The sequence below is a fragment of the Dipodomys merriami genome, unplaced genomic scaffold (assembly GCF_024711535.1).
Source record: "Dipodomys merriami isolate MVZ:Mamm:240054 unplaced genomic scaffold, mDipMer1.0.p SCAF_21, whole genome shotgun sequence".
NCBI lineage: Eukaryota > Metazoa > Chordata > Mammalia > Rodentia > Heteromyidae > Dipodomys > Dipodomys merriami.
This window is the reverse complement of record NW_027203493.1, coordinates 16,970,894-17,114,441: the sequence shown is the minus strand read 5'-3', so window position 1 is coordinate 17,114,441 and position 143,548 is coordinate 16,970,894. Positions and strand designations below refer to the sequence as shown.

At 42.3% G+C, this 143,548-nt stretch overlaps 2 protein-coding genes across 5 annotated transcripts; both read left to right on the top strand.

Moving 5' to 3' along the window:
• Positions 1-56,458: 56,458 nt before the first annotated feature.
• Positions 56,459-102,400, top strand: Caprin1 (cell cycle associated protein 1). 2 transcript variants are annotated; one of them, XM_070032619.1, is made up of 19 exons: positions 56,459-56,606; positions 57,176-57,388; positions 73,542-73,604; positions 73,988-74,074; positions 79,538-79,776; positions 79,858-79,940; positions 81,502-81,639; positions 83,683-83,735; positions 83,820-83,906; positions 85,761-85,916; positions 86,006-86,114; positions 88,801-88,862; positions 90,198-90,308; positions 90,489-90,638; positions 92,928-93,078; positions 96,619-96,813; positions 98,459-98,559; positions 98,942-99,005; positions 100,516-102,400. In XM_070032619.1, exons 2-19 carry the CDS (start codon positions 57,176-57,178, stop codon positions 100,578-100,580), a joined length of 2,127 nt encoding a protein of 708 aa, XP_069888720.1. In that variant the 5' UTR covers positions 56,459-56,606; the 3' UTR covers positions 100,581-102,400. The 2 variants fall into 2 exon arrangements, with proteins under 2 accessions (XP_069888720.1, XP_069888721.1); XM_070032620.1 differs by having other exon boundaries at positions 56,459-56,646.
• A 4,495-nt stretch (positions 102,401-106,895) lies between these two features.
• On the top strand, positions 106,896-142,101 carry Nat10 (N-acetyltransferase 10). Of its 3 annotated transcripts, none has more exons than XM_070032615.1 (29): positions 106,896-107,036; positions 110,370-110,488; positions 111,065-111,156; positions 113,441-113,612; positions 115,073-115,195; positions 116,167-116,228; positions 118,505-118,619; positions 118,715-118,822; positions 122,098-122,231; positions 124,749-124,842; positions 124,961-125,059; positions 127,394-127,530; positions 129,829-129,953; positions 130,645-130,795; positions 131,377-131,473; positions 132,291-132,407; positions 133,157-133,258; positions 133,350-133,424; positions 133,914-134,030; positions 134,870-135,003; positions 135,137-135,185; positions 136,260-136,368; positions 136,488-136,598; positions 137,353-137,525; positions 137,958-138,077; positions 138,384-138,482; positions 138,859-138,932; positions 139,361-139,444; positions 141,311-142,101. In XM_070032615.1, the coding sequence occupies exons 2-29, from the start codon at positions 110,381-110,383 to the stop codon at positions 141,423-141,425; spliced, it is 3,096 nt and encodes a 1,031-aa protein (XP_069888716.1). In that variant the 5' UTR covers positions 106,896-107,036; positions 110,370-110,380; the 3' UTR covers positions 141,426-142,101. The 3 variants fall into 3 exon arrangements, with proteins under 3 accessions (XP_069888716.1, XP_069888717.1, XP_069888715.1); XM_070032616.1 differs by lacking the exon at positions 106,896-107,036 and adding an exon at positions 107,161-107,235; XM_070032614.1 differs by lacking the exon at positions 106,896-107,036 and adding an exon at positions 109,556-109,680.
• The last annotated feature ends 1,447 nt before the right edge of the window (positions 142,102-143,548 follow it).

Genomic DNA, 143,548 nt, shown 5'->3' with positions numbered 1-143,548 from the left:
TTATGACACCTTACCTGCATGATCCATACACAGTGATCCCAATGCCAGTTTTGGAGTTAGACGGCCCTGGATTCAAATTCTGGTCTCATGACAATGTGGCTTTGTGATAGATTGCTTGCCTAGTATGCATGAAGCCCTGGGTTCAATTCCTCAGTACCACATAAACAGAAAAAGCCAAAGCAGCTCTGTGTCTCAAGTGATAGAGCACTAGCCTTGAGCAAAAGAAGCTCAGGGATAGTGTCCAGGCTCTGAGTTTAAGCCCCAGGACTAGCAAAAGAAAAAAAAAAAAAACCAGGCCATATCTGTATATGTTCAGATAGATAGATAGATAGAGATGTATATATGTGTGTATATATAATCATATATATATTAATATATATATTCATATATATGTATGTATATAATCATATATACACACATAAATGTATATATATATATATATATATTCTGTGTTAGTCAAATTTCTGATACTGAAACAGATACCTGAGATGAACCAAGTTATAAAGATAAAATGTTTCTTTTAGTTTCAAATTGTAGAGGTTCCAGTCCATGGTTGGTTGGCCTTGCTGCTTTTGAACCTGTGGCAAGCAATACAACATGGCAAGGGAGTACATGGTAGCACAAAGCCACTCACTTCACGGCCACAGAGTGAAGCAGAGACAGGAAAGATGGCTCTGCTATCCTCTTCAAGCTCCCCCCACAAGGACCAGAAGACCTCCCACTAAGCGCCACCTCTTAAGATTTCCATCACCTCCCAATAGGGCCAAGCTGGGGACTAAACTTTAGCACACAGACCTTTGGAGCCTCTCAGATCCAAACAATAACATTCTCTAAGCTTTAATCCCATCATCTGCAAAATATGGTGACACTCATGCTTACTTTATAGGTAATAAAGTTATTTCTTCTCCTTTGAACCCAAATAGAATGTGCTGTGTAGCAGAAAACACATCTTGACAGGCTCCAAATCATGTTCCCTCAAGACTTTAGCTTAATTTGCACCTGTTTGGAAATTGGAATAAACAAATGCTCAGGGCTAATTAGGCATAGCAGCTCGAGCCTGTAATTCTAGCTACTTGGGAGATGGACACAGGGATCTGATCTTATTATGGTGGTGGTTAAAAGAGAAAAGAAGCAGAAGCAGGAGGAGGAAGAGGAGGAGGAGGAGGAGCACCACCACTACAAAGGGTTTTCTGGAAAAATGAATCAAAAAGAGTGACCACCCACCACTAATCAATCAAGTTTAAATACAAATACAATTCTACAAATTGGTATTTGATACAGATTTCTCTGCTGACCCAATCATGGACCTTTGTGGTCCATTTGACCCAGCAATCCCTCCTTCTTCCTTGATACAAGACTTTTTCTGTATGGATAAACACCATCGGTAGGTTCTCCCTCTTACAAGGACTGAGGTGGCCTAGGCAGAGATGCAAAGAAAGAAGACCATTCCAAAGCGAAGGTCCCGAGTCTGGGCATGCATTGACTTCCCTCCTTCCTAATCGGATGGAAAGATAAGAGGTCCTGTGCTTGGGATCCCATCTTCCCTCACATTCTCCAGGATTTCATCTCCACAAGTTTTCTTTCTCTTCTGCAGCATCAACCATTCCTTTTTCTCTGCACAACTGTTATCTGAGCACAAACATCTTTTAAAAATTCTCAGGAGCAGCTGGACACAGTGATACACACCTGTCATCCCAGCTATAGTGAAAAAATGTAAAATAAGAAGATTATAGTCCATTCCATACTAGTCAGAAAGCAAGACCTATCTCAAAAAACAACCAGAGAACATCACAAGCCAGGATATCATAGCTGCATGATCCACAATAGCCAAGTTATGGAAAGAGTCCATATGCCCTTCACTAGATGAGTGGCTCCAAAAACTAAGGTACCTAGACACAATGGAATTTTACACAGCTATTACAGAGAAAAATATTGTCATTTGCAGGGAAATGGACAGACCTAGAACAAATCATGTTAGGTGAGGTAAACCAAGCTCAGAGACACAAACAGTGCAAGTTTTCTCTCATATATGGAAGCTGAATCTATAATGCACTGGGACATAATAAATTATACAAGACTCTAGATACTCACACATAGTGAGACCTAAAGAGGATACTCTTAGGGGACTATATAATATATATAGTATATGTAGTGTGTATATATATATATACATATATATATATATATAATATTTTTTAATGAACTCCAAGAAATGAAAACAAGAGGGTTTTTTTTCCTTTGTTGATTTTGTTTCCTTTTCTTCCTGTCTTGTTTATTTGTTTATCTGTCTTTGGGAGGATAAGAGGGACACAGAAATGGCGAGGGGAAAGGGTGAACAAATGCAGCAGTGGTATTCACTAGACACTATGTCAAAAATGTACCATACAACTTGTGGGTGGGAATAAGAGGAAAAAACTGGGAGAGAGCCAGGAAGAGGATGACACTGTACAAAAAGAAATGTATTCTACCAGACTTAAATAACTTCAATCCCTCTATATATCACTTTTATAATAGCAATTAAAAATAATGATAACCAAGCTGGGCACCAGTGGCTCACACCTATAATCCTAGCTACTCAGGAGGCTGAGATCTGAGGATCATGGTTCAAAGCTAGCCTGGGCAGAAAAGTCTGTGAGACTCTTATCTCCAATTAACCACCAAAAGACTAGAAGTAGGGCTGTGGCTCAAAGTGGTAGAATACTAGCCTTGAGCAAAAAATCTCAGGGACAGCATCATGAGTTCAAGCCCCATGACCAACAGAAAATTAATAATAATAATATTAATAATAACAACAACAACCAGAGTAAAAGGACTAAAGACATGGCTCAAGAAATAGAGTGCCTGCCTACCAAGTGCATAAACCCAAGTTCAAATCCTAGTGAATCTCAGGTTCATCTACCTGTTTCCTACTCTGCTTGTTGGCACTGAAAATGTCTAGAAGAGCTGTTTATCCCTCACCATTCATCCTTCTCCTTTGCTCAGCTCCCTCAGACCAGGCTTTCATAATTCCCCATCCACTAAAAAGAGTGTCATCAAGTTGCCAGTGGTCAAATTCTGACTTACTACCAATTTCTAGCTCAATTGCTCTTTTCTTCTTCAGGAAACATTCTCCATTCTCATCCTAGATTTCCATAACCTTGCACTTGTTTGGTCTTTTTCTACCTTACTTGAATAGTGCTCCCTCCCTCTCTCTCTCTCTCTCTCTCTCTCTCTCTCTCTCTCTCTCTCTCTCTCTCTCTCTCTCTCTCTCTCTCTCTCTCTCTCTCTCTCTCTCTCTCGCTCGCTCGCTCGCTCGCTCTCTCTCTCTCTCGCTCGCTCGCTCTCTCTCTCTCTCTCTCTCTCCCCCCCCTTTCTCTTTCTCTCTCTCTCTCTCATACACACACATATGCACTCATGCACAGAGAGAGAGAGAGAGAGAGAGAGAGAGAGAGAGATTTCTGGGCTAGCCTCACTCACAACTAGATCTCTAAATGTGGGAGAGTTCCACCCTCCAAAGCTCTTCTCATGTCTTTCACTAAGAATATTCCCTGAGTAATTTCCCCTAGCCCTGGCTCTTGCTTTAAATACAATTCAATGATGCCATTGTAAATACTGAAACCTGTCACACCTGTGTAGCCTCTGTAACCCAGGTATCTTTCCAGGCCCCAAATTCAGATATTACTAACCACATGACATTTCCACCTTACAGTCATGTCTATGAGATGTCTAACTGGAACCTCTAACTTAATAAAAACCAATCTAGAAGCATGGTCTTTCCTGATTTCCATGTCCCTTTGATCCTTAGCCACCAGAGGCAATGACAGAATCACCTATGCCTTTATTCAGATCCTGAATCCAACAGTCACCTTGATTTTTCTTTTCCTTTTCTTTTCCTTCTTTCCCAATTCAACACAACAGTAAATCTTGAAAGATGGTTCTTTCTAAGAGATCTTGAACTCAATTTCTTTTGCTGACACAGCTCCCACCTTTCTCCTAACAATCCCCATTTCTTGCTTGATCTACTTCAACCTCATAACTAGTCTCATAGCCAACTCTTTTTTTTCCCCAGGTAGTGGGGCTTGAACTCAGGGCCTGAGCTGATGTCCCTTAGCTTTTTCTTTTTTTTTTTTTTGAGTCCAGTCGTGGGGCCTGAACTCTGGGCCTGGGCGCTGTCCCTCAGCTCTTCAGCTCAAGGCTAGCGCTCTACCACTTGAGCCACAGCGCCACTTCTGGCTTTTTTCTTTTTGCTTATGTGGTGCTGAGGAATCGAACCCAGGGCCTCGAGCATGCAAGGCAAGCGCTCTACCACTGAGCCACCTTCCCAGCCCTCCCTTAGCTTTTTCACTCAAAGCTAAAACTCTACCATTTCCAATGTCTGGTGGTTAATGAGAGATCTGAGTTTCACAACCTTCCCTCCATAGCCTGGATTTTTTTAAATTTCAATATTATCTTTTTTTGTGAAAATACTGTACAGAGGGATTACAATTACATGGGCAAGATAATGAGTACATTTCTTATCAAGCCTTGTAGCCGCCTCCTTTGTTTCCCCTTCCCATCCCATCCTCCCTCCACCTCCCCAACCCTACCCCCCCCCAAAGTTGTAAAGTTTGTTTTCAACATGTCTCATTGTTGTAATGGGTCCACCTGTATCCCTATTTAAATGATTTGTTTTTTTTTTTCCCCTTCCCCTCCACAAATTATAACAACATCAAATCAGCCTGGATTTTAACTGTGACCCTCAGATATCAACCTCCTGAGTAGCTAGGATGAGGAGCATAAGCCGTGGGTGCCTGGTTCCAACATTAACTATAGTGTGTCCTCCGAGCAATCATTCCCCAGTGTCATTTAGAGTGTGTCAACCCTCACTCTCAATTTAAAACCTCTCATAGTTTCCTGCTGTGTTAATGAAACCCAAACTCTTTATCAAAGTCTACAAGATTCTTGCCCACCTCTCTAAACTCATTTGCTCCCACTTCCTGCTCAGGTCATGTAGGGACTAAAGTCCTGCTTCAATGGCTGCTGTCGCCCCCTGCTGTGATTCTTCTTAGCCCTAGGCAGCATTGGCCATGAGCCTATCAGGATCCCTAGCTGATGACTAGAAGGCCTCCCCTGCCCTTTGCACTCATTCCCTGATTTCCAGTCTTTGCTCTAGACCTTGGATTTCTCCACAGTTACTGCCTTCATTGGGTCTGGAAGCCTGTTTGGGTTTCATGGCCTGAGCTCAGCTCCCAATTCACCTCTTGGTTCAGCAGCTTCCTGGGACTTCAGCATCGCTTTTGGGTTTGATTGAGATACTTCTGTATCTCTTGGGCCCCAGCCCATGAAGAAGGCTCTGGGCATGGTCTGCTAGCCACACGGGAGCTTCAGTGCACACTGGGCCTCTTCTCCAAGAAGACTCCCCATCAAGAGGGCCACTGAGCCACCATTCCTTAAAGCAGCAAAAACAAACTCAGGCCCCTCTAAGGGGGTGGGAGGAGAAGTACAAGAGAAGATGGGGGTGAGATTGCTTCTCAGTGATTTCCAGGTTCCAGTAAGCCAAAAACCACTGAGCTATCCAGAAAATTGGACTGTTGGAATGTGGCTGAGGCTAACCTCACTGGAGAAATTGATCCTGGTAGCCAGGCCCTTCCTGGTCTGGCTCAGGTCTGCAATCCTAGCTACTCAGGAGGCTGAGGTCTGAGGATCATGGTTTAAAGCCAGCCCAAGCAGACAAAGCTAAGAGATTCTTATCTCAAATTAACTACCAAAAAGCCACAAGTAGAACTGTGGTTCAAATGTTAGCGTACTCACCTTGAGTAAAATGCTAAAGGAATAGCACCCTGGCCTGAGTTCAAGCACCAGTAACTACCCTCCCACCTCCCCACACACAAATTGGCCCTGGACTAGTACATCCACTTTATTCTGTCATTCATAGCCCCAAGCAATGGACCACAGACTATTCCCAGCTGTACAGTGAAAGCAACAAGACCAGAACTGCAACTATCGGATACCAAATTCCATACTCAGTAGATGCTGGGTGCTTTATAGTCATTGTATCACTTAGTTTCCTGGATAAATTTGAAGCAGTTAAGCTGGGCATGGTAATGTATATCTATAATGCTAGCATTTGAGTCTGAGGCAGAAGATTGAGAGTTAAAGACCAGCTGGGGCCATATAGTGAGACCAAAAAAAAAAAAAAATTAACTTAGGCGATTATCACAGTTTAACAAATTACAAAGCCAAGGTTCCAAAACAGTTAAAATAATGTGCTTAAAGTCATATAACAAATGTGTAAGAACGCCTGAATTTTTTAGTCCAAGTCCATAATCCTTACCTTTCAAGTATTTAATTACAGGTCATTTCATATTATCGGTGCACACCTAACCATAGCTTCTTAAAAGCTAGAGTTTCTTCTTGTTCGTTATCTATTTAACATAGAGGCTAATACATAACATTTTTTTGTAAATGTATTTCTACTTTATATCTACTACAATTAATAGACACTTATTAACGTAATTACCATAATACCACTGTTGGCTTTCTTGTTCCCTACACGAGCATTTGGCCTATTTCCAATTTTTAGTTCTAATGTTCAGTACAGTAATTTTCCTATACTAGAACACAGAATAGGAGTGAGAAATAGAAAATGCAAGCCAGGCACCAGTGGCTTTTGACTGTAGGTACTCAGAAGGCTAAGATCTGGAGGACTGTGATTCAAAGCCAGCCTAAGCAAAAAAGTCTATGAGACTTCATCTCCAATTAACCAGCAAAAAAGCATGACTAGAGATGTAGCTCACGTGACAAACTCCATGCCTTGAGTTCAAGTCCTTGAGTTTTTCCTGAAGGAAAAAAATAAAAGATAAACCTAATGAAAGAAAAAGTAACATTCTACATCTTTCATGAAACTATTAAAGGTGAATTCAACGAAGTAATGTACTATTTACACAAAGTAAAGTAAAAGTTTTCGAGTTTTCGGATTATGATCATGAAATCACCAGCTTTTACTTTTTCTATCTTTTTTTTTTTTTTTTTTTTTGGCCAGTCCCGGGGCTGGAACTCGGGGCCTGAGCACTGTCCCTAAGCTTTCTTTTGCTCAAGGCTAGCACTTTACCAACTGAGCCACAGTGCCAGTTCAGGCTTTTACTGTTTACGTGGTAATGAGGAATACTCAGGGCTTCATGCATACTAGGCAAGCAGTCTACCACTAAGCCACATTCCCAGCGGTCACCAGCCTTTCCTTTTATTTTGTTTTTTTGTTTTTTTTGGTCAGTCATGAGGCTTGAACTCTGGGCCTGGGCGCTGTCCCTGAACAATTCAGCTCAAGGCTAGCACTCTACCACTGAGCCACAGCGCCACTTATGGCTTTTTCTGCTTATGTGGTGCTGAGTAATCAAACCCAGGACCTCATGCATGCCAGGCAAGAACTCTACCACTGAGCCACCTTCCCAGCCCTCACCAGCCTTTTCTAGTAAACTTAAGTGTCACAGTCCTCACTAGGAAAACAGATGTAATATATTGTAAAATGTACAGTCCTAACTAAGAAAAAAAACTGCTTTTTATAAAGTGAACTTCAATATAAAATAAGAGTATTGAAATGTGGCAATGGAACAATGTAGCTATCTTTTAGAAAGCCAAATTTGGTTAGTAATGTTGCAGAGGTATGTGGATCTGTATCCCTTTCATCTGTGGTTTCTGATTCAGATTTTTTTTTTAAATCTGATTTTGAGTGCTTTTGTTGGATAACTCTCAGGTGCCCTCTAGTGGGTGAAGTGAATTGTGAGCCTAAAAGAAATCAGCTCACATTTCTAGTTTTATGTGCATAAAGGATATTGGAAAGATGATTATTTTAAAGAAATAACTATGTATTTACAGTCATAGATAATGAGTTACTTTTAGATTTATTGATAGTAATAATGGCTTTTAGTCTTTCAATTTTTTTAAATAACTGGTATTAGAAATTGTCCCTTAGTCTTTTTTTTTTTTTTGTAGGTTGTGGGGCTTGAACTCTGGGCCTGGGCACTGTCCCTCAGCTCTTCAGCTCAAGGCGAGTGCTCTACCACTTGAGCTACAGCACCACTTCTGGTTTTCTGGTGGTTTATTGGAGATAGGAGTCTCACAGTCTCTCCTGCCCGGGCTGGCTTTAAACCGTGATCCTCAGATCTCAGCCTCCTGAGTAGCTAGGATTACAGGCGTGAGCCACCAGCGCCCGGTGCCCCTTACAGTCTTTAAAGACATGAGTAAAAACAATTAGTAGGATGGTTTTAGTTACTTAATTGAGTAGGTCATGGAATATTTTTTCAGGAACTCATAGGTTAGGAAAATCTATTCATTTTCATGAAATGTAACTATTCTTTTGTCTTGAGTACTAGGCTTCCTGTTTGCTAAGCAAGCACTCTACTACTTGAACCATACCTCTCAGCTTCCTAGTTTTCTTTATTTCTTAGGTAGAATCTTGTGTTTTTGCCTGGTGACAGCCCCAAACTACTGTCTTCCTACCACTAGCCTCCCACACAGCTGGTACCAGAGGTGTGCACTACCTCACCTGGTTTATTGATTAAAATATGGGTCTAGGGGCTGGGAAGGTGGCTCAGTAGTAGAGCGCTTGCCTTGCATGCATGGGGCCCTGGGCTCGATTCCCCAGTACCACATAAGCAAAAAAAAAAAAAGAAGAAGAAGAAGAAGAAAAAGCCGGAAGTGGCGCTGTGGCTCAAGTGGTAGAGCGCTAGCCTTGAGCTGAAGAGCTGAGGGACAGCGCCCAGGCCCAGAGTTCAGGCCCCAAGACCGGACCCAAAAACAAACAAACAAAATATGGGTCTAGATGGGCATTGGTGGCTTGTAATCTAGCTACTCAGGAGACTAAATCTGATGATCATGGTTCAAAGCCAACCCAAGCAGGAAAGTCTATGAGACTTTTATTTCCACCAAAACAAGCCGTATATGGAGTAGTGGCTCAAGTAATAGAGGTCTAGCCTTGAGTACAAAAGCTCAGGGACAGTACCAAGGCCCTGAATTCAAGCCCCAGACCAACACACACACACACACACAAACACACACACACACACACACACACACACACACACACACACACAGACAGAGAAGAAAGGAAGGAAGGGGAAGGAAGGAAGGAAGGAAGGAAGGAAGGAAGGAAGGAAGGAAGGAAGGGAGGAAGGGAGGGAGGGAGGGAGGGAGGGAGGGAGGAAGGGAAAGAAGAAGAAGAGGAGGAAGGAGGAGGAGAAGGAAGAGGAGGAGGAGGAGGTAGTAGTGGTGGTGAAGGAGATGAAGGAGGAGGAGAAGGAAGGAGGGAAGGAAGGAAGGAAGGAAGGAAGGAAGGAAGGAAGGAAGGAAGGAAGGAAGGGAGGGAGGGAGGGAGGGAGGGAGGGAGGAAGGAAGGAAGGAAGGGAAAGAAGAGGCAAGGAAAGGAAAGGAAAGGAAAGAAAAAAAAAATAAATGTTTCTCACTAAGACCTCAGGCTGACCTCAAACCAAGCTCCTGCCAAATCTTTGCCTTCTAAATAGCTGGAAGACACCTGACTCAAATGTAAGGAATCTTAAGAGAAACAAAACAATACAGTTACCATTCATACAAAAAAAAAAAACCTCAAATGATATAAAGATCAACATTGTCCAAAACATATGTGTGTAATGCTGATTCCCTGGTGTGCACATACATGTATGTGTATGTGGGTGTAGGTGTAAGTGTAGGTGTAGAATGGGAAAGAGCTTTCTTAGTTGAAAAACATTTGAGATAAACTCAGTCACTTTGTTTCCACCCTGTGACCATGAATTTCTCATGATTCACCTTTTTGTGCTTCTTGTTTCTGGGAAGAGAATGTCCTGACCTACAAGACACCAGCTTTCCAGTTTGCTCTCCAGCTCAGGTTAGCTTTGTGGATCTAAATTTCAGTACTCCTGTTTGTGCAAAAGCATGTAGGTGCTCTTGTGTACTCATTTAGCTAGTTAGCTAGCTAGTTAGTGAGTACAATTACAGCACATGCAAACCCACCAGACTCTCAACTGTGTTTTACTTTTGGGGGAATGAGTTACAGCAAGAAATGACAAGGGAACTTTTACTTTAAGAGCCATACTTTCTCTAATATTTGAAACTTTTTTTTGGGGGGGGGGGTCCGGTCGTGGGGCCTGAATTCTGGGCCTGGGTGCTGTCGCTCAGCTCTTCAGCTCAAGGCTAGCACTCTACTACTTGAGCCACAGCGCCACTTCTGGCTTTTTTTCTTTTTGCTTACGTGGTGCTGAGGAATCGAACCCCAGGCCTCAGGCATGCAAGGCAAGTGCTCTACCACTGAGCCACCTTCCCAGCCCCCATATTTGAAACTTTTATAAAAGACATGCTTAATTTTTATAATCGTATATTATGGAAGTTGAAAGGGAAAAAAATTCCCTAACAATGCCCCAAAAGCACTACAACCAGACTAGCAGCAAATCCACTGTTCCTAAGTGTAGTCCAGAACTCTGCACACCTACTTCTCCCTTGCCTTTGTTTATATCCCAAGGACAAGTCTGGCTGGGTCCTGTCACTTTGTCCTGAGAACTGAAGCTCTAGCATCCTTAGAGACAAGAGTCATCACAATGATACCCACATCTGGATGCTACAGAAGACAAACCCACAAAGAAGGGGACATGGTGTCAGAACTGAGACCTGGACAGCCCCTTTGCACCATCTTGTCGCTGCTGCTGTTGCTTTTCTCAGTGTCCTTCAATCTTTTTGCAGAAATAGTTTTTCTCCCTGAAAACTGAAAATACATCCCTCACCAAAGTCTAAACTTCTTGCTCTCCCACTCCCTTTCTTTCTATTAAAAATATACCCTACCCCCCCCCATTATAGCTGCATTCTCAGGATGCTGAAAACTCAGGTTTCTACCGGTACGAAAAGATCAGACCCAAAGTCAAGATGAATTCATTAGAGTAGATGTCACCCCCTGGAGCTCTTCCTGGGAGCTGGGCAAACCCTCTTATGACATCTTCTCTGGCTCATGGTTCACCTTTCTCAATGTGAAACAAGAACTTAACCTCCAGGATATAGCTGTCCTCTATTGAATATTTAGCATATGCCTTAGAATATTGAATTCTATGAATTCATTTTTCTATATTCTCCATTTAAAGTTCACAACATTCCTCCCTGTTAGGTACCATCTATCTACCTAGTATATGGATGAGGACAATGAAGTTGAGAGTGTAAACAACAAGCCCTAGTTTATACTATGTGAATACTTCTTATAAGAAAGAGACCTGAGCTGGGCACGGGTGGTTCAAGCCTATAATACTAGCTACTCAGGAGGCTCACCTCTGAGAATCTCAGTTCAAAGCCAAACCAGGCAAAAAAAGTTCATGAGATCTTATCTCCATTAACTACCAAAAAATCCAGAAGTGGAGCTGTGGCTCAAGTGGTAGAATACTAGCCTTGAATTTAAAAGTTCAGGGGCAGCATCCAGGCTTTGAATTCAAGCCCCAGGACCAAGAGAAAAGAGGAAAAAAGGAAACATTAAGGGGGCAATTCTATCCAAAGCACCCACTGAAGGCTCTTCATTCAGCACCTAGGATCAGATAAGCTCAGGCCTTTCCCATGACTGCGTGTATTTCCTGTGAGAACAAAGTGTCCCTGAGTATGAAATAAATATAGTATCAGTTTTCCTTCAAGGTTTGTTTGGGGGAAGTGCCATTTTATAAGACCAATGGATATATAATATGTTACACTTTGTATTTTTATATTTTTCAAAATACAAAAAGATGCCAGGTGCTGGTGGCTCACAGCTATAAGCCCGACTATTCAGGAAACTGAAATCTGAGGATCATGATTCAAAGATACTTTGGGCAGAAAAATCCATCCCTAATCTCTAATTAACCACCAAAAAGCAGGAAGAAGACCTGTGGTTCACTTCCGGCAGAAATGATAGAGTGCCAGTGTTGAATGAAAAAGCAAAGGGATAGCTCCCCATCCATGAGTTCAAGCCCACAAAGAAAGTCTCATATCTGAACTGCAACCCACCTTGGGATACCATACCAGTCAGGGTTGGTTGTTCAGCCTAGGGTATCTAAAAGGTAAGGAGGTTGGAGGAAGCCCTCTGTACAGGGTGACTGGACTTCTGCACTCCCAGCTCTAACCAGCAGGTGGAACCTGGAACAGTGCAGTCTGGAAACAAGATGAACTAGTCAGAGGGAACCCTTGCATACTGCATCCTCTCTAACAGTCACTACCTTTGAAAACATGGTAGCTGTGAGAAACTTAATTATTCACATAATAATCTTCTCTCTTTCTACCATTTTCTTCTCAGGTAATGGAAAAAGGGAAGGAATATCTCCCTACAAGTGGGAGAGTGAAAGTCTAGGCAGAACTAGAATTTCAACCTGCAGGGATTGTGTAGAGATTAGGTATGAATAGTCTTGACATATCCTCATCACATGTTTTAACCTCTCTCCCTTGCCTTTCCCTTTAAGTTTCAGTTGCCTGCTATAGCTATATCCATAGCAACACAGCTGGTGGGAGAATGTGGAAAACTCCTACTCATTCTGTTAAATTCAGGTACGTCTTCACCTTATTGGAGAAGTACTTCCAATCCTTTCACCTGGGAGATTGTCTCACTGTTACCACGGTGACATCTCATACACACCCGTAGTAGGACACATGTCCCACTGTCTCAGGACTGACTCTGCGTACTTGTCTCCACCACTACCTCATAGTCTCCTCGTTCATATTTGCACCCCAGTACAAAGACGTGGACTGGTGCCTGGAACACAGGAACTAATCAGTACATTTCTCACTCACAAGTGTTGGGCACTAAAGAGAGGGGGGAAGGTAACTAAGGGAGGGACAGGTAGACCTAGGAATGGAATTGAAACAGAGTGACTTAAGAGACACTGGTAAGATCACCAGAGAGGAAAAAGAAATCATGTCCTTACTCAGGAAAGCTGTCCCTGGCACGTAGGCTGTCCAGGGAAGCAAATGGAGCTAAGAAACTAGACAAAAGCACTGGTAATAGAAACTTGAGAGTCAAGGCTGTGGCTCAAATGGTAGGTAGAGCGACCTGCCTAGCACATACAAGGCCCGGAATTCAAACCCCAGTGCTGCCAATAACACAAAACAAATGCACAAAAAAGCCCAGAGCAGAAGTGGAAAATGAAACAAAGAGGGAGACAAATTTATATAATTTTTCGGCCCTTGATGGACACAGAGTTCAGACTGAGGACTGGTATAAGGATAGAAGCCTATTTTTAAATAGTACCAAATATATTGTGGAGGAGAAGATGGAATTTTGTGGATCTTTATAAAGTCAGGAACGGGGAGATATCTATGCTGAATTCCTCTTAATTGACTCAAGGAAATAGGAAAGGCCTGAATTCCATACGAATAGCTTGTAATTACACTTTTAATATTTAAACTGCTAAGTTATAGATATCATCTTATTAATTTCTTTCTTTTTTTTTTTTTTGGCAATTGTGGGGTTTGAACTCAGGGACTGGATGCTATCCCAGAGCTCTATTTTTGCTCAAGGCTAGGGCTCTACCACTTTGAGCCACAGTACCACTTCCAGTTTTTGAGTGGGTAACAGGGACTTTCCTTCCTGGGCTGGCTTCAAACCAGAATCCTCAGATATCAGCCTCCTATGTAGATAGGATTACAGGCAGGAGCCACCAGCATCTGGCTTTATTTATTTCATTTTTCATTCATTCCTTTATTTATTTGTGCTGTTACTGGGGTTTAAACTCTGAGATCTCATGCTATCTCTTAACTTTTTGCTCAAGGCTAGGGCTCTACCACTGGAGCCATACCTCCACTTCTGGCTTTTGTTGTCTAGCTGTAGATAAGAGAGTCCTGGACTTTGCTGCTTAGCTGACTTTAAATCTCCATTTGCAGACCTCATCCTCTTCAGAAGCTAGGATTACAGGTATAAGCCACCAGTGCCTGACCTTCATTTTATTTAAAAGCAACCTAGAGTGATAGCCAAGCTGACTTGGGCTATAATCCCAGCTGTTCTGTTTATCAGCAACATGAGTTTATGTATAGGTCCTCTCAATTTTCTCAGCTTCACTATCTCTCATAAATAAAAGGCAGTAAAATCTTCCTCAAAGGACTAATAAGAATAATAAGGATAATGTGTACGAAGTGCTTGGCACAGGCTGCCCCAGGAACCACTTAACACTAATTCCATCCTTGATTCTTCCTTTTCAGTGTCTGTCAGGGAGATTTTGCTCAATGTTTCTTCCATCTACACTGTAGCAAATCTTACTATGATTTACTTTCTCTTAAAAAATTTTTATTGAGTCTGGCGCCAGTGGCGCACGCCTGTAATTCTAGCTGCTCAGGAGGCTGAGATCTGAGGATTGCAGTTCAAAGCCAGCCTGGGCAGGAAAGGCCATGAAACTCTTATCTCCAATAAGCTACCAGAAAAACCAGAAGTGGTGCTGTAGCTTAAGTGGTAAAGTGCTCTCCTTGAGCTGAAGAGCTCAGGGACAGTGCCCAGGCCCAGAGTTCAAGCCCCATGACCGGGAAAAAAAAATTATATATATATATATATATGTATATGTATATATACTGTTATTATGAAAGTGATATACAGAGAGGTTACAGTTATATAAGTCAGGTAAAGAATACATTTCTTTTTGGATAATATCACCCCTTCCCTCGCTCTTTTCCAGTTTTTCCCTCCCATCTCCACCCACAAGTTGTGTAATTCATTTCCAACATAGTGTCTAGTAAGTACCACTCTTGCATTTGTTCACCCTTTGACCTTCCATTTCTGTCCCCCACTTACCCTCCCAAAGACACACAAGATGAAAACCAACACAACAAAGAAAAATCCTCTTGTTTTCATTTCCTGCAGTTCATTTTGATAAATTATATGTTATATGATCAGAGGCACATAGGCATTGCACCTTTGTGTTCTTCCCCTAAGAGTATTCTTCTTTGGTCTCCCTGTATGTAAATGCTTAGAGTCCTGTATAACTTATCATATCCCAGTGAATTTTAGGTCTACCTTCTGTATATGAGAGAAAATATATGTCATTTGCCTCTCTGAGCTTGGTGTATCTCACTCATTTTTAAATGAAGAGAAGAGGTGCATACTCAATATGATTGCATAATCCAAAATCAGTACAGATAGATAGACAGATATCTTTTTTTTCAAGTTGTAGGTGAGTCCTTACTAGGTTTTCTTGGCTTTTGTCATTGTTGTTGTGTGTTTGTTTGTGTCTCTGTGCCAGTACTGAGGCTTAAATTCAGGGCCTCATGTTCTCCCTTAACTTTTCTGCTCAAAGCTAGTACTCTACCACTTGAGCCACACTTCCACTTCTGGCTTTATGCTGATGGGTGTAGGTTTTTCTGCCCAAGGCTGGCTTTGGACCAGGATGCTCAGTTCTCAGACTCAAGATGCCTCCCTGCATCTTGATTCCTTCCATCATTCTCCCTCCTCTATTATAAGTATTATTTCCCCTAATTATTAAACAAGAAAGCTGGGGTTTGATGAGGTTAAAACTTGTATAAAGCCAGGTGCTGGTGGCCCACGCGTGTAATCCTAGCTACTCAGGAGGCTGAGATCTGAGGATTGTGGTTCAAAGCCAGCCTGGGCAGGAAAGACTGTGAGACTCCTATCTCCAATAAACCACCAGAAAACCGGAACTGGTGTTGTGGCTCAAGTGGTAGAGCACTGGCCTTGAGCTGAAGAGCTGAGGGACAGCGCCCAGGTCCAGAGTTCAAGTCCCATGACCTACAAAAAACAACAACAACAACAAACTTGTCTAAATTCACATGTCTAAGAAGTAGCAAAATCTGTCTAGAACCCACCTTCTGTCGGCCAATTTTTTGGGGGTATATGTGTGTGTGTAGGTACTGATGCTTGCTTGGTCCTTGCTCAAGGCTGGAACTCTACCACTTGAGCCACAGTTGCGCTTTTGGGGTGTGTGTGTGTGTGTGTGTGTGTGTGTGTGTGTGTGTGTGTGTGTGTGTGTGTGTGTGTGTGTGTGTGTGTGTGTGTGTGTGTGTGTGTGTGTGTGTGTGTGTGTGTGTGTGTGTGTGTGTGTGTGTGTGTGTGTGCTTAATTGAAGGTAAGAATCTAATGGACTTTCCTTCCTTGGGTTGGCTTCCAACTTCCATACTCAGATTTCAGACTCCTGAGTAGCTAGGATTGTAAGAGTGAGCGACTAGCCTACCTCCTCTCCACTCATCCTTTATTTATTTTTTTTTTGGGGGGGGGGCTCCGGTCGTGGGGCCTGAACTCTAGGCCTGGGCGCTGTCCCTCAGCTCTTCAGCTCAAGGCTAGTGCTCTACCACTTGAGCCACAGCACCACTTCCGGCTTTTTTCTTTTTGCTTATGTGGTGCTGAGGAATTGAACCCAGGGCCTCAGGCATGCAAGGCAAGTGCTCTACCACTGAGCCACCTTCCCAGCCCTCTACTCTTCCTTTATGTGGAAATGAAGTGTGTGCTGGATTTGAATTCATCAGGATATGCTGACCATTCCACTGTCTGGGTAAATTTTCAGTGATTAGATTTGTATAAAAAAAAGAGTGCTATTGAGTGTCCTTAAATGTATCTCAATGGTAAAATAAGGAAAATGCCTTTAGGTTAGACTATGTATGGAAATGGATTTTTTAAGCACTTCATTTCTCAGTATGCTTTAACAGTTTCCTTTTTACAATCCAAGAGTAACAAACAACAGGTGAGTAGGTAGTAAGCTAACACATAAGAAACTAATCTCTGTGTAAGAGGTGAGTCATCCTTGAGATTTCTTTTTCTTGTTTTGGGCCAGTACTGGGGCTTAAACTTAGGACCTAAGTCATTTAGCTTTTTCGTTCTTCCACTTGAGACAGCTCCACTTCTGGTTTTTTATTTTGGTGGTTAACTGGAGATAAGAGTCTCACAGACTTTTCTGCCTAGGCTGGCTTCAAACTGCCGTTAACAGATCTCATTCTCCTGAGTAGGAGATTACAAGTTTGAGCCATTTGCACTCAGCTTCATCCTCGAGACTTTTTTATTTGTTGTTTTCCTCTTCAGTGGTAGTGGGGTTTGAACTCAGGGCCTCACACTTGCTAGGTAGACACTGAGATTTCTTATTTGGAACTTCAGTCTATATATCCACCCCTCCATTCTTTAATGAAGGACAGTTTTGTGGTTAAGCTTGGAATTGTAGCAAAAAATTCAAGCCCAACTATTTCAGCTTTCCAATCATGGTTCTTCCTAATAAGTCTGAGCTCCCAGGGAAAGCAGTTTGTGGATAGTTCGCCACATATTGTTATTCTGAGAAAACTAACAAAGCCACTGAAGGCAAAGAGCATCACACTGTCATCTTTGCTCATGAAAGAGCCCAATTTTCAGCTGGAGAGCAAAGAATATATTGGAGGATGAGAGCTGGTGAAATAGCTTGGCTGAATTAAAGCTCTTGTGCCAGTGATGGTTGCCTTATCCCTCACTGGCAAAAGAAAAGGGAAATAGCACAGGTTGCATCCACCAGGCAGCAGGTGACAGAAAGAAAGATAACAATGATAACAATAATAAGCTAACAAGGGCTGGTGCTAGGGGCTCATGCCTGTAATCCTAGCTACTCAGGAGACCAAGATCGGAGGATCACAGTTCGAAGCCACTCTGGGCAGAAAAGTCCATGAGACTCCTATTTCCAATTAACCACAAAAAGCTGGAAGTAGAGCTGTGGCTCAAGTGATAGAGTGCTATCCTAAAGCACAAAAGCTTGGGGACAGCACCCAGTTCCAGAGTTCAATCTCAGGGGCTGATGCAGAGGGAGGGGCAGAAGAGGGATTAAATTTAGAGCTAGCCTTGAGCAAAAAGGCTAAGGGACTGTGCTTAGTGCCTGAGTTCAGGCCCCAGTACTGGTCTACACACACACACACACACACACACACACACACACACACACACACACACACACACACACACACACACACACACACACACACACACACACACACACACACACACACACACACACACACACACACACACACACACACACACACACACACACACACACACACACACACAATAATACACAGATTTATAAACATAACAGATGATTCAAAAATAGCATGATATCTTTACAATAGGAATATATATTAAATAAAAATAGCATGAAATTTTTAATATACTACTTCCAGAAATTGATAGATGCCTTCCACAACTGCAACACCCAAGGCTGAGGCCATCAACCAGGGGCACAGGTAAACAAGTACATGAGCAAGTCAAGACGCAGCTGCCCCTGCAGCCTCCTCAACCAATACACATTCACGTCAGGTGTGATGCAAGAAGTGTGTGTGGCTTTGCCTCATTTGAGTAATGTCCCATGACCTGCTCAAGGTCTCCAAGGAACTACACAAATCCACCGAGATAAGGATTGGGTGCACACCTATGCCAACAGGAAGCAAATGATACTGTAAATTCTCCTAGGGCAAAACTGACCCTAATCTAAGTCACAGAGAAGACTCAACAAACACCAAATTATTTACACAGCTCAAACCACATTATCTGATGAAACTATAATTAAAATTAAAAACTCTTTAGTAAAAGACATAACCGATCACCCAGTGACTCTGTACTTTTTGTTGTTGTTGTTTTGTTTTGTTTTTGTCGGTCATGAGGCTTGAACTCTGGTCCTGGGGCACTGTCCCTCAGCTCTTTAGCTCAAGGCTAGCGCTCTACTGCTTGAGCCACAGTGCCACTTCCACTCCGTACCTTTAATACAATTTTTTTTTTTTTTTTTTTTGTCCGGTCATGGGGCCTGAACTCTGGGCTTGGGCACTGTCCCTCAGCTCTTCAGCTCAAAGCTAGTGCTCTACCACTTGAGCCACAGCGCCACTTCCGGCTTTTTTCTTTTTGCTTATGTGGTGCTGAGGAATCGAACCCAGGGCCTCAGGCATGCAAGGCAAGCGCTTTAACCACTGAGCCACCTTCCCAGCCCCTTTAATACAATTTTTAAAATGTAAAATAGTTTTCTAAGTCTGTGAGACTTATCTCTAATTAATCACAGAAAAATCTGGAAGTGAGAATGTGGCTCAAGTGGTAGAGCACTAACCTTGAGCAAAAAGGAGCTCAGGGATAGTGACCAGGCCCAGAGTTTGAGTCCCAGGACTGGCAAAAAAAAAAAGTTGGTACATTTTTACAAGAACAGATACACAAAACTGGTCATGATAGTATCTTTTGAAACAATAAAAGAGAAAGTTACACTAATTTCTATCACCAGGGGACTTAGTTAAGTAATGTATACAGTGGACTTCTATATCATTAGCTCTTTCACCTACAGATATAACCAAGTAAGGACTGAAATTGTTGAGAAAAAAAGTGCATCCAAACTGAATGTGTACAGATGTTCATTTCTTGTCATTGGTTCCAAAACATTGCTGTATACAACTACTTACATCAGATTAGATATTATAAGTATATAATATTGTATAAGTATATAATATGATAAATATATAATAATATATCTATTATATATGTAATAGATAATATATAATGTATACCATGTATTATTTTATATATCATATATTCTAATTATTATATACCTGTATATTATATACTTTTGTAATACATACTTCTATTATAAGTACATAAGAGGATGTGAGTAATTATATGTAAATACTATGCCATTTTACATAAAGGCCTTGTTTCTGAGGATCATGATATCCAATCCCCTATGGTTACTGAGGGATGATTGTAATCAGAGTTCTAGGCTACAGGCCAGACTCAAAGGATTCCATATATCAGGTCTAGCCACTCATTCCATGGGCAGCCACAAGAAGAGGTAAAGTAAGCACTTCAGCCTATCTTCAGAGTACAGCCTTGGGCTTTAGATTTAAATAGAGAAAGAATTGGAACCAGGGGGTAAAAGGAATGTATAAACAGTCCCAGTCTCAGTGTTGCTCATTATCACAGTACTGGTTTTGCAAAGGGTACTATAGAAGTTGTGGTTAGCCAGGTGCGGTTGGCTCACTCCTGTAATCCTAGCTACTCAGGAGGCTGAGATCTGAAGATCATGGTTCAAAGCCATCCCAGGCAGGAAAGTCTGTGAGATTCTTATCTCCAATTAACCACCAGAAAGCCAGAAGTGGTGCTGTGGCTCAAGCAGTAGAGCACTGGCCTTGAGCTGAAGAGCATAGGGACAGTGCTCAAGCCCAGAGTTCAAGCCCCACAACTGACCAAAAAAAAAAAAAGTTATGGTTACTGTCATCACTTGAGGGGAGCAATCTGGTTCCTATGAATAATTACTCTCCTCTGTGGTGCAGCTTCATAAGTAATTGTTTTCATTGGTGAAAGGACTCTTATAAGAGATTCTGCTCATCTTTTTTTAAGTAGTTTCACATTAGTCTTATTAGTGATGGATCTGTCTGTCTGTATGTATGTATCTGTCTGTCCATCTATCTATCTATGAATAATGTCATCTATCAGTCCTGTCCTCTCTGGATGCCAAAGTGGCTACAAGACGAATGGCTCACAGAAAAGACGGATACTGAATGGAGATAGAGATGCCACGCCTTTTTCCTTCTTTCAGTAAATTCATGGGCCCAAGTGAAGAGTCAGTGCTTTTAGCAAAAAGTCTCTATGTACTGGGGGAAAACAAAGGAAGGGGTGACATGCCCAAAAAGAAAATGTACTCATTACCTAACTCAGGAAGTGGTAACCCCTCTGTACAACACCTTAATAGTAACAATAAAATTATATATATTTTAAAAATACATACATGTTATATGAATATAAATATATATATGGAGATGGTATATTATGTAGTGAGTGCAATAAATGGACTTACGTTCACAATTTAACAGAGACAAACCTTTAAAAATTAAAAATATGGGCTAGGAAGATGGCTCAGTGGTAGAGCACTTGCCTTGCATGCATGAGGCCCTGGGTTCGATTCCTCAGCACCACATAAGCAAAAAGAAAAAAGCCGGAAGTAGCACTGTGGCTCAAGTGGTAGAGAGCTAGCCTTGAGCTGAAGAGCTGAGGGACAGCGCCCAGGCCCAGAGTTCAGGCCCCACGACTGACCCAAAAAATTAAAATTAAAATTAAAAATATAACTTTGAAAAAGTTGCAAAAGGATACCCATAGGATAATATGTATATAAAAGTTTGGCCAGGCACCAGTGGCTCACCTGTGTAATCTGAGCTACTCAGGAGACTGAGATCTAAGGATCACAGTTTGAAGCCAGCCCAGGCAGAAAAAATCCCTGTGAGACTCTTATTTCCAAATTAACCATTCAAAACCCAGAAGTGGAGCTGTGGCTCAAAGTGGTAGAGCACTAGTGCCGGTGGTTCATACCTATAATCCTAGCTACTGAGGAGGCAGAGATCTGAAGGTCTTGGTTCAAACCTACCCCTGGCAAGACAGTTTGTGAAACTCCTCAGTTAACCATCCAAAAAAAAAAAAAAAAGTGGATTTGTGGCCCAAGGAGTAAAGCACTAGTCCCAGGCAAAAGAACTCAGGGACAGTGCCCAGGCACTGAGTTCAAGACCCTCCCCACACACAAAAATGTTTAAGAGCACAGAAAATACTCTTCATTGTAGACTCAGGTAAATATAAAAACATATAGTTTTCTTGTTTTGTTTTTTTTTGGGGGTCCGGTCATGGGCCTGAACTCTGGGCCTGGGTGCTGTCCCTCAGCTCTTCAGCTCAAGGCTAGTGCTCTGCCACTTGAGCCACAGCACCACTTCCAGGTTTTTTTCTTTTTGCTTATGTGGTGCTGAGGAATCGAACCCAGGGCCTCAGGCATGCAAGGCAAGCGCTCTACCACTGAGCCAACTTCCCAGCCCCAAACATATAGTTTTTAAACCCAGATGGAAAGGTTTAATACAACTTAAAGATGGAAATTCTCCAAGGAAAGGGGAAAGGAAATAAGATTGATGTAAAAAAGATAATTTAATATATACTATACTTTGATGCTATCTGGGGGTACAGATTTATTTTTTTCTGCCCACTAAAGAATGAAAAGGCAAGAAAGTGTTTAAAGCAGACCAAGTAAGTTTATTTAACAGTGAAAGAAAAGTAGTAAGACTCTCCATTCAGAGAGGGCCCCCAACGAGGAGTCCAGAGGAGTCCTTTCAGAGGGTGACTTTTAAAGTACAGGCTCCTCCCATCTCATACCCCTGGGGCTTTGCACTAATTGCTTGATGGTCTGCACATGCACCGTGCCAGCTCTTTTTATTGGTGGGGCACCCAGGACATTATGGGAACAAGAAGCTCAAGTCACTATGGAATCCAGAAGCTTTGCGCTGGGCCATCTGTCACATGTTATGTCTGCCATTTTTTGTCCTATCCCCCTAATGGTGACCCTTTTCTTTCCCTCAAGATGGGAATTACAGCTATTGCATTTAATTTCATGAAGGAAAAATAAGTATAACTGAGCAGTGTGCATGAATGTCTATATTATTCTATATATTTCCTTCATACACTTGAAATATTTATGATATTTCTTTTTAAAATAGGGAAGCCAGGTGCCAGTAATCCTAGCTACTCAGGAGACTGAGATCTGAGGATCACAGTTCAAAGCCAGCCCAGGCAGGAAAGTCTGTGAGACTCATTTCCAATTAACCACCAGGAACCCAGAAGTGGTGTTGTGGCTCAAAGTGCTAGAATGCTAGCCTAGCACATAAGAGTTCAGGTACAGCACCAGGCCCTGAGTTCAAGCCCCGTGACCAACAAAATAAAATGAATAAATAAAATATAAAATGAAAATAGGGAAAATAGTATCTACTGGGTCTTCTTAAACATCAAAGAATGCTTTTCTAATGTTTTGTAAACAGCCATCCTGGCAGTAGTTGCCTGTGGCACAGATAAATACAGGTAGGGAGTCAAGCCTGAGCTTCTCTTGCATGCAGTCCTTACAAGGTCAATGTTCAGACCATTTCTAAGAGATTGCTGGCTTGAGCTCCTGTAGCACATTACAGACAGCAGAGCTGTGAAAATCCAGAATCAGAAGCTAAGAAATGGAGCCAAGAGTTGGAAATATGAACCAGGAAGATGAAAAAATTAGCACAAGAATTTAAAGAGGCAAAAGGGGAGATGTTATGAACAAATTCTAGAGATGAAGACCGAGATTGGCAGGGTTTTTGTGCAGGATGGGACATGAGCTCCATGTGAAGAGGCCTGCATGGAAAGAATGGGGGAGAGACTTCTGTGGGAAATGCTGGCTTGCAGTTTTGTACCACTTCTTTCACTGTTCAGGCAGCTTCTTTGCTGAGACTTCTTGCTCATTCTTACACATTCGGTTTTGCAATATTGAGTAGAAATAAATGTCTTCCCAGAAGCAAATGGCTCACCCTTATAATCCTAGCTATGCAGGAGGCTGAGACTTGACCACCTCAGTTCAAAGCCAGACCCAGACAGAAAAGTCCCTGAGATTCTAACTCCAATTAACTAACAAAAATCTGGAAGTGGTATAGCTCAAGTGGTAAAGCACCAGCCTTGAGTAAACAAGTAAGCATGAGGCCTTGAATTTAAGCCCCAATATTCACACACACACACACACACACACACACACACACACACACACACACACACACACACACACACACACACACACACACACACACACACACACACACACACACACACAAGGCTGTCTTCATTGTTAAGAGCATAACTCCAGGTTAAACATACCAAAAGTTTAATCCTAGCTCAAAAGCACAGTGGCTGTGTGTTGTTGGAAAAGTCATTTTAACTCCTCTGAACCTTCCTTTTCTTATCTGGCAGATGGAGTAATGGAAGAGCCTTCTTCATAGATAAGGAATTAATTAGCAACATGGTGCTTAGCACAGAACCAATCAGTCTTGACTGTTTCCTGTAAAAGCTAGAAGTTATAGATCTGCAAATGAATTCTGTTAGTCTTTTCACAGCAAGGATGTATGAATGTTTCACCCAGTATCTTTCTTTTTCCAGAACAATGCAAGGTGAGATTCGCGCGCGCGAGTGTGTGTGTGTCTGTGTGTCTGTGTGTCTGTGTGTGTCTGTGTCTGTGTGTCTGTGTGTCTGTGTGTCTGTGTCTGTGTATCTGTGTGTCTGTGTATCTGCGTGTGCCAATACTGGGGTTTGAACTCATAGTCTGTAGTCCTTTAGCTTTTTCACCCAAGGCTGGTGCTCCACCACTTAAGCCATAGCTCCATTTCTGGCCTTTTAGTGGTTAATTGGAGCTAAGACTCTCAAAGACTTTTCTGCCTGGATTGGCTTCAAACCATGATCCTTAACCAACACCTGGCTTAAGAAGAGATAGTTCTAATCATTCAGTTACCAAAGTCTGGTCAGAGGCAAGTCCTTTTGCTATCAAATGCATGGTATTTCTGGGCAGCAGGGTCCTTGCCCTCTGCTCTTAGTCATAGCAGATTCCCACAGCCTTGTCAAACCAGTTTGATTAGAGCACAAGCTTTCAAGAACTCTCTTTTAGTTTCCTATTTAGCCCAATCCATAAGCAGAAAAGGTTGATTTTAACACTTAGTTTTTAAAATGTAAGAGGAACTGTGTTCTGAAAATAGATGGTAGTGACAGTTGCACAATGTTGCTAATGCTAATATATTAGATGTTACAAATAGTATGTTTATGTTATGTGTATTTTCCACAGGACAAAGAGAAAGGGAAAGGGAAGGGAGAAAGAGAAAATTATGCAGTGCTAACCCTGAAGTCTACAGAATAATTCACTAGTTTTGGGTTTGCATGATTCTCAGCATCTGTGGTCCCAGAGGAGGAATAGATTTAACTGTCCTCTGTGTGTGTGTGTGTGTGTGTGTTAGTTCTAAAGACATCATTTCACTCAATGTTTGGTATGGTAGTGCACACCTGTCATCCCAGCAATTCTAGGAAGAACTAATAGGAGGATCATAGTCTAGTCCTATGTAGAGATAAAATGAGACCCTATCTCAAAAAATCAGTGACAAAGGGGTAACAATGCTCTACAAGAAATGTACTCATTGCCTTACTCATGTAACTGTAACCCCTCTGTACAGCATATTTACATAAAACAAAACTTTTTAAAAAAAAAATCAGTGACAGAAAAAGGTCAGGTTGAGTGGCTCAAGTGGTAGAGCACTTAATTCAATCTCTAATACTATTGATGCAATAACAATTATCAACACAGAATCAAGCTCCAGTTTCAATAAAGAACAGAGGGAAGCCAGGCACAGGTGGCTAATGTTGCAAGAAAAGTCCATGAGATTCTAATCTCCAATAAACCAGAACTAGTACTATGGCTCAAAGTGGTAGAGTACTACCCTTGAGCAAAAAGGGCTCAGGGACAGCACCCGGGCTCCAAGTCCAAGCCCCACAACCAATACCAAAAAGAAAAAGAAAGAGAAAGAAAGACCAAAAAGAAAGAGGGATGGGGAGGGAGAAAGAAAGAAAGAAAGAAAGAAAGAAAGAAAGAAAGAAAGAAAGAAAGAAAGAAAGAAAGAAAGAAAGAAAGAAAGAAAGAAAGAAAGAAAGAAAGAGCTAAGATCTGAGGATTGCGGTTCAAAGCCAGCCCGGGCAGGAAAGTTTGTGAGACTCTTATCTCCAATAAACCACCAGAAAACAGGAAATGGTGCTGTGGCTCAAGTGGTAGAGTGCTCGCCTTGAGCTGAAGAGCACAAGAACAGCGCCCAAGCACAGAGTTCAAGCCCCATGACTGACAAAAAATAAAAAGAAAGAAAGAAAGAGCGAGGGGGGAGGGAGGGAGGGAGGGAAGAGAGGGAGGGAGGGAAGGGAGGGAGGGAAAGGGGGAGGAAAAGGGGGAGGGAAGGAGGGAATGGGAGGAGAGGGAGAGGGTGAGGGAGAGGGAGAGGGAGAGGGAGAGGCGTGAGGGAGAGGGAAAGGAAAGAAAGGAGAAGAGCTGAGATGTAGCTTAATGGCAAGTGCAATGTCCTGGGTTCAATCCCCAGCACTAAAAAAGAAAAGACAAAAAATTCAGTGAAACAACAACAACAAAGAACAGAGGAGACAAGAACTAACTTATGAATGAACTGAGATGCATAAAAGACGTAAATACATTCTGCATTAAAAAAAAAAAAAACTACCAGCTAGTCACAGTGGCTCACACCTGTTATCTGCTCAGGAAGCTGAGTTCTAAAGATTGCCATTCAAAACCATCTCGAATAGGAGAGTCTATGAGACTCTTTTTTTTTTTTTTTTGTCGGTCATGGGGCTTGAACTCTGGGCCTGGATGCTGTCCTCAACTCTTCAGCTCAAGGCTAGCGCCATACCACTTGAGCCACAGCACCACTTCTGGTTTTCTGGTGGTTTATTGGAGATAAGAGTCTCATGGACTTTCCTGCCCAGGCTGGCTTTGAACCGTGATTACAGGTGTGAGCCACCAGCACCCAGCTATGAGACTCTTATCTATAATTAACCACCAAAAAAAGCCAGAAGTGGAGCCGTGGCTCAAATAGTAGAGCATTAACCTTCAGCATAAATGTTCAGGAATAGTGCCCTGGCCCTCAGGACTGTCAAAAAAAAAAAAAAAAAAAAAAAAAAGGCCCACAGTTCCACCTGCGTGTTGAAGTAAAATGACCTTTAGCTTATGAAGGTGTCCTGAATCCTGGATTTATACACCCTCTAAGAAGCTATTGTACAGAGGAATAAACATTGCCTATGTGCATCTGATCATACAAATAATATTTATCAAAATGGATTCCGGGAAATGAAAAAAATAGTTTTTTTCTTTTTTGCTGTTTTTGTTTTCTTTCCTTTTTATTCTGTTTGTTCATTTATCTGTGTTTGGGAGTGTAAGGGCACAGAAATGGGGGGACAAATGGTGAACAAATGTAGCAATGGTATCCATTGGACACTATGTTGAAAATGTACTATACAACTACTGGGTGGGGATGGGAAAAACTGGGAAAGGTTGAAGTAAGGGGTGACATTGTTCTTATGTAACTGACTTATGTAACTGTAACCCCTTATATCACCTTTATAATAACAATTAAAACTTTAATAAAAATAAAAGCCATTGTACAACCTGGATTCAGGCTTAGAGGAATAAAAGAAAGGTACTGGGTTCAAATGGTGCTATTATTTTGCCAATGGTACATCAGTGGGAACCTTGTTCATTCATCTCTCAAGATCATCTGATATAGGACTTACATTCCAAGAACAGCCTAAAATGTACCAACTGTTCTTTTCTTTTCCTAAAATTCATGTCAAGCACTTACTGTTTCGGGCTTCATAGGTTTCAAGTAGAAAGAAGAACGGGATAATTAAAAGATTTCTAACATATAAGCTCTCCTGCTATATGTTAAAAAAAAGTTTCTAAACTGATCTGTCCTACCTGGATTAGGACTTCACTTTTGAACTTTGAGGTCTAAAACAGGAAAGAAAGTCTTTGTAGGAGAAAGGTGCCCGAATGTATTTCAGCACAGTCGTGTGTTGTTGCTTCATGAGAAAGACAGGGTTTGAGAAAGGCAATGTTAAGCAATATTGTCTTGCGTAAACATGATAGAGTATACTTAGGCAATGGAGATGGTCATGGCATTCCAGCTTCTGGGACCATCATGGCCCATATGGCCCATTTTTGACAGAAACGTCTTTACAAAGTGCATGACTATAATGCTGTAATCATGACTGAGAGATTACACAGTGTTCTGCACTCTGTCAAACTCATTGCAACTGTCAGCACAGTCTGATCTCACGAGGTACTATTATCACCCACAATGTATGGATGACAAGGTAAGGCTTGGAGCTATTAAATAACTTTCCCGAAGTCATTTGGCAAAAAGTGGCTGAGCCAGGATTAGAACTCAAGGTAGTCATGGCTCCAAATCTTGTGTTCTTAGTTGCTAAGCTGTTCACTCTCTCTGCTCCACCGGAGTGAAACACTGATTTTTAACTGTTGTGTGTGTGTGTGTGTGTGTGGTGTGTGTGTGTGTGTGTGCGCGCGCGCGCGCGCCAGTACTAGAGTTTGAACTCAAAGCTTGGGTGCTGTTCCTTAGCTTTTTCACTCAAGGCTGGTGGTTTACCACTTGAGCTACACCTCCATTTCTAGATTTTTTTTTTTTTGTCGGTCATAGGGCTTTACTCTGGGCCCTTTACTCTGGGCGCTGTCCCTCAAGGCGAGCAGTCTACCGCTTGAGCCACAGCGCCACTTCCAGTTTTCTATTGTTTTGTTGGAGATAGTCTCATGGACTTTCCTGCCTGGGGTGGCTTTGAACTGTGATCCTCAGATCTCAGCCTCCTGAGTAGCTAGGATTACAGGCGTGAGCCACTAGCGCCCGGCTCATTTCTAGATTTTTTTTTGGTGGTTAATTGGAACTAAGAGTCTCACAGACTTTTCTGCCCAGGGCTGGCTTTGGACCCTGATCCTTATATCTCAGTCTCTTGAGTAGCTAGGATTACAGGTGTAAACCACCAATGCCTGCACTAATTTTGACCATTTTTGCTCTACCTCTCAGCTCGGCTCTCCTCTAGTTTTTTATTCTCAGGTCAGCTTTGGCCAAATAACAAAGACAGCCTAGCAGCTCTGGACTTGGATGATTCTGTGATTCCCAGAAGAGGAATTGATATAATTTTCCTGGGAGCTCTGTGAGTAGTGGATTCCTGCAGAATAGTCAACAGGTCTTCCCTTTGCTTTGTGGAGGTAGCACCTACTCCTCTGTACTGAATTGGAGATTTCTTTCTCTTTTTTCTTGGGGAGGGGAGTGATCCTAGGGCTTGAATTCTGGGCCTCGACATTGTCCCTGAACATTTGTGCTCAAGGCAAGCACTTTACTGTTTCCATCTTTCTGGTAGTTAATTGAAGATAAGAGTCTCATGGACTTCTTGTCCATGCTGGCTTCAAACCATGGCCCTCAGATCGCAGCCTCCTGAGCAACTAGCATTATAGGTGTGAGCCACTGGTGCTCTGCGTTGAGACAGTTTCTATGACAATTTCTCATTCTGGGACTTCAAGAGTCAATGTCAGCCCAAGTAGCCCTAGCCAGACCCTGTGTCACTAAATAAGTAAATAAAGAAATAACAAGTAGATCGAGAAATAATTATTTATTTGTTAATTTACTAACTCTTCCAACTTCATTCTCAGGAGGATTTGCAAAAGGTTTTTAAAAAAATCAGGGGCTGGGAAGGTGGCTCAGTGGTAGAGTGCTTGCCTCGCATGCATGAGGCCCTGGGTTTGATTCCTCAGCACCACATAAACAGGAAACAACAACAACAACAACAAAAACAGAAGTGGCGATGTGCAAGTGATAGAATACTAGTCTTGAGCTGAGGAGCTGAGGGACAGCGTCTAGGCCCAGAGTTCAAGCCCCATGACCGACAAAAAAAAAATCATTAGTCAGGTGCCGGCTCATACCTGTAATTGTAGCTACTCAGGAGGCCGAGATCTGAGGATCATGGTTCAAAGCCAGCCTCGGCAGAAAAGTAGTCCATGAAACTCTTTATCTCCAATAAACCACCAGAAAACTGGAAGTGGTGCTGTGGCTCAAGTAGAGAGCACTTGCCTTGCTCTGAAGAGCTGAGGGACAGCACCCAGACCCAGAGTTCAAGACGCATGACCAACAAAAAAAAAATCATTAGATAAAAAAGGATAGAATAAAAGGATAGAATACAGATAAAAAAAAAATTAAGACAAAGGGGAAATAAGTGTCAGAATAGTAGTTTATTAATCTTTAACTATATTGCAACATACTCTGGCATTGAGCCTTAATTTTTAAAAGCCAAGGCCTCATTTCAACATTGATTATTTTTCTTCAGCTTGTATCTTTACCTAAGGTAATCCATTTCTAGTGTCAAGGTTCTAGAAGCAATAAAATCTGTTAAATTGGCCAACTGTACTTTTACCACAAACAGAACCATTTATATTTCATTGGCGCCTTTTGTTTAATTTTTGGTGATAGGAAGGATCCTAGAAAAGCCATGGTTCCCTTTATTGGGTTAAATTGATCTGCTTAGGCTAGGAATCTACATGTGTGTGTGTGTGTGTGTGTGTGTGTGTGTGTGTGTGTGTGTGTGTGTGTATGAGTGAAAGAAAGAGAGAGAAAGAGAAAGAGAGAGATAGAGAGATCAAGTGGTCACCATAGAGACCAGTAGGTAAAACTAGGAAATAGCTGAATCAGGTTTGCTTCAATGAATGAATGGGGACACCAACCCCCTCTCCTAGTCACATCCTAAGAGTTACTCTGAGTCCTATCTCCTCCTTACCTCCCATGGCCACTCCTCCTTGCCAGTAATTAGTTGTCAGTTACTTTTTTTTGTTGTTGTTGTGGGGGGCCTGAACTCTGGGCCTAGGTGCTGTCCCTCAGCTCTTCAGCTCAAGGCTCCTGCTCTAACACTCGAGCCACAGCACCACTTCCAGCCTTTTCTGCTTATGTGGTACTGAGAAATTGAACCCAGGGCCTCATGCATGCAAGGCGAAGCACTCTACCACTGAGCCAACTTCCCAGCCTCTAGTGGTCAGTTTATGGTTAGGACTTCTCCCTAGGAGTAGAAAAATTGTGTACCATAATCAAACTGAGGTACCTGCGTACTGGCAGCAAGGCATATTTGTCCTTAGTCTGACAGACTCCTATTTAAGACTTCATGCATATGCACTCTATCTTGTACATATACTTAAAACTACAGAATGGCAACCTGTACATGCACAGATCTCCTCCAAAAATGTGTCAAGTGATAACCCCTCATTTCCCTAAGATCAGCCCACTATCGTCAGTCACTATGGACTCCTCCCACACTCTCCAAACCCTAGAAAGGGGGCTGGGAAGGTGGCTCAGTGGTAGAGAGCTTGCCTTGCATGCCTGAGGCCCTGGGTTCGATTCCTCAGCACCACATAAGCAAAAAAAAAAAAAAAAAAAGAAAGAAAGAAAGAAAAAGAAAAAAAAAGCTGGAAGTGGCGCTGTGGCTCAAGTGGTAGAGTGCTAGCCTTGAGCTGAAGAGCTGAGGGACAGCGCCCAGACCCAGAGTTCAGGCCCCCACAACCGGACCCCCAAAAAAAACAAAAAAAAAAACCTAGAGAGCTGAAATTGTCTTATAACCACATGTTTCCTTTTGAAACAATTCATTTCTCTTAATGGTGTACACTCCTGTCTCTTTCTGTACCTTGTTCTCTGTTTTGTGTGTGTGTGTGTGTGTGTGTGTGTGTGTGTGTACTAAACTCCTTGCTTTGCTTTATTCAATTCTTTTTTTTTTTTTTTTTTTTTTTGGGTCCGGTCGTGGGGCCTGAACTCTGGGCCTGGGCGCTGTCCCTCAGCTCTTCAGCTCAAGGCTAGCGCTCTACCGCTTGAGCCACAGCGCCACTTCCGGCTTTTTTCTTTTTGATTATGTGGTGCTGAGGAATCGAACCCAGGGCCTCATGCATGCAAGGCAAGCACTCTACCACTGAGCCACCTTCCCAGCCCTGCTTTATTCAATTCTTTGTTGGAAATAAGGTGCTATTATCATACTCATTTTACTGACAAAAAACTGAGGCTTAGAGAAGTGGCCTGTCGAGTCATATTGAGTAAAAGGTCTGAAGCTTAATGTTTAGTCACTACAGCTGGTTGTACATAACATTAATATAAAAAGAAAGATAGCCAGGTTTGGTAGTATATTCCCATAATTCCAGCATTTGGGCATGCAGGTTCAGGCAGGAGGATCAAAGATTGTTTCATGTTCTGTGCCAGTGGTGAGTCTTGAACTCAGGGCCTGGGCAGTGGCCCCTGGGTTTTTTTGCTCAAGGATGGCATTCTACCAGTTATGCCATAGTTCCATTTCTGGCTCTCACAGACTTTCCTGCCTGGGCTGGCTTCAAGTCAGTTTTTCAGATCTCAGCCTCTTGAATTGCTAGCGTTACAGGTGTGAGCCACCTGCGCAAAAAGAAAAGTTTAAGAATAAGACACATGAAGCCGGGCGCTGGTGGCTCATGCCTGTAATCCTAGCTTACTCAGGAGGCTGAGATCTGAGGATCGCGGTTCAAAGCCAGCCCGGGCAGGAAAGTCTGTGAGACTCTTATCTCCAATAAACCACAAGAAAACCGGAAGTGGTGCTGTGGCTCAAGGGGATAGAGCGCTTGCCTTGAGTTGAAGAGTGCAGGGACAGTGCCCAAGCCCAGAGTTCAAGCCCTACGACGACCAAAAAAAAAAAAAAAAAAAAAAAAGAATAAGACACATGAATGTGTGTGCACTTGTATATAGGTGTGTGTGAGTGTGTGTGTGTGTGTGTGATACACTTTTCTCATCCGGTTTCTGGAGTTATCTTTAAAACAGATTTCCTGGTTTGAAGAAGCTTGCTATAATAGGCATTTGTTTTATGTGTAAAGCCATCTTTCACTTAATAATCTTTGTTGCTCTGTGTTTTAAGATCTTGCTACCTGGTCTGGGAAGGTGGTTCAGTGGTAGAGCGCTTGCCTTGCATGCCTGAGGCCCTGGGTTCAATTCTTCAGCACCACATAAGCAAAAAGAAAAAAGCTGGAAGTGGCGTTGTGGCTCAAGTGGTAGAGCGCTAGCCTTGAGCTGAAGAGCTGAGGGCCCAGAGTTCAGGCCCCATGACCGGACCCCCCCCAAAAAAAAAAGATCTTGCTACCTACATTGATTTCAAGATGCGCTGTACTCATAAGCTGCTTTAATAAATGGCAACTTGTTTTATTTTATTTTATTTATTTATTTATTTATTTTTGTATGTCTTGGAGCTTGAACTTTGAGTCTGGGCACTGTCCCTCACTCAGCTCTTCAGCTCAAGGCTAGCGCTCTACCCTTGAGCTACAGCACCACTTCCTGTTTTCTGAGTGGTTTATTGGAGATAACAGTCTCACAGTCTTTCCTGCTGGGGCTGGCTTTGAAACTCAATCCTCAGATCTCAGCCTCCTGAGTAGATAGGATTAGGGGCGTGAGCCACCGGCGCCTGGCTGCAAATTGTTTTATTACATAGATTATAAGTACAACTACTTAAAGATAATTTTTTTTAAAAAAATTGAAGATCTTGCTACCTAGTCAGAGCTGGCCTTGAACTTCTGATTCTTCTGTGTTAGCCTCCTGAGTGCTGGGTTCAAGGCATTTGCCACTATCTCTGGCTTATCCATTGATTAAGAAAGCTAGGGTAGGTCCCATGGTTTCCCTTATTTGCAATACCTAGTATAAGTCTAGGACAAGCAGAAAAGGTCAAAAGCTATGTACATATGACCATGTAAGATGATGTTAAGTGAAATGAACCCCAAGATAGGGACACAAGTGGTTTTTTCTTGCTTGCTATTGTTTTTAATGTATTTAAATTTTACCGTGTGATTTTTTTGTTTCTCTTGTATGTTCTTCCCCCATGGTATAACCCCTGTTTTCATTGTATTTGACATCGGTGCCCTGTATCTTGTATATACATTTTTCTAATTTGGGGACGGGAAGGGAAATAACAAAACACTGAAATATGGATACAGGTTGACCCATTGTAACAATGAGATGTACAAGACACTACGCTGAAAACAAACTTTACAACTTGGGGTGGGGAAGGGAGGAGTTGGGGAGGTAGGGAGAGAAGGGATCATAGGGGAAAAACAAAGGAGGGGATAATAATGCTCGATAGGAAATGTACTCATTATTTTACTCATGTACCTGTAACCCCTCTGCAGAGTATTTTTACAATAAAAACATATTTTAAAAAAAGAAAAGAAAGATAGGCAGGAGCCACACAGCTCACCTTAAGTCTGCATGCTAATGCCTAAAACAGAAAGTTTTTGGTTTCATTTAGTAATGCAAATTGAGCTTGCCATGAACCAGCCAGGATGACCTTAAAGAAGGAGTAGAAATCGCTTTCTAAAATTTTAGTGGCTTAGAGTAGACCGTTCAGAGATTAGGGGGAAAGTATTACTATCATGATGGCCCACAGTGGGGAGGAGTGTCTGCCTTTAATAATCTGTTCAGGAAAATTTCAGGATCATGACTGGGTCAGCACTTGGAGCAAGCCCGGCACTGGTGACTCATGCCTGTAATCCTATCTACTCAGTAGGCTGAGATCTGAGGATTGTGGTTCAAAGCCAGCCCCGGGAAGGAAAGTCTGTGAGACTCTTATCTCCAATAAACCACTCAGAAAACCGGAAGTGGCGCTGTGGCTCAAGTGGTAGAGCACTTGCCTTGAGCTGAAGAGCTGAGGGACAGCGCCCAGGCCTAGAGTTCAAGCCCCACAACTGAGTAAAAAAAAAAAAAAAAAAAGTTGGAGCACACATTTCTGTGTTGAGCAGGCAGTGGGCGCTAGACCTTTTCCAGACCTAGTATTGACCGAAGGGCCACAGGATGATCACGTGGATCTGTGTAAAATCTGCTTTCTTGTTTTCTTTCTGAAAAACATTACTTTTTTTTTTTTTGATCTGGTCGTGGGCCTGAACTCTGGGCCTGGGCACTATCCCTCAACTCTTCAGCTCAAGGCTAGTGCTCTACCACTTGAGCCACAGCGCCACTTGCGGCTTTTTCTGCATATGTGGTACTAAGGAATTGAACCCAGGGCCTCATGCATGCAAGGCAAGCGCTCTACCACTGAGCCATCTTCCCAGCCCCTACTTTTTTTTTTGTGGGGGGGGAGTTGGTCATGGGGCTTGAACTCTGGGCCTGGGCCCTGTCCCCTGAGCACTTCAGCTCAAGGCTAGCTCTCTACCACTTAAGCTTCAGTGTCACTTCTGGCCTTTTCTGTTTATGTGGTACTGAGGAATCAAACCCAGGGCCTCATGCATGTGAGGCAAGCACCCTACTGCTGAGCCACCTTCCAAGCCCTGAAACATTACTTTTTACTTGGGCCTAAAAATAGCTGGGAGCAAGATAAAGGCAAAGAATCCCAGACTTCTCAATTATGTATCTACATTCTTTGTCTTTAGCCATTCTCTCCTGCAGTCATTTTCTCACCATCTTGGAAACCTAGAAGGTCCCAGATCATCTGTCAGTCTAGCATCAATGACTCTTATAGTAACAAGGCCCTTCCTGAGCAAGCCTGAGACAATGGACTGTCAGATCCTACTGAAGACTACCTCTGAACACTCCTGTGACTATTTCCTTTCTATCCCCTGCCTGTAATGTTCCCTATTTAACTTAAAGCAAAGGTCTGTACTCTAAGAAGGAAGATGAAGATCTACTGAAGTGCTGTCTTCCTGTAGCTGCCACATAGTAAAACTCCTTTCTCTGTCCTTTTTCATGTCTCTTTGTTATCTCTGAATTCCTATTATCTTTATTTAGTGTATGGAGGCCAGTGGCCAGATCTAAAATATGAAACTCTTGGAGTTGGGGCCTAAAACTCCACTTCTTTAGGATTGTCCAAGTAGCCAGGCTACAGGCTAATAGCAAGCAACAGGCCCAGAGTGGCACCACAAAGAATGGAATCTATGGAGTCCTGAGGACCTCAGAAAAGGATTCTGCACATCTACCTCCTTTCTATTGGACTATTAAAGAAAAGCCAGAAATGGAGCTGTAGTTCAAGTGGTAGAGTGCTAGCCTTGAGTAAAAAAACTCAGAGACAACACTCAGGCTCTGAGTTCAAGCCCTGGGACTGGCACACATACAAAAAGAAGTCCCAGGTCACAGGTGTGTGAGCTGCTTGACATTATCTCAGTCTTATTCCCTTGGAGGAGTTCTGGAGAATGGTCACATTATTACTGGAACAGAACAGGAACAAGGTAGTCTCCAGTGTTTCTGACTATTTTCTTCAAGAGAATGAGAAGGGGGTATCTGAAGGACAATATACCTTCCACATCAGATGTTGATCAGTGAATTTTCTCTTTGCTCCTGGAGTCCGGGGTGATTTCAAAGGGACTGCAGCAGAGAATAGCTCAGATCAAAGGAAACAGATATCAAGTTGAGGAACTTCTATGGAGCCCAGCAAAAACATCTTTTAAGTTGCCTCTTAGAATCCCAGCACTGGGGAAGAGAAGGTAGGAGGATAGGTAGTCTAAGGACAGCCGAGGCTTGAGACAGTCTCAACAACAACAACAAAACATACAAAACCTAAACAAACACAACAATATCAAGATAGCTAACTAGTCTGACTTTACATTTAAAATAAACTTGTAGCCAGTACCAGTGGCTCACACCTGTAATCTTAGCTACTCAGGAGACTGAGATCTGAGGACCAAGGTTCAAAGCCAGCCCAGGCAGAAAAGTCCATGAGACTCTCATCTCTAATTAATCATAAAAAGCTGGGAGTGGAGCTGTGATTCAAGGGGCAGAGCACTAGGCTTGAGCAAAAAAAGCTCAGAGATAGTGCCCAGGCTCTGAGTTCAAGCCCCAAGAGTAACACAAAAATAAATAAACATATAATTTTGTGCCAGACATCATGATTTTCACCTATAATTCCAACTACTTACTGAGGCCAAATGAGGTAGGCGATGTAGGAATAACACAATACCTGGCCAAGCAAAGATAGCAGGACTCAGTCTCAAAAACAAAATGCAAACAGAAGAGCTAAAGGTCTGTCTCAAGTGATGGAGATACAGCTAGCATGCTGGAGAGCCTAGATTCAATCACCAGTAAAACACACACATACACACACACACACCAAACTTTAATTTTGAAATTTTTGTGTTTGTGTGTGTACTGATACTGAGGTTTGAACTCAGGGCATAGCACTCTTTCTTAGCTTTTTTCACTTCTTATCACTTGAGCTACATACTTTCACTTTGGGGTTTTTGCTGGTTAAATGAAGATTGTCAGGGATTTTTCTGCCTGGCCTGGCTTTGAACCATAATTCTCAGAACTCAGCCTCTTGAGTAACCATGATTACATGTGATTACAAGTTTCTGGCACTTGTTTTTTATTTTGTTTTGTTTTTATTTTAGAGGATATTTGGATATTAGTCCCAGCGTCCTGGACATTTTGATAGTGTGTTCTTGGATGCCTTTAAATCTAGATTCCAATCTCTACTGAATCTCTTCTACATAATCAGCCCATTTTAGGATTTGGGGCATCCCCAGCTTATCTCCTCCAAGTTGGACTGGTGCCACATCTCAAATTTCCCTTTGTCCTCCAGGCACTTGTCTGAGTCAGTACCTTGCTCAAAACCCTCATCATTTAGTGATTTCTTTGTTCGGTCTCATTTCAACTCTTGTCCTGTTCCACTCACAGCTGACACAATTTGGTGCATACAAAGCCAATCCGGCCAGGGTTCTGTGGTTCACACCTATAATCCTAGCTACTCAGGAGCCTGAGATTTGAGGATCATCAATCCGGACAGGAGCATTTGTGAGTTTCTCATCTTCAGTTAATCACTGAAAAAGCCAGAAGTAGGACTATGACTCAAGCAGTAGAGTGCTAGCCTAGAGCAAAAACAGCTCAGAGACAGTGCCTAAGCTCAGAGTACAAGCCCCAGAATTGGGGGGAAAAAAAAGAAAAGAAAAAAGATCCTGAGTTCCAACCCAGCACAACATGAAACACACACACACACACACACACACACACACACACACACACACACACACACACACACACGAAGATAGTTCAAAACAACAAATGTAGAAGATAGTTCATTACTTTTCTTCCCCTAAGTAGAGCTTGTTGGGAAATTTCCAATTAGAAATCAATGATTTCCTATAATTGATATGAAAGTAAAGGTGCTGCTAACCACTGTTTGCTTTTCTGTTTTGGTTGCCTGGAGAGGAGGAAGTGTTGGCTAGAGCTTCTGTTTGCCTCGGGGACTTTGGCTTCCTCTGCCCATAACTAATGTTACTAGGGAAGCTTATACACTTGAATGCAGCCATGAGGGAGTTGCAGTCCTCATCCCGTCACCTGCCAGCTGTGCAAGCACAGGGATGTTTCTTAAGTTCTCTAACCTTCAGCCTTTCTATCTATAAAATAGGGTTGGTAATAATAAGAACAACGGAAAGAAAATTACATCATATACAGAAAACAGTCTGCACAGTAGATACAGATAAATACAGCATAGAAAGCAGGTCTTTCTTCTGTGTGTGTGTGTGCGTGTGTGTGTGTGTGTGTGTGTGTGTGTGTGTGTGTGTGTGTGTGTGTGTGTGTGTGTGTGTGTGTACCAAGGCTTGAACTCAGGGCCCAAGAGCTGTTCCTTGGCCTCTTTCTCCTCCTATCTTTCCTGCTCAAGAATAGCACGCTACTACTTGAGCCAACTTTTTTAGTGATTAGAGATAAATCTCCTGGACTTCATTGGCTGGACTGGCTTCCAACTGCAAGCCTCAGATCTCAGCCTCCTAAATAGCTAGGATTCCAGGCATGAACCACTAGCACCTAGCTTTGATTGTCTTTAAGGCTGTGCACAGCCCTTAAAAAAATGATCAGTGATTAGTTTGAATTTCTTGTATTTCAAACTTTCAATTAAGTCTCTCTTAATAATGATGAACTCGTAGCATGGGTGTTCTTACTATTTACACTGAATGGAAGTTCTGACCACAAAAAAAATCATTTAAACATTAAAAAGGTGGGCTGGGAGTGTGGCTCAAGTGGTAGAGCACTCGCCTAGCATGAGAAAAACCCTGGGTTCTCTATACTGATATAATTTAAAATGGGAAGGGAGAAGATCATTAATTTCTTTTACTGAAGTAAAGTAGAAATTGAAAAAAAAAGTCATTCTAGAACCTAGAGTCAACTTTGGACTTTAGACAAGTAAAGCCTCATTGGCATATAGCCTTAATCTTTCTGCAGAGAGTAGTTTAGCCCTTTGAAAATAAAAATTCTTTTGAAGTTTTTACTAAGAATGAGTATATAGTATTATATATACTGAGCAGAAGCTTCTCAAGTCCACAGATGTCTCCAGACAAAAGATGTTTTCTTTTTATTTTCTTGTGTGTGGCGGGGGCGGGGGGGGGGGCGGGTAGGGGGAATGGGTTGATACCAGGGCTTGAACTTGAAGGCCTGAACACTATCCCTTAGCTTTTTTACTCAAGGCTGATGTTCTACTACTTGAGTAAGAGCTCCACTTCCAGCTTTTTACTGGTCAATTGGAAAGAACTATATCCTGAGCTTTCTTCTCCAGTCTGGCTTTGGACCTTTATCCCCAAAGCTCAGCCTCCTGAGTAGCCAGGATTACAAGCATGAGCCACCAGTGCATATTCATCTTTATGAGTGAATTGCATTCATACTCCATTATGTGAATACATTATATATATACATACCACATCTTCTTCATCCATTCATTTGTTGATGGGCATGTAGGCTGATTCCACAAACTGCCTATGGTGAATAAACATGAATATGTATACTTTTCATTACATATTGGCTTTTAATCTTTTGGGCATATGTCCAGGAATAGTGTAGCTGGATCTCAGTTTTAGATTGGTTTCTTTGTTATATAATTCAAGCTGGCCTTGAACTCTCAGTCCTTCTGCCTTAGCCTCTCAAGACATAGGATTGATTACAGGCTTGTGCCACCATGCCTGGCCTTCATTTTAGTTTTGTTATTTTGCTGGGCCTAGGCCTTGAACTCTGAGCCTGGGCACTGTCATTAACTTCCTTTTGCTCAAGGCTAACACTCTACCATTTGCACCACTTCTTTTGTGATTAATTGGAGATAAAAGTATTGTGGACTTTCCTGCCAGGGCTGGCTTTGAACCATGATCCTCAGATCTCAGCCTTCTGAGTGGCTAGTATTATAGGCATGAGCCACTGGTGCCTGGCTCATTTTAGTTTAGTTTAGTTTTTTTTTTTTAGTTTTTATTATGAAAATACCGTACAAAGGGGTTACCATTACATGGGCAAGGTAATGAGTGTATATCTTCTCCTTTGTTTCCCCTTCCCATCCCTTCCCATCTCCCCCCCCCAATCACCCCTATTACCCCACCCCAGCACCAAAGTTGTAAAGTTCATTTTCGACATAATATCTTGTACATCTCGTTGGTGCAATGGGTCCACCTGTATCCCTATTTAAACAATCATTTTAGCTTTTTAAAGGGACCTTTAAACTGATGTCCACAGAAGCTGGAATTATTTACCAACAGTGATATATAGTCTCTTTCGTTGTTTTTCCTTTTTATGTATGAGGTGCTTTTGGACTTATGAGTTAATTGAAGGTAGGAAAAAGGCCTGGCATAGCCACCTCCATTTTGTATGTGTTTTTGCTCCAACTCATTCTTTGTGCATTCACTCTACAATCACTTTGGAATCCAGGAAGGTTGGATCTGATTGATAACATCCTCAGGCCAAGGAACTGAAACTACCCTTAAGGAACAATAGAGTTGTCTCTGCTAAGGCCACCACCAGGCAACAGTGACCAGTTTCCTCCCCTCAAGGGATGACCGTCACAACAACTTCTCCAGAACCCTGTCCAAAATGAAGATGGTCAACCAGGCCTGCTGAGTAGCTGTGTTTACAGGCATGAGCCACCAGTTTCTGGCATCTTCGTTCTTTTTTAACTAGCTGCACAAGAGGGTTTTCATTGTGATATTTGCACACATGTAAACAATGTATCCCAATCAACTTCACCCCCTCTATCACTCTCCTCCATCCCACTCTCCTTCTTCAAACAGCTTCAACAGGTTTCATTGTTCTCTTTTCATACATGCAAATAAACTACATCCACCATATGCATCCTCCTTCACCCTCTTCATTAGGCTCAGCTTCCCTCTCCCACTGGTGCCCGCCTCTTCATTAGAGCCTGTTTGTCCTTCCAGCCATTCATTTTCTGTTCCAAGAGGTTTCACTATGGCATTTTAGACATGCATATATTGCATTTTGTTTAGAATAACCCTCCTTATTGCTTTCTCTTCCCTTGTCCCCCTTCCTTTTTTTTTTTTTTTTTGTCGGTCGTGGGGCTTGAACTCTGGGCCTGGGCGCTGTCCCTCAGCTCTTCAGCTCAAGGCAAGCACTCTACCACTTGAGCTACAGCGCCACTTCCGGTTTTCTGGTGGTTTATTGGAGATAGGAGTCTCACAGTCTCTCCTGCCCGGGCTGGCTTTGAACCGTGATCCTCAGATCTCAGCCTCCTGAGTAGCTAGGATTACAGGCGTGAGCCACCAGCGCCCGGCTCCCCCTTTCCTTATTGATCAACCTTTTTTTTTTCCTTCTGTCAGTCATGCAACTGGAACTTGGCCTAGGGGCTATTCCTGAGCTCTTTTGCTCAAGGCTAGTGCTCTACAACTTGAGCTACAACACCACTTATGGTTTTCTCGTGGTTAATTGGGGATAAGAGTCCATTAGACTTTCCTACCTGGGCTGCTTTGAACCATGATCCTCAGATCTCAGCCTCCTGTGTAGCTTGGATTATAGGTATGAGCCATTAGCACCTGGCTTTCCTTAGATTTCTTCTGCTGTCTTCATGCATAGTTTCACTGTATTTAAAATTTTTTTTGTATTTTAAAATTATTTACCTTTCATCTTACTTTTGATCAGCCTTCTACATAGTCCCATAGTTATAAACATGTTCTATGTTTGTATATTATATATATACATACGTGTATATATTTATATATACATATATATGTATGTATATATATTGATATATTGGAATATATGTATATGCATGTATATGTTTATGTATGTCTTTTAGCTGGGCACTGATGGCTTATGCCTGTAATCCTTGCTACTCAGGAAGCTGAGATCTGAGAATCATGGATCAAAGCCAGCTCAGGAAGGAAAGTCCATGAGACTCTTATCTCCAATTAACCACCAGAAAACCGGAAGTGGCTCAAAGTGATAGAACACTAGCCTTGAGCAAAAAAACTCCCAGAAAGAGCCCAGGCTTTGAGTTCAAGCCCCAACAACTGACCAGATCTAGTTTCCACATATGAGTGAAAACATATGGTATTTGTGTTTTTGAGCTTAGCTTATTTCTCACTAAACATGATATTTTCCAATTCCATCCATTTTCTGGCAACTCATATGATTTCATTCTTCTGTATTCCCCCAGTCTAAAAAGTATAAAGACCATAGGTAAGAGATAGCATTTTGAGTCTTTTACTCCTATATCCTATGTGGGAAGTAAGAAATGTTTCTCCCTTAAAAAAAAAAAAAAGAAAAAAAAAAGATCATTCATGTGTGTGTGCTGGTACTAGAGCTGAACTCAGGGCCTGGGCATTATTCCTTAACTCTTCAGCTCAAGGCCAGTACTACCACTTGAGCCACAGTGCCACTTCCAGTTTTCTGGTGGTTCATTGGAGACAAAAGTCTCATGGACTTTCCTGCTGTGATCCTCAGATCTTAGACTCCTGAGTAGTTAGGATTATAGTCATGAGCCACTGGTGCCCAGATCCACTTCTGGCTTTGTAGTGGTTAATTGGAGATAAGAGTATCATGAAATTTCCTGACCGGACTGGCTTCAAACTCAGATCACAACCTCCCTTAGCAACTAGGATTATAGATATGAGGCATTGGATTCTTTGACTCTCATTTCTTGCATGGGGAATAGGAAATGTTTCTCTTCTCTATTTTTGTCCACTTTAGTTTTCTTTTACTAAACAAATTTTTGCTAAAATTTTCACCACAATAATAAATAAATGTTAACCATAATTATTTCTATTTATGCCTTTCAATCAGAATTAGACTAGTAATGCTTAATTCTAGATTTAAAGTACTAAAATCATTTGACTTCATATAGAGTTTAATTCTTTATTTTTTCCAAAATTAGTAATTGTTCCATTAACAATTTCTGAGAATAACTTATTGAGGATGTTTTCTATTGAAGATTTTTTGTTTTAGAGTATATTACCTAGGACTTGGGGGAAAATAATCTGGTCAGACATACAGATATCATCATTCATTCATTATTTTTGTGTTACTTAAGTTTTATGCACAGTGTATAGGAAGAAATAAATAGTCTCAGAAGGACTGTTCAAGGTAAACATAAAAATATGTGTGTATTTTGGGATACAAGCACTCCTGGCAATTTGATGTGTGCACATAAATATTTATTTGAATGAACTGATGCCTGATCCTATAAACCCTACAGTGAAGAACCTCTGGGAGCATATTCAAATTCTGTTGCCAAGCTGTACTTACTTGCCCTAATTTCCAGTTAACTTTAACATGCCCAGAAGGTACATGGCACTATACTTTCAGACCTTCTAAAGACTTACCAGACAGATATTTCATGTCCTAGTAGTTTCCTTGTCTCTCTAAGTGTTTGCCCTGCCCTAGCCCTGAGCCAGGGTACACATAGGTATTTATGGGTGGCCCTATTTCTTTCCCACAGCTAATTAAAAGGGAGGGCCCAATATAATTCCAGTGTCTTCTCAGGAAGCTCAGAAGTGGGGCTAGTGTTGTTCTGTTCACAAAGACTAATATGTTAAATTAGTATCTACTGTGGAAGACCCTAGAGAGTTCTTTATAACTTTCTAGGACACCAGTGCCAAAGGGAAATTCTACCTGCAATCATCAAAAAGTTGACCAGTCTCTAACTCAGAATGTCACTAATTTCCCCAGTCCAGCTCCTGAATTCTCATCAGAATGAATTTGTAACGTTATCCTTCCAATATACTAATGTTTTTGCCTGAAACATTAGACATGTGACTTGTTCCTCCGCCAGCAGGCTAGCAGCAAATGACAGCCACGAGTGATTCATGGCCAAGTGTGATTTCCCCTGGGAACTTCACTCACATAGGGGTAAGGGAAATCTGAGAGATATCATCTTAGCCTCACATCAACAAAATAAAGGCTTGAAGTGGTGAGATTCTGGAGTTAAGGTACAAAAAGATCCCCAGAATTCAAGCCAAGTTTCAGTGAGGCTACCTTGGTAAGAGTATCCCAAATTTCAGTTCATGGAAATGATTGGAGACCTTGCTAATCAATTGGGTAAGGTCACTAAGATTAGGGCTACTGGCATAATGGTGACTAGCATATGAAGTTTGGCACTGAAATATCAGCAGTTTGTCATTGCTATTCTAATCAAGTTGTTTATGCCTGGAATCCTGGGTTGCTTCAGACTCCATTGCTGCTTATTACTGGAGCCAGACTCCTGATTATATCACTACTGGGCCTTCACAATCCAAAAAGCCCTCACAATCTTCTCAGGGTTCAGCTTTGCAAGCTTCTAATTCCACTGGACTTGGTATAAATATCCTCCAAGTTACAAGGCAGGATTGTGATAAGCCTAAAAGGGATGTCCCATAGTAAAGATTTCTAGGTCCAAATGGTGTATTCTCTGGGACTAAGCCAACAAGATTGGAATTAAGATCACACCCTCATACGATCCACATACTTAAGGTACTGAGAAATGCTATTGTGGAGTTGATACTATGTATAGTGAATGGCTTCATTGGCCAAAAGGGCTGACATCCTTCAGGGAGATAATTGGGACTAATGTAACTTTTCATCCCTGTTTCTATTGCCACATTAATGTGCTATTACAATAGTGGTCCTCCAATCAGTAGCATCCACAGAACTTGTAATGAAAGTCTCAAGCTCACACCAGATGTACTTAATTAGAAACTCTGAGGCTAGGGCCTAGGAACCTATGTTTTGTTTGTTTGTTTTTTTTTGTCTTGGGGCTTGAACTCTGGGCCTGGATGCTATCCTTCAGCTCTTCCGCTCAACGCGAGTGCTCTACCGCTTGAGCCACAGCGCCACTTCCAGTTTTCTGGTGGTTTATTGGAGATAAGAGTCTCACAGACTTTCCTGCCCCGGCTGGCTTTGAATCGTGATCCTCAGATTTCAGCCTTCTGAGTAGCTAGGATTACAGGCATGAGCCACAGCACCCAGCCATTTCCATATTTTAATGAATGTTAGAACACAGGTTCTAGTCGGGCGCTGGTGGCTCACGCCTGTAATCCTAGCTACTCAGGAGGCTGAGATCTGAGGATCACGGTTCAAAGCCATCCGGGGCAGGAAAGTCTGTGAGACTCTTATCTCCAATAAATCACCAGAATACTGGAACTGGTGCCATGGCTCAAGCGGTAGAGAGCTTGCCTTGAGCTGAAGAACACTGGGACAGCGCCCAAGCCCAGAGTTCAAGCCTTACGACTGACAAAGAGAGAGAGACAGAGAGACAGAGAGACACAGAGAGAGAGAGAAAGAGAGCGAGAGAGATCAGCTGCACCGATACCATTATTCACATAATACTAGCTATTTCCTGATCCTGACTCAGCAGCCCCACTGTTCTAATATACCCTACACCACTCCCCATTCTCCTGTATATACACTGTATCAACTACTCTGTGATCAATAAACGTCACTGTCCTCTACTTTTTCCAGAAATGTTCTCCATACCTGCCAATGTTAATTGAAACCTGACCTACATGTGTGGCGAATCTGTACCCTGTATTTACCACAGGACAGATCCTTGTCCTCCTTTCTCTCCATCACTATTTCTAGACCATTATTTCTTTTCTGCTCCTCTACTTCTGACTGTGTTAAGGGATACCCAGTTAGCTGGTAAGATATTATTTCTGTTTATGTCTATGAGGGTGTTTCTGGAAGAGATTTAGCATTTAAAACAGAACTAAGAGGATCCGCCCTCACTCACCAATGTGATTGAGCATCATCAAACTTATTGAGGGCCCAAATAGAACAAAAATGTTGAGGGAGGTTGGATTCTCAATTCTCTTGTCTCTTTATGAACTGAAACATCAAGACTTCCTTCCCGGGGCTGGGAAGGTGGCTCAGTGTAGAGCGCTCACCTTGTAAGCATGAGGCCCTGGGTTCGATTCCTCAGCACCACATAAGCAAAAAGAAAAAAGCCGGAAGTGGCGCTGTGGCTCAAATGGTAGAGCGCTAGCCTTGAGCTGAAGAGCTGAGGGACAGCGCCCAGGCCCAGAGTTCAGGCCCCATGACCGGACCCCCCCCCCAAAAAAAGACTTCCTTCCCTTGGATAGCAGAGCTCCTGGCTCATGGGACTTGGGACCCAAGGATTTATACCTTATATACTTGGAATTCAGCCCAAGGGTCTTGGGAAGCCATTGAAGAATTTTGAGCTACTTACTGAAATAGTCTTTCCTTTAAAAAGAACACTTTAGACCATGAGGGAAGCATGGGAAGAGCTAAGATATAGTGCAGAGAATTTTGCTGTAATCTAACTGGTAGATCAATGTGTTACACTAGAGGTAAGCAGATGCTTTCTCTGTACTGTTCTCTGAAAGCCTGGCACTCGAACCAGTAGTATCCAAAATCTTCTGGGAACTGGTGGTGCTAATTCTCAAGCCTCATGGCATTTACCTACATTTATTTTAATTTATTTTACTTAGTTAAATAATTAATTATTGTATCAGTACTGAGGCTTGAACTCAGGGCCTGGGCTCCATCCCTTAGCTGTTTTTGCTCAAGGCTAAAACTCTAACAACTTGAGTCACAACTCTACTTCTGGCTGATTAATTGGAGATCAGAGTCTCATGGCCTTTCCTGCCTGGGCTGGCTTCTTAATCAGAATCCTCAGATCTCAGCTTCCTCAGTATCTAGGATTACAGAGGTAAGCCGTCAGCACTGGGCTTTACCTACTTTTAATAAGCTTCTAATCTTTTATATATCCTCTCATTCTCAGCAAATAACCTTCAACTCTTAACAGGAAAAAGTAAAATGAATTCATCATGTAGTAATTCCTTCAACTTCCCAACCACTATATCTATAAATATCAACAAATGGTTTTCTTTAGCTCATTAATATTAATGTGACCATCACTCTAATTGGATTTACCATTTATGCATGTTCAAGTCTCTGCCTACATATTAAACCATATGTAAATGACACTCCTCCATTGCTTCAGTCATCAACCCTGCCTGTCCCAAAGTCAAGCATCTTGAAAGAAAGTGTTACATTCAATATCTCTGTTCTCCAATCACCTCCCCAACCTTCCTCAACCTGGTCTTGGCAGCTACCATTCCACTGAAAAATCACACCAAAGGCTTTTCCTTCAAAAGTCATGGAAAATAGTCAGTTCTGTTTTGCTAGTATTCTCATACTTCCTGTTAAATTTTTCAGATACTTTTGGGTTTGTTTTTTTTTTGGCCAGTCATAGAATTTGAACTCACATCCTGGCCACTGTCCATGTACTTCTTTTGCTCAAGGCTAGCACTCTACCACTTGAGTCACAGCACCACTTTCAGTTTTTTCTGTTTATGTGGTACTGAGGAATAGAACCTGGGACTTCACACGTCCTAGGCAAACACTCTAGCCCCTGAGCCACAGTCCCAGCCCTACGATACTTTTTCATACCCATATTTAACAGAGCTCTGCCCAAAATCCCCTTTCCTACTTCTTACCTGCCCACTGTCTTAGAGCTTCCTAGCACAGCAAAGGTCTTCTTCACCGTGTTGGTGCATGACTCTAACATTCATTTTAACTGAATGGTGTCTAATTGTTAAATATTTTTAGTAAAACCCACCCCAGCTAAAATCAACAGATTTTTCCAATCTCCAACTTGATTGACTGTTAGAATCATTGAATACAGCTGATTCTTTCTTATTTTGATTTCTGTGTCATGCTTTCCTATTTTTCTTTACTCCTCTAAGTTTCCTGTACTGACAGCCCTCATTCACCAAATCTCTAAGTATTCATGTTGTCCTAGGTCCTCTTACCTTTTTCTTTGTCAGTACTGGGACTTGAACTCAGAGCCTGGACACTGTCCCTTAGCTTTTCTGCTCAAGGCTGGTGTACTAACACTTGAGACACAGTTCCACTGCTGGCTTTTTGGGTGGTTAATTGGAAATAAGAATATCCTGGGGCTGGGAAGGTGGCTCAGTGGTAGAGCACTTGTCTTGCATGCCTGAGGCCCTGGGTTCGATTCCTCAGCACCATATAAGCAAAAAGAAAAAAGCCGGAAGTGGCGCTGTGGCTCAAGTGGTAGAGCACTAGCCTTGAGCTGAAGAGCTGAGGAACAGCGCCCAGGCCCAGAGTTCAGGCCCCACGACTGGAACCCCAAAAAAACAAAAAACTTAAATTTGCCGGGCGCTGGTGGCTCACGCCTGTAATCCTAGCTACTCAGGAGGCTGAGATCTGAGGCTCTCGGTTCAAAGCCAGCCCGGGCAGGAGAGACCATGAGACTCCTATCTCCAATAAACCACCAGAAAACCGGAAGTGGCGCTGTAGCTCAAGTGGTAGAGTGCTCGCCTTGAGCTGAAGAGCTGAGGGACAGCGCCCAGGCCCAGAGTTCAAGTCCCATGAGTGACAAAAAAAAAAAAAAGAATATCCTGAACTTTCCTACCTGGGCTGATTTGGAATCGCGATTCTAAGATCCTAGCCTCCTGAGTAGCTAGGATTATAAGTGTGAGCCACCAGTGCCCCACCTCCTCTTATGTTTACTATCTCAATATATGGTATTCTAACACAAGGCTTCCATCACTGTCTACATATGAATATGATCCCACAATATGTGTTTAACCGAGTCATCTCCTCTGAACTCTAGGTGTGATTCAAATGTCTGTTTAGCAAACCCATATGGATGTCTCATATCCCCTACGAACTTAATTTACATAAAATTGAGCTTTTATCTTCTAGTTCCCCATCTGGTCCTTCTTCAGGAATAGGTCTACAATCCACTAGATGCACAAATCAGAGAACTAGGAGTCATCTGTGACTCCTCTCTTCCTTATCTCTTCCCCATATTTAGTCAATTGCCATGTCTATTTATTCTACCTCTGTAATACTGTACATGTGATACATGAATATTAAATCCATTGTAATCTCTCCATATCCCCTGTCAGTATTTGGTTCAAGCTACCCCAATATTTATAGTGGTCTTTTGTATTCCTGCCTCTATGTTTGCCTCCCTCCAATCTGTTTTCTGCAAAGCAGCCAGAGTGATCTTTTAAAAATGCAAATCTGATTAGACCAATATATCTCCTGTTTCACTCTCCTGGGGTTCAAAATGAGGTCACATTCCTCTCAATGCTCAAATCAGATGACTTGGAGCCTTCAACTTGCCTCCCTTGTGTGATAACTTCAGATTCCAAAGGTTCAGATTGTCTTAATAAATAGAACTGGAAAATTAGTTCACATTCTTTTTGCTTGCTGTAACTGTCAGTAAAATACCAGATTCTACCTGTACCTCTGTTCTTGTGTATTGTGTACACTTTATTCATTGTTTATTGCTTTACAAACAAACAAATGTCTTCTAAATAGCCTAGATAGGGATCCAATAATGTTCTCATCCTGGAAGCAGAGGAAAAGTTGTTGTTGGTGGTGGTGGTGTTACTTGTTTTTTCTTTTTTGGCCAGGTAATAGAGCTGGTTTTTCCACTCAAAATGGTGCTCTATCACTTGAACCACACACATCAACTTCTGACTTTTTCGGTGCTTAATTGGAGATAAGAGTACCATGGTAGGTCTAGGATCTAAATGTTCAATTTCTTCCCAAATAATTAGAGATAAGAGTCTCCAGGATCTGTCTGTTCAGGCTGGGTTTGAATCTTAATCTCCCGATCTCAGCTTCCTAAGTAGCTAGGACTATGAATTAGCAACTGGTGTGGCAAAAACAACATTGAAGTGTTACACTCATGGCTGAATGTCATGTAACTCTAGGATCTAAATGTTCAATTTCTTCCCACATATATGTCTTGTCATTCATTCACAGGAATAAGTTGCACTTGTGGTTGGTGTCGGAATCTGCATTTATTCGCCAAGGCAAAGCTTTAATGGCTTTGTGAATTAGGACATACAAATTGATTTGCTTCTGCCCAAGTCTATTTTAGTGACACCCAGTGCATGTGGTGCCACAAAAGGCAAATGGCCTAGGCCCCAACCAATGAGAAGGCACCTAAAACCCAAGGGGTTAGAATATGGTGTATTTCTTTCCAATAAGCATCATTGTCTCAACTCATTAATCCAAATGAAGATCCATTATGCTCTTTAGTTTCTGGTAAGCTCTTTAGTTTCTGTTTTGGTTTGGTGGCCTGACAACTCAACAAGAAATGCAGGAATCCCAGAAATGATTGTCTTCCTCAATTACATATAATTTGCCCCCTCCCCACAATGTTCTTTTACAAATTTAATCAGTTCCTAGAGATCACCAGACATGGTTGCCAATTCAACTTCCAAATTGCATCTATTAGTCTTTCTAAAGTATAGGTTGGATCCTACTGCTGTTTTTAGAGTTCCTTAATCAACATCTACTATCTACTGCAAAGAAAGGATTCTTTTTTTTTTTTTTTTTTTTGATTGTTTTTGGGGCTTGAACTCTGGTCCTGAGCTCTTCAGCACAAGGCGAACACTCTACCACTTGAGCCACAGTTCCACTTTTGACTTTTGAGCAATTAATTGGAGACAAGAATCTCAGGACTTAGCTGATCAGGTTTCTTCCAAACTGTGATCCTCAGATCTCAGCCTTCTGAGTAGCTAGGCTTGCAATCATGAGCCACTGGCACCCAGAAGTTTAAAATTTCTAATGAACAGCCACTGATTTCTGTTCATGGATCTCAGATTAAGAATCTTTTCCTGCTGGCACTGGTGGCTTATGCCACAGTTCAAAACCAGCAGGGCAGGAAAGTCTGTGAGAGTCTCACCTCCAGTTAACCACCAAAAATCCAGAAGCTGTTTATGACAACTGAAAGAAACTGTATGATTTCTGTCTCTGTGCTTTGGGATATGTTCTTCCTCCAACCCCCCCCCCCCCCATTGAAATGCCTCCTTTCTCTCTCTCGCATACACTCTCCCTCTCTGTCTCTGTCTCTGTATCTCTTTTTCTTAAATCATCTACAGTCTGCTTATAAAAAATAATCCTTCAAAACTCACAGGCTAAGTACCTGTGGGTTATGCCTTTAACTCAGGCATATGCCTTTAACTATGGCTGAGAGCCATAGGATCAAGGTTGGAGAACAGTAGGGGCAAAAACAAAATCTGTGAGACTCCAGAATAACTTCCATGCCTCTAGCTGTACCATGCTAGAGGCATGGTACAGAACTAAAGAAGAGAAGGAAGGAAGGAAGAAAGGAAGGAAAGAAGGAAAAGAGGGTGGAAGGAAGGGAGGAAGGAAGGAGGAACTTAGTTCAAGTTTAACTTTGCAAGGGTTTGATCACTCCCCTTGCTGAAAGCTAGCACTCTATCAGTTAAGCCACAGTAATACTTTGTGGTTTTTGTTTTTGTTTTTGGTGCTTAGAGAAAAGAGTCTGGCTGGGGTTGGCTGCAAACTGAAATCCTCAAATCTCAGCTTCCTGAGAAGCTAAGATTACAGACATGAGCTATGGGCACCTGCTTGTTTACTTTAAGCAGGGACTAAAAGGGGTGTGCATGAGTAGCCTGTATAATATAAAGCAAAAAGCAGATGCAGAAAATCTGACTTTACATTTTTTTTTTTTTTTGGTCCAGTCGTGGGGCCTGAACTCTGGGCCTGGGCACTGTCCCTCAGCTCTTCAGCTCAAGGCTAGCGCTCTACCACTTGAGCCATAGCACCACTTCCGGCTTTTTTTTTCTTTTTGCTTATGTGGTGCTGAGGAATCGAACCCAGGGCCTCAGGCATGCAAGGCAAGCGCTCTACCACTGAGCCAACTTCCCAGCCCCTCTATTACATTTTTAAACCTCTTCTTCCCCCCCCCCCCTTTTTTTTGTCACTTGTGGGGCTTGAACTCTGGGCCTGGGCGCTGTCCCTCAGCTCTTCAGCTCAAGGCTAGCACTCTACCACTTGAGCCACAGAGCCACTTCTGGCTTTTTCTGCTTATGTGGAGCTGAGGAATCCAACCCAGGGCCTCATGCCTGTGAAACAAGCACTCTACCACTGAGCCACCTTCCCAGCCCTCCCCTGAAACCTTTTAACTGCTCTAATCTAGTTCCCAAAATGTGGTCAACAGAATGCAGCATCAATGCAGGACTTACTCTTTTGCATCAAATGTAAATGACCTGCCCCACCCCACCTCTATTCAATCTGATGCTCGGGGGTAGGCCCCAGCCAACTGCACTTTAACTAGCAGGACAGGGGTATCTGCAGCCCACTACTATTCACTCCAATGCTCCATTTCACCCTTTCCTCATCCATTAGCTTTTCCAGTACAGTGTACATTAGTAGGCACTACACACTTGCTGAGTCACTCTTCCTTTCCTTTACCCTTGCCTTCCATTCACCATTCTGCATATGTTCTTTCCTCAGCATATTTCTCTCTACATCTCTCACATCTTGGAATCTGTTCACTTCTTCCTGAATCAGCAAATCCAGTTTGCTGTCCTTTTCTGTCTGGTGATTGTCAGCATGTCTGCTTAAGAGATTCTCATAGCACTTCCTGGAAGAGAGATGAGGAGGATTGCAAGAGAAGAAAGCCTTTGGTTTCAATTGTTTTGGAACTTACTTTCATGAGAAGGAGTAGCATGTATCATCTACTATGGAGCAGAGACTTATATAAACTTGAATGTGCAAAGGAGAATTTGTTTTTTAAAATGCATAACTCTTGGTCAGATTCTGGAATGCATACATTTGAGCATGACTCCCCCAACCCATGATTTTGAAGTCAGTAGTCCTTGACCACTGAGAGAAACCCTGTACCAAGGAGAATTGGTGACGTAAGGCTGTTCCGCTTCTTCCCTTTGCAAATTCCACATTCACGGAAACCTATGCAAACAAAACAAGAATTAAAAAAAAAAAAACTGAGTGCCTGTATCATTCCGTAACATTTTCATATATTTAGCCTTTAAAAATATGTAAGATATGTTAGTGTTTAGACCTTTAAATTCTGAGATTCTCAAGATAAGGAAAAGTTATTAACACTCAGAAAAACCATTAACACAGATGGAATTGTGCTGTTAGGTGTGAAAGTTATTCTTGAAATAATAGATATCCTGATTAGTTCAGGAACAAATTTGAATAAGCTAAAGGCCTAGGCACTGTTTCTGAGCTTTTTTGTTCAAGACTAGTGCTCTGTCACTTGAACCACAGATTCCCTTCTCACTTTTTTGATGCTTAACTAGAGACAAAAGGAAAGAAAAAAGAAAGAGAGAGGAAAGAAGAGAAGAAGGAAGGAAGGAAGGAAGGAAAGTGAAAAAGCATAAAACTAATCAATGGTCATCTTAGGTCTCAGTACTTATGGTCTTTGCCAGAAATGTGGGAGCTATGTATGATTTCTGCCACTAATACATACAAGGCTTTGTGGAAAATAATTTGAGAAAAATAATCTTCTTCCAGGTGACAACTAATTGCACCATAGGTTTTGGAAAGAATAAAACTTCCCAGGGGCTGGGAAGGTGGCTCAGTGTTAGAGCGCTTGCCTTGCATTCATGAGGCGCTGAGTTCGATTCCCCAGCACCACATAAGCAAAAAGAAAAAAGCCGGAAGTGGCGCTGTGGCTCAAGTGGTAGAGCGTTAGCCTTGAGCTGAAGAGCTGAGGGACAGCGCCCAGGCCCAGAGTTCAGGCCCCACAACCGCTCCCCAAAATAAAAACACAAAACAAAACAAAACCAAACTTTACAATCTTTGAGCTAGCTATATGGCTCCAGTGGTGGAGTGCCTAGTAGGTGTGATCCCTGCAGCCCTGAGTTCAAATGCCTGTGTCACCAAAAATAATCCTAGCTACTCAGTAAACTGAGATCTGAGGATCTTGGTTCAAAGCCAGTCCAGCAGGAAAGTCCATGAGACATCCCCTACTCCCACCTCACCCATCATAGGGCTTAAATTTAGGGCCTGGGCACTGTCCCTGAACTTTTTCACTCAAAGCTAGCATTCTATCACTTTGAGCCAGTGTTACTTCCAGTTTTCTGGTGATTTTAATTCAAGATAAGAATCTCACAGACTTTCCTGCCCAGGCTGGCTTTGAACCACAAACCTCAGATATCATCCTCCTGAGTAGCTAGGATGATAGGAGTGAACCACCATACTTGGCTTCTCACTTTATTTCTAAGGGCATTTTTAAATTTTATTGTTTGGCAATGTCATCTCAACACTTCTACTTGTAAAGTGTTAAAATTACAGCCAGGCATTGGTGTCTTCAGCCTCAGTTGTGTGAGCAATGTGATATCCTAGCTTCCTTACTATCAACCTGAAGAATGAATTTCATGTAATTCAGATGAAAGATTTTTTTTTTTGGTCAGTCATGGGGCCTGAACTCTGGGCCTGTGCACTGTCCCTCAGCTCTTCAACTCAAGGCTAGCGCTCTACCACTTGAGCCACAGTGCCACTTCCTTTTTCTGCTTATGTGGTGCTGAGGAATCAAACCCAGGGCTTCATGCCTGTGAAGCAAGCACTCTACCACTGAGCCACCTTCCCAGCCCAGCATAACTTTCTATTGATACCCTATGGGCTCTAAGATGGATCAACAACTGAAAATTTGTATCATTTGTGTTATACTATGTATATCCACATTTGGTCCTCAGCTCCACCCAGACCTGAGCTCCTCCCTACCCTGGAGTTCCTGCCATACAGCTGGCCCCTCCCTCTCTCTGCCCAGACCCACCTGAACTCCCATCTACCTCGCTTCCTACCCCCAGATCCTGCTGCTACCTAGTGGAGGCTGCCATGTGCTCTCTCTCCCGGAAATATGGCTCCTCTAATAAACCTTGTACTGATCTTTCTCCTGTGCCTGTCTGCCTCTGCGTGGTCCCTTGGCATGGATGTGACAGATCCTTTCATTGATCCTTTCATTGGTGGTCCCTTTTCATAATTCTTTTCTTCTTCTAATAAGCCACTAATTTTAGCTATAATAATTATTTTTGGTAAGTGCTACTGGATAATACGGCAAAGAGAGACAGAAAAGGATTGCTGAACTCCATCCCATGAGTTTCTGACTCTGTAGACCCAGGGAGAGTCTGAGTATTCCATGTCTGATTTTGTCATTGAGAACTAATTTTTCAAATTTTAACACACACACACACACACACACACACACTTTCTGGAGATCTTGTTAAGATTGAGTAGGTCTGGGTTGGTAGTAGGTCTGGGTTGGTGTTTGAGACAGTGATGTTAGTGGTGGTGATATTGGTTAGGCTTGGAGTTGTGAGGAATTGAGGATTATAACCTTTGTTTCTGCCTCCAGGGCTAGCAAATTGTTTATTTTGGTGTTAAGTATAGTTTAAGTGCCTAAATCTTAAACCTTAGGTCAACATAATGAGTCCAACTCTTGTTACTAACTCCACTGTTAGTCCTTGCTTTTGGCTACCACCATAATGGGCTGTACTATTTCAACAGACTCCTACCTGGTCTCCTAACTTCTGCTCTCACTCTTCTCTCCCACCTCCAATCCACACTCACTGTAAATTCTTCATACCCTGGGGCAAGAGTGATTTAAAGCAGGTTGATCACAAAACTAAGATTCTCTATTTTCACTCAGCAAAATACCAGTACTAACAGTGGGCTTTCAGGCTCTCTATAGAAGATTGGCCCCTTTTTATGTCTTTGATCTCCTACTCTTAGATTTAGCCACTGTGGCCTCCTTGCTAGTCCTTGAACTTCCTCTCAGATACTCAGCACACTTCCTCTCAGATCCTGGTATTTGGTATTTCTTTTAGTAGAGACTCTATTCCTGGCTCAAGTCAGCAAGGCTTTTCTTGACCTTCCTGTGGTCTCCATTCATTAGTTGACAAGTCTTACTTTTTTCCTCCCTACCTGACTTTATGAAAAGAGATTTTTGTTCAGATTCCATAGCAGTGAAGTATTTTTAGTATATGCAGTAAGGTGTTCAATAAATACTTGAATGAATGGTTGACACTTTACAGCTATCTGGTTTATCTCAAGGCCAAGAGGCTGCTTGCTGTTGTTTCTCTAGGCTCCCTCAGGATGCACTGTTGCCACACAGTATTACTCATTTTATTCTCCGGGGAACAGTGGGTTTGGTAGAGTTCCCTTTTATATCCCTTTTTTTCCTCCAGTGAATAAAAGTACAAATTTATTTATTGTTGTCATGCAATATTATGTTGCTGAATTTTCCACTGATTATATTCTTTTGCATCAATTTCTATCCAGCACTTGCTTTCTCATTTTCTGCTTGCTGCCCATAACCACTCCACTGGAAGCCTGACATAAAAATTCTTAAATTGTCTTTGTGGCTGGGAATGTGACTTAGTGGCAGAGTGCTTGTGTAGCACGTATGAGGCCCTGGGTTCAATTCCTCTGTACCGCATAAACAATAACAACAAAAAAGAATAATTGTTTTTAATTCAACATTCAGTTTCAAGTTTTAGGTAAATATAAACAAAGGAAAATGACTAACTCAAAACTCAGGCCTATTGGACCTATGTCATCTCAGGGTAGCTGAAGGTCATTGTTTAACGTTGATTTTTTTTTTTTTAAGACTTCAAAAGACACCAACCATACTCAATCCGGACGCATTCTACAGAGAATGCCTGGGTGACTGGGTGGCAGTTTTGTGGATTAGTCGTCGTTTTATCCTGACCTTTTATTTTGGGTGGGGGTGTGTGTGTGCTAGCAATGCAGGCAAAAGAAATTGTAGAAGCCGGAATTGTACCACCCATTCCGTGCATCTCTTACAGGCAGAAACCTTTGACCTCCCCCCCACCACCAAATAAGGACTTTACACTGAGCAGTCGCCAGCTCTAAGAGCTTGCCGCTTGATTCCTATTGTCCCCGTTTGGATGTCAAGCAACTTCGCCTGAAGGACCCCTGCTTCGATTTCGCTCAAAACTCAAGACACCGCTCCCGAAGTCTTCGGGAAGCCAGTTGAGACTGGGTGATGAGCAGCTGTCTCTCGGCGCAGGAGGCTTAGGACCGGCGAGGAGGCCTGTGAGAGGCCCTTCCAGACAGGCGTTCGCCTCGGGCAGCCCGAGCGGCTCGAAGGCCCCCCTCCCGGCTCTCCGCTGTTCCCGCCCCCTGCGCCCTAGAGGGCTGACTGGCTGAGTCCCACCCGCGCCAGCTCCCATCTCATTAGGAGCGGCTCAGTGCAGCGGGACGGGGCGAAGCGGCTGGCGCCCGCGGAGCGCACCACACTGCCCGGAACGCGGCACCATTCTCGTCCCTCCAGCTGCTCCCCCGGGACCTTCCAGCGGCTTCGCGCGCGCACGGTGAGCGCCATCCCGGATCGAGGAGCTGCAAAGGGAAGAGGTCCGCCGTGCACCAAGTGTCCTTTCTCTCGGGAGCGCCTTGTCCCAAGTGCTCCGCACCCCCTCCCCCCCCCCCCCCCCCGGCTCGGACCTCCCTCCCTTCTCCCTTCCTCGGAGAGCCACCGGTCCCATGCCCCCCTCCCCCCCACTCCCCCCGTGGAGACCGTTGCCGTGGCCGTTGGCTGCCCGGCCTCGATGCCCCGCCCCCGACGCGAGCCCGGGTCCCCCGGGGGTGAGCCTCGGCCGGGGTGGGTAGGCTCGGGTCCGCGGCCGCGCAGCGCGGGGGAGGGGAGGGAGGGAGGGAGGGGCGGGGCGGCGCAGGCCGGCGCCCCGCTGGCGGGTCGCGCGCGCGTGCCCGCGCTCTCTTCCTGCCGGCGGCGCGCGCCGCCCCTTCCCCCTCGGCTCGCGCAGGCTCCCGCCGCCCGCTGCGCGTTTTGTCCCGCGTCTCGCCCCGTCCGTCCGTCCCCTGACTCGCCGCCTCTTGTTCTTCCTCCCGCTTTTCTTCTCTCTCCCTCCACTCCGATCTGAAGATGCCTTCGGCCACCAGCCACAGCGGAAGCGGCAGCAAATCGTCGGGACCACCACCGCCATCGTCGGGTTCCTCCGGGAACGAGGCGGGGGCCGGGGCCGCTGCGCCAGCTTCTCAACACCCCGCCACCGGGACCGGCGCCGTCCAAACCGAGGCCATGAAGCAGATCCTGGGGGTGATCGACAAGAAACTTCGCAACCTGGAGAAGAAAAAGGTGCCCGGCATGGCGGGAGCGGGAGGGCTTCGCTAGGTCCCGGAATCCCCGCCCCCCCACCAGCCTGTCCGCGGCCGGCGGAGTTTCGGATCCAGAAAGCGGGCGCCTCGGGGTGGTGCCTGTCACCTGACCCGGACGCGCTGCCCCCAGGCCTCGGTTAACTGGAGTCCCGGGTGGGTCTGGCCTTGATCTAGGGAATGGGATTCCGAGGTGGAGCCCCGTCGGCTCCGATCGGGCCAGATAGGGAAAAAAACGGGGCGATCCGCGGTGTGCGACACTTGGGGGCAGCCGACCGCCTCGTGGAGCTGGGACGGCCTGAGTCCTCACGCCGCGGGGCTTGTGCACCCCGTTACCCTGCGTGCGGCTCTTCGTCCCCGAGCGGGACGATCGCTCACCCAGGGGGCCCGTTTGGAGTGGTCTCCTCTCTGCTGTCCTTCCCTCCCCGCCCTCGAGTGGGCTCCTATGTTTCCTTCTTTGTTTCAATTGTCTGGGTGCCCCCCCCCCCGGGGGGAGGCTGCCCAGGCCCAGCCCAGTAAGGAGATGATCTTCATCAGCGACCTTTCCCCCCTGGGGGACTGTAAAAGTGGCTGGGGGTCTCCAAGGATTGTTGTTCGCCGGGTGATGGGTTCAGGGTAGACCGGAGACGGTCGCTAGGTCTCCGCACATGGAGACTGAGTCTAACATGGCGGCGGCTGCGAGTCGAGAGGGAAGCGTTGTACAGGAGCTGCATTGTGAGCACAAAGCGAAGGCAGAGGGGGAGGGCAGAGACCAGGCAGCCACCCCAGCCGGCCTCCCTCTCCCCTCCTAAAAAGTCGAGCCACACCCACATTTTTTCATTTAATATTGAGCCATTCAGTGGTCACACATGGAGATATCTGCCTTTTGTTTTGTGTTTTCAGAGCCGGACTGTGTGGCAACTCTGTTTTGAGAGACATGCATGGAGAGAAAAGGCAGGGAGAGTAATTAAACCCTGGGTACGATAGTAGTGGCTAGAGAAAAACAAATGGGCTCAACATTAGGCAGTTATTAAATTTGTAACTTAGTGTCACTTTGTCCTTTACCTCTAAAAGTAAAATACGGCTTCCTTTGACAACTTCTGCTTGCTTCTCTCTAGTACACTGTTTTTTTTTAAATCTTGAATTATGAAGAAACCATTATAAATGGCCATGTGTTTTTTTTTAATCTTGAATTATGAAGAAACCATTCTAAATGGCCATTTAGCCAGCTTCCTCATAGTATTAAGTAATTGAGATAGTAATTTTTTTGCCTAAAAATTTGGGTTATGGACAATGTATTGGAAAGAACTGGTGTTCTTAGTGGTAGGCCTTAGTGGTAATTGCTTATTTACTGATTACTTAGTTTTAAAACCGAGCATTTACCTTGACACTTTTCTGTCTCCATATTTAAGGTTGGAAGTTTTGCTTAAATTTCCTGGAATTTCTATTAATTTGAGAGATACAATCACTTGAGATTGTTAGCTTAAGAGTTCTTTTATTTTGATGTACGAGTGTGCTTTATTAGTAAGTGGAATAATAGATTTGTTGTAACAAAGCAGTGAAAACCTCGGAAGTGTTGCTGACTTTAAATATGGCCTAGAATAAGAGTATTTTAAGACCACTGCCTCTTGATTTGTCAAGTGATTTTAGCTTTTTGGTCACTCTGACAATCTGAGTATCTTTTAAACATTTCCTAATAAAGTAAACAATACTGTGAATCTGGCTGATGTTTGAATGGATTGCCTTTTGAATTTCTAGGAAATTGTTCTTGTCGAATAGGAATCAACATAATAGTTTTAAGTATGGGTATATTAGGGATAGACAATTCTCCAAAGGCAACTACATAAAGCCAGGTGTTGATGAATAGCCAGTGTAGTTGTGAAGTGACAGATTCTAGTGTTAAAAGTGTATTTAAAAAAAACACCCCAAACCCTAGTTTATAAGCCCCAGTAGGCTCTGAATCATGGCTGGTCATTTGTGTATAGGAGTGTATAACAGTACATTAACATCTCTTCCTAAATTATAGAGGAGAGTGTAATACAATCATTTTTATTGACTTGGTTAGTACATACTGAAAGATTGTCTTGTAGTGTTGCACACTTAACTGCACGAAATTAACATATTTAGGTGTCTTTTTCTGTCAGTGTTTGGGTACTAAATAACAGAAAAGGTCAAGTTACGGTTAGCTGAAGGTTTTTGATAAGCTACCTACTTGTATGTAGCTGTTCTACCTACTTATTAAACAGTCGAATTGACAGTACTGATGAGGCTTAATTGCTGTTAAAACATTTTATTGAGAAACTCCAAAGCATTCTATTTTCCAAAACTTAGGTAAATTTGGTTTGTAATTCAATAGGTTATTTTCTTTATGAAAAGATTTAGTAATATTTATTTTTCAATAGGAGTAAGCCTTTATAATGTACCTAAGATAGGATTTGCTTTATAAATCTGTTTTGAATTAGGCTTTATAAATCCTAATGGAGTAAAAGTGATTTTTTTTTTTTTGGAGGGGTGCCAGTCCTGGCCTTGAACTCAGGGCCTGGGCACTGTCCTTCAGCTTTTTTGCTCATGGTTAGCCCTCTGTCATGAGTCACAGCGGCTTCTTGGATTAGTTGGAGATAAGGTGTCTTGGACTTAACCTGCATGGGCTGGGTTTCAGTTCTGATCTTCAGTTCTCAGTCTCCTAAGTACTAGAATTTCAGAGGTGAGCCACAGCACCTGAAAAGTAAATTTTAGAAACTGCATTTCTTCTTACTTCAGTCAGTTCAGCAACTTATATTTGAACTGTATTTGATCCTTAACTTGTTTACATTTGAACTTTCTGGATCAAAATTTTTTCTCCCTGGAATTTGAAATTGTTGTAACAAAAGTTACTAAATAGATAAGTAGTATCATTTTTGTAACAGAATTTAAACAATTGTGCTTCATTTAAAAAACAAAGTTACTTATTTTCTAGTAGTTGAGCCACTAGGAAAAAGTTCAGTGAAAATACATGTTTAACCTGGATGAAATAGATTCTCTTATATAATGCAACTAAGTGGCTTGGTGGTTTTTGAAATTTGGGTACTAAATAAATGCCCAGCAAATTGGAGGAGTTTTAAGGAGCAGTTTTAAGGAGAATCAAATGTAAAATCTCATTTACAAATCCTTTTAAATAGGTAATAAGGGAATTGAATGATGTATTCTACCTAGTTTTGTTATCAGGTCTTCTCTACAGAATTGGGCCTTAGGCTATATAAGAATATGTTACAAAACTGAGTCTTAATTTTAACTAGGAGCTCATTTGATATTGCAAAATGCAATCAGTTTAGATTTAAAATAAAGGAGGCTTTAATAGATGGCATTTAAAATGGCTATACTCTTTACAAACATAATTAAATAGATTTAGTGGCCAGTGACTTCGGTAGATGAAAGACTAGTTTTGTTTTTTTTTTAAAAAGAAAAACTCAAAATAGTTTAACAGGCTTATAATCAATGTATAACCCAGACTGATAGCCAAAAAGTAATGTTTTTATATAACATCACAAAGACTAGCTTTCTTATATCTTTGCAGTTAATATTTATAACAACATAGTTTGTGAGTGAGGACATTTCTTTTTGGAGCACTGCAGTGTGCCTCAGAATTTTTGATGCAGCTATTTAGGATTTATGTTGAGGCTTTGAAATACACCCATTCTTAGCCATTTTATACATACAGATTTTCTTGGGGCTGGCATCTGTGGTTTTTCTTGACATTTAGGATTTGTAATGTGTTAGCTTCTCCCTTGCTCTTGTTCCTCTGCATTGCAGAGGGCAAGGTTCTTTGTTTTGCATTCACCTTGCTACTGGGGGAAAAAGGAAGTTGTAATGAAGTTTGTGTGTAAAACGTGGAGGAGAATTTTCTCATGTAATGTGTGTGTGTGGTTTTTTTTTTCTTTTGGGAAGAGAGTAAAATCTAAGCATTGCCCTGAGTGAGAATTGAATTAAAACCTAGCCAAAATATTTTTATATTAGGATAATTCCTAACATATTTGAATGATGTTTTGTATGATTTACAGATTAAGTGTATAGTTTCTCATAATTTTAAGTAAATAAATTAGTGTGATAGATAAAGATTGATAATTTCATCTTTCTAAGTCAAATATTTTTACTTGCAAAGATTAAACTTAGAGCAAATTTCTCATGATTTGTTTTATTATACTTTTAGAACTTTTTTTTTTTTTACCTAGTCCTTGGGCTTGAACTCTGGGCCTGGCCTTGCTCAGGCTGGTGCTCTACCATTTGAGCCACAGTGCCACTTCTGTTTTTTTTTTACTAGTTTATTGGAGATAAGAGTCTTCGGGGCTTTCCTGCCCGGACTGGTTTCTAACCTCTATCCTAAGATGTCAGCCCCCTGAGAAGCTAAGATTATAGGCATGAGCCACAGGTGCCTACCCTGTTAGAGAATCTTAAGGTTATTATTTTTTTTTTGGTCATGGGGTTTGAACTCAGGGCCTGGGCACTGTCCTTGAACTCTTTTGCTCAAGACTAGTACTCTACCACTTTGAGCCATAGTGACACTTGGTTTTCTGGCGGTTAATTGGAGATAAGAGTTTCAAGGACTTCCTTCCCTGCCCAGCTGGCTTTGAATTGTGATTCTCTTAGATCTCAGTCTCCTGAGTGGGTAGGATTACAGGTGTGAGCCACCTTTGTCCAGGAAGATTTTTCTTTAATACACCTCAAACTAGAATTAGTAAAACCTATCTAATGGAAGAGGAAGGAGAGAAGCATATATAAAATAACCCAGTCAGAGGGGTAATTTCCAGGATCTATGACAATGTTTTATGGGGGTAATTAGAATTTGTAATGTTTTGTAGTTTCTGTGCAGTACCCATGTTTAATTATCCCGTAGAGCTAAGTAAGAACTTTGTTTCAAGTATGTATTATTATTACTATTTTTATGCCCTTTGTGGGGCTTCAACTCAGGGCCTGGGGGCTTTTTTGCTCATGGCTATTCCTCTACCACTTGAGCTACAGCCCCACTTTTGGCTTCTTTTGGAGGTTACTGGAGACCCTTTTCTGGAGGGCCTGAGAATGTGGCTTAGTGGTAGAGTGCTTGCCTAGCATGCATGAAGCCCTGGGTTCATTTCCTTAGTATCATATACACAGAAAAAACTGGAATTGGCGCTGTGGCTCAGGTGGTAGAGTGCTAGCCTTGAGCAAAAGAAGCTCAAGGACGGTGCCTAGGCTCTTGAGTTCAAGCCCCAGGACTGGCGAAAGAAAGAAAAGTCTCTTGGACTTTCTTGCCCCAACTGGCTTGGAGCTGCCATCCTCAGATTTCAGCCTCTTGAGTAGTTAAGATTACTGGTGTGAACCACTGATCCCTGGCCTCAAGTATATTGATTGATTGACTGATTGATTGGTTGCTGGTCCTGAGGTTTGAACTCAGAGCCTGGACTCTGTTCCTGAGTGCCTCTGCCCAAGGCTAGTGCTCTACTTGAGCACAGTGCCACTTCTATTCTAGCCTTTCCTGTTTATGTGCTATGTACTGAGGAATCAAACCCAGGTCTTCATGCATGCTAGGCAGGCACTCTACCACTAAGCCACATTCCCAGCCTCAAGTACTTATTTTTAATTGCAGTTTTTCTATTTTAAAAGTGGATACACATGAAGAAAGGTTTTGTTTCTTTATTGTTAGACTTTTATTAATGTCATGTTGCTGAACTGTGTGTGTTGTCTATGTAATGGGGTTCTGCAAATAGAAGTGAGGTAAAGTCCTAGTGAGGTGTTATTGGGGCATACTATTTGTAGTAAAATGAATCTTTAAAGTTTAAGCTGTCTCAAGCTTGTATGTTGTAAAGCAGAAAAAGTTTGAGGAAAGCATTGTCAGTACAGGAAAAAGCAGGTATGACCACCTTTTTGTCTTTAGTTATTATTCCAGCCTCCTGAACATTCTCTTTGTAACTGGTTTTTTTCTTGGGGGAAATAGATGGTAGATGGCCAGCGGAGAAGAGTAAGAGAAGAGGAGACATTCAGCTGAATTTGGAACTGTAAATTGCTTGGCTTCAGCTTCTCTTGTTTTTCTTCCATTAGCTGTGTTTTTATTGGATGCAATATATATAAAAACATGGAAGACAGAGACTTTTGTTGGACAGAGTTCAGAACTCATATTTCCTGAGGAAAGGGGAAGGTATGCCTCTTAACTGAGCTCAGCTGGAGTCATCTATTTCCTTTAATTTCTTCTACTATTGTCTATACTTTTTTTTTTTGTTGGTCGCGGGGCTTGAACTCTGAGCCTGGGCACTGTCCCTGAGCTCTTCAGTTCAAGGTGAGCACTCTACCACGTGAGCCACAGTGCTACACTTTTGGTTTTCTGGTTACTTTTTTTCTGTATACTTTTTAAAATTTATTTATTTTTAGTTTGTATACTTTGTTTTTGACATTTTTTAGACTACTTTAGGCTCTTTTACTAAGTGATAAACTTGTTAGGAGCAGACTATTAGTAAATCATTCCACAGTGCTTGCTTAGCAAGTACTGAATAAGAATATTATCTACAGTCAAACGCCTGTAATCCTATCTACTCAGGAGGCTGAGTTCTGAGGATGGTGGTTGAAAGCCAGCCCAGGCATATAACCACCAGAAAACCAGAAGTGGGGCTGTGGCTCAACTAGTAGAGTGCTTGCCTTGAGCTGAAGAGCTAAGGGATGGAGCCAAGGCCTAGAGTTCAAGCCCCATGGCCCACCTGAAAAAGACAAAAATCTAGGTAGTATAAGCAAGACTTGTAAGAGGACAAGGATCAGTTCTCATTAGGACCATTATAAATTATTAGATATTTTATTTTATTCCCCTCATTATTGTTACTCAGAAACAACTGAAACGTAGCTGGACTCTGGTGACTCTAGTTGTAGCTAGTCAGGAGGCTGAGATGAGAATCATTGGTTGATGAAGGCAGCCTGGGCAGGAAAGTCCTAGATACTATTTCCAATTAATTACCAAAAGGCGGAAAGTGGAGCTGTGGCTCAAGAGGTAGAGCACCAGCCTTGAGTAAAAACGCTAAGAGAAAGCACCCAGACCCTGAGTTCAAGGTCTAGTACTAACACATTTACAAAAAAAAAAAATTGTGAAGAAGACCCTTCTCAATAACTTCATTGTTTTTCCCTCCTGGCACTACTGGGGATTGAACTCAGGGTTTTGCACTTGTTTCGATGAGCTCTACAGATTGAGTTCTGTTCACAGCCTTTCTTCCCTCTCTTTGTCTATCTATGCCTCTTGATGGCTGAGACTACAGGCATGTTCTTTCTTCCCTCTCTTTGTCTTGCATATTTTGCCCAGGATTCATCCTGCAGTCCTCCTACCTATGACTGATGGCTGAGACTCCAGGCATGAACTACCACATCCATTTTATTGTTTGAAGTTTGGAGATACCACCTTTTTGCCCAGCCTGGCATGACCCCTATTTTTGCTTCCCAAGTAGCTGGGATTATAGGTGTGTGCCACCAAACATTTTGTTTTGCCCAGGCTAGCCTCAGACTTGAGATTTATCCTGCCTCTACTTTGTGAGTCCTGGTATTGCAGATGTGTGTTAGTATCTTCTCCTTAGTTCATTATCTCCTGATATTGAAGTTTCAAGGAAAGTATATAAACCTTTCAGTCACCTGAATTCATCTTCAAGTGTAGCTTGGTTAAATCCTTTGATTCAAAAGTTAACATTGTTGCTGATCATTATTCAAATCTGCCTTTGTGCTGAGGATTGAATGCAGGGCCTTTTACATACTAGGCAAGCACACTACCGCCGATCTACATCTCTAGCCCTTAGCTTTAGATTTTTTTTTTCCTTTTGGTGGTCATGGGACTTGAACTCAGGGTCTGGGTACTGTTCCTGAGCTCTTTTTGCTCAAGGCTCATGTATTCTACCACTTTGAGCCACTGCACCACTTCCAGTTTTATGGTAGTTAATTGGAGGTAAGGGTCTCACAGAAGCTTGGCTATGATGACTCATACCTGTATTCCTAACTACTCAGGAAGCAGAGATTTGAGGATCTTGGTTTGAAGCCAGCCATGGCAGAAAAGTCTTACCTCCAATAAACTTCTCAGAAAAAGCTGGAAGTGGTGCTGTGGCTCAAGTGGTAGAGTATTAGCCTTGGCCAAAAGACTTAGACAGTGCCCAGGCTCTCTGATTAAGCCCCCAGACAAGCAAAAATCCAGACTTTTCCTGCCTGGGCTCACTTTGAACTGTGATCCTCAGATCTCAGACTTTTGAGTAGTTAGGATTACAGGCATGGGCCACCAGCACCTGACTAGCTTTACTTTTTTTTTTTTTTTTTTTTTTTTGCATTTGAAGGGCTTGAACTCTGGGCTTGGGCACTGTCCTTCAGCTCTTCAGCTCAAGACTAGTGCTCTACCACTTTGAGCCACAGTGCCACTTTCGGTTTTCTGGTGGTTAATTGGAGATAAGAGTCTCATGGGGACTTTTCTTCCCTGGGCTGGCTTTGAACCATGATCTCAGCCTTCTGAGTAACTATGATTAGAGGTGGGAGCCATCAGCGCCTGGCCAGCTTTTTATTTTTTATTTTTATTTTTATTTATTTATTTTTATTTATTTATTTTTTTGTCGGTTGTGGGGCTTGAACTCTGGGCCTGGGCGCTGTCCCTCAGCTCTTCAGCTCAAGGCGAGGGCTCTACCACTTGAGCTACAGCGCCACTTCCGGTTTTCTGGTGGTTTATTGGAGATAGGAGTCTCACGGTCTCTCCTGCCCGGGCTGGCTTTGAACCGCGATCCTCAGATCTCAGCCTCCTGAGTAGCTAGGATTACAGGCGTGAGCCACCAGCGCCCGGCCAGCTTTTTATTTTTTAAGAGTGTAATTCAAAGTAAGTGGTGCTGGAACTCTTTTTTGACAGTACTTTTTCTACTAGGGTCAGCTGCTTCCATTCATTCAGATTTACGTGCATGGACAGTTGAGTAAGGTTTTTTTTTTAAACAGGATTTTTATTTTTTTGTTTTTAATTTTTATTTATTTATTTATTTATTTATTTATTTATTTATTTATTTATTTATTTATTTATTTATTTATTTATTTTGTTCCGGTCATGGGGCCTGAACTCTGGGCCTGGGCACTGTCCCTCAGCTCTTCAGCTCAAGCTAGTGCTCTACCACTTGAGCCACAGCGCCACTTCCGGCTTTTTTCTTTGTGCTTATGTGGTGCTGGGGAATTGAACCCAGGGCCTCATGCATGCAAGGCAAGCGCTCTACCACTGAGCCACCTTCCCAGCCCTGTTTTTAATTTAATACTTTTAGTTGAAGTTAAATTCCTGCTTACCCCGCTTAAATAGCTTATAATGAGGCCTTAGGTAATGTCTGATTTGTTTTTTTTTTTTTAAACAACTCACACTTTTTAGTGTTTAAAACTCTAGCATTCTTCTGTTCTAACTTATTTTCTAGGGCCTATAATAAATGAGCTTATTTCTCCACTAAAATATTTCATTATTGGACAACTCTTCATGTTCATGTCACAGTGAGCTGTGCCCTATTCCCTCCCTTACCTCTGATCCAACTCCTCCTGTTAAATATTTTGCTTCCTGGAGCATCATATAGATCAGTGCCATCTAAACAGGCATCCAACAGTTTGAAGATAGAGGATGGAACTTCTAAGGATTATAGTATGTGTTTTCAGAGTTGATGAGACTTGCTGCACCAATGTGCGCGCACGCGTGCACACACACACACACACACACACACACAAATGAAAACCAACTTAATCACTCCCAATGCACATGTGAACACACAACAAACACACAGAAAGGCTTTCCCTCATAACTGCATAATGTCCAGATACTATTTTTCAAGTCATCAATGCCTATGCTCGGGGCTTCTTCTACAGAAATAGCAATTCTGACTTTGCTCAAATGATAGAAACTCCACTTCCTATTCTCCTTGTACTACACCAATTCAAGTGAGAAAGAATTAGCCAGGAAAATTCCTAGATGCAGCAAAAGTCTCATCATACCTGTACTGGCCCTGTGGCTTGAACTCAAATCCTGGCTGCTAGCCTCTACCATTTGAGCCACAGTTCTAGTTCTGGCTTTTTGATGTTTAACTGCTGATAGAGTCTTGGAACTTTTTGCCCAGGCTGGCTTCGAACTGCAGTTCTCAGATCTTAGTTTCCTGAGTAGCTAGGATTATAGGGGTGAAGCACCATTGCCTAGCTTCCAAATTTCTCTTGATATCAGAGTTTTTTCCAGGTATTGATTTTTTTTTCCCTCCTAACCATCCTTATATCTGTTAACAATTGTTTAGCTTAAAAGTTTTTAATTTTTTAAAGATTCTCATTTCTCTTGCTATTTTTAAATACATAATTAAAATGGTTTCAATTATTTATGGAATTTTTTGATATAACAGTAAAGAAGCAAAACTGAAGAGGGACATCTATCTTGGCTGTTAACTTACTGTACTGATTTAAAAATCCCATTTCATACGGGGTACAGTAGTTTATAACTGAGCTAAGAGGATCATCTCTGAAAAATAAAGGTTGAGGGCCAGGGGGCATGGGCTCAAGTGATGGGTGCTAGTCTGTAAGGCCCTGAGTTCACACTCTAGTACTATAAAAAAACAACAAAAGTAACTTTGGAAGTCTTTGGAAAGAATGGTTGGTGTAGATGTTCTGTGACTCAGCAAAATAATCTGATTAGAAGGAACATGGCAGTAACACAGGCAGAAATGAAGTGTAGCAACAGCTAGATACAGTAGCTTTCTAAGGGCAGGAGGGGCACAAAGGATTTTTCTGGAATTTATGACGGGCAAGTTACTAACGGCTCTTGCAATTTATAGTTAAGTGAACTATGCTTGATAATAGTGTCTCTCACTGGCAGAGCTGGCTATCTTGGTAGTTTAAATTTAAATGATGGGTAAAGTCACCTCTTTAAAACAATCAGGAGATAAGAATGGGACTAGATAGCACACATTTGGGTAATTTTTTATTACCTTTGATCTCTGAAGTCTTTTTACATCTATATTATTATGCCTTTGTTCTATAGTGCCTCTTCAAAGACTTGGTAGTCTGGGAAATGGATGGTCTGATTATTATCTGTTATACATGTGATGCTTGCTATAAATGAATACTCAGTATGTTCAGTAGTTGAAAAAGCAGCCTGAAGCTCAATTTCATGATGGATATTTCAAGATGGAAAGAACAGATTAATATCTGGTAGGCTTTCTGATGAAGATACTTTATGCTAGGAAAAACCATTTTCCAGAAAACAAACGTGAAGTACTCATAAATTCAGTATGAGTAGTTATTAACCAATTCGTCTTTATCACTTCTGTGAGCTAGGCAGCCATGTTCTAGCTTATATTGTATGGATCCTTCTCCTGTCCTTGTCCCTTTGGTTTTGTTGGATGGAACTCACTGGTCATTTGAATAGAAAGTGAAAATAGGGATGGAATCACTTATGGTATCTTAGCTGCTCCTCTATAATAGATAGCAAATGATGGTATTTGGACTAGTGCAATATCATATATGTCCCCTGTCACCTAAAGCTACTACTTAGGAGCTAGAATTTAAGCTTTTATTTGAAAATTATATTTTGAAAATACTATTTGCCTTAGAGGCTTTCTGATTCTAGCACAGATTTTTCATATTTATCACTGTATTTAATTATAAAAGCTCTTCTGGGGTTTCAGCTCAATTTTTTTTTTTTTTTGTCAGACTAACACTTGAACTTGCTATCTGGCTAGTTGGTGCTCTGCCATGTGAGTTATACCTCCATCTCTCAGCTCTAGATGTAACAAAAATGTACTAGTTGGGTGCTGGTGGCTCATACCTGTAATCCTAGCTACTCAGGAGGCTGAGATTTGAGGATTGTGTTTTGAAGCCAACCCAGGCAGGAAAGTATGTGAGGTTCTTTCTTATCTTCAACTAAACCACCAGAAAACCGGAACTGGAGCTCTGTGGTTCAAAGTGGTAGAACACTCGTCTTGAGCAGAAAGCTCAGGGACAGCACTCTGGCCCTGAGTTCAACCCACAACCAAAAAAGCCCCAACAAAACAAAAACCCAGAAGTACTAGGTAGAAACTCTTCAGTGTTTAGTCACTTTTCTGTCACCATGACAAAGCAGCCTGAGAAAATTATCTTGAAGGAGTGGGGGGAAGATTGATTTGGCTTATGGTTTGAGATGTTTTAGTCCAGTCATTTGGCTCTATGTCTTGGGCACAACGAAGCAGAACATCATGATGGAGAGCCATGTGGGTGGAGTAAAGCTCCTTACCTCATGGTAGTTGCCAAGAGGAGAAAGGGATGAGTTGGGAACAAGATACTCCAACCTGCCTCACCTCTGTAATCCTAACTATTCTGGAGGCTGACATCTGAAGATTACTGTTTGCCACCAGGTTGGGAAGAAAAGTCTGTGAGACTCATAACTGCAATTGACTGTATTCTCCATTTAACCAGCAAAAAGGCAGAAATGGAATGGTGTGGTTCAAGTGGTAAAGCAGTATGAGTGAAAAAGCTCAGGGACAGTGAGTGGCTAGTCCCTAAGTTCAAGTCCCAGGACTGATACACACAGTGCACGTGAACACACACACACAGAGATAAAGCCAGTATCATCTCCCAATGACCCATCACATTGTGAGTCCATCAGTACATTAATTAATCCATTGATGCTTGTTTCCAGATTCTACTAGACTTGATATTTTAAGGAAATTTGAGGTATTTGACCTACATGAATATTTTTCAACCTTAGGTGTATATAGAATCACCCAGAGGGCTTGATAAAACACTAGTTAGTAGATGGTAACTTCAGAGTTTCTGATTGAATAGGTCTGTAGTGTTGCCTTGAATTTCTAAGTTTTTCAGTTGCTACTGCTTTGAGGACTGCACATTTAGAATCACAGACTTAGACAGTCTTTGCTATGTAGAGATCTAATTATATGTAATAATAAATAGAGATCCCTTCCAGCTCATATGTATATGGTGATAATACATCTTAGCCGTTAGGAGAATTCTGTGCTGTCAAAAATGTTGTGGTGGGTGCTGGTGGATTATGCCTATAATCCTAGCTATTCAGTTGGCTGAGATCTGAGGATCAAGATACAAAGCCAGTCTAGGTAGAAAAGCCCATTACCTGCCAGAAACCTGGAAGTGGCTCAGTGGCTCAAAGTGGTAGATTGCTAGCTTTGAGCAAAAAGAGCTCAGGGTCTGTGGCAAGGTCCTGAGTTCAAGCCCTACGACTGCCCCCCCCCCCAAAAAAATTGTGATTAGGTGGTAGTTATTTATAATAATAGTGCAGAAAGTACTAATAGTTACTGAATCCGTTTAAAGCTCTGATGAAACTTTATTGTGCTTAGAAAAATGTTTCATAGATTTGTAGCCTCTATTTGATGTACTACTTTGGTTTTTTTTTTTTTTTTTTTTTGGTCCTGGAGCTTGAACTCCACCCAGTGAGTTCTTTTGCTCAGAGCTAGTGCTCTACCACTTTGAGCCACAGAGCCACTGATATACTATATCTTTTGATTAGGTAGTTGAACTTGATAAGTACAAGGAATCATGAGCAGTGAATTTTGGACCTTTTGTGTGTGTGTGTGGGGGGGTCCAGTCGTGGGGCCTGAACTCTGGGCCTGGGTGCTGTCCCTCAGCTCTTCAGCTCAAGGCTAGCGCTCAACCACTTGAACCACAGCGCCACTTCCGACTTTTTACTTTAGGAATCAAACCCAGGGCCTCAGGCCTGCAAGGCAAGCTCTCTACCACTGAGCCACCTTCCCAGCCCTTTTGGAGTGTTTTGAAAATCTCTATTAAAGGGTTTTCTTTTGAGATGGGGGACCAGTTATGGGGCTTGAACTCGGGGCCTGGGTGCTGTTTGCTAGCGGTTTTGCTCAAGGCTAATGTTCTACCACTTTGAGCCACAGCTTCACTTCAAGTTTTCTGGTAATTAGAGATAGTCTCATGACTTTCTGTCCAGGCTACCTTTTGACTGATTCTTAGATCTCAGCCTTCTGAGAAGCTAAGATTTCAGGTTTGAGCCACCAGTGCTTGGCTAGACTTGAGTTTTCATACTGTTTTGTTGAAGTCTAGAGTAAAAGTCAATATTTTGCTGTGTGGTTTAGTGACTCGTGATTTCTACACTTCTCGTGTAACCTAATTACACTAAAAGTGGGCTTTTTAGTTTAAAGTAGAATGGTGTTGTGCAAGTTGACATTGTGTAAAGAAAATGGGCCATTTGACTTAATAAAAACTCACTGTCGGGGCTAGGAAGGTGGCTCAGTGGTAGAGTGCTTGCCTTGCATGCCTGAGGCCCTGGGTTCCATTCCTCAGCACCACATAAGCAAAAAGAAAAAAGCTGGAAGTGGCGCTGTGGCATAAGTGGTAGAGCGCTAGCCTTGAGCTGAAGAGCTGAGGGACAGTGCCCAGGCCCAGAGTTCAGGTCCCACGACTGGACCCCCCCCCCCAAAAAAAATTAAAAACAACAAAAAAAAACTCACTGTCATTGCCTTTAACAGCATTTCTGATCTGAATTTTTCTTTTTTTTTTTTTTTTTTTTTTTGGGTCCAGTCATGGGGTCTGAACTCTGGGCCTGGGCACTGTCCCCCAGCTCTTCAGCTCAAGGCTAGCGCTCTACCACTTGAGCCACAGCGCCACTTCTGGCTTTTTTCTTTTTGCTTATGTGGTGCTGAGGAATCGAACCCAGGGCCTCAGGCATGCAAGGCAAGCGCTCTACCACTGAGCCACCTCCCAGCCCCTTCATTATTTAAAAAATATTTATTGTTATTATAGAGGTGATGTACAGAGGGATTACAATTACAGGAGTTAGGTAATGAGTATATTTCTTTTTACTTTTGTTTCTTGACAGTCCTAGGACTTAAACTCAGGGCCTGAACACTGTCCCAGAGCTTCTTTTTGCTCAAGGCTAGCACTCTTCCACTTGAGTCACAGTGCCACATCCAGCCTTTACTGCTTAAGTGGTACTGAGGAATCGAACTGAGGCCTTCGTGCATGCTAGGCCAAGCACTCTCCTACCACTAAGCCATATTCCCAGCCCCTACATTTCTTTTTGTGCAGTGTCCTCTGTTCCCTCATTCTCTCCAGTCCTCCCTCCTGTCTCCACCTGTAAGTTATATAATTCACTTAGCAATGTTCAGTGAACACCACTGCTACACTTTTTCACCCCTTTTCCCTGGAGTTCTGTACTTTCCCTGATACCCTCTTGAAGATGTATATTAATAATTCTTTTTTTTTTTTTTTTGGCCAGTCCTGGGGCATGCACTCAGCCTGGCACTGTCCCTGAGCTTTTGTTCAAAGCTAGCACTCACTCTACTATTTGAGCCACAGCATCACTTCCGGCTTCTTCTGTTTATGTGGAATTGAACCCAGGGCTTCATGAATACTAGGCAAACACACTACCCCTAGGCCACATTCTGAGTCCTATTCATATTCCTTTTTTTTTGTTTTTTTTGTTTCTATTCTCTCATTCTTACCATAGTAACTGAATTCTTAACTTTTGTATTACCTGAGTTCAAGGTCTCTTGCCCCCTTTTGCTCACAGCTGTCATTCTGCCACTTAAGCCACACCTGAAGTTTTAAAGAGCTCTTGGATTTATCTGCTGGGCTGTCTTCATTCACATGGAGTTTCTCAGCCTTGAGCAGCTAGGATTATAGAGACGAACACAGGACTATAAGGCATGAGCATTGGTGCTTGTCCTGAATATTTTTTCTTTGGAGTCTTATTTAATATCACTAGCCTAAGAAATCGCCCAAGTTTTCATCTTAGGGGAAAAAAGGTAGCTATTTTTCCTCACCCTTGTAGTAACAAAGTAAAGTTGCCTGTATGTGAAACAGTAGTTTGGAAGTATCTCTTATGTTATTCAAGATAAATGGATGTTATTCAAGATAAATGGGTAAGATTTATCAAAGATGACTATACTTGTGGTTTACTCAGAAAATTAGGTTCTCTAAACCTGCTTATCCTTTTCTAAACTACTATAAAGAGTAGTGTCTTTTATTATAAGTAGTATAGTTCAACAATGGTCAAAATATTTCAATTTATTTCACTGTTAAACTTATGTAAGTTTAATATATTATCTGGAGTATTCTAAAAATTATTTGAGATGGAGAGAAGACTGCTTTGAGTTTTTTCATTTTAGCATTGTTAAACTGATACATGTTTTAAATAAGGAATGTAATTCTTTCTTTTTTTTTTTTTTTAAATATAGGGTAAGCTTGATGATTACCAGGAACGAATGAACAAAGGGGAAAGGCTCAATCAAGATCAGCTGGTAAAGATAATAAATTTTCTTTGTTTCTTTCTTTTTTCCCTTTTTCTTTTTGTCGGTTGTAGGGCTTGAACTCAGGGCCTGGGCACTGTCCCTGAGTGTTTTTTGCTCAAGGCTCTTGTTCTACCACTTTGAGCCACAGCACCACTTCCTGTTTTCTGGTGGTTAATTGGAGATAAGAGTGTCACCGACTTTCCTGCCTGGGCTGGCTTCGAACCAAGATCCTCAGATCTCAGCCTCCTGAGTAGCTAGGATTACAGGTGTGAGCCACTGGCGCCCAACTAAGAAATTAACTTTTTATTGACGATATTATGTTCATCATTTTAAATAAGAACATTTTGTGGTTCTCTTTGTGTTTGTAATAATGTTGGTTTTTTTTCTCTTAGGATGCTGTATCTAAATACCAGGAAGTCACAAATAATTTGGAGTTTGCAAAAGAATTGCAGAGGAGTTTCATGGCATTAAGTCAAGATGTAAGTAAAAGGTTTTGTGTGTGTGTGTGTGTGTGTGTGTGTGTGTGTGTGTGTGTGTGTGTGTGTGTGTGTGTGAGAGAGAGAGAGAGAGAGAGAGAGAGAGAGAGAGAGAGAGAGAGAGAGAGAGAGAGAGAGAGATGTGTATATGTATGTGATCCTGGGACTCAAACATGTCTTCATGGCATTAAGTCAAGATGTAAGCAAAAGATTGTGTGTGTGTGTGTGTGTGTGTGCGTGTGCGTGTGTGTGTGTGTGTGTGTGTGTGTGTGTGTGTGTGTGTGTGATACGTGTGTATATGTATGTGGTCCTGGGCTAGTGTTCTATCTCTTGAGCGCCACATTGCCATTTATGGCTTTTAGTTGGTTGATTAGAGATAAGGATGTCATGGACTTTTCTGCCTAGGCTGGCTTTGAACCTTGATCTTTGTATCTCAGTCTTTTTTTTTTCCTTTTTCCCTTTTGGTCAGTCATGGGGTTGAGCCTGGGTGCTGTCCCTCAGCTCTTCAGCTCAAGGCTCTACTGCTTGAGCCACAGCTCCACTTCTAACTTTTTCTGCTTATGTGGTGCTGAAGAATCAAACCCACGGCTTCACACTTGCAAGGCAAGCACTCTACCACTGAGCCACCTTCCCAGGCCCTGTATCTCAATCTTTTAAATAGCTAGGATTACAGGCATGAGCCACCAGCTCTTGGCCATAATCTCCTTTTACATTTGATGACCATCCCACAATTTTATCAATTATCAAAATAAATGTGTTTATATAGTTGTCACATTATTAGGAATTTTTTTTAAGAAAGTGGGTTTATTCCTAGTTTTTAGTTTCATACAGTTTGTAAAATATATTTCAAGTCTGATAACATGGCTCTGTCACTATCAAAGTAGAAAAGTAACTCCCATAACACTGGAAGAGGGGGATAACATCCATGCATATATTTCTATATAAAGTTTCTTTTTGTTGGTTGTAGGGCTTTAACTCTGGGCCTGGGCATTGTCTCTTAGCTCTTCAGCTCAAGGCAAGAGCTCTACCACTTGAGTCACAGTGCTACTTCTGGTTTTCTGATGATTAAGTGGAGATAAGATAAGAGTCTTAGGGACTTTCCTGCCCCAGCTGGCTTTGAACCATGATCCTCATATCTCAGCCTCCTGAGTAGCTAGGATTACAGGCATGAGCCACCAGCACCTAGCCTTAAACTTTTCTTTTGATGTCATTAAAAAGGAAAAACAGTTACAAATAGACCACTTGCTATCTGTGAACAAAAAAAGACAAGTGAATCTTTCGAAATACTAAAATGTATAACCAGCATATTATCAACATTTACATAATGCACATCAAAATGATGACATCTTAAAATGTCATAGACCATCAGGAATTTTAAGGGATACTAATAGACTGCTGCTTTTTCTTTTTTGTGCCAGTACTGAGCACAGACTCTTCATTCTCTTTTGGCTTTTTCACTACCATTTGAGCTGTACCTTCACTTTCTGGCTTTTTGGTGGCTAATTGGAGATAAGAATCTCATGGACTTTACTTCTTCTTGGGCTGACTTCGAACCACAGTCCTCTGATCTCCGCCTCCTGAGTATCTACGACTACATGCCTAAGCCACCAGCACTAGACTTGATAGACTACACATTTTGACTGTTCTTTGTATCAATACTTGTTTTTCAGAGAGGCACTTAACTGGCGTTTGAACTCCTACTTCCTGAGCAGGTTCTTTTTTTTTTTTTTTTTTCTTTTTTTTTTTGGGTCCGGCCAGGGGGCCTGAACTCTGGGCCTGGGCACTGTCCCTCAGCTCTTCAGCTCAAGGCTAGTGCTCTACCACTTGAGCCACAGCACCACTTCCGGCTTTTTTTCTTTTTGCTTATGTGGTGCTGAGGAATCGAACCCAGGGCCTCATGGATTGCAAAGCAAAGCGCTCTACCACTGAGCCACCTTCCCAGCCCCCTGAGCAGGTTCTTTACTGTTTCACACCTCCTAAGGCCTCCCCTCCTTTGTATCTTGACACAATAGAATGTTTGGCTTTTCCTAAATACCTTTTGATATGATAAGCCTTTGGAAACAAGACAAAAACTGAATTTTTCTTTGACTATCTATGAAAGTCAAATAATTTGTTGAGACCATCTTACTGTTCTCCCACAGGACAAAAGGTGGTGGAAGGGAACATGAACTCACTTGGCAAACTTTTGTAGTGGAGTTTATCTGTTTGGAAGGGGCCCTTGTGACCACAGTAATCTCCCAGAAGCCTTAATACGTTTGAGGATTCTACTGAGGGGACAAAATTTTCAACATAAGAATTTTGGGGAAAATAAAAGAACACAGTCTATAAGTAGGTATTTGATTTAGATTAGAGCTTCAGGCTTGATGAAGGATGCCCAATTTCTCTTTTTTCTCCCTCCCTTTTTTTCAGCATGGTTCAAAGGAGCAGGGTTGCTATGCCAGTAAATAGAACCTCTATTTCTGAAGCTACTATCCCTGTGTTAGTTAAAATACACTCTGTTTTACCAGTCTGGTGTTTTTAGGAACTTGGATCTGGGCTTCAAAGTAGTGCTTTGATTCTCTGCCATATTTTCCATAGTGGGTTTTTTGAGTTGGGAGGCTTGTGCTGGAGCTTGAACTCAGGGCCTCATGCTTTCGTTTGGCTTTTACGAGGAGGGCTGGCAGTCTCACTTGAATCACATCTCCAGTTTTGGCTTTTTGCTTCTGGTTAACTGGAAGAAAGAGGTTTAAACAAGAAATTAGTTGTGCTGATACTGGGGCTTGAACTGAGGGTAAGTGCTATCCCTTAGCTTTTTTGTTTAGTCCTTAGTGGTCCTGTAGAGCTATAGCTCTACTTCTGGCTTTGCCTAAGCTGGCTTAGAACCTTGATTCTCAGATCTCAACCTACTGAGTAGCTAGGTTTACAGGCATGAACCACCAGTACTTGGCTGGAGGTATGAGTCTTGAGGAATTGTTTTCTCAAGTTGGCTTTCAACTATTGTACTCAGGATCTCTCAGCCTTCAGAGTAGCTAGGATTATAGGTGTGAGCCGATAGGGCGTGGGCTTTTTTTTTTTTTTTAACATTTACTAAATATTTTTCTTCTAAGTAAATTCAAGATCTTCAGGGATGGAGGCATGATTTAAGAGTTAAAATGCTTGCCTAGCAGGCAGGAGATTGGGAGTTCAAGAAGAAGAAAGGGCTTTCTCAAGCTAGCTGTAATTGGTTTTGTTTTTCCCTTTTCTCTTGAAAAGTAGTTTTTCTTATTTTACTTTTTTCTGTTAGTCATGGGGCTTGAACTCATCGCCTGGGTGCTGTCTCTGAGCCTCTTTGTGCTCAAGGCTAGTGTTCTACCAATTGATTCACAATGCCACTTCAGGGTTTTGAATGGTTAATTAGAGAAAAGAGTCTTTCAGGAACTTTTCTGCCACTTAAACAGTGTTCCTCAGATCTCATTCTCCTGAATAAGCTAGGATTATAGTAGGCATAAGCCACTGGTGCTGGCTTTATTTTACTTTTTTTTTTGTCAGTGGTGGGGCTTGAACCCTGGGCTTGGGTGCTGTTCCTGTGCTCTTCAGCTCATGGCTAGCACCCTCTTGAGCCACACCACCACTTCTGGTTTTCTAGTGGTTTATAGGAGATGAGTCTCATGGACTTTCCTGCCTGGACTGTCTTTGAACCGTGATCCTTAGATCTCAGCCTTCTGAATAGTTAGGATTACTGAGCCACCAGCTCCCAGCATTATTTTACTTTTGTTTTTACATTCTTGCTTTTTTTTTTTTTTTTTTTTTTTTTGCTACTAACTACCCTTAACTTCTTCCAGTATTGAAAAGCTCATCCATTTTGATATGTGATACTTAGTCCTTGAAAGTTCTTGATCATTCTAAATTGTATCTCTGCTCATACATACTATTTATTCACTAGTTATTTATTGCTAAGATCATTGAACCACTCTGCTAACATTCAGATTTGTATTGTTTTTTTCTACTTTTATCTTTCTATTTTTTGGTGGGGGGGGGTCTGTCATGGGGTTTGAACTCTGGGCTTGGATGTTGTCCCTCAGCTCCTCAGCTCTTCAGCTCAAGGCAACCGCTCTACCACTAGAGCTACAGTACCACTTCTGGTTTTCTGGTGGTTTATTGGAGATAAGAGTCTCATGGACTTTCCTGCCCTGCCCGGGCTGGCTTTGAACCACGATCATCACATCTCAGCCTCCTGAGTAGCTAGGATTATAGGCGTGAGTCACCGGCTCCCAGCCTACTTATATCATTTTTTTGGTCTCCATTACTTTTAACATAGGCTTCATATGACCCTATTTTTCTTTTTTCTCTCTTTGTTAATTATAGTGAGGCTTTAGATAAGGAAAAATGAGAGTGAAAGCATAGCCATAGTTGTTAAAAATGCTGACCTTAAAAAAATCTCCAAAGTTATGATAAGCCTGAAAATGGAGGAGCGAAACTTGCTAGTGGCATCCCTTCAGTCTTTGTGGAATAAATACATTTGTACTTATTAGTCAACTTTTACTGCCTGCTTTCTCTTACTCAGGAAAATAAAGAGTTTTAATCAGAGAGAGAGAGAGAGAGAGAGAGAGAGAGAGAGAGAGAGAGAGAGAGAGAGAGTGTGTGTGTGTGTGTGTGTGTGTGTGTGTGTGTGTGTGTGTGTGCGTGTGTGCGCGTGCGCACTGAGGCATGAACTCAAGGGCCTGGATGCTGACGTTTTAGTGGTTAATTGGAGATAAGAGTCTTTCAGACTTTCCTGCCCAGGCTAGTTTCAAATTGTAATCCTCAGATCTCAACCTCCAAAGCAGATAGGATTTTAGGTATGAGCCCCTGTGCTTGACTTCAGTAATTTTTAATATTTTATGTTATTTTTTTTGCCGGCCATGGGGCTTGAACTATGGAGCTCCGGCGCTGTCCCTTGAGCTCTTCAGCTGAAGGCAAGTGCTCTTGAGCCACAATGTCACTTCTGATTTTTTGGTGGTTAATTGGAGATTTCTGGTACTTAATTGGAGATAAGAGTCTTAGGGACTTTCCTGCCTAGGCTAGCAATCCTCAGATCTCAGCCTTCTGAGTAGCATGGATTACAGGCGTGAGCCTCAGATGCCTGGATTGATTGTTGGGGCAAGGGAGTGTAGTCACTGGTAGGTTTTGGCATCTTGTTTGATTTTTTTTTTTTTTCTTTGGTTGTTCATGAGGCTTGAACTCAGGGCCTGGGTGCTGTCCTTGAGCTCTTTTTGTTCAAAACTAGTGCTCTACCACTTTGAGCCACAGCTCCAATTCTAGTTTTCTGGGGGCTAATTGCAGATAAGAATCTTACTACGCTGGCTGGCTTTGAACTGAGATCTTCAGATCTTAGCCTCCTGATTAGCTAGGATTACAGATAGGAGCCACTAGTGCCGGGCATTTTGTGAGTTAGAAAATGGTGCTTAATAAAAATGAGAATTTTTCATAGAAAGCTTTTAACTTTTTTGGTCTTACATTTTTCTGTAGATTCAGAAAACAATAAAGAAGACAGCTCGTCGGGAACAGCTTATGAGAGAAGAAGCTGAACAGAAACGTTTAAAAACTGTACTTGAGCTACAGTATGTTTTGGACAAATTGGGAGATGATGAAGTGCGAACTGACCTGAAACAAGGTTTAAATGGAGTGCCAATATTGTCTGAAGAAGAATTATCATTGTTGGATGAATTCTACAAGCTAGTGGACCCTGAACGGGACATGAGCTTAAGGTACAGTGATACTTGGTAACAGAAACTTACAAATATTTAATTAATAAACTGAAAGGTGATTAGTTGTATTATTTATTATAGGTTGAATGAACAGTATGAACATGCCTCCATTCACCTTTGGGACTTGTTGGAAGGAAAGGAAAAATCTGTATGTGGAACAACCTGTGAGTATAACTTAAAATTTCTTCAGATTTTTTTGTCTTATTTGTGCAAGTGAGGTGTTAATGTGACGTTCCCATCATATACAAAATAGCCCCCACTCAAATTCCCACCCCCATCTTTCTCATCCTCCACTGTTGTTCAGTTTCAGAAGGCTTTGTTGTTCTTGTCTACCTAATCTTGCTTGCATATTTTAGTATTATAACATCTATATAGCTAATGAAAAGGTATTCATGTACTACAATTAATGTTTTTATATACATTTTGTTTTTAGCCATAAAGTTTTGAAAATAGGTACTTCTGAATTTAATCATGTATTTCTGAAGTGAAGAAAAGAATGAATTGTTCATTATTCAGAGTTGATGGTAATAGTTTTATTAGGATTAATTCTGTGGTGTTTTGATAGAATTTTGTTAAAAGTTTTATTTTTCTGTATGTTGTCCAATTGGAATAGCCCTGCTACATATAGATCTGCTACACAAGGCCAGGAAAGTGTTCTCCTATCTTGAAACAATTCCTTCCCGTTACCATTTCCTGGGTGTTGTCCCTGAGCTCTTGTACTCAAGGCTAGCATTCTGCCACTTGAGCTACAGCTCTATTTTAGCCTTTTTTTTTTTTTTTTTTTTAAAGTGCTGTGGTCTTGGGGCTTGAACTCAGGCACTGTCTCTGAGCTTTGTTGCTCAAGGCTAGTGCTCTACTACTTGAGTCACAGCTGTTTCCATCTTTTTTGGTGACAAGAATATCATAGACTTTGCTGCCCGGAGTGGCTTCAAACGTTTATCCTCTGATCTCAGCCTCCTGAGTAGCCAGGATTACAGGGGTGAACCATTAGTGCCTGGCTTTATCTTAGCTTTTGTTGCAAGTATACCAGGGAAGTGTCATTGTGATGAGGTCCAATTTATTGCTCCTTTTTGTAGTACTTTTTGGCACTTTGAGGGTTTTAAACTCCGCTTGGTAGGCTGGCATGATAGTGACACCTAGCTGGCAGTGCAGCTAGGGCACAAGTGTTAGAACACTAGCCTTGAGGACAAAAGCTCAGGGACAATGCCCAGGTCCTCAGGACCTATTCCCCCCCCCCCCAAAAAAAAAAAAACCCATCAAACAAAAAATAACCCCACAAAATTTATGTCCTTTTTGCTGGTCCTGAGGCTTGAACTCTGGGCCTGGGTGATGTCCTTGAGCTCCTTTTGCTCAAGGCTTGCACTCTGTTATTTGAGCAACAGCACACTTCCAGCTTTTTTTCTATGATTTAATTGGCTGTAAGTCTCACAAACTTACTTTCCTGCCCAGGCTGGCTTTCAAACCGTGATCCTCAGATCTCAACCTCCTGAATAGTTAGGATTGCAAATGTGAGCCACCAGCATCTGGCTTCCCCACAGAGTTTAATGCAAGTTGTTTTGTAGCTTGTCAATCTGGGATACAACTTTCTAGGTGAAATTTTTATTGTTTTTGTGTATATATTTTATTAGCCGTTCGTAAGGGTTTTCTTTTTGCAGTATTTCATAGAATGTTGAACTTTATGCCTGTTATCATAAGTCTAACATTCTAATTCACATTATTTTTTAGATAAAGCTTTAAAGGAAATTGTTGAGCGTGTTTTTCAGTCAAACTACTTTGATAGCACCCACAATCACCAGAATGGGCTGTGTGAAGAAGAAGAAGCAGCCTCTGCACCTACAGGAGAAGACCAGGTAGCTGAAGCTGGTAAGTACTGACCTAGATGGACAAGACCCTTTAGGTCTTGAGTTAATGTCCCTGGCCTTTCTTTTCCTTTGCTGTAAGTTTAAGTCACATACTTAATTAAATATTAAACAGGTATACTTAGATTAAAAAAAATTAAAACGTACAAGATACAATGTGAAGACAAAGTACCTCAAGAGTAATTTCAATAAAAGTAATTGCATGAAGTAATTGCATGAAGTAATTGCATGAAGTATTCAGTATCAGGTCTACTAATCTTTTCTTTTTGGCCAGTCATGGGGCTTGAACTCTGGGTCTGGGTGCTATCCCTCAGCTCTTCAGCTCAAAGCTAGCACTCTACCACTTAAGCCATAGTACCACTTCTGGTTTTCTGGTGGTTCATTGGAGATAAGAGAGTCTCACAGACTTTCCTGCCTGGGCTGACTTTGAATCATGATCCTCAGCTCTCAGCCTCTTGAGTAGCTAGGATTACAGGTTTGAGCCACAGGTGTCTGGCAAGTCTACTAATCTTGATTATCGTTATTGACAGTTCTAAAGTATTGTTGGTCAGGAGTTGAGGTAAGGGTCGATTTTTTTTTGTTTTTGGGGGTTGGTTGTGGGGCTTGAACTCTGGGCCTGAGTGCTGTCCCTCAGTTCTTCAGCTCAAGGTGAATACTCTACCACTTGAGCTACAGGGCCACTTCTGGTTTTCTGGTTGTTAATTGGAGATAAGAATCTTGTTGACTTTCCTGCCTGGGCTGCCTTTAAACCGTGATCTTCAGATCTCAGCCTTCTGTGTAGATAGGATTCCAGACATGAGCCCGTTGCCTGGCTTATAAGGATTTTTAATTTAATTTTTTGGGTCCAGTCCAGTTGTGGGGTCTGAACTCTGGGCCTGGGTGCTGTCTCTCAGCTCTTCAGCTCAAGGCTAGCGCTCTACCACTTGAGCCACAGCACCACTTCTGGCTTTTTTCTTTTTGCTTATGTGGTGCTGAGGAATCGAACCCAGGGCCTCAGGCATGCAAGGCAAGAGCTCTACCACTGAGCCACCTTCCCAGCCCCTTATAAGGATTTTTAAATAGATGTTTTTCTTGATTTCTGCAGGTTTATTTTTACTATGAACTTTTTCTTTTTCTTTTTTGTGCCATTCTTGAAGCTTGCTTCTAGGGCCTAGGTGCTGCCCCTGATCTTTGCTGCTTGCAGCTAGTACTCTGATCACTCGAACCATAATCCCACTTCTGGTTCTTTTGGGGGTGAATTGGAGCTTCATAACTTTCCCTGCCCAGGCTGGCTTTGAACTGTGATCCTTACCAGTGCCTAGCTAAAACTTCTTCTTTTATCATGGGGACATTACAAATACAAATTAGAAATATCACAGCAGAAAGGGTTCTTTTCTAATTCATTTTGAAATCTAGCACAGCACTAATTGTGTTAGACTAATATATTATGAGTATTTCTATGGTAACACTTAAGTTAGTAAAATTCTGAGCAGTTCTAAACACAGTTGAATGCATTAGCCAGGTAAAGTGGCTCATGCCTATAAACACAGGATGTTGAAATCTGAGCATCAAAATGTGAAGCCAGCCCAGGCAGACAGAATCTTGCCAGACTTAATTCCAAGTAACCAGCAAAAAGCCACAAATGGAGGTTTGGCTTCAATAATCATAGAGCACCAGTAAAGCAAGTTGATGACTTTTTGCCCCACCTGACCCTGAAACTCAGTTCTTCCTCATAGTTGGAGTTACATGTATGAGCCACTACAGCTGTCTAAAAGTAGACTTTGAAGAACAGTTTTAAGGTTACAGTTAAACTGGATACAGATATTTCCAATGGATCCTCTATCTCCACACTTGTGTTACCTCTTGTCAGGATTCCCCTCGAATAGTACACTTAACTGTAGTTGAACCTACATTTACACGTCATTATTACCCAAAGTCATAGCTTACATTACAGTTCTTTTTTGTTGTGATGTAAATTCTATAGACTTGGTTGTTTTAAACAGGTATCCATTATATGTCTTAGAAACTACTTTCACTGACCTAAAAAATCTTTTATTTCACCGCTTAGAACCTGAACCAGCAGAAGAATACACTGAACAAAGTGAAGTTGAATCAACAGAGGTATGATTTTTACATAGTACAATATTACCTTTAACTTGCCTGACTTTCAAACAGAAATCTCAAAACATTTATTTTGCCTTGCAGTATGTAAATAGACAATTTATGGCAGAAGCACAGTTCAGCAGTGGTGAAAAAGAGCAGGTAGATGAGTGGACAGTTGAAACTGTTGAGGTAAGAGGTTTCTGTATTACAAGATTGATGTTTGTTTATGCTTTTTCTCATGTTTATGATATTGGGATTTTGTAATCAGGGACTTCGCTAGCTACCATTCTACCACTTGAGTCATGCCTCCATGACTCAAAATCTTCCCTTGTCAAATTATTTTTCAGGTGGGATATTGTGATTTTTTTTTTTTTCCTATGTGGGCCTTGATCTACTGTTTGGCTTTTTAACCCTCACTGCTGGTGTTTTACCACGTGAGTCATGCCCCCAGTCTGGTAGTTTGCTAGTAATTGGAGATTGAGTCCTATACACTTTTCTACCTGAGCTTTGAGCCAAGATTGTCCAAGTCTTAAGCCTACTGAGTAGCTAGTACTACAAATGTGTGCCATTAGCACCTACTTTAAAAGAAAATATCATTTTTTGTGGCAGGGCGGGGGAGTCCAGTCGTGGGCCTGAACTCTGGGCCTGGGTGCTGTCCCTCAACTCTTCAGCTCAAGACTAGCGCTCTACCACTTGAGCCAAGCACCACTTCTGGCTTTTTTTTTCTGCTTATGTGGTGCTGAGGAATTGAACCCAGGGCCTCAGGCATGCAAGGCAAGTGCTCTACCACTGAGCTACCTTCCCAGCCCAAGAAAAGATTTTTTTAATTGACATCCATTAGTCCTACAGGGAGTTGGGTGCGACATATTCCTACATGTAGAAAATGTACATCTGATGATGTACACACAGCTTTTACTCCATTTTTTTTTTTTTTTTTTGTCGGTCATGGGGCTTGAACTCTGGACCTGGGCGCTGTCCCTCAGCTCTTCAGCTCAAAGGGAGTGCTCTACCACTTGAGCTACAGCGCCACTTCCGGTTTTCTAGTGGTTTATTGGAGATAGGAGTCTCACGGTCTTTCTTTTTTGGTCTAAGACTGGGATTTAAACTTGATCTGATGCTTTCCCTCATCGGCTGGGATTCTACCACCTGAGACACTCAGCCCATTAGTTGTTATATATATATGCAAATAGAGTACTTTATATTCATCCTTTTTTGGGGGGGGGGTCTGGTTGTGGAGCCTGAACCCTGGGCCTGGGTGCTGTCCCTCAGCTCTTCAGCTCAAGGCTAGCACTCTACCACTTGAGCCACAGCGCCACTTCCGGCTTTTTCTTTTTGCTTATGTGGTGCTCAGGAGTCGAACCCAGGGCCTCAGGCATGCAAGGCAAGCACTCTACCACTGAGCCACCTCCCAGTCCCTATATTCATCCTTATTCACCTTTTCTCTCCATTGGCTCTCTCTAGTTTAATGATTTTCATCCCAGCATTTGCTTGAAAAATGATATGATCATTCTCAATATTTTTGACTTTCACAAGCTTAAAAGCCAATAAAATGAACATAAATGAGATGTTGTAAAAATCAGCAAGAATTTTCAAGTAGAGCCAGGAATTACTAAGAACAGTAAATAGTGGAAATTGAAATAGTTAGATCTGAAACAGATCAGATGTAACACTGAAACATCAGAAAAGACAAGAAGGGAGGATATTTTATTGAAGTAATTTTCATTGATTAAAGTTAAAAAAATTTAGTTGATAGTTAAGGCCACCATTGGTTGAGTATTTAACCTGGTTCTTCTTATCTATATATGGTACAGATACACATTTGGTACAGATAATATAGATTCAGTTACAGAAAACATAAAAGTAAATCTGAAATGCTACTGAGAAAAGTTCAGATGATATTACTGACCAGAATGTTAAGTTTGGAATAATTGTAGTCCATTTGAGTATTTTATAGTCTGTTATGTTTATAGGATAGTTTACATGGCTTGAGTATCACTAATGATATTAATGAATAGAGCTCTTCCATCTCTCTCCTGACTTTAGGTGGTAAATTCACTCCAGCAACAACCACAGGCTGCATCTCCTTCAGTACCTGAGCCCCACTCTTTGACTCAGGTGGCTCAGGCAGATCCCCTTGTGAGAAGACAGCGAGTACAAGATCTAATGGCACAAATGCAAGGCCCTTACAATTTCATACAGGTGTGTGCTTTTTCGTAAAACAACAAAAAACAAACTATAACACATTTTAAGTGTTTATGTCATTTGACATCATTCCATTATTCTCATAGGACTCAATGCTGGATTTTGAAAACCAGACACTTGATCCTGCCATTGTATCTGCACAGCCTATGAATCCAACCCAAAATATGGACATGCCTCAGCTGGTTTGCCCTCCAGGTTGGTAATGTTACATTTTTAGTAGAGAAAGTATAGGCTAATGCTTCATATTTCATAGTCTATGAAAATTAAAATTTTCATTAATATTTGGCATAACTTTTGAACCTAGTCATTAAGTTGATAAATATTTTTCCTATAATGTAACTTTTTATTACCGTTTTATAGTTTTTGGCTTTCTTAGTGTGGTGGTACTGGGGCTTGAACTTAGCATGTTGAAACTCAAGATACCAGCATTTAGAGCAGGAAATGAAGCATCACTATACTATTACTATGGCAGATATCTATATTTTATGCTTCCTCTCAATCACTGATTATAATTTCAAGAATCTTTTTCTTGCTATTAGAAATGAAAGCGGTAGATAGCTGCATCTCTTCAGGACAATTTCTTTTTTTCGGGGCGGGGGGTGGGGGCGTCCAGTCTTGGGGCCTGAACTCTGGGCCTGGGTGCTGTCCTTCAGCTCAAGGCTAACGCTCTACCACTTGAGCCACAGCACCACTTCCGCCTTTTTTTCCTTTTTGCTTATGAGGAATCGAACCCAGAGCCTCATGCATGCAAGGCAAGTGCTCTACCACTGAGCCACCTTCTCAGACCTATAGTTTATTCTTTTTTTTTTTTGGTTGGTCGTGGGGCTTGAACTCTGGGCCTGGGCGCTGTCCCTCAGCTCTTCAGCTCAAGGGGAGCACTCTACCGCTTGAGCCACAGTGCCACTTCTGAAAATTTCTAAACTTGTAAATCCCTAAATCAAAACAAGATGTACAGAAGAAAGGAAATTCTTAAGAGGATTAAATAAGGGAGATAGTTACTGGCAATTAGTTAACTCCTTGCATTAAATGACTTCTCGTGACATTCATTTAGGGTTGTCTTGGTCTTTTTTTCATGTAGTGGCATTCTGCATCTACAATGTTGTATAATCTTATGCCATCAAAGTGGGACTGAGTACAAGCACATTCAGTGAAACAATTTGGCAAGGTGGTTTCAATTTCTTTTCTTTTTTCTTTTTTTGGGTCCGGTCGTGGGGCCTGAACTCTGGGCCTGGACGCTGTCCCTCAGCTCTTCAGCTCAAGGCTAGCGCTCTACCACTTGAGCCACAGTGCTACTTCCGGCTTTTTTCTTTTTGCTTATGTGGTGCTGAGGAATCGAACCCAGGGCCTCAGGCATGCAAGGCAAGCGCTGTACCACTGAGCCACCTTCCCAGCCCCCTCAATTTCTCTATAGTTAAGGAAGCTTAAAATATCTGTCAACATTGTACCAAAAGTTATGAAAACTTAGTAGTAAAAAATGTGCCAGTCTGGGGGACTTGAACTCATGGCATGGGCACTGTCCTTGAGTTTTTGTGCTCAAGGCTTAGCACTCTATCACTTGAGCCACGGCCCCACTCCTTGATTTTTGTGGTCAATTGGAGATAAGTTCTCATGGACTTTCCTACCTTATGCTGACTCAGCCCAAGGTATATCTTCCTAGCTGAGCTACCTGTAATCTGGCTTTAGAAAGCAAAATTTTAATATTTATTATCTGAATTCTTACCAGAGTGACAGATAGGTAGTTTCCAGGTTGACAGATTGTGCCAAATTGTGCCTAATGTTAACACTGATACAGCTCTAAGGATTTTTAGGTAGCCAGACACTTGAATGATAGTTTTTGGTTTCTTAATGAGCAGTGATTCTGAATTTAGGATTATCTTTTTTTTTTTTTGCCAGTCCCAAAGCTTGAACTTGGGGCCTGGGCACTGTCTGTGAGCTTCTCTGTGCTCAGGGCTAGCACTCTATCACTTGAATCACAGTGCCACTTCTGGCCTTTTCTGTTTATATGGTACTGTGAAATCTAACCCAGAGGCTTTGTGCATGCTTAGGCAAGCACTCTACCACTAAGCCATATTCCCACCCTTAGGATTGTCTTAATCATGGTTGAGGAGGAAGGTAGGAACTTGATAAGAACTGTAAATAACGTTGCACACTGAATTTCATATAGGCTTTAAAGTAGTTGTTTATTCTTTTTCTCCTTTTCCTTCTCATTCTCTCTTCCCCCTTTACCTCAGTCCCCATGAAAACATAGGGGGGAAGTACATTCAAGATTGATGTTAAGATATTAGCTGAATAATATCTATTCAGTCTTGAGTATGCATAGGCAATGCTACTTTTATTGCTTTAAGTGGCAAACTTGTGGAATGAATATCTGTCATTCTTTCTACCTTATTCTTGATTCCTTTCTGGTATTTGACTTTACCCTTAAAAAAATAAAAAATAAAATGTATGTGAGAATAAATTAGAATTATAAGCAGTGAACCAAAATACTCATTTGAAAGCCAAACTTGGTAGAACTATACTCAACAGTTCTTTTCTTGATGAATAAAATATGTGTTTTGTATTTTGGCCATAAAAATTTGCCATGTAGGGGCTGGGAAGGTGGCTCAGTGGTAGAGCGCTTGCCTTGCATGCCTGAGGCCCTGGGTTTGATTCCTCAGCACCACATAAGCAAAATGAAAAAAGCCGGAAGTGGCGCTATGGCTCAAGTGGTAGAGCGCTAGCCTTGAGCTGAAGAGCTGAGGGACAGCGCCCAGGCCCAGAGTTCAGGCCCCACGACCGGACCCAAAAAAAAAAAAAAAAAATTTGCCATGTACAGCCATATTAAAGATATTTACACATTTATTGAGAAATTTGATTTTGTATAATTTTGTTATTTTTGCAGTTCATTCTGAGTCTAGACTTGCTCAACCTAATCAAGTGTCTGTACAACCAGAAGCTACACAGGTAAGAGGAATAATAATTTTTCAGGTTTGTTTCTTAGGTCACTCTTCAGCAGTACATATGTAGCTTTTTTTTGGGTCTTTTCCCAAAGATTCATTGACATATGGGTACTTATGGGTAATTATCTTCACTTTTTTTTTTTTTTTTTTTTTTGGTCAGTCGTGGGTCTTGAACTCTGGGCCTGGGCTCTGTCCCTGAGCTCTTCAGCTCAAAGCCAATGCTCTACCAATTGAGCCAGAGCGCCACTTCCTGTTTTCTGAGTTTCACGCACATTTCTGCCTGGGCTGGCTTTGAACCGCAATCATCAAATCTCAGCCTCCAGAGTAGCTAGGATTACAGGTGTGAGCCACTGGTGCCAGGCTTATCTTTTCTTTTGGTTTCTTGAGTTTTTCCATGTTCATTCTTATGTTTATAAAAGGCAATTAAAATGAAGGAGTGTGTGTGTGTGTGTGTGTGTGTGTGTGTGTCACACATGTGCAGTGCTGGTCCTTGGCTTGATCTCAGGATCAGATCTCCACTTTTGGCTTTTTGATGATCAGTTTGAGCCAGTCATAATCTTCAGATCTCAGCCTCTTAAGTAGTTAAGATTAGAGGCATGAGCCACTGGCACCAGGTAAAATGAATCTGTTTAATTTCAAATTAAGTAGAGTTTCAGACAACATGTTTTAGACAACATTTAGTTTTTAAATGGATTTTTTAATCTAAGAAACTTGTGAAGGGACTTCATAATGTACTGAAGTGTATTAACCTTTGAGGTTAAAATTGCAATTCTTAGGATGTGTAGTTCCCAAATACAGAATGTATTAATTTCTGATTTTTAAAAAATTGCTGGTGTCTTATGCCTGTAATCCTAGCTTCTCAAGAGGCTGAGATCTGTGGATCATGGTTCAAGGTCAGACTGGACAGAAAAGTCTTGAGACTTTTACCTTCAGTTAAGTACCACAAAAGCGAGAAGTAAAGTTGTGGCTAATGAGGTAGAGTGCCAGCTGTAAGTGACACAATGAAGAGACAGTGAATGCCCAGGTCCTAATTCAACTTCCTATACTGGCACAAAAAAAAAGCATACTTTTTTTTAAAAGTCCTATTTATAGCAGGTCCTACAGCTTGTTTTTGCGTAAGGCTTGTGCTCTAGCTCCACTTCTGGCTTTTTCTTAATTTGAGAGAAGAGTTATATGGACTGCTTGAGCTAGCTTCAAACCTCAGTCCTCAGATCGCAGCCAGCCCCCAGAGTTGCTAGGATTGAAGGCCTGAGTCACCTTTGTCTGACAGGGCCGCTTTATTTTTTAAGCGTCAATTTTGTAAGAAAGATTTAATTTTCTTTTTTAAACTTCTGTTTAGGTTCCGTTGGTTTCATCCACAAGTGAGGGTTATTCAGCGTCTCAGCCCTTGTACCAGCCTTCTCATGCTACAGAGCAACGACCACAGAAGGAACCAATTGATCAGATTCAGGCAAGTTATATTAAGCTTGTTTAGGCACTTATGAATTGGCAGAGGTAATTTAGAATTAGTAATTCATACAAATGGTGACTTTCTCAATTTAATTTGCTTTAATAGAATAGTTAAAATTATTAATAAAAGCATTTTGAGTTAGTTTACCATTAAGAACCTATTTATTTGCTTTGTGTTTAGGCAACAATCTCTTTAAATACAGACCAGACTACAGCATCATCATCCCTTCCTGCTGCTTCTCAGCCTCAGGTATTCCAAGCTGGGACAAGTAAACCTTTGCATAGCAGTGGAATCAATGTAAATGCAGCTCCATTCCAATCCATGCAAACGGTAATGCAAATTAATCCATGTAACATTTTGTGTATAGTATATAGTAATAAAAATCAAAGAGTCTTTATTTAACTGTCCATGAGCTGTATTTATCGATATCGATATATTTGCTTTCTTTTTCTGTGTAGCTCAGCTTAGCCTAGAACTTGTAGCCCTTTTTGTACCAGCCTCCTAATGTTGGAATTACAGGCATCTGTTACTCTGACCAGTTATAGGTTCCTTTATTTTTATTTATCTTACTATTTTTTGTGCTCATCCTTGGGCTTGAACCCTGGGCCCGGGTACTCTCCATGAGCTTTTTTGCTCAAGGTTAGCTCCTTATCACTTGAGCCATGGCTATACTTCAGAGACTTCCCTCAGCCTCCTGAGTCGCTAGGGTTACAGGTGTGAACCACTAGCACCTAGATAAAGGTTATATTTAATGTAATTGTAAATTGTTTATTTGAGATGTTACTCATTTATCTTTATCTGAGATAAATTAAATTTGAGACTTCACATTATATACCTGAATGTTTTCTTTTCTTTTTTTTGGGGGGGGGGGGTCTGGTCGTGGGGCCTGCATTCTGGGCCTGGGCGATGTCCCTCAGCTCTTCAGCTCAAGGCTAGCGCTCTACCACTTGAGCCACAGTGCCACTTGCGGCTTTTTTCTTTTTGCTTATGTGGTGCTGGGGAATCGAACCCAGGGCCTCATGCATGCAAGGCAAGCGCTCTACCACTGAGCCACCTTCCCAGCCCCTGAATATTTTCTTTTTGGTAGTGTTACCCTTTTGCTTTAATTAACAAAAATATAATGAAATTGAGTACTCTTAATATCCCCGTAAATGATAACCTAGATTTTAACAGTTGACATTTTCTCCTATTTGCATAGTTTTCTAAATTATCGAGATTTTTTTTTTTTAATAATAAGCGTCTATTTGCTTTTTTTTTTTTTTGCTTATGTGGTGCTGAGGAATCGAACCCAGGGCCTCATGCATTGCAAGGCAAGCACTCTACCACTGAGCCACCTTCCCAGCCCTAAATTATCGAGATTTTATTTCACTATAGCTTATCAATAAGTATCTTGAAAGTGGAGAACTTCTAGAAAATATTGATATAAAAACACTAATAGACACATCTAAGTCAGTACCTAAAGACTTGTTTTATTTTGTTTTTCATGTTGGTCCTTGGGCTTGGACTCTGTTTGGCACTGTTTCTTTTTTTTTTTTTTTTTTTTGGGTCCAGTTGTGGGGCCTGAACTCTGGGCCTGGGCGCTGTCCCTCAGCTCTTTAGCTCAAGGCTAGCGCTCTACCACTTGAGTCACAACGCCACTTCTGGCTTTTTTCTTTTTGCTTATGTGGTGCTGAGGAATCGAACCCAGGGCCTCAGGCATGCAAGGCAAGCGCTCTACCACTGAGCTAACGTCCCAGACCCGTTTGGCACTGTTTCTGATTTTTTTTTTTTTTGGGCACAAAGCTAGTTAGTACTCATACCATTTGGAGCCACAGCTCCATTTCTATCCTTTTTGGTGGTTAATTGGAGATAAGAATTTCATGGGCCGGGTGCTCGTGGTTCACGCCTGTAATCCTACTCAGGAGACCTGAGATCTGAGGATCACGGTTCAAAGCCAGCCAGGGCAGAAAAGTCTGTGAGCCTCTTATCTCCAATTATCCACTAGAAAACTGGAAGTGGCGCTGTGGCTCAAGTGGTAGAGCGCTTGCCCTGGGTTCAAGAGCGCAGGGATAGCGCCGAATCCCAGAGTTCAAGCCCCATGACCAACCAAAAAAAAAGAAAAAAGAAAAAATTTTATGGGCTTTCCTTCACAGGCTTGCTTTGAAAGGTAATCCTTAGATTATAGCCTCTGGAGTAGCTAGGATTACAGGCGTGAGCCATTGATGCCTGGTGCCAATTTCATTTAGATACTTTTTTTTTATTGGAATATTAAAATTAAGTGAATCACAAGATTAAAAATTAAATTTCTGTGAGGGGTATTGTATCAAATTGCTTGCATGTATTATGATTAAGTTCCAACTTCCATTTCATGGCATATTCATAAAGTATTCAAAACTTAAGTGTTATGCTGAAATGCATTGAAGGGTGTGGTGTGTGTGTGTGTGTGTGTGTGTGTGTGTGTGTGTGTGTGTGTGTGTGTGTGTGTGTGTGTGTGTGTGTGTGTGTGTGTGTGTGTGTGTGTGTGTGTGTGCGCGCGCGCGCTTTGATACTAACATTTGAGGCAAAAACAGTATTGAGATGTGCCATATTCAGAGCAGGGGAATAAAGGAGAAACTGAAATTTTACTTTAATTGCTTACAGGTGTTCAATATGAATGCTCCTGTTCCTCCTGTTAATGAACCAGAAACTTTAAAACAGCAAAATCAGTACCAGGCCAGTTATAACCAGAGCTTTTCTAGTCAGCCACATCAGGTGGAACAAACAGAGCTCCAGCAAGAACAGCTTCAAACAGGTAGGAAAACTAGTGTTTTATTGGCTTCTTGCTTTCCAGTGGAGACTTCATAGTGGTGGTGCCAACCAAGTGCTTTGATTTGAATATTTTTCATTGCATAATCTTCACTGGAATTAACCTTTGTATTTTTATTTTTTCCAATGCTGGTACTTCACCTTTTTTTTTTTTTTGGTCGGTCATGGGCTTGAACTCTGGGCCTGAACGCTGTCCCTCAGCTCCTCAGCTCAAGGTTAGCGCTCTACCACTAGAGCCACTGGGCCACTTCCTGGTACTTGACCTTGAACTCTAGTGCTGGGTGTTGGCCTTTCACTTTTTCACTCAAGGCTACTGCTCTGCCACTTGAGCCACAGCTTCAACTCTTGCCTTTTGCAGTTTAATTGGAGAGAAATAATCTGGCTTTGAACTTTGATCTGTAAATCTCAGCCAGTTTTACATAGCTAGGATTATAGTCATAAGTCACCAGGCAGTTTGCAATTAACCTTTTAACTGTAATAAACTCCAACTTTTTTTGGGAGGGGGTAGACGGGGAGGCATTCCTGGGTTTGAATTCAGTGGTCCCTGAGCTTCTTTTGCTTAAGGCTAACGCCCTATACTTGAGCCACAGTGTCATTTCCGGCTTTTTCTGTTTGTGTGGTATCAAGGAATTGAACCCAGGGCTTCATGCATGCTAGGCATACGACTAAGTCACATTCCTAGCCCGACTCCAACTTTATTATGATGATGATGATGTTGTACAAAAGGGTTACAAAGCTGTATAATTTATAATTTTAATTGCTCATTGTTTGTAACCTGGTAGCATGGTACTTGGCAATAGGTCAGTTAGAAAGCAATTAGGAGTTGCTTTGATACTTATTGTGCTAATTTCTAAAACTTCTGCATAAGACTTCTGCTTCACTTTGTGAACTGGATTGAAGTAAAGTCCTTTTGGCCATTTATTATCACAATAATGTAGGTAGAGATTTCTGAAATTTGTAATATTTCAAATACTTCTTTTAGGTTCTTTTAGGTCTTTGGCTAATTTCTAGGAATACAACTGGGATTGCACAACAAAGTAGCCAATCCTTTTAGAAGACGAGTTGATGTTTTTTTCTCTTTCCTTTTTTTTTTTTGCAGGTCATGGGGCCTGAACTCTGGGTCTGGGCGCTGTCCCTCAGCTCTTCAGCTCAAGGCTAGTGCTCTACCACTGGAGCCACAGCGCCACTTCCGGCTTTTTGTTTTTTTTTTTCTGTTTATGTGGTGCTGAGGAATCGAACCCAGGGCCTCATGCTTGCAAGGCATGCACTCTACCTCTGAGCTACCTTCCCAGCCCTCTTTCCTTTTTTTTTTAATGGGGGGCTGTCAGTTGTAGAGCTTGAACTCTCGGCCTTGAGCTACAGTGCTACTCCAGTGTTAATGTTCTTGATCTCCTGAAAATTTTTTTTTTTTTTTTTGACAGGTGTGGTTCTGGGGTTTGCTCCTCCAGCCATGCCCCTAACACTTTTTGGTTTAGTTACTTTTCTAATATAGTCTCACTTTTTGCCTGGACTTGCTTGGACTGTGATTATAAGTTTGTAACACAATGCTTGGCTTGTTCTTTGATATAGAGTCTTCCCTTGCTGTCTTTTTGTCAGTGGTTGGCATCTTCTCCAAAGTAGCTGAAATGACAGGCATCAGCCACTGTACCATACTTGGTCACCGTCCTTTTTTTTTTTTTTTTTTTTTTTGGTCAGTTGTGGGCCTTAAACTCTGGGCTTCGGTGCTGTCCTTGCTCTCTTCAGCTCAAGGCTTGGGCTCTACCACTTGAGCCTCAGTGCCACTTCTGGTTTTCTTATTGGAGATAAGAGTCTCATGGACTTTCCTGCCTAGGCTGTCTTTGAACCGTGATCCTCAAATCTCAGCCTCCTGAATAGCTAGGATTACAGGTGTGAGCCACTGGTCCCGCTGCAGTACTTTCATATTGGTATTCAAATATCACCTCAGACACCTATCTCCACTCTTCAAATGCAGCCGAGTTTTTAGTTGACTCATTTATCTTTATCATCTCATTAGAATAAGGTTGTATACGGGTACCATTGCATTGGTTAACGGACAAGATTCATTGTGTGGAAAATGCCTGGCGTGTTGTAAGCATTGTTTATTTAAAGGTATTTTGAATTGGTTTGATGTGAGTTCATTACAGTTGATATTTGATATTAGTAATAAAATTACTGGTTAAAAAGGAATTTAATGTCACCTATTGCAAGCACTTAGGAGGTTGAGGCATGAAGACATTGAATTCAAGGTTATTGATTAACCTGGGTTATGTAGTGGGACCTTGTAACTCCCTTTGAAGGAAAGGAAAAACAGAAAATTTTCAGTTCTTGCCAGGTGGCTGTGGCTCATGTCTATAATCCTAGTTACTTTAGGAGGCTTAGATCTGAGGATTGTGGATTGAAGTAGATGGGGCAGGAAAGTTGGTGAGACTTGGCAGGGGGGATTGATTGTGGGTCTTGAACTCAGGCCCTGGTGTTGTCCCTGAGCTCTTTTGCTCAAGGCTAGTTTTCTATCACTTTGAACCGCACTGACACTTCTGGTTTTCTGGTCTTTCTTGCCGCCGTCTTCCAACCGCATACCTCAGATCTCAGCCTCCTGAGCAGCTAGGATTTACAGCTGTCAGTCACTGGTGTCCAGCCTTGTGACACACTTCTAAGTATCAAAAATATAAAAGATTATGGAAAATAATATGAGTAGTGAAGCTTATTTATTAACTTGGCAAAGTCATGAGATTTCCTCTTTGTAGGAATTCATTATACTGCACAATGTGTGAAAACCGAGAATATATTAGAAATTCCTTGTGGGTATAAGATAATTAAATAAAAATTAAAAAAATTGTATAAATTTTTTAAAAATCACAAAATGTAGTCTTTTTTTACCCCCCAAAGTGGGATATTTGGACAGGCTACCCACTTGCTAGGTTTTTTTAAGTCACTTTTCATAGGGACTCACTTTTCAGAAGGTAATAGTATATAGTGTGTACAGTATATAATAGTATACATAATTTATTTGGAGGGTAACATTGTGCATTCTACTTTCGAAGGTTTGGAAATTCTGTATCCATTTCCTCTGCCCCCAACCCTCCAGCTTGATCTATGGGTGGGAAAGAGACAGTGATATCATTTATGTTCAATTTTCCTCATTAATTTGGAAATTAAAAAAAATTAAACTTAGCTGGGCACCGGTGACTCACGCCTATAATCCTAACTACTCAGGAGAATGAGATCTGAGGGTTGCGGTTCAAAGTCAGCCCAGGCAGGAAAAGCTGTGGAACTCTTACCTCCAATAAAAACCACCAGAAAATCGGAAGTGGCGCTGTGGCTCAAGTGGTAGAGCACTAGCCTTGAGCTGAAGAGCTGAGGGACAGCGCCCAGGCCCAAGTTCAAGCCCCACAACAGACAAAATAAAAACAAGAAACTCCCAACACTTTAAGGGACTGTAAAATGTAAAAATTGTTGCTTAAACTTGAAAGCATGTAGGAGAACAAATGGTAATGGGACTGTATAATATTTGTGTTCCTTATTGTAGTAGTTGGCACTTACCACGGTTCCCAGGACCAGTCCCATCCAGTGACGGGCAACCACCAGCAGCCTCCTCAACAGAACACTGGATTTCCTCGGGGCAGTCAGCCTTATTACAATAGTCGTGGTGTGTCTCGTGGAGGTTCCCGTGGTGCTAGAGGCTTGATGAATGGATACCGGGGACCTGCCAATGGGTTCAGAGGTAAAAGCAATGAGATGCAAGTTGTAATGAACTTTAAGGATTGTCTTTTGTCCAGACCTGGGGCTTAAACTCAGGGCCTGACCACTCTCCCTGATCTTTGTGCTCACGGCTAGCTAGCACTCTATGAGTTGAGCCACCTTGCGACTTCTGGCCTTTTCTGTTTATTTGATACTGAGGAATCAACCAGGGCTACATGCATGCTAAGCAAGTACTCTACCACTGAGCCACATTCCTAGCCCTGAACTTGTAGGATTTTTATTTAAGTTGGTTGTTTTTTGGTTTGTAAAACATGTCGTATGGTTTTCAGGAGAGATGTATCTCTGAATTAGCCTCTTAGGTTCAACTTTTAACATTTATGTATTATTCATTGTTTTTATTTTCAGAATTGTGATTTAAACTCATTATTTGCAGCCTTTTTGTTTGTGGCTGACACTATCACTTGAGTTATGCTTAAATTTCCACTAAGTATATTTTAAATGTAGCTAATGAAATGCTATACAGAATTTTTTTGTTTGTTTGTGGCTGGCACTGTCACTTGAGTTATGCTTAAATGCAGTTAATGAAATGCTATACAGAAATTTTTTGTTACTTGTTTTTGCCAAATGTAGAAGTTTTTTTTTTTTTTTTGTTGGTTTTGTTTTTGGTGCTGGTACTGGATGGAGTTTGAAGTCAGGTACTTAGTACCCTACCACTGAGTCATGGTTCCAGCCCACTTTGCTCTGTTTATTTTTTAGATCAGGTCATTTTTTTTCCTGGCTGGCCTAGAGATTTATTTTCTTGTTTTTCCTACCACAACTGAGATGACAGTTTGTTAATACAGCCTTTTCTGTTGAGATGGAGGCTTCCCTATGAGCTTTTTTTGCCTGGAATAGTCTGGAACCATAGTCCCTTTCCCATCTCAGCCCTACTGCATAGCTGACTGGTACATGCCACTTCACTTTGCTATTGAAATGGGTTGAAATATGGGGTCTTGTAGACTTTTTTTTTTTTGCCTGGGTCTAGCTTCAACATTAGTCTTCCTGATTAGCTTTGATATTACCAGTGATTACAGGCATGAGCCCTCATACCTGGCTAATAGGGATAATTGTTTTCTAGATATTACCAAGTCTTAGGGAGATTTCCTTGTCTTTGTGTATATTCGTGGCTGTGTAAAAATTTCATTGCTTTTGGCAGTTTAGGTGTTTGAACTTGGGGGACCAATGCTCAATTGCTAAGCCATGTTTACTATTTTTGCCCCAGCATTTTTTTCCCATTGGTTATTTGCTTGATAGGGTCTTGCTTTTTCTATGGGTATGTTCCTGGACTATAATGTGCCTATTTTAGGTTACCGTAGTAGATGGATTGATGGGATCTCATACCCAGTTTTTAAAAATTTAGATGGTGCCTCATGGACTTTTGCCTAGGCTTGCCTCAAATTATGATTCTCCCAATTTCAGTCTTCCAAGTAGCTACTTAGAAGTGTGAGCAGTGGGTACCTGTCTGAAATTTTTATCTTCTAAGGCAGTTAGTATTTTAGATTAGATCTATTAGGTAGTTAGAAATTAGTTTGAATAAGTAGCATGCTTATAATTATGCCATTATTTTTCATTAATAAGGTAAAAAAAATTAATAAGGAAAAAATTATTTTTCTTGTCCTAAATTTTAGGAGGATATGATGGTTACCGCCCTTCATTCTCTAACACTCCAAACAGTGGTTACACACAGTCTCAGTTCAGTGCTCCCCGAGACTACTCTGGCTACCAGCGGGTAGGTAAATATGGTGTGGGACTCAATAACTAAGGAATTTGGGGGGGTAGTTATTTGATATCTGAAGCATTTTGTTATAGAAAAAAAGATGGCCTTCTGCTTTTCTTTTCACTTCATCTAGAAAAGTCACTTAATAAAAGTCTGTTTAAAAAAAAGGAATCTTCAAGAGGCCTATGTCAGTATAATAGAAATACAGTACTTAAACAATAACTTTTAGCTATGATAGTATTTTGTAAATATTAGACTACAAAACTGAAAGGTAGATGGGCAAGCATTTTTTAAATGACACTTTCTGATTGATACTGTTTATTTAGATTCTTGTAAATAAAATATGCGTATGAAAAATTTAGTTTTTCTTAATACTAACTAGCTTGTCTTTTAGGATGGATATCAGCAGAATTTCAAGCGAGGCTCTGGGCAGAGTGGACCACGGGGAGCCCCACGAGGTAATATTTTGTGGTGGTGATCCTAGCTCCTAAGTGGAGCTTCTGTTCTGGCCTTGGAAGAGCTGTTCATAGTCTGCATGTAGGTTACATGTTAGGAATATGTTGATCTTTTTCAGACTTGTTGCTAGGGATTAAATGAAATGCTGTTTCTAAAACTTAATCTTGAATCCAAATTTTAATTTTTGAACGACTTTCCCTGTTAATATACAAACTGTCTTAAGAACAAGAACATTTTCTCTTCCTCAGAAAAAGTGTTTTTCCAACTGGAAATTATTTTTTCAGGTCCTAACACCTGCTAAATGTTTTTAGGAAGTACTTATTGAAACATTTTTGTAAGACATTTTTGGAGTGAGAGTAAACATTTATATAAATTTATTATCTTTTCATTTTTGAAACATGCATATTGCATATTATATTTTAGGACCAGAAACCCTTTAATGGCCAGATAAGCCATAATTTCATATAGAGAACCATTTAGAAGTAGTAGAACTAATGAAAATCTGAATACATTTTGGAACACCATTAGTAATCTTTAAGTACCAAATTATTTTTGATTGTCAAGTAACATCCCCAATTCTTACTAACTTGTTTGACTATACTTAAATATTGCAAGATGAGTTGTTTTGTTTTTGTTATTAGAGAAAATCACTTCCTATTTGGGCAAGAAGTTAACCTGTTTAACAGTTATAAAGCTAGCATTTCATGTAATCTAAAGTTCTAAATGGTTCTCTGATTGGAAGGTTAAAAAATAGGTTTTATCTAGTTTTTGGCCATAACATGTATAAAATGTATATTAAGGACAAATTAAAAAGTACTTTGAGTGCTAGTAGTAATTGGCCAGCAAAAGGTGTGTTTTTTTCCACATGGATCACTTGGGAATTACTGACTTGAAGTATCAGAGGTCTTTGCATGTGAATGTGGGTTATGTTCTTTCCCACCTTGTAGCATATTCTATGAAAATTGAGTTAACTGATAGCTAAAAATCTGTTTTAACAGCATGTAAAAAACAATTTGTGTTATAAGTCATTATACAATTTTGAATGTTATGTAGTTTCTTTTTAACAGTTTAGGTAATAAGGTCTGTTTTCCTTCTGGTGCTTTTATTAATTTTGATAGTATGATGTTAATACTGAAATGTAAGCTAGAGTGTACATTAGAATGTAAGCTCCATGAGAGCAGGTAACATGTCTGTCTTTACTGCTGTATCTATTCCCAACGCCTGATGACAGTGCCTAGCACATAGTAGGCACTCAATAAATACTTGTTGAATGAATGAGTACTGGTGGAATACTCCATTAGCTCTACTCTTTTTTTAGCTAGAGAACTTGAGCAAATATGCGCATGACAACTTCCAGGACAGGTGAAACTTGAACACTGAAGAATTGACCTCTTAAACCTAATAATGTGGTGACAAGCTGCCTACATGCTTCTTGACTTCAGATGAAAATCTGCTTGAAGGCAAAACAAATAATATTTGAAAGAAAAATCAAATGCCATTTTTGTCTTCTAGGTCGTGGAGGGCCCCCAAGACCCAACAGAGGGATGCCGCAAATGAACACTCAGCAAGTGAATTAATCTGATTCACAGGATTATGTTTAATCGCCAAAAACACACTGGCCAGTGTACCATAACATGTTACCAGAAGAGTTATTATCTATTTGTTCTCCCTTTCAGGAAACTTATTGTAAAGGGACTGTTTTCATCCCATAAAGACAGGACTACAATTGTCAGCTTTATATTACCTGGATATGGAAGGAAACTATTTTTACTCTGCATGTTCTGTCCTAAGCGTCATCTTGAGCCTTGCACATGATATTCAGATTCCTCACCCTTGCTTAGGAGTAAAACAGTATACTTTAGGGGATAATAATATCTCCATAGTTATTTGAAGTGGCTTGAAAAAGAGTAACTTTGGCTTTTGACATTGGGTAAAATATACAAATTAGCCCCAGAGTTATTCAGTGGTAATTGAAAAAACTAGGACATTTTCCTTGAAAGGAAGATGGAGGGAGTGGAGTGTGGTTTGGCAGAAGAACTGCATTTCACAGTATTTCCATTTAAATTGGAGCACAGAATGTTTAGATGCATACCAAATTATGCATGGGTCCTTAATCACACATGTAAGGCTGGCTATTAGCTTTGACACAGCACTGTTCATCTGGCCAAATGACTGTGATTAAAAACACATGTAAGTTGCTTAACAGCTGATACTATATAAAACAGCCAGAATGTAAATTAGGCTTTGATTGGCACCTTTTGAAAAATATGCAACAAATAATGGGATATAATCTAGACAGGCTGCTTATATTTAATGTGAAGTATTTAGATACCTTTTGAACTATTAACAGTTTCTTTGAGACTTTCATAAGGATTGGTACTATATATACATATATATCTATCTATATAGATATGTCTATCTGTATAGATCATTCCTTATGATGTGTATCGCCATCACTAATTCTTGAATCTTTGTTGTATTGTCACCTAAATTGGTTCAGGTACTGATGAAAATCTTTAATGGATAATCATAACACCTTTTGGTCACATTTTTTTTCCTGCAGCTTGAGAGTTCTTTAAAGAAAAAGATAAAAATGCCTGCTGCTACCACCCATTTAAATTGCTATCTTTTGAAAAGCACCAGTATGTGTTTTAGATTGATTTCCCTGTTTTAGGGAAATGACAGTCAATAACTTCAGTTCTCATGGTAATAAAACAAATAAAACGTGTTTATAAAAGTTGTATTTTGAAACACTGGAGTTCAACAGCTAGCAGCTTGTGTGATTCACCCCACTCATTGCTAGTGTCACAAATTTTAATGGTTATCTCCAGCAGCTGTATTATACACACTTACCTTTTGTCTAATTGAATTCTCCTTGTCTCATGGAGGCATTTATGTGAGAGTGGTAATTCTTACTCTTAGATGCATAGGGAGAGTCTTGAGTTTGATAGAGATGGAGAGTTTAGTAGTGGCTTAGTCATATGTACTGTGTTGGAATTTGTGCTAGCAGTTTGAGCACTAGATCTGTGTGCCTAAGAACTTAATGCTGCTTGTTGTTTCGTTCCACTTTGACTTTATGGAGAATTACGCCCACCTATTAAGCAAAGGCTACTAAGTTAATGGTATTTTCTGTGCAAAAATTAAATTTTATTTTTAGCCTTTAGCTAAGGAATTTTTCCAATAGGTATTCAATTTCTTAAAAACAAAACAGTTATTCTCAAAACATTCATCATTAGAGAACTGGAGGTTTTTTTATTTTTATTTTTGCTGGTTTTGTAACCTACTAAAATGGATAGGCTGTTGAACATTCCACATTCAAAAGTTTTGTAGGGTGGTGGGTAATGGGGGAATCTTCGATGTTTATTTTAAAATAAATAAAAGTAAGTTCTTGACTTTTCATGTGTGGTTGTGGTACATCATATTGGAAGGGTTATCTGTTTACTTTTGCAAATGAGTATTTCTTTTGCTAGCACCTCACCTTGCGTGCTTTATATGACATCTACCTGGGATGTACCACAACCATATGTTAGCTGTATTTTATTTTAGGTGGGTAAAATATTCACAGTTCATTGGCTAATTCCTAAAATGTTCAACCTTACATAAAACTAAATTTGCTGTCTAGAATATTCTTGTCATTTGAAAATCAAAAAGTAAGTGAGTTTCATCCATATTTAGTACTCAGAGATAGGATAGGGGAAAATACCTTCTGCAGTTCAAATTTCTGTGCATTAGTACAGATGTGAATGTCTGAAGTGTTCATAGTTTTGTTTCTAAAGCTTTTTCAAAACATCCAAGGAGAAAGGGGCATTCTGTCATGACAACTTAAATGTAAACCTTTTATTTATTAGCATTTCAGACCATATTTCTGAAACAAATGCTGCATCGATTGGGCAGAGAACTTTTTTTGAAGTTCCATTATGATTTGAATCTTAGCATTCAGTATACTCTGTATGTAAATGCTTGTCTTAGTTGCAAAGGCTATTGGGTCAAATGCATATTTTTAGGAGAATTGCAATGAAATGGTTGTCACAGATTTGTCTTGGTATAGAAAGCCTACATATAAAATACTTTTGCATTTACACAATTACCAGTCATCTCACTTGAATACTGAAACTTGTTTTTAAAAGTTTTAGTAAAGGTTGAAGTTATCAATTACCTTGATTAGGGGTAGTTACACTTCTACGTCCTAAATACTCCCCAAAAATATAGAAGTGTTTTTCCCTCCTTAATCAGTGTGTCTTGATGTTAGAACAAATGCCCTTTCAATATTTTAAGTCAATTAATTTAATAGTTGTTTCCTTATATATACAACTTTAGTTGGGAGACTCCATTTGAAATAGAAATGAGACTATGTGCAGAAGGTAGTGGAAGCAGCTTTTTAACAAGTCATACGCAATTGATTTTGTTCCATTGTAATTATAGTGATTTAGCTAATGAAGGAAAATTGGATGCACATAAGCACTGAGCTCATACCCTTCCCCTTTTGTTTTTACTTTTTTAGGTTTTAATTTTTATTTTTGCTGGACATGGGACTTGAACACTCTGGGCCTTGGTGGTGTCCCTGAGTTTTTGTGCTCAAGGTGAGCGCTCTACCACTTTGAACCACAGCACTATTTCCGATTTTCTGGTGGTTAATTGGAGATAGATGTCTCAGACTTTCCTACCTGTGCTGTGTTGGAACTTCAGTCCTCAGATCTCAGCTTCCTGAGTACTAGGATTACAGGCATGAACCATCCATTCTGATTTTTTTAAGCTCTTGAATCTGCACCTCACTGAGTTTGTTGTAGACATTTAATTTTGTTGACTGAGGCACACTTCAAATCATTGTCCTCAAACTTGAGTTACCCTTTTATGGAATTACTGATGAGACAAAAAGTAGAAAAATGTAGTTTTATTTCTATTCTTTTTCCCATTTTAAATTCTATATAGATTATGAAAAAGACAAGTGAATGTTTTAACAATTCCATAATAGGAAAACTTTTAATTGTCTTTGAGCAAAGTCACCTTTAGTTTCACATACATACTTTACTGAGAAAATGCTCTTCTTCCTCCCACTTCCTTTCTGGTACTGGAGTTTGAATTCAGAACCTTTTACTCTCAGCTTAGCTTTTATGTTCTAGGCTGGTGCTCTACCACTTGAACCACACTTCCATTTCCAAAGAAATGTTCTGAGAGAGAGAGAGAAACCTGGTGGTGCTTTCTTCTTCTGAGAATCCTAGACTACTAACTTCTGTCTGTTTCTACTATTACTAATACCCTACTTCAAACATTTCTGAAATATATTCTAGTTTCATGTAGTATCTTGATTCCTACAGTGTAGGCTGTGAGAGACTAGCTGTTTGTCCCTGAACTCTTTAAGGCAGTAATTTAGTGTATTATTTAGTATGCATTTTCCTTTTTTTTTTTTTGGCCCCAGTTCTGGTGCTTACACTCAGCCTGGGCACTGTTCCTGAGATTTTTTTTTTTTCTTTACCACTTGAACCACAGCCCACGTCTGGCCTTTGAGTATATTGGAGTCTCACAGACTTTACTTCCTGGACTAGCTTCCAACTTTTATCCTTACATTTCAGCTTCCTGAGTTTCTGTGATTACACGCATGAGCCAACTGCCCTTGGCATTAAGGATATTCTTATTTGTATTAGCTTTCTGTAAATGCTGCATTTCAACTAGACTTGACTACTTGAGCTAAGGCTTCATTCAACACAACTATCTTGGGAAATGCTGGCCATTCCATGATGAGAAACCACCATGGTTTCTGCTTCAGTTGAGCTGTTTGTAGTCAGACAGTGTGATGACCCCAAAGTAGTAAATGGCAGTGAAGGCACATGGTTGATGATACAAGACTATCTCCTATTAATGGCAGGAAAGACTAGTTGAAGTGTAACCTACATGAATAACTTGGAGGAAAGTTTATTTTGAGCCAACCTCTACTGACTAAAGGCTGGTTGAAGTGCAAAGAATATTAGTGGGATAAGAGGCTGGAGAAAGGGATAGGAGGCAATATTAACAATTTCATAGTTAAATTTCACGTTCAGTTTTGGAAACAGTTTTTAAGCTGTATGAATATGGAGATGGGGTTAGTGGGTCATTTAGTAAAATTGATATTTTAGAAAATAATGGCTGGGTGCTGGTGGCCCAAGCCTGTAATCCTAGCTACTTAGGAGGCTGAGATCTGAGGATTGTGGGTCCAAGCCAGCCCAGGTAGGGAAGACTCATCTCCAATTAACTACTGAAAAGCTTTGGCTCAGGTGGTAGACTGTTAAGTCTCAGGGATAGGGCCCAGGCCTTTAGATCAAGACTAAGGGCTGGCATAAAAAGATACTTTCTGCAAGTGTTTAAAGCAAAGGTATTTTATTAAAGTAGCTTCCTGTTCGTGAAAGTTTCCAGTTAAAATGTGGGATGGTAATGATGGATTCTACAGATTTTTTTTTTTTTTTAATTATCTCGTTGGCCTGTTCATTATCCTGTCCTGGTTCCTGGAAGCATGCTTTTCTGGCTGGATCTGTACTCATAATTTTCCCCAAATTATCCAATCCCTTGATTTAAAATAAGATCAGTATTATAGTTTCTCCATGTTTTAAGCCCCAAAACACAAAATTTCAAACAACTAAACATTAGGTTTTGACTGTCTCAAATGCTGAAACTTGACCTTAATTACCTTGTTTGGAACCATCATCTCATTGTCCAGGGAAGTAGATTTATTACCACTATATTTGATTTCCTTTAGACCATATAATTCCTGAGCTATTCTGACACTTGTGACTACCACTACCACCATTCTAAAACAGTAACTAATAGTTGCACTCGCGTGTCCCAGAGCATATTTTAAGTAGTCAGATTCAGTAGAAGGCACATTGGAATTTGTCATTTATTTGTTGCCCAACCTCCAGTTTTGTGTCACAACTAAAATTCTGTGGTTGACATTGCATAACAGTCTACAGTCTGCTCGTTATCACTCAAATACTCTTCAAGGTTTATTCTACATTTAGCCTTGTGTTCCATCCAGTGTTGGCTAATTCAGAGGATTTACCTGCCCATCTCTGAAATAGTACTCGGGTACCATATTTTTAATAGCATAGAATTTTGAGCTTCAAAAAAATCTCTTGAGGGACAAGACCATGTTAATGTCTAGCCTTCCTGAACGGAATAGTGTGTAGCATATTGACATTTTGCTAAAAGAATAAACAAATGGTGAGTACTGAACTGGTTTATCTATATGGACAAGTAATTTCAAAGGTAAGAAACGTATTTGGTTCAGAACATTAATGTTTGTGGTACTCAAGAAGTACCTCAAGTAGTTGGATGTGCTTCTAGATGGTGATCCACCCTCCCCAGCAGGAAAATAAACCGGTAGTGGTTTCCTTTGGGCAGAGGATTGGTAACTGAAACGAACTTCAGCACTCAGATAACATCTTAAGGGGGACGTGCAAATGAGCACAATCACAATTAATGTGTGGAACGGCTACCGGAGTCCTGTTAGGTCTGTGGCTGGATAGTCATGCGCGATGAATAAAAGTCAATACGCTCACATTAAAAGGGTCAAAAAAGCAGTCGTCTCCTACTCCACCCAGCAGTGAAAGCCCTGACGTGCTTACACTGGCCTGTTGGGGCTGTCTGCTGCTAGCCTTAGAACTGTGGTGGTTATAGAGGTACTGAGGCTGACACACTTACTTTGCCCGGAGTAGCCCGGGAAACAATGACATGGGAGGCCACGTGGCACAGCCAAAAGCCCGCGGGGACACGCGCAGCTGCGGTAGACGCCTAGACCACTCGGCTTCCGTCGCTGACGTCATCACACAGGGACAGCGCCGTGGAAGGTCCCACGGCGTGCTCGCCGAGCTTTTAGTGCGCGTGCGTGTCCGTTGCCTATCAGCGCCGGGGCGGAAGCCGCCTAACCCCGGGAGCGAGGCGGCCTCCGACAACTAGGAGTCAGGCATTCGCTCGGGCAGTCCGCGGCGCCCTCCAGCTCTGGAAGGCGGTGCTCCACGTGCTTCCGTCTAGCCGCAGCTGAAGCCCACCGGCCCGGGCAGCAGGTACGGGTGGCGGGAGGGCTGGGGACGCGTGCGAAGACCGGAGCAGGCCGGCCCGGGCCGCTGGCCTCCTTCCTCGCAGCTGAGCCCCCTTCCCCGCTCGCTGCTGCTCGGGACGTGCGTTCCGGGCGCTGCGTTAAGCCGGCGACGCGGACGCGGTGCGGCCGGGCCCCCACCCTGCGGGACCTCGACCTGAGCGGAGGTGGGCAGGGAGTGGTGACAGCAGTGCCCCGCCGCGACACTGGGCTTCCAGCCCCCAGACCGGTCCGGACTCAACTGCCCCTGCCCTTCGCGGACACTTCACACACTCACTTGTGCCGCGTATTCCAGTAGTTGCATTCAGGAGCCTGGCACGGATGTGCTCTGCGAACATAGACACATGATTGGATTAAACACAAGCGTGTTAGAGGGCGATGGTGGCTCACGCCAATAATCCTCGCTATTCAGGAGGCTGAGATCTGAGGGTCGCGGTTCGAAGCCAGCCCAGGAAGACAAATCGGAGAGACTCATCTCCAATTAAGCACTTTTTTAGCTCGAGGTGGAGCTGTGGCTCAAGTGGTTAAGCACTATCCTTGAGCCAAAGAAGCTCAAGGACAGCACCCAGGCCCTGAGTTCAGCCTCCTGTACTGACACACATACACAGAAAAAGAGCATATTTCCTTTCACCTCCTTCTTTAATCTGTCTCTCAAGTTCACATCCATTTCAGACCATCAGATCCCTTACTGTAGCTATTATTTTTACATTTAATTTTTACCCATTTGTAGCTCTTCATCTTCAATTCCTTCTTCAGGAAGAATGAAGGCTTGAAATGAAGGTGGTTGTTTGGTATTTCTTGTAAGACTCCTACACTAAGTATAACAGAAAGTCCCAAATAGTAACTGATACTTATTTTTTTTTAATTTATTCCTTTTAAGTTGTTGTATAAAGGGCTTTCAGTTCCACAAGTCAGATTATGAGTGCAATTCATCTTGATTAATTTCACCCTTCCATAGTTCTGGTTCCCCATTTTATCCTCCTCTCAAGTTATATGGTGGTGTTTGATTTTTGTGGGTTCTTTATGTGGCTAGCCACATAGACCTACAAGCTGAGGTATTTAGCAAAGGAGAAGAACCTCAAGCTTTGGAGTCACTTAAATTTAAGTGTGAATCCTGTCTCTGTCACTTTTCTGCTTTAGGATACTTGAATTCTTCATACTACTTGCCCCTGATAAACAGGGAGGTGTTGATTGTGATAAGTCTTTATAGTAAAATGTACTAATACAGTATCCGTGCTTGGATTGGGAGATTTTAATTAAGGTTCGGATAATGAACTTCAGAATGCAGAGGCCTAGAGTTTCTAAGTAGCATACCTGGTTATTTTTACAACATAATATCATGGGTATTTTGTGTGTGTGTGTGTGTGTGTGTGTGTAATTGCAGCAAACTTTTTTGGTGGGGGAAGACAGTACTGGAGATTGAACACAGGGCCTTTTATATGCCGGGCTACCAGTGGGCTACATTTCAAATTCATATAATAACTTCAGAGGTCTCTTTGTACAAAGGCTTCCGTTTGGTTTCCTGTCACTTGAGGAAATGTTTCATAATAGAAGTAACATAATTTTTTTCCCTCAGATTTTATTAGTATGATAGGACTTTTAAATAAAACTAAAAGGCAAATGATCCACTGGTTGTAATTCCAGCTACTCAGGAGACAGAATCAGGAGGCTTATGATCCAAGGCTAGTCTAGGCAAAAAGTTAGGGAGACCCCCATCTCAACATATGCATGGTGGTATATTCCTGTAATTTCAGCAGTGTGGGAAGTGTAGGTAGGAGGATGGTGATCAGAGTCTAGCCTGGACAACCTGTATGATCCTATCTAAAAAAATAAGTAAAAAAGAGCTGGGAGGCATGACTCAAGTGGTAGAGCAGTTTTTAGCGAGTTGAAGGCCCTGAGTTCAGAACTTAGTTCCATGCTTTCCCCACAAAATGATAAAGAATTAATTACCATTCACAAGCAAATATATCTTGTTCTGGTGTCTGTCTTGCTATGCTAGCCTCTCATAACCAATTATATTGATAGCTCTTTTTTCTTTTGTAGTAACAGTGAATGGAATCCAGAGCCTTGTTATGCTAGGCAAACACTCCACCACTTAACTATGCTCCCACACCTTTTTAGATCCATATTGGTAGTTTGGGAGAATGCTCTAGAAATAGGGATATATTATATATTTTCTCTCTTTTTTTGGCAGTAAGAGGTTTGAAATCAGGGCTTGGCTTGCCTGGCTGGTGCTCTACCATGTGAGCCACACTTACAGCCCAGCTTTTTGCTGCTTACTTTGTAGATGGAATTTTCTGCCCTAGCTAGTTAGAACTGTGCTCTTCAGGATTTCAGCCTCATAAGTAGCTAGGATTACAGGCATGAACCCCCCCATACCTGGGCTGTTTTACCTTTTTAAACTTTTCATTCTAATTTTTCTTAAACTCCTTGACAGATGTACTTCTTTGCCAAGTTCTCATCTAAACCTGTTACCTGATTTCAAAACTAGCTGATGTTGCTGGGTTCAGTTGTTCACACCTGCAATCCAGCTATTTGGCAGACAGAGATTGGGAGGATCATGGTTTGAAACCAGCCCAGGCAAACAGTTCAGAAGACCTCCATCTCAATCAGTAAGCTTGGTGCAGTGGCTCATGTGTCTCATCCCAAGTATGCTGAAAGCATGAATAGGAAGATGGAGATCTGGGCTGGCCTGGCATAAACATAGCTCAACCAAAAGGACTGGGGCACATTTATGTGGTAGGGCACCTAACAAGCTGAGGCCCTGGGTTGAAACTCTGGTCCACTGAAAACAAAGGGGCTGATGTTTTCCTTATGAAGCTGTGTGAGGGCAAAAATAATAGTTATAAATGTGCCTAGCACATTTCCTGTCCAGTAAGAGGCAGCCACTTAGTACTACTTCCCCAGAATCAGTGCTTGGTCCAGATACCTTCCTTTTTTCTTTTCTTTCTCTTTTTCTTTTCTTTCTCTCTCTTTCTTTCTTCTTTCTTTCTTTCTTTCTTTCTTTCGTTCTTTTTCTTCCTTTTCCTTTCTCTTTCCCTCTCTCTCTCTTTCTTCTTCTTTCTTTTTTTGTTTCTTTTTCTTTTTGCTAGTCCTGGGGCCTGAATTTAGGGCCTAGGCATTGTCCCTGAGCTTCTTTTGCTCAAGGCTAGCACTCTACCACTTGAGAACCACAGCACTACTTCTGGCTTTTTCTGTTTATGTTATACTCAGGAACCAAACTCAGGGCTTCATGCATGCTAGGCATGCACTCTACTACTAAACCACATTCCTAGCCCCCTTTCTATTCTTTCTTTTTTAGTGATTTTCACCATGCATCGGAAGAAGGTGGATAACCGGATCCGGATTCTTATTGAGAATGGGGTAGCTGAGCGGCAAAGATCTCTCTTTGTTGTAGTTGGGGATCGAGGAAAAGATCAGGTAAGACCCTATAAATATTTCCTGAATTATTTTGTGCCTGTCCCTAAAGTCAGCATGTTATCTCAAACCACTGTGTGTGTGTTGGGGGGGTTCAGCATAAAATGACTTTAAGATCCCTTGGGCTAGTTAGTTGCCTTATGGGAGTCTTTCTTCATTTCTTGAATGTTGAAAATTCCCTGTGTTTAGATTTAATAGAAGACAAGCTAATACTATTTGTTTATTCATTTTGTGCCCATACTAGGGCTTGTTCAAGGCTTGGGCATTGTTTGTTAGCTTTTTCACTCAAGGCTGGTGTTCTACCACTTGTGTCACAGCTCTGCTTCTGGCTTTTTGGTGGTTAGTTGGAGATCAGAGTCTCATGGATTTTCATGCCAGGGCTGGTTTTGAACTGTAATCTTAGATCTCAGCCTCCTGAATAGCTAGGATTATAGGTGTGAGCTCCCAGTGCCTGGCTAAGCAAATATTTGAAGCCCAGAGTGCATCTTAATTTCTACATCTGTCAAACGAGGTCTTGGGGTCTGGCAGTCACTATAGATTATTTTGGCCCTGTGTTTCTGTGATACTTTTCTTTGGCAGGTGGTGATTCTCCATCACATGTTGTCTAAAGCAACTGTGAAGGCCAGGCCGTCAGTGCTATGGTGTTACAAGAAAGAACTGGGATTTAGCAGGTAAGCATGGTCCATGAGTGTTCCATCTAACTTACAGTTTCTTGTTTTATAGTTAAATTCCAAGTAGTTGGGAGGTGTTAGCCATGGTATCTGGCAGATTTCCTTTGCTCACAGGCTCTATAATTTATTTTTTAATTCTATTTTTTTCTTTTGTTTTATGCTGGTACTAGGACTCGAACTCAGGTCCCTGTCTCTTGCTTGCCTTCTGCTACTTGTGCCACACTTCTACATCTGGATTTTTGCTAGTTAATTGGAGATAAGCATCTCAAGGACTTTCCTGCCTGGGCTTACTTCAAACCATGATCCTCAGATTTCACCTGGGTCGGAATTATTTTAATTAACGAAATTTGAGTTGGGCACAGTGGCTCACATGTTTAATCCAAGCTGTTTGGGAAGCAGAAATTGGATGGTCATGATTTGTGAGACTCCATTGCAGCCAGCAGATGGGCACAGTAGCTCGTGCCTGTTATTTTAGCTATAGGGAAGCACAGTGGAGGATACACACACATCTGTCATCCCCACAACATGTAGGAGCACATATAGGAGACTCTCTCAACACAGGCTGATCCTGAGCATAAAATGAGACCCAACCTTGAAGATAACCTGTGCAAGCTGGGCACTGATGGCCCATGGTATAATCTTAGCTAGTAAGGAAACTGAGATTTGAGGCTCACAGAGACCAGCTCAAGCAGGAAAGTTCATGGGACTCTTATCTTCATCTAATTCACAAAAAGCCGGAAGTGGATTCTTGTCTCAAGTGTTAGAGTGTTAACCTTAAGTGAAAAAGCCAAGCAGGAATGCAAAGCCCTGAGTTTAAGCCTCAGTATCAGCACACACAAACATATGAACAAAAGAAAAATAAAAAACCAAAATGACCTGCACAAAAGGATTCAGGCATGGCTAAAGTGGCAGAATACTTGGTTCTACCAAAGCATGAGGACTTTCATACTGAAAAGAAAATTGTGCCTAAAAGGAACCAGATTCTGAATAATCTGGCCTTAACCTAGTACTCAGGAAGCTGAGATCTGAGAGGATTATGGTTCAAAGCCAGCCTGGGCAGGAAAGTCCGGGAGACTCTTATCTCCAATTAACCACCAGAAAACCTGAGGTGGTGCTGTGGATTAAAGTGGTAGAGCACTAGTCTTGAGTGAAAAAGTTCAGGGACAGTGTCCAGGCCCTGGGTTCAAGCTCCATGACCAACACACAACAAAACAACCGATTGTTTGTTGTATATACTCTTTTCTAATTAGCATGTAAACATTTTAAGTTTATATTTCAGGTACCAAGGATTGAATCTGGGACTGTGTACTTGCCAAGCGTGTGCTACACCTCAGAGCTGTACACTTAGTCCAAAGCATTTTTAGTACAGATTGAGAAGGCCTGACATGTGTTTCAGAATTTTGTTTTGATGGCTTCTGACTCAGTATTTTCCTTTAGTAAATGTGCCCACAGTCTCCTGGGCAGATCTGCCTTTCAAACTTAACCTCATTTAGCTTTACTCTTAAAAATCTATACTGTGCCTCTTGTTCCTTTCCTACTCATACCTGTCAGTCCTCCTTGTAAGTCTTGGACTTAAGGCTTAAGTTAGAAGGAAGAGTGGAGGTCCTTTACTCAGTTGCCTCGTTCAGAGGAAGCCAGTTAGAGAGCTGTGGTAAAATTCTGATCAGCTACAAGCCACCTTTGTAGCTTTCATTCTGTCCATAAAGGGCAGGTAAATGACATATGGATGTCTCAGAAATGTCCAGTTTCTATTCTAATCCAGTACCTTTAATCAATTTTGTCTTAAGAAAGAGCTGCCTTTGAGGACAGGTTCCAGGGTAAGGAAATAGGTAAATTCATCTAGGAAACATGAATGTAGGGAGCTGTCAGTTCTTCTACCTTTTCCTAGGCTCTCGGGGTAACAGCATAGTGTAGTTGAAGCATTGACTTGAGACTAAGGCAATGAGGCCTCCATTGTTGGGTTTCAGGCTTTGACTTTGGCTCATGCTCCCATTACCTGTCTTTTAAAATGAAAAACCTGTTCAAGATTACAGAATAAAATAGCAGAGTAATTCACACACAGACTTAACAGCCACCTGTCCCCATAGCTCATGTTAAGTACTCTCTTCCAATGCTTTTCACTTTCCTTCCCCTTTAAAGTGAAAGATAACCCCACCACTCCCCTACCGCTCCAAACTACTGACTAGCTCTAAATCTGAAGGTCTGAGAGGATAATTGTGAGCCTGTTCCCTTTCCTACCTCTCTCACTGCTGGTAACTGGCTCTTATGGGTTGGGCTGTTGTAGTCACCGGAAGAAAAGAATGCGACAGCTGCAGAAGAAAATAAAGAATGGGACCTTGAACATAAAGCAAGATGACCCCTTTGAACTATTTGTAGCGGCCACGAACATTCGCTACTGCTACTACAATGAGACCCACAAGATCCTGGGCAATACCTTCGGCATGTGTGTCCTGCAGGTGAGGACAGGTATAGCAAGGAGAGAAAATTCACATGTAACCTCCCTTTTGTCCCAGACATGTACACCCTACCACCAACCATTATTAATGGAAGCCTCAGCCTCTTTCAGAGGAAACTGGATCACTTGCCTTTAGTTTAAAAAAAAAAAAAAAAGAACCATAAGCTGGGCACTGGTGACTCAAGCCTGTAATGCTAGCTACTCAGGAGGCTGTGATCTTAGGATCTCTGTTCAAAGCCAGCCTAGGCAGAAAGTCTGAGACTCTTTATCTCCAATAAACCACCAGGAAATGGGAAGTGGTGCTGTGGCTCAAGTGGTAGAGCGCTTACCTTGAGCAGAAGAGCTCAGGAACAACACCCAGGCCCAGAGTTTAAGCCCCATGACCAACAAAAAAAAAAAGTAAAAAATAAATAAGTAAATAAAGAATACTGTAGCATCAGAACTGACAGAGATATGCTGTCACACGTTCTGGGCAACTAGAGCGATGGAGCAATCACTGGGAGTGTGGACTGACCTTAGCTGGTATACCTCTTGAAGACCCTTCACCCATGAACAGTGTGGCTGTTCAACCAGCTGAGCTCAGCAGACTTGGGCATCCACTTGCATCTTCTCCTGAGCACCTGAGGAGACAAGTCTACCACCCCATTTTGGCCCTTAAAGTCCCCCTACTTTCTCCTAAGTATAGCCTAGTGAATTTCTCTACTGATGTGTATTCTGCCAGGCAAGTCCAGTTTTGTCCATTTTCTTTATTTTCATTTTGATAGTCATTGTTTTAATCATTGGGTTTTTAAAACCTGTGACTCCTTCCACACCCAGAAGATGGAGTTTATACATAAATTTACATATTTTTGTATGTATTTTTTCACCTACCACCAAGATTTTGTAAATTATGAAACATTTCACAAAATATAAATTAAGAAAGGAGGAGGCAAATCAGTTAACAGTGGATTGTGGTGTGCACTGTGGTTTGCATCCCACACTGGAGGCCAGAGAAGCATTTTGTCCCAGTCTCAGCCTTTGAGATCCTTTTGATCACTGGTTGTGTGTTCTGCTTCCAGCCTTGACTGCTTGCTGGAGTGATGGCTGCTTTATGTAATAGCTCCCCCATGTGGGGCAGTTGAGCTTTGTCTCACTGCTTAAATCTAATAAGAGAAAATGAATGTAAGGTGTTTTTTGCAATTTGAGTGTTAATGAAGTTTAAAAGACTTGCTTTAAAATAGTGTTTAATAGAGATTGTTAGAAATGTTTTTATCATTAGTGTCTGCTTATATTCTGGGGCAGAGCTCTCTTCTATGGTGCTCCTAAGTGAGGTATATGAGTGTGTTTATATGTTTCTTAGTGAAAGGTAGGAGCGATGGTCTTGGATTTGAACTTTGAAGTCTTTCCATTATCACCTTGATTAAGTGTCTCTAGGGGTGCCATTTGCATAGTATCAAATTCTTTATAAGGTCTTTCTCCTAGGATTTTGAAGCCTTAACTCCAAACTTGCTGGCCAGGACAGTAGAAACAGTAGAAGGTGGTGGGCTGGTGGTTATACTCCTACGGACCATGAACTCACTCAAGCAGTTGTACACAATGACAATGGTAAGGTCTAGTTTTTGTACTTAATCCTAGGTGGTTCAAATTGATCTGGTTTTGCTATAGTTTATTCTTTCTCCCTCTCTCATCTCTCTCTGAAGTGCTTCCAATCACTCTCACTTCCACTATGACTTACCACTTCAGAATGCTCAGCATATTCATGCCTAAAGGCCTTTGCACTTGCTTTCTCTCTGGAATGTTTCACACTCATAACTGCACAACTTGCATCCTTATTGAATTCAATATCTAATGAATGTCCCTCAGCATTGTGATTTTTCTTCACAATCGGTTTAGCTTGTAGTTCAACATCCTACTCCTTAACCCAATTTATATTTTCTTCAAAGCATCTGGCAGGAAGTAGAGCTGTAGCTCAAGTGGTAGAGCACTAACCTTGAGCAAAAAAGCTAAGGAATAGTGTTCAGGCCCTGAGTTCAAACCGTAGTACCAGTGCAAAAAACAAACAAATAACAAAACCCCACAAAGATAGCACCTGCTTACTTGTTTGCTTGATTTGTGTCTGTCCTTTACTAGTCTCTAAACTTCTTGGGAACAGAGACTCAGTCTTCCTTGCTGGTGTGTTCCTAGATCCTAGAAGAGAGCCTGGCATGCAGTAAGCCCTCATTAGACATTTATGGATGACTGAGTGACTTTGTTCCCTTATCAGTTTGTTTTATTCTTTCTCTTTGAACAAGCGTAAACTCAGAGAGGCCCTTCCTCACTAACTTCTGTTTTACTTGGAACTCTTGCCCAAATGTGTATTAATTCATTTGTCTTTCTCTGTGAGAATATTCACCAGTGAACAGCCAGTAAGTCTGGTGTACTAGCTGGCATGTGGGTGAAATGGGGACAGTGTCAAAGAAACATATTTAGTATTTAATCCAGTTCAGCACTGCAGGTTGGGTGATGGGTTTTGTCTGCAGCAGGATTGATAATATCCCTTGGCCAGAGGTCTCACATTATTTCTCTTGATTTTCTAGGATGTGCATTCTAGGTATAGGACGGAGGCCCATCAGGATGTGGTGGGAAGGTTCAATGAAAGGTATGTCTGTCATAGGACATTCTCAGTTCCTGTAGTTTTGGGGAAGCCAGAGTGGGAGAAATAGTTTTAGTTTGGACCCAACTGAAAATTTTGCCTCTGTGTCCAAGGAGCTGGGGCAGAACTCCAGTACAGAGAGATCTTGACAGTGGCCACACCTATGAGTTCAGAAATGAAAAGGGGTGGGAAGTTGGGCCAGGACACCTGGATTGTTTTACTGTGGCTACTCAGAGTAGCATGATGGACTTAACAAAGTCCTGCTTTCTTTTTTGCAAAGCTTTGATTCAGCAGTGGAGGGATTTTACCTCAATCAGTTTTCCCAAATGCATTCGCAGGACTTTAGTCTTTGGTAGCTGGGATGACACAGGTGTGGATGACTATTCCTGGCTTTTGGCAGGGGAGGAAGGGTGGGGGTTTCAGTTGTGGGGCTTGAACTCAGGGCCTGGGTGCTGTCCTTGAACTCTTTTGCTCAAGGTTAGTGTTCTACCACTTTGAGCCATAGCTCCATTTCTGGTTTTCTGGTGGTTAATTGGAGGTAAGAGTCTCACAGACTTCCTTTCCTGCCCAGGTTGGCTTTGAACTGTGATCCTCAGATCTCAGTCTCCTAAGTGGTTAGGATTACAGACACTTGCTTATTTTTGCTAACTTTTTTGTTTTGTTTTTGTCGGTTGTGGGGCCTGAACTCTGGGCCTGGGCACTGCCCTCAGCTCTTCAGCTCAAGACTAGCACTCTACCACTTGAGCCATAGCACCACTTCTGGCTTTTCTGCTTATGTGGTGCTGAGGAATCGAACCCAGGGCCTCATGCATGCAAGGCAAGCACTCTACCACTGAGCCACCTTCCCAGCCCCAAACTTTTTTTTTTTTTAAATCCAGACTGGCTTCAAACTGTAAAACTCTCCTCTACTTTTTATGTGAGTTGATATTTGCATTTCTGAGTTGGACTTCTCTTAACATAATGATCTCTGGATCCATTCATTTTCCTGTAAATGATGTAATTTATGATTGGCTAAAACTCTATTGTGTATGTGTATCACGTTTTATTTACCCCACTCATTGTTGATGAGCATCTAGGTTGATTGTACAACTTGGCTGTTGAGAACACTAGTCCTTTAGAGGGATCTCAGGACAAAAGGCTGCATATGTCTGGGAAATGCTAGCACAGTTTTTCCTTTAGGAAGAGTCACTTTAGCCTCTTGTGGCCTCTAAAAAGTCTTGGCAGCAGCTGGAACCTGTTTGATCATCTCACATTATTTCTCCAGATAGAGCCTACTAGTTAGCCTATGCAACACCTCAAAACATTAGCCTAGATCAGTGTTTTCACTTGGAGCTGTTTTGCCCCAGGGACATTTGGCAACATTGGGGACATTCTGAAGCCATGATTTCAAATAGAGACAGATGCACAGAAGCCAGGCATTTCCCAGGAAAACCCTCAGTGCCAAGCACAGCATCCACAATAAGGAATTGTCCAGAATGCCAGCAGTGCTAAGGGTTAGGAATCCTGTTGGATTTTTGCAACCTGGATGCTGTGGATCAGTAGACCAGGAGGGTGGGAGAAGCAGCTATGAGCCATGGACCAGAGCACAGGCCTGTGGAAGAGGAGGTGAGGCTTTCATGCAGCCTAAAGATGTTTGAATTGTATAGCCACTATTTTTCTTCAGTTAAGAAATGAGTTGTGGGCTGGGAAGGTGGCTCAGTGGTAGAGTGCTTGCCTTACATGCATGAGGCCCTGGGTTCGATTCCCAAGCACCACATAAGCAAAAAGGAAAAAGCCGGAAGTGGCTCTATGGCTCAAGTGGTAGAGCGCTAGCCTTGAGCTGAAGAGCTGAGGGATAGTGCCCAGGCCCAGAGTTCAGGCCCCATGACCGGACCCAAAAAAAAAAGAGTTTTATCTTTTCAAGGGGCTTGTGACAGAAACCACATTGGTATGTGTTTGTTTCTCTCTGTGACTGGTGACCATGTTGGCTTTGGTTTGGAGTTGCCACCACCTTTTTTGCTGAGAAGCCCTGGAACAAGAGTGAAGGGCCAAACCACCCAGGAGTCATGGTGGCTCTGCACACAGATTGTGTGCAGATCTGGGGTTTTTCTTGATTGCCATAGAGATGTGTTTAGGTGACTTGCAGATGAGGCTTGGAATCATCTCATTGTGCTTCAGCTGGGTTCTGGCTTTCTTGGATATATGGGATCAAATGAATTTCCTGGGGGGAAAAACACTCTTGTATATGCCTGTGTACATTGCCTGCCTCTCCAGCACTTTTCTACAGTGGTTTTCTTCCTCAGGTTTATTCTGTCTCTGGCATCTTGTAAGAAGTGTCTTGTCATTGATGATCAGCTCAACATTCTGCCCATCTCCTCCCACATGGCCAGCATTGAGGCCCTGCCTCCACAGGCTCCGGTGAGTCTGCAAGAGGGGAGTAGGGAAGGAGGGTGATGACTGCCAAGGTGACTTCCTATGACCATGTTAATGCTGCTCTCTCTTCTCTCTGGTAGGATGAGAATCTCAGCCCTTCTGCTCTGGAGCTGCGGGAGTTGACAGAGAGCTTACAGGACACGCAGCCCGTGGGTGTGTTGGTAGACTGCTGTAAGACCCTAGACCAGGTTTGTATAGGTTCAGAGCTTACCCACCCACCACATGGGTAAGACCTAGCATACAGGGAGCAACAGGAGTCAAGAAGGACAAGTCGGCCCCTTCCTGGAAGGACCCTGTCTCTTCCATGCAAGCAAGCTTTGCAAAAGCAGGGCTGATCTCTGTCTGGGTTCACAAAGGAAGGCAGATTAGGGAGCAATGGGTATCAGAGATTGAAAGATTATATTCAAAGAATCTCTCTCAGTGCCTTTTTTACAATAGGGTGATATTTTTGTTCTCTAATTTCACTTAAGTTTTGTTTTTTCCTTCTGACTTCTCGAGAGAGGAGAGCTTCAGGCCCTTTGTATTTGTCCCCTTTCTGGCATGAACCTGAAGCTGTGCTGGGTGAACAGTAGGTGGGTCAGGACCTACCCAGATGCATTTATGTCCTCGCCAAGGTGGTTAGCTGGTAAACTTTTCCAGCTTTTCCAGTAACTTCTGGGCCTTGGTGGTTACTGATGGACAGCATGTGTGGAGGATTTCTGTCCAGCCTGAGTTACATGAGCAGTGCAGGCCTCTTAGCAGTGGATCTGTTCTCAAATGAAAGACAGTTACAGTGTCACCCCACTCAGGACTGACTTTCGACAAGTAGCTTCCCTTTTCATTTTGTAAACAATCTCTAGCTACATAGCTTAGCTCTCTATGCAGCCTAGGCTACAGCTTCTAGGCTTTCTTGAATCATTCTTAGTAACCTCTGTCATAGTGAAAGAAGGTGTAAGACAGTATAGGGGAGTAAGAATGAGGGGGAGAAGTTACAATACTAGTTACAATGTTAGAAAAAACCCAAACCTTTCTGTAATCCCAGAACTCAGGAGATGAGGCAAGAGGAATAGCTAGGCTACATAGCAAAATCCTGTTTCCAAGATAGGAAAACAGTAGCCATGAAAATTAGTGAAGTCAAAATGATACACGCTTTAAAAAAAAAAGTAAACCATGATGTTTCTACTTGGTAGCCTATTTCCCCCAGTCAGCTCCTACTCGAAGTTACTATGTTACCTTCTGGATCTTGAACCTATAAATGGGTATTTCATTCACTATACAGGGCTTAAGGGACTCCCTATTAGACAAGTTGAATTGAGATGGATTGAGTGTAGCTCTGCTACTGTAAACAGTAGTGTATAGAGGATGTAGAGGCACACATCTCCCAGCACTCAGCTAAGGCAGGAGGATCCAGAGCTCGAGATCTACCTGAGACTACACAGCAGGACTCTTTCCAAGTATGTCTATGTCTGTCTGTCTGTCTGTCTGTCTGTCTGTCTACCTACCTATCTATCTGTCTGTCTGTCTATATATTATTAGAGAGTCCTCAGAGATACAACTGTGGGCATTATATCTGGGGTAAGTTTCAGAAAAAGGAATTGCTGGATCAGAAATCAAGTGCATTAGAAGGGGTATTGATGAAGCTACTGATAGTGTAAGGAAATGACTTTTGCTCTGCACCTTGATCAGCTCTGAGCACAATTGCATCTATAAGTCTTTGCTAATCAGATATGGACCTTGTTTATTGTAACTAGTGTATAATTGTGAGAGAAAAGTGCCTTCTTCATCTGGTTATTGGTTATCATATTTCTTTTGTGAGAGTACAGGGCCTAGGTACCTGTTTCTTAGCTTTTCTACTCAAAGCTGGTGCTCTATCACTTGAGCCACAACTCTACTGGCATTTTGCTCCTTACTTGGAGATAAGCATCTCTGATTTGTATGCTCAGGCTGGCTTCAAACCTCAGTCCTGAGATCTCAGCCTCCTGTGTAGCTATGGTTATAGGAGTGAACCACTGGCATCTAGCTCTGTTTTTATTTATTTGTTTATCTTTTTGGTAAACTAGTCTGCTCACTTACTAATTAGATTTTGTCCTTTTAACTTTAGAAAATTATTTTAGAATGCATATTTAGTTCAGTTAAATTTAATCAGCATTTGTAACTTTATTAAAGTGGAACAAGAGTAAAAAAATATAGCATTCAACAAAGGCCAAATTACGACAAGTATTACCTGGCTTCCTGTAGTTTTTTGCCCTCCTGTCATCCAGTTTATCCGCTGGGCCTGTGTAGTTTCAACATCTTAGTGTTGCTGCTTCAGCAGGTGATAAGTACGTAGTCTTCCCAGTCTTAAGAGGCCTGTGCCCAGTTTAGATCTCAGCTAGGAATCTGTGTTTGGTCTTGAGCAGTGTAGTGTGGCTTCTCTGTCAGTGCTGCTGGCATGTATGTGCCTGGCAATCCTTTAGGCACTAGGATTGGCTGTAAACAAGGGGCACCTGCTTCATGGAGCTGCTTTCTATAGGAGGAGACAGAGTATGTGAGGGAAACTAGCAAAGCACAGTGGAAGAAGAGAAGATTGCCAAGAGGGATTGGGTGTGCTAGAATGAGGATGGATGCTACAGTCCTAGACATAGTGGCCAGGCTATTTTTGAGCAAGGTTTTGAAGGAGGGCTGGTACAGAGAGGATTGGTAAGTAAGTGCTCAAGTGTGGGGCAGCAGTGCAACTCAGGTGCTCCAGAACCAGCAAGGAGGCTGACGGGGTGGTGCTATTTGAAGGAGAGGAGGAAGGTAATGGGGGGCCTCACAGGCCACTGGAAGTGGACTTATTAGTGAGACAGGTGGGGCCAGTGGAGGGTTTTATGGTATAGTTTCTTCTCAGCACTGTTTTTAGAGAGCATCCCTAGGCTGTTAACAAAAGAATCCTCTGGCTGATGAGCTGCATCTGCCTGTGGTAGATGCTGGTTGAGGCAGAATGATGCATTCGGTGGCTGCTGTCACAGAGAGGGCAGGGAAGGAGGACTGAGGAGAGTGGTAGAGGATTATAGTAAATGGTAGACACTATGCTTTGAAGATAATCACCAATAGCATTTGTTGATGGATCAGATGCTGATGTGTGAGAAAACTGAGTTGATGTTTGGTACAGACAACTGGACACGCTAACTGTCCAGTGGGGACAGGTGGGGAAGATTGGAAGCAGAGATTTGGGGAAACATTAGGCATCAGTTTGAAGTTTAAGATCTGTGTTGTGCATTTGAAGCTGCACATATTGAGAGTGTTATGTGGAGAGAGGTCTGCAGTACAGGGGTGAACTTGAGAGCCTAGAGTATTTCCTTGGTATTTATGGCCTTGACACAGGTGACCGAGGGAATCAGAGGTGTAGGTGCTTAGCAGTGCTGATTGGTCCTCTGATTAGTCCTAACCTCCACAGGAATGGTAATAAAGAGCTGAAAGGGTTCTTTTGCAGCTCTCACATAATATATTCATCTCTGTACAGGCGAAAGCTGTCTTAAAATTCATTGAGGGAATCTCGGAGAAGACCTTGAGGAGTACTGTTGCTCTCACCGCTGCCCGAGGACGGGGAAAGTCTGCAGCCCTGGGATTGGCTATTGCTGGGGCAGTGGCATTTGGGTAAGAGGGACTACTTCCCATCTTCAGGAGCTCTGAGCTCTGAGGAGTAGTGGGTAGTGTGTAGGACTTGAATCAGGACAGGGGCAGAACTCTTGTCTTTGGTTCCTTATCTGTGCTACTTCACTGAGTTTTTCTAGATCTTGGGTTCTGCCTGGCAACAGAACCACTGCTTTGTACCCCTGGACCACTCAGGTACACCGTGCATAAACCTATGTCTCTGCTTAGGGCCTTTGCAGTCATTGTTTAAGGGCACAGGGCCTTTATAGTCATTGTTTAAGTCTAATAAACACAAAAGTAAAGAAACGAGGGAAAGGTATTGTAAAATTCTCAAATGAGAATGTTTATGACCAGATATGCTAACTGAACAAGTGGACATAAATGGTCTTGATTAGTAGGAAGTATTTTTTTTAATTTAAAATTTTTATTGTAAAGGTGATAAACAGGGGTTGCAATTACATAAGTCAGGTAATGAATAGATTCCTTTTTGAACAGTGTCACCTCTTCCCTTGTTTTCTCCCAGTTTTTTCCCTCCTAGCCTCCTTCCCCCCAGAGAAAGCCTTATTTTTGAAGAGTTGACTGAGATTTTTTTTTTTTTTTTTTGAGTAGTATAGGGTTCAAAATTTAAGGCTTCACTCACATTTGATAGCAGGTACTCTAAACTGTTTGAACCATGACCCAGCCCTGATTTTGAGTTTGATGTAACAACTCTCTATTCTTTTGACCTGGGTGGAGGATTTATATAACTCCCAGTCTTTGGAATATATGTTTCTCACTTTGCAGACATGATAATGGGCTTACAGTTTATTGAATTCTACTATATATACATTGTCTTCCTTGGTTCTCCATGTGGCTCTGCTGCCTTTTTTTTTTTTTTTTTTTTTGGTCAGTTGTGGGGCTTGAACTCTGGGGCTGGGCGCTGTCCCTCTGCTCTTGAGCTCAAGCCTAGCTCTCTACCAGTTGAGCCACAGTGCCACTTCTGTGGTTTATTGGAGGCAAGTGTCTTATGGATTTTCCTTCAGGGGCTGGCTTTGAACCATGATCCTCAGATCCCAGCCTCCTGAGTAGCTAGGATTAAAGGCGTGAGCCACTGGCACTGCCATTTTATTGATGGGTAAACTGAGACTTGTGGAGTTCCAATGACTTACCTAAGTTTACTACTGTTAACAGGTAGCATTGGAGCAGAGCTGACTTCTAACTCTTTTTTTTCCCCCTTTGGTGCTGGTATGCTGAATGCTAAGCATTCTTGCTTGACTGTTTTCACTCAAGGGTGGCACTCTAGTACTTGAACCACACCCTGACTAGTGCTCCCTGCTGCTTAGCCTTTTATCTACAAGCATCCTTTTGAACTCAGTGAAAAAAGCACTGAGGAACTCTCCAGCTTCCCAGTTTGAAAATTCAGTGTAGCAAGTGAATTTTCCCCTGTCGGGACACTGGACTGGAGGAAGTATCCAGGAGCTCTCCCCACAGTATCTCTCAGCAATTTCTTTTCTTTTCTTTTTTTGCCAGTCCTAGGGCTTGAACTCAAAACCTGGGCACTGTCCCTAAGCTTCTTTTGCCCAAGGCTAGCATTCTACCACTTGAGCCACAGCACCATTTCTGGCTTTTTCTGTTTATGTGGTACTGATGAATTGAACACAGGACTTCATGCATGCTAGACAAGCATTTTACCACTAAGCCATATTCCCAGCCTTCTCAGCAATTTCCTGTCTTTGTCTGTGTGTGTGTGTGTGTGTGTGTGTGTGTGTGTGTGTGTTTGTGTGTGTGTGTGTGTGTGTGTGTGTGTGTGTGTGTGTGTGTTGGTGGTGGTGGTGGTGGTGGTGGTGGTACTGAGGCTTGAACTGAGGGCCTGGGTTTTGTCCCTGAGTTTTTTCTTTTTTTTTTGGGTCTGGTTGTGGGGCCTGAACTCTGGGCCTGGGCGTTGTCCCTCAGCTCTTCAGCTCAAGGCTAGCGCTCTACCACTTGAGTCACAGCGCCACTTCTGGCTTTTTTCTTTTTTGCTTATGTGGTGCTGAGAAATTGAACCCAGGGCCTCAAGCATGCAAGGTAAGCGCTCTACCACTGAGCCACCTTCCCAGCCCTTCCCTGAGTTTTTTCACTCATGGCTATCACTCTACCACTCTAGCCATATCGTCACTTAGCTTTTTGGTGGTTAATTGGAGGTAAGAGTTTCATGGACTTTCCTGCCTATGCTAGCTTCATACTGCTAATCCAGATCTCAGCCTTCTGATTAATTAGGATTCCTTGCATGAGCCACCAGCACCTGGCTGCAATTTTCTGTCTTAAATACATTTACGATTTGTTAATATTAACATGTTTCATTGCTTTGAGAGGAAAGACATAATCTGGTCTGGAGCTGTTTTTATTTTCCTCCCGCAAAGTGTCCTCCATGCTTCCATGTTGTTGTCTTTGATTATCAGCCATGTGACAGAAACAATGGTTTCTTGTTTTTAATTGTTTCTTTAAAGGGTTCTAGTCTTCTTCATTTGTTAATAACCCCCTCTCTCTTTTGTTCTGCAGGTACTCCAATATTTTTGTTACCTCCCCAAGTCCTGATAACCTGCACACTCTGTTTGAATTTGTATTCAAAGGCTTCGATGCTCTGCAGTATCAGGTTGGAAACTATGGCCAGAAATTTTGATTTGGTATTGGGTTTAAATCCAGGTGGCCTTAGGACACTTGGTTACTTTCTTAATACTAAGCTTGTTGTTGGTTTGGCTTTTCCCAATCAGGAACATCTGGATTATGAGATCATTCAGTCTCTAAACCCTGAGTTCAATAAAGCAGTGATCAGAGTGAATGTGTTCCGAGAGCATAGGCAGACCATCCAGGTGAGTCTCATTGCCAGCCAGATGTTGGGTGTGAGACCAGGCCTACTGTGTGTCTGGCTGTGTGATAGTTCTTCATGGGCATCACTGGTACTGAGAAACCTGCCTGTCCTTTAGGCGGTGGTGGTGGTTTATGAAACCCTTGTTCTAGATTTTCAGCTCTTTCTAAAGAAAACATCCATGAATGTATATACTCCAGTTGCAAAGTTGTAGTTTGTCCCTTGAATGTGGAATGAGTGGGATTGATTCTGTTGTCACTTCTGACTTTGCTTAGTTGCTCCAGGGTTTGAAATAGCACATCTGAAGTTATAAAAATAATATCACCAGTTAAAAGAAAGAAGAACTTTGCAAAATTTCTTTGCATCTTTGTTGTTTTGCCAGTGGCCTATTTTCCTTCAAAATAGCATTTTTCCTGAAAGCACCATATATCTTCCACATTCTGTAAGCCTGACTATCTGCCCTGGTCCAGAGGTGTCAGTGATGTTAAATCCGTAGGAGGCATCATGTGATAGCCTTACTGCAGAGAGTGAGACTAGAAGATTCTTGCTAGAGTGGATTCATTGATTGTTTTTAGAGTTGGGATGGGGTGGGGAATGAGCCAGGTGAACTTGGTAATTTATGTCCTTGAACATTATGCCTGTGGTTGTGCCTGTTGAGGAGGCATACCTTTGATCAGTACTAATCCTTTAAGGATGTTTTTCTTTCTAGATCTCTTTCTAGAGATCTCTTTCTAGAGTCTCCTCATTTTACATATTTCTTCCCACTATTGCCTGATTTTCTCAGCTGAGAGGGAGAAGACTGGTGTTGGTGGGGTCAGAAATGGGTGGGGTAGGCTCTGGAAACACAGAATCTGTTAAGTCGGAAGGAAAATGCATAAGAAGGAAAGCATTTCCCTGAAATAAGGCTCAGCCCTTGCTCCTCCATGAATCTGTAATCAGATGCCCTCTTGTGTTACTAGAGTCATTTTTGTTTCCAGGATAGATAAAAGCATAGTTGGTGATTTGGTTTTACAAGACTCCATTTATGATCCTCTAAGACCTCTTTCTTTTGGCTGGAGATTGAGAAAATGATTAGATGAAAGTTGGCTGCACCGTCCCTGGGGGCTGCTTTCTGTGCTTTTATGAGGTGCTTATTTAGTTTCTTTAAGAATCAAATGTTAGGATCTTGAGGATTCTCTAGTATTCCTCCTCAATTACCACCCTCCTCCCCAACAAAAAAGCAAGCCATAGGCAGCAGAGTATGGTAGTTCATGCCTATAATCCCAGCTATGAGGGAGGTGTAGGTAGGAGGATCAAAGTCCAAGGCTGGCTTTTGACAGGAAGCTCAAGATACTGTGTAAGCTATAACTATAGCAAAAAAAGAACTGGATGTATGATTCAAGTGGTAGAGTGCCTGCTAGGGAGGCTGGAAACCCTGAGTTCAACCACCCCCAGAGCTGTTTAAATTCATGAGAACTTGTTTTTGTCTGTCATGTTGAATGGTATCTCCTTGTATTTAGTGTTTTATTACTCGCACAGCTGAATTATCTTTGCTGTGTTAATTGGCTATTCAAGATTCCAGTCCTGTAAAATACCTCTTTGTGGACTTTTAAAAAGGCCTTTGTGAAACTGAGGGGGCGGTGGGGCTGTGTAAGCATGAAGAGTCTGGGTATTCCTTACCAGTGCAGGAGGTTTGTCCTATCAGGGCAGGGAGCACAGCACCCAGCAGGAGAAAATTGGTGTCCACCCCACCCCCGGTTGCAGCTGTGCACTGACCTCCCTAACCTGAGGCCAGGAGGAAAAGCAAAAGCACCTCCGTGTTGTCAGCATGCAAGATGTTTGTGCATAATGTTTTATGATTGTTCTCTTTACGCCAACACAAGGCAGGTATTTCCTCGGTCTTAGAGAAGAATTAGAGACTCAGGGTGGTTCAGTGACTAGTCCAAGATCACAAAGTAATTGAACTACTTGGTCCCATGTGTATGACTCCCATTCCATTTTTTTTTTTTTGTCGGTCATGGGGCTTGAACTCCGGGCCTGGGCGCTGTCCCTCAGCTCTTCAGCTCAAGGCGAGCGCTCTACCACTTGAGCTACAGCGCCACTTCCGGTTTTCTGGTGGTTTATTGGAGATAGGAGTCTCACGGTCTCTCCTGCCCGGGCTGGCTTTGAACCGCGATCCTCAGATCTCAGCCTCCTGAGTAGCTAGGATTACAGGCGTGAGCCACCAGCGCCCGGCTCCCATTCCATTCTTGACCTGCACAGAAAATGTAGAAAGGATGAAAGGGAAGGGAGAGGACAGAGGGTGGACTTTGATGTGCCTGTAGGCGGCCCTGCTCACAATCTAAATACTCCTCCACAGTATATACATCCTGCAGATGCGGTGAAACTGGGCCAGGCTGAGCTTCTTGTGATTGATGAAGCTGCTGCCATCCCGCTCCCCCTGGTGAAGAGTCTGCTTGGGCCCTACCTTGTCTTCATGGCATCCACCATTAATGGGTAAGGTACCTTGTGTGGATTCATTACTCTTTTTTTTTTTTTTTTTTTTTTTTTGATGCCAGTCCTGGAGCTTGAACTTAGGGCCTGGATGCTATCCCTGAACTTTTGTGCTCAGGACTAGTGTTCTACCTACCATTTGAGCCACAGCTCCATTTCTGGCTTTTTGGTGGCTAATTAGTGGCTGAATAGTGATCCTCAGATCTCAATCTCCTGGGTATTTAGGATTACGCGCGTGAGCCATTGATGTCCAGCTTGAAGTCATTACTCTTGATTCGTTCTTCAGAAGAGGGAGCATGTGATTGTGGCTTAGACTTGAGTCCCACTCTGAGTCTTTAGGTTGGCTTCATTCTTTCCTGGAACTTCTCATACTCCTAGGAGCTGGCCTCTCCTGGTGAGCAGCATAAGATTGAAGAATTTTGGAACCCATCTAATACCTGTCTCTTTCTAGGTGTGGTTAGATTTTGAAAGAGAAAATGGATGGCATTTCCAATAACTCGTATTAAGACATTGCAATTATTTGCATATATGGCATTACATTTACCCATGGCCTTGGGTGCAGAAGTCCATAACATGCACACATAAAATGCCTACACCCCCAATCAGGTATAGTGGTACATGACCATCCAGTCACACAGGAGGATGAGGCAGGAAGATCTTGAGTTCAAGGCCAGCCTGGGCTACATAGCAAGACCCTATCTCAAACTACCACTGCTGCCCTCCATACCCCCCAATAAAGAAAAGTCACTTAAATTTTTTTTTTTTTTTTTTTTTTTTTTTTTGTCATGGTGCTTGAACTCTGGGCCTGGGCACTGTCCCTCTACTCTTCAGCTCAAGCCTAGTGCTCTACCACTTGAGCCACAGTGCCGCTTCTGGTTTTCTGAGTGGTTTATTGGAGGTAAGAGTTTCATGGACTTTCCTACCTGGGCTGGCTTTGAACCATGATCCTCAGATCTCAGCCTCCTGAATAGCTAGGATTACTGGCACCTGGCCTAAAATTTTTTTAGTGGTACTAAGAATTGAACTCTAAGGATTGTATGCTTGCTAAGCAGACATCTACTACTTGAATCGTCTTTGTGCATGTTTGTGTGCATGTGTGTGTGTGCATGGGCATGTTGGTCCTGAGGCTTGAACTCAGGGCCTGAACACTGTCCCTGAGCTTTTTTACAACTTATTTTTGCTCAAGGATAGTGTTTTACCATTTGAGACACAATTTCACTGCCAGCTTTTTGGTGGTTAATTAGAGATAAGAGTCAGAGGGACTTTCCTACCCAGACTGGCTTCAAACCTTGATCCTCAGATCTTAGCCTTCTGAGTAACTAGGGTTACACGTGTGAGGCATTGACACTTAGCATGAGCCATTGGCACTTAGTTATGTTTTGTTTTTGAGGTAAGATCTGCATAATTTTGCCCAGGCTGACTTTCATCTTACCTTCTGCCTCTGTCTGAGTAGCTGGTATTATAGGCCTATACTACGAAACCTGTCTCTGAATTTGCTTTTTTACATAACAGTATATTGTGAAATCTTTTTAGGATCACCAATATATATCTTCAATATTGGAAAGATCTGTGTAAATACCATGATTCTGTATTGTAAATTTATTATGACTCTGTATTGAAAATATATAAATATGTCTTTTTAAAAAGAGCCTTGTTGTGGTATATAATTTACATGCCATGCTTTTTATCCATTTAAGGTTTATAGTTCAATGGTTTTTACAATCAGAATTGTGCAACCTGCATACTACAGTCAATTCCAGAACATGTTTATCTCCATGCAAAGAAATTACATCCTCCAGTCCCCTCCATACTTCCCAGATCTGGGAAGCCACTAAGATACTTCTTGTTCTTGTAGACTTCAGGACAGTCATACGAATAGAATTATAAAGTATATAGTCTTTTGTGGTTGGCCTGTGTTATCACACTTAGTTTATATCACAGTGGCTATGAAAAGAATTAACTTTGGTTCATATTTCTGACATATTTCTTCTCATAGCTCCCGCAGTTGGCCATTAACCTTTGCTTGAATTTCACTGTACTAAAGGCTTTCCTTTCATCATTTTTGTCAGCCTTCTCTTTTAGCTCACCTCAGAGGTGAGGCATGTGGAGTAATCCCCTTTGGAGAATTAGGCTAAAAATGATTGAATTCCTTACCCAAAGGTACCAAGACTACACTGGGTAGTCAGGCTTGGGTACCAAGCCTGATAGCTCTGAGCTAGAAGCTGGAAGTAGCAGTTGGCTGTCCCCTCCTAGAAAATAGATTGAGAACTTTATTCCTGACAGTTTTTGTCTTTCTCCTAGCTATGAGGGCACTGGCCGGTCACTGTCCCTCAAGCTAATTCAGCAGCTCCGTCAGCAGAGTGCCCAGAGCCAAGTCAGCACCACTGCAGAGAACAAGACCACAACCACAGCCAGATTGGCTTCAGGTACCCTTGGGACCCTGGCCAGGCTTAGAGTTCACAACAAGTGTCCTGAGACTTGCATTCTGGATGGACCCTTGCTTCCCCCAGGGACCTGATGGGCAGCACTAAGCCTTTATCCAACAGAAAGATTGGATCCCTGGAGGCAAAGGAACTTTTCTCTGAGGAATAGATGGGAGCTTGACTTGGGTCTCTGGGTGGCTGGCCCAGGGCGTGGGTTGTACTATCTTAGTGAGATCCTTGTGAGGTTAGTAACAGGCAATTTGATTGTCCACCAAAACAATTTAAAACCACCCAGATTAAATTCATGAGCTGTTTTATTTAGACCCTGTGTGCCAAAGATGATGTGAAATCATTCTTCCTTGCTCAGTAATTGTTTGATTTTATTTTGTTTTTTTTTTTTTGTTTTTTGTGCCAGTCCTGGGGCTTGAACTCAGGGCCTGGGGACTGACTGTCCCTGGGATTTTTTTTTTCTCAAAGCTAGCGCTCTACCATGTGAGCCACAGCTTCACTTCCAGCCTTCTGGTAGTTATTTAACCACCAAAGATAAGAGTCTCATGGACTTTCTTGCCCTGGCTGGCTTCAAACTGTGATCCTCAGATCTCAGCCTCCTGAGTAAGTAGCTAGGATTACAGGTGTGAGCCACTGGTACCTGGCTCAATTATTGTTTCTAATTGCATGTGTGACTTTGGAACAGCACGCACATTGCATGAGGTGTCCCTCCAGGAGTCAATCCGATATGCCCCTGGTGATGCAGTGGAGAAGTGGCTGAATGACCTGTTGTGCCTGGATTGCCTCAACATTACTCGGATCATCTCAGGCTGCCCCTTGCCTGAAGCCTGTGAGCTGTATCCTCTGGGTCTCGTTGGCCTTGTGAAAGGGAGGGGGAGTGCAAGAACTAAAGGTTTGGGCCAGCGTTATGTTACATGCCTTTAGTCTTAATCCTGACTGTGGAGGCTAAGGCAAGAAAATATTTTTGAGGGCCTGGGAAGTTGGCTCAGTGGTAGAAGCGCTTGCCTTGCATGCCTGAGGCCCTGGGTTTGATTCTTCAGCACCACATAAGCAAAAAAGAAAAAAGCCGGAAAGTGGCGCTGTGGCTCAAGTGGTAGAGCGCTAGCCTTGAGCTGAAGAGCTGAGGGACAGCACCCAGGCCCAGAGTTCAGGCCCCACGACCGGACCCAAAAAAAAAAAAAAAGAAAATAGTTTTGAGCCTAGGAGTTCAGGGCCAGCCCAGGCAACATAATATGATCCTCTCTGAAAATAAGAAATAGTTTGAACACATTTTATTTGTCATTTTCCCTCTCTAGTCTTACATTTTGCTGGGGCTGCTAGGCTTATCTCCCCAGCCTGAGGGGATCCAATCCATACTTTTTCCTCTATGTCCTGTGGCATTCTCTTTGGTTTGTTTGGTTGCTTAACTCTAGACCAGCTACTATGTAAATAGAGATACACTCTTTTGCTACCACAAAGCCTCTGAAGTTTTCCTGCAGCGGCTTATGGCCCTCTACGTGGCTTCTCACTACAAGGTAACTACAGCTAGCCTTCTGCTGATCTTGAGCAGGTTGTGGCTGAAGCTTTGTGGGTGGTTCTCTTATGTGTCTGTCCATACCTTTTACTCCATAGCTCAAGTGACCTTTCCATTGGGACTTAAATGTCCTGGTGCTGGCGAGGTCCAGCAATCTTGCTGGGAAAGGAGGGGGACTGATTTACCCTTGTGGTTACTATAGCTTCCTTACAGAATTCCTGTGTGCAGTTCCACGAGTGGGAGCTGGAGAGGGTGGAAAACTTTGCCCATTTCAGAGCCTCCTAAACTGATAGACTGAGTGCCTTTGCATTTGTAATCCAGGGAGCTGTTTGTCCTGAGACCAGCTTTGTTCTATTGACCTATCTTTGGGAAGTATGAATCTGAGCACTTAGTAGTATTTGAAGCTCCTAAGTACTAAAGGCAAGCAGAAAGAATATTTTCTGAGTTTCTATGTTTCATTTTCACAAACGGCCTTTAATGTAAGACTGAAGAGTTGGTTTGGAACCTGGTGGCAGCTTTTCCTGAAATAGCAGCCTTTTATCTGGAGAAAGTTCACTTTCTTGCTGTGAACTGAGTAGTGCTAAATAACTTCTTCTGGCCTAAGAGGCCAGTAGGTATTAAAGGCTCAGTTCTACTGGGGCTGCCGTGGTGTCTCAGGCTCCACATCGTGTTGGTAAGGTGTGCTTTGCAAGGAGTTCGAGCACCTTATTTGGCTTTGTGGGAAGGCAGTACTATAATCACCCAGTGAGTCTGTCAGGCCTCTTAAGTAAAGGACAAGAGCTGGCATGCTTCTGCTGACCCATGTTTATGCCCTGCAGAACTCGCCCAATGATCTCCAGATGCTTTCAGATGCACCTGCTCACCATCTCTTCTGCCTTCTGCCTCCTGTGCCCCCTACCCAGAATGCCCTGCCCGAAGTGCTTGCAGTTGTCCAGGTACAGATTATGCTATCCTTGTGACATTGATTGGGGGAACTCTTGGGCATCTGTGCAGCTGGAGAAGCTGTTGAGTCCTGGCCAAGGGCCATGTATCTGGGTCTGTCAAGGTGGGTTATTAGGGTGCACTAGAAGAAACCATTACACTTTGAAACTCAGAGCAGCACTGTTGATGGGTAGGTAAATTCAGAACTCTATTTTCTCTTCATTATAAAAAGCAGTGACCTATACTTATGAAGTTAAAGGCTGCAGATTGGAGAAGAGTTTAACAGCTGGCATGTTTATATGTATCACTTACCTCATTTTTCACAAAATTACTAATCTGCTTTTCTCTTAAGTAGTATGTATCTTTTTCCTAAATCTATGTAAATTTTTAAAAATTGCAATGTATTTGATTATATATTATCCCATATTTTGTCATCTCCCTCTCCTGTTAGACTGGAGCTATTCTGATTTGCACAGAGCTGCAAGAGCATCTTCTGTTTTTAATTGATGCACACACGGTAGATGCATAACAAATATGATACCCTCTTTAAATATGGTTTTTGTTCTTGAGGCTAGGTAGATACCAGTTTTTGCCTTGTCGGTAACAGGGGTGTGACAAAAGAAGCTTCTGTTAAAAATGGGTTAGTGAGTGTCAGGGTTGAGCTTGAGTAGAATCAGCCAGCTTTGTCAGAGAAGCAACAGGACATTGATACTAGGAATCCAGAGCTAGGCTGTGTCTTCCCCTGTGTCCTGGTTCCCCTCAGGTATGCCTTGAAGGGGAGATTTCACACCAGTCCATCCTGAATAGCCTCTCTCGAGGCAAGAAGGCTTCAGGAGACCTGATTCCATGGACGGTGTCAGAACAGGTGAAGATGACCTGATTATCACATCTGAGTGAGAAAGATGGTGGTGTTGGAGGATGTGTTACTAAGTTACTGGTTTGTGTTTCCCATACAGTTCCAAGATCCAGACTTTGGTGGCCTTTCTGGTGGCAGAGTTGTTCGCATTGCTGTTCACCCGGATTATCAAGGGGTAACATGTCTATGACAGGCATAATAAGAAGGTGGATACAAAATAAAGTTCTAGACCCTTCTCTGCTCTGGAGAATTTATCCAAGGCTTGGGGTGGGCAGGATGATGATTTACTCGCTTTCCTTTGTGAGAACAAAGGACTTGTTGAACAGATTGGCTTTCTGTAATTACCTTCTGTCACTTGGAAAGCCCCAGCTGTAGACACTTGCCTTTCTGGCAGTGGCACAGATTTTCCTTTGGACTTGGTGATCTGGGAACCGTAAAGCACAGCCAGCCATCTTTAGCCTTAGGCTGCAAGGGACTTTTCTTGGTGGGTTAGACCAGTATAATATTAGGGTCATACTGTGTTTGAAGCTCATCCTTGACAGCACTGAGGGGTTTCATTGATGTTCTTTGCCAAGCGCAGTGTGGCTAGGAGTGAATGCTCTAGAAGCTATGTTAGACTAAGAATGCTTTTCTTCCCTCTGCCTCTTTTTCTGTTTGCTCCAAGATGGGCTATGGCAGTCGAGCTCTGAAGTTGTTGCAGATGTACTATGAAGGCAGGTTTCCTTGTTTGGAGGACAAAGTCCTTGAGACATCACGAGAAATCCACACCGTGAGCAGCGAGGTGAGCATGCTTTGGCAAAATGTCTATCTAGGGCCCCTGGGGAGGATTGATCTTGGGGGGTTTCAGTATGTATGATCTAGAGTCTATGCACTTGGGGAAAGTGGCTGCTTTTTCCAGCTTAACACTTGAGGTGAGATCATCAGCATCCTCCAGAAACCTGTTAAGAATGAGCATTTGTGAACCCTATCCATACCTGCTGAATTGGAAATGGGGCAGGTCCTACAGTGTGTGGTTCATCCCATGTTCCTGAGGTGACTGCTCTGTAGTGTCCTCATTAGCACAAAAGGAAGCTTGAGGAAGCTCTGCTTTCCCTTGGTAAGGATGAGCAGTGTCTGAAGGCTTTTCATACTCACTGGCTGATCTCCACACTGTGTCTGTGTAGCAGCTGGGGCGGGGGAAGCCTCAAGATCATAGTTGACAGAACCTGGACTTCATGCTAGATCTTCAGAACCCTACTTCTGTCCCTTTGTGAATTTATTACTCTCTGTCCTCTCCTGCATTCTAGGTTCAGAGCAGTATAATTCTGTAGATGGCTAGCTATTGGGATGATTACTTGACCCACTGTGGTTCTGTTAGAAAACACAGGAACAGACCATGAAACCTCTTATTTTTTTTAGTTGTTTGTTTTATTAAACCAACTGTTAGTTTAAATTTTTATTCATTTATTTTTTGGTATTGAGGATCAAACTTAGGATGTTATACTTGCTAGACAATCATTTTGCCACTGTACTACATCGAAGCCCCTACCATTGGATTTTGTTGTGTGATGTGGCAGGGGATAGGAGAATGTCACACGGCACTCTCTCTGCTGAGTGGGTGGTATGTCTGCCTCTCCCAAGGCTGTCAGCTTGTTGGAAGAGGTCATCACTCCCCGGAAGAACCTGCCTCCCCTACTACTCAAACTGAATGAGAGGCCTGCAGAGCGCCTAGATTACCTGGGTGTTTCCTATGGTTTGACCCCCAGGCTCCTCAAGTAAGTGACTCCCAGAAGTTGTGTTGGCTGTCTAGCCACCTCTGACTCCCGGCTCTTTCTCCTCATTGTCCCCTCTTTAATCTCTCAGCTGCTCCTCAGGGTATATCATGGTTACATATCCTTGTCTTTTCAGATTTTGGAAACGCGCTGGATTTGTTCCTGTCTATTTGAGGCAGACCCCGGTGAGTAAGACTTTGGGGAGAGGTAGAGTTAGGATTGGGGCTGCAGTTGGCCCAGGTCTGTGCTTGTGTAGGACCCTGGTACCTCCTGCGGCTATGTCTAGAGGTGTCCTGTGCTTCTGCAGCAGATTACTGTGGCAGACATGGGAGAGCCATCCTTTGGTGGTAACCCTGCTGTGACAACCCCACTCACCTGGTGGGCTTGGTGCTTCCTTGTGTTTGTGCTTTGTTACCTAGTGGCAGAGGTACAGGTGGACTTGCTTTTCAGGTTGTAGGCTCCTGTAGGTTGGGGGCTCCCTTAGTTGGTAGGTTTGAATTCCAATGAAAGGATAACTGGCAAAGATTTAAGCTGCTTGTGTGCTAGCATGGAACAGTAGAGATGGGCTGGTATTTGTTAGTGTGTGTGGTTGAGGTCAAGAGATAAATTTAGCTATTGAATGTGAGGAGGATGCAGACTGGTGATCCTTGATGTAGATTGCTCTGTCCTGTGGACTCTGGCTGAGTGGTGTTCATTGTGACTTGTTGCTGGCATTATGTTTCATGAATGCTCTACAGTGGAAAACCATTATTAAACTGAGGGGCTGGTTGTTCAACAGAAACCTGTTGTCATAGTTGCTATGTTAGCCCCTGAAAAAGTCTATGCTAGCTGTCAGCCTCAAACTCTGGGTGTATCTGTGGAGTTTTTTGTTGTTGTTGTTGTTGTTGTTTTTTTTTTACTGTAAGATACTGTATGGAGTTTAAGCATTCATGATCCTGAGTTCAGAATCTACCTAAAAGGAACACATGACTGCTTTCTATAGGTCCAGAGTGAAAGTTAGAAATAGATTCTGTCTTGCCTTCTCCATTTCCATGGCAACTTGTAGGAAATTGTCTTATGGAGTAAGTTTTGGAAGCCCAGGTGTATGAACTTGGGTGATAAGGAATGTAAGGTGAGAGTCCTGCTGTAGAACCCTCTCTTGTGAGGAAGGAAGAAGAGCCTGGGGTGCATTAAGCCTTTCTCTGCATTCCTGCCCTTTGCCACTGATCGGCTGTTCAGAAAAGTGGTTTTGGTGCTAAGTATGGATATGTGTTCCCTAGAATGACCTGACGGGAGAACACTCATGCATCATGCTCAAGGTGCTGACTGAGGAGCAGGAGCAGGAGCAGGAGCAGGAACAGGGAGCTTGGCTCGCAGCCTTTTGGAAAGGTGAATGTTACTGGTGTGATGAGGGGGAGAGGGCAGGAGGTGACGGGCATGTGAGTGTGTGTGCATGTGTAGATGTTTATATGTGTGCCTCCAGACTGCTAACTGGTTGTACCTTGTAGATTTCCGAAGGCGGTTCCTGGCCTTGCTGTCCTACCAATTCAGCACCTTCTCTCCTGCTCTGGCTCTGAACATCATTCAGAACAAAAGTGCTGGGAAACCAGCCCAGCCTGGTGAGCTTCTTGCCTTGGAACTGAGGCCTAGTTCTAAACCTGCCACCTCCCCAGGCCCTGCACTGCCAGGCTTGCCCCAGGCTTACTGTCATCCATGCCATCTTGTACTTTATGACTCTGGGGGTGTGACTGGATGTCAGAGGAATTCACAAGCAGTTAGCTGTCGAAGCTAACTCGGGGAACTTCCCCATCTTTGGGGCTTGGTTTCCTCATGTGAAATTGTAGGAAGAATGTGTTGCCAGCCATCTGTTGCCAACATGTAGACACGCTTTGTGCACATAAATCACTGCCCTGAATAGTTCAAATTTGAAGAATTTAAAAAATGCCAAAGGAATCATTAACAGCTGGTCTTTCCATATATCTAGACATATATTTCTGTGTATACATGTACACATGTGGATGTGTATTTTCCCCGCCAGTTGCATTTTAATGGAATATCTGTGTTTCTTGCACTGGGGAGAACATGCATTTTCCAAGGAGCTGAATCCTGAGGGACAGCAGCTAAGTGGGGAAGAGTATTGGCATGTCCTTTTAACCCTAGACACAGTGAGTCTTTCTCATGACCGAAGTACTGGGCTGGGAACTCTGGTCACATTCTTTGCCTGGACTGAAGTACTGGCCTGGGAATTCTGGTCACATGCCCGCTGTCTACACTGGTGGCTCAGGACTTGGATTTTTGGCCAGCCACATCTAGATGGCTTCTGGCTGTCCGACATCCTCCCTTCATCTAACCTGGTTTCTGTCATGTGTGTAGCCCTAGGCCGGGAGCACCTGGAGGAACTCTTCCTTCCCTATGACCTGAAGCGGCTAGAAATGTATTCCCGGAACATGGTGGACTATCACCTCATCATGGACCTGATCCCAGCCATCTCCCGCTTGTATTTCCTGAACCAGCTGGGGGACCTGGCCCTGTCTGCCGCCCAGTCGGTAGGTCACTCGGTGCCAAGGGGAGGGAAGAGAAGGGAGGACTGTGGACCTCTGTGTATGCTGGGCATTGGGTTGAGTGCTCCAACATAATTTTGTGCCTTTGGTTCCTGGCAGATCTGTGGTAGGTGGGCAGTGGTCTCCTGTAGGTCTGAGGTCAAGTGCTATATCCCACTGTACACTGTATAAGTGGGCAACTACAGTTAGAGCCTGTATTCTTTCCATTTTACTACATTGTCTTGAGATTTAACTCGACCTTACTGGAAGCTCAGGATACCCCTGACTTGAAGTGTAGTTGTGAAGCAGGCATTTGTCGGGGTGGTTAGAATGACAGGATGGTGAAGCACTGTCTGTTTTTTATCAGTTAGCTCTAGTCAAAAGAAGGTGACTGGTACTCAGGGAACCTGTCACTCTAGCTGATTTGCCTTCCTTCAGGCTCTTCTCTTGGGGATCGGCCTGCAGCATAAGTCTGTGGACCAGCTGGAAAAGGAGATTGAGCTGCCCTCGGGCCAGCTGATGGGGCTTTTCAACCGGATAATCCGCAAAGTTGTCAAGGTAACTACCTCTGTCGGAGAGCACGGTTTTGTTCTCTTTCTAATAATACCACACACCCATTCCTGTCCTAAGTTAGACTGGTTACACACACACACACAAATTTGGTGCCTTGGCAGTCTCTGTCCACTGTTGAGGGTTTGACACATACTGGGCTCTGGTTCTGGGGTCTTAGTGTAAGGATCTGGGCACCTGAGTTTGGCAGCATGTCTTTGTATCTTGGAGGCACGCCTTTAGGACAGTAAGTGCTTTGGGAATGAGTGGGGAACCCCTGCTGCCATTTCATCTTCTTTGTTTTATGTTTTGTAGCTGTTTACTGATGTACAGGAAAAGGCCATTGAGAAGCAGATGGTGGCAGTGAAGGACGTTGTCATGGAGCCCACAATGAAGACCCTGAGTGATGACTTGGTACGTATTTCCCTCAGTTGCCATTGGCCTTTGGATGCAGCCTGTCTTCGTCCTCTTTAGAAGAGTCCTCTGCACTAAGCTAGGGCCAAGAGAATGTCATGTTCATCCTGCGTATGTCAGTGCACAGGACCTAGAGATGGGCCTCCTGCTGTGAGTGCAGGGACACAGCATCAACTGTTATAAACGTTGTTTGTCCTCTTAAGTACTTTCAAATAAACATTTAACATACAGACATACTTTAAAATCCTGAGAGCTGCTGATATGATTTTGAGGCTAAGCTAAGAGAAGAAATGTTTCCTTGTCATTAGCATTTTCTTCTCTCCCTTTATCTCCTGTGCTTTGCTTATTTCTGAACTCTGACCTGTTTAACCCACAGGATGAAGCAGCAAAGGAATTCCAGGAGAAGCACCAGAAGGAAGTGGGGAAGCTGAAGAACATGGACCTCTCACAGTAAGAGTGCCTTTGCTCCGTGGCGCAGCGGCTCTGCCCCCTGTCTCTGCAGCCCTGGCTGTTACTATGGGTTCCTTCTAACCCACCTTCCAGGTGCCCTGGAAACTGTATCAGGGCACCCACAGCTGAAAACCTCACTGACAATTCATGAAATAGCAGAGCATTTGGTTTCCCCCCTCTGTCACTTTGGCTTCCAAGGATATTCCCTAGATCCTTCCAGTTCTGTGTCATGCCTTAGGTGTCCCTTATGGAAGGGGATGCTAAAGTAGATGAGCATCCATTTTTACTGGCTGCTTCTTTATATTTGGCTTTGGTATGTATATTTGTTTGAGAAAGGATTCTAAAATGCTCAACTCCTTCTTCGGGAGCCCTTTTAAGTGTTCTACTCTCCTCTTGAGCACATTTTGACACATTTCCTTTGTTTATAGATACATAATCCGTGGGGATGATGAAGAGTGGAATGAAGTATTGAACAAAGCTGGGCAGAATGCTTCCATTGTCAGCCTGAAAAGGTGAGAGCCTGGAGTTTTGAAACATATCTGATGAGCTCTCTGGTTATGGCTTCTCCATAGCTTTCTGTGGGAAGCCCTGAGAGAAGGTCATGGCTGACCACCTTTCTAGCACATCCACAGACAAGACGGCTGTCTCTAGGCTGGCATCACCAACAGGCCAGGCTTGCACCTGTTGGGAACAAGGGAGCAGCCTCATATTGCCTATGAAGAAGCCGTGTCAGCCTCAACAACAGGCGGTGTGTGTGTGTAGATGTATATGTGCCACATGTAACCCTGTGAGGCGGACATGATAACCACCACACTACAGAAACAGCCATGTATGTATAACTTTGTATGTGTGAAGTAAACCAAGGCTCAAAGGGGCTTAGTGACTTCACAGGATGTACAGCCTGTAAAGGACACAGCTTGCATCTTGGTGTTTGTGCTTACTGCAAAGCTGACACATTATCCTCTAAGACAGTTCTCAGAATTGGGGTCTTAGAGGGGCTGGGAAGGTGGCTTAGTGGTAGAGCGCTTGCCTTGCATGCCTGAGGCCCTGGGTTCGATTCCTCAGCACAACATAAGCAAAAAGAAAAAAGCCGGAAGTGGCGCTGTGGTTCAAGTGGTAGAGCGCTAGCCTTGAGCTGAAGAGCTGAGGGATAGCGCCCAGGCCCAGAGTTCAGGTCCCACTACTGGACAAAAAAAAAAAAAAAGAATTGGGGTCTTAGAGTCTTTATATTAAAAAAAAAAAGACTCAGGAATGTTTATGGGGTCATATCTCTTGCTAGTTTCTAACTAAGAATCAAAATCAGAAAGTTTAGGAATGTTTGGCACTGGTGGCTCATGCCTATAATCTTAACTACTCATGGTTCAAGGCTAGCCCAGGCAGTTTGAGTCTGTGAGAGTCAAATTAACTAGCAAAAGCCGACTGGAGGCATGTCTAAATTGACATAGTGCTTGAGAAAGCCAAGGGAGAACACAAGTCCCTGAGTTCAAGTCCTGGAACTGGCATGCACGCATACACACATACACAATTATTCGTTTGACATTAACAGTGTGAGATTGGTTCTTTTGTTTGTTTGTTTGTTTTTTTATTGTGTGTTGCTGGGGAGTAAACCCCCAGCTTTGTGCATGACAAGCAGCAAACCCTTTACCATTGAGCCTTAATACTCTGTCATTAAATATTCTTTGAAGACTTCCTTAAGTCTTCTCTTTTTTCCTTGAGAAGTATTTTATACAATAGTGGCTTCTGCCAAACTGCTCACTCTTTATAGGCAGTCCTGTTCCCAGGGCACAGTGCCATGGAGAGAACTCCTCTTGGGGTTCCTTCCAGGCAGGGGGCTGCTTGCCAAGCAGTCTCTGCACCAGCCTGTCACAAGTCATACTGGCCAGTTGCAGTCAGCATTCCTCCAGTGTTTATTTCAGAAAAATAAAATAGCAGTGTGCATCAGAAAGGATGTCTGGCTTTTCTCGACATCTCATGTCTAGGTGAAGTACGTTCATGGGAGGTCATTAGGGTACCATGTCTATTTATCAGGTAACTGGTAGTGAGTAGTGGAGGAAACCCCCATTGAAGCCCCTTTTTTGTTGCTTAGATGTTTCTAGGTCTCAGGAGGGGGGAATGTGCAGCACTGAAGAGAGCCTGGGTTTCATGAATTCCTCCACATGTTCAGTGCTCTGCTAGAGCAGGAGCTGGGCCTGGCATGGTGCCAGCCACTATTGCATGTTTGCAGGGAACGGGCCTGATGAGGTGTTCTCAGATCACTCAGGCCAGGACTCTTGCAGACCCAGCAGAGCAGCCTGAGAGGTGTTTCAGATCTGTATGCTTCATTTTTTTTCTCCATTCCTTTTTTTTTTTTTTTGTATGTGTGTGTGTCTGTGTTTTAGCTCCAGTGAAAAGAAAAGGAAGCTGGAAGCCAAACATGAACCCAAACATAAGAAGTTGAAGAGAAACAGAGATACAAAGAACAAAATGGATGTGAAGCTGAAATGGAAGAAATAGTGCAAAACCTGGGTGTCAGGCCAAGCTGTGAGGAAACACCTCATCTCCTGAAGTACCTCTGACTTGAGTGACAGCAACAAGGGTCCCAGTGAACACTGACACCAGCTAGGGATTCCCCATAGACCTGTCTGTCTTTGGGTCCACTGACTGAAGAGGCAGGCCCTCCCCAGCAGGTCTGTTTAGAACTTGATGCTTGGGCACAGCTCTGCACTGCCATGGAGATGTTCCCAGCCCTCATTTCAGGGCCCTTTTTTCCCCTGAGGTCAGCTTTTCAGCCTCATTCACACACATGGAGAAGCCACACTGGTTCTTGTTCCTTCTCAGGTCCTGAACTGCAGCCTTCTGGTGATGCTCAGAGGCTGCCATAGATTGCTGGGTCTCTTCATGGACTCAACACCCTGAGGCCTGGAGCAGCTTGTGCACCCAGTGGCTCAGCAGGGCCTGGTATCTGCTAGACTCAGGGTCTGCTAATGCGTCTTTCGTTACACTCCTGCCCTCAACACCCCAAGAAAAACCTGGGCCTTTAGAGTACAGCATCTGAGTCCCTAAGACCTATTATTGTCATCCTTTTGGGAAAATGTTGGGAAAGGCCCTCTCAGTGGATGGGGAGGGATAGAGAGTCTATTTTAAATAACATCCTAGAAAGATCATTTGTCTGAAGTGCTTATGAAATCCACATCTGTGGAGGTTATCCTTTTTCTTCTTGTGGATCTTGTCTGACAAAGAAACGGTGTAATGTGGCTAGCATTTCCCAACTCTGTGCCTATGGGAAGCCTGGTGAATCTGAATGATGCCGTGGGCATCTTGAGAGGCATGGTGTGGCTAGAAGTCAGCTCCTGCCAGGTTGTTTGGGCCATCCCCTTTGTTGGGGATGGGCATTATATGGTAGCTTCACACCTATTTCGCTTTGTCTGATGGTGTCCTGTGGTGAGTTAACCTACATGCCTGGTACTGGGCATGTAAACTAGGCTGGTTAAGGTCTAGCAAAAAGACTGGAGGAGAGGGAAGCTTCTGGACCACACACCACTCCTGGCGCTCGTCCCAGCTGGAGAAGCTCAGGTCGGTGCTTGTCCCTAGGACAATCAGGACTCCAGTGTTGAGGCCTTTGCCGGAGCTGCTGCCTCCTGCCACGGGCCCTCCATTGGGTCTGCAGGAAAGTGCTTAAGAGAAATGGGAAAATATTTGGCTATTTTCTCATGTAGGGTCCTGAGCCTGCTCTCAGCATATTCTTAGGCAAGTGTGGCCAAAAGGCAGAATTCAAATCTTAGGAGATCATAGCTGGCCAGTTTGCTAGAAGTTTCTTTCTTTCTTTCTTTCTTTTTTTGGTCGGTGGTGGGGCTTGAACTCTGGGCCTGGGCGCTGTCCTTCAGCTCTTCAGCTAAAGGCGAGCGCTCTACCACTTGAGCTACAGCGCCACTTCCGGTTTTCTGGTGGTTTATTGGAGATAGGAGTCTCACGGTCTCTCCTGCCTGGGTTGGCTTTGAACCGCGATCCTCAGATCTCAGCCTCCTGAGTAGCTAGGATTACAGGCGTGAGCCACCAGCGCCCAGCTTTTTGCTAGAAGTTTCCCAAGCACATGCTCCTCCAGCTGGGGAAGGAACCCTTGTTGTGTCCTCACCCCTGAGGTTTGTCCAGTGGCTCTGCTCTGAATTTAAGGTAAGGGGGCTCTGAGTCCAGTCTCCCTGTAAGTGCTTGGATTTTGACTTTCCATGGATTTTGTGCCCCTTCCCTGTGGCACTGCTGTGGTTGATTGTCCCTACCAGAGCTCAAGTTGAAGGTTTTCCTTCACTGTGCAAATGAAAACGTCAATCCCCTTTGTTAGGTATGGAGAACTGGACCTGTAAGAGGTGGTAGGGTCCGGAGGGCTCTTCCTCCATTGATGGGCTAATCTATTCCTGGATAAAGGAGTTCTCTCGAGAGTGGCTCTGCCAGAAAAGCCAGTTAACCTTGGGATCTCCAGACTAGCAGAGTCACCACCAGCAAGGCCTGCATCATTTTAGACCTACCACCTCCAAAGCTGTAAGAAATTAGTACTCTTTACATGCCACCCAGGCTTTTCTGTTATAGCATGTGACTTCACTCTGCCTGCGCTCAGGTACACCTGTGGGTGACAGTAACAGTGC

Bases quoted from the DNA above. Each gene is read 5' to 3' on its own strand.
- Caprin1 (XM_070032619.1), top strand. From the start codon at position 57,176: ATGCCTTCGGCCACCAGCCACAGCGGAAGCGGCAGCAAATCGTCGGGA. The intron at 73,605-73,987 runs GTAAAGATAATA...TTTTTCTCTTAG, and splicing joins GGCTCAATCAAGATCAGCTG to GATGCTGTATCTAAATACCA. The intron at 83,907-85,760 runs GTAAGAGGTTTC...TCCTGACTTTAG, and splicing joins GGACAGTTGAAACTGTTGAG to GTGGTAAATTCACTCCAGCA.
- Nat10 (XM_070032614.1), top strand. The intron at 110,489-111,064 runs GTAAGACCCTAT...TTTCTTTGGCAG, and splicing joins GGGATCGAGGAAAAGATCAG to GTGGTGATTCTCCATCACAT. The intron at 137,526-137,957 runs GTAGGTCACTCG...GCCTTCCTTCAG, and splicing joins CCCTGTCTGCCGCCCAGTCG to GCTCTTCTCTTGGGGATCGG.